Consider the following 113,802-nt stretch of genomic DNA (forward strand, 5'->3'; position numbering starts at 1 on the left):
TATTATAGAGTATTTAATTAAAATAAATATAAAAAAATATGATTAATTTAAAAATAGATAGCAATTTTATTGGAGATGAAATTCGATCAAAAATATTTTACATTTTTGAATGGAGGGAATAGATGTTTCTTATTATAAGTTATATTTACTTAGTTTTTTTAATATTACTTTTATTTTAAAATTATTAACTATGAAAGGAAATATTAAAATATTTCATTTAAATATAAATAAATTCGAAAACTTATTCGGACAAAATTAATCCTCTTAACAAGTAATATCGAAAGGGTGCCGCGACATGCTCACTCATTACAACATTAACCATGGATAAGAACAATATCGAAACTGATCAAAGGATAATCTCATAAAAATATTCACTCACAAGTTGCAAGTTGGATTACAAAACTAGATTCTAGAAACTGACACATATCCACATCCCAAACAGACATGACTGGATTAATGACAGTGAAATCGAAAGGTCTCAAATGGGACTCCAGCAGAGTCACATAATAGAGCAGACGGTCTCCGGAGTGTAAAAGGGATGAAGCTGACGTGGCGGCGGAGCTTGAGGGAAAGACGCCAAGGGAGTCTCATAGAACGATTGGTAGCAACGATAAGGATCCGTGTCCCCAAAATGCAGGTTCCCACAGTGGTTGAATCCGTCTCTGTAGCTTAACGGGGCCCTCGCCACGTAATCATCGTAGCGAAAACGCTCGGGTCTTCCGTACACGTACGGGTAATAACCATCAGGGAATCGATACGGGTATCCATACCCGTATCCGTACCCACTATGAAATGGTCCGTAATACCCTTGGCCATGACCACCTCCACCAAATCCACTGTTACCATGAAACGCTTCTTTCTTTCTCGCCTCTGCTTTCTTCTTGGACGCTTTCTCTCGTTTTCTGTGATCGGAATGGGAAGCCTTCTACAGCGCAAGAAATCCAAAAGGAAAACAAAATCAGATTCAGAAAGTAGAAAGACTTGTATTAGAAGGCAAGAAAATGACCAAGAGAAATTGGTGTGTTTGGGAATGAACGAACCTTGTAGGTGCAGGGCTCCATGGGAGGCTCTGTTCTTTCACTGGGGAGAATCTTCAGTGTGTTTTAGTTTCAGTTTCAGCTTTTGATTCTTCAACTTGAGACGCTTTGGTTGGCTCCAAGATGGTGTGGTCTTTCGTTAGCTTTATAGGCATCCTATAGAAACTCAGGTCAGATTTTTTTTTTTTCACTACGGTTTTATCTTTAAGCCATGAATTTGGGACTTTGTTTTGGGAAAATCTTGGAATGCAGATTTGATGAGATATGGCCTCACGAACCGAATCAAGCAAATGGAGGTTTCCTTTTATAGGCCAAGCGTGATTGAGGAAGTTCCCTTTTACTTTTGTGTTTTTGCCTTGGTGCATTCTAAAGTTTTAGACTTCGGACTTTTAAGATTTAAAAATGTTCCTAAGAAACAAAAATTGGCGCGGGATAATGTTATTGTCCATGTCACAATTTTTTTTTAATAGCATGTCACAACTTTATTCTCCCTCCTTTTCTTTTTCCTTTCCTGCTCATCCACATTGTTGGACTGAAAAATCGAAATGCGAGATTATAGATTCAAAGGTTGCATGACAAAAAATAACATCTCAATAAATCACACTAGCTAAAGCCGTCATTTTTCAGGGAAAAAAAGCCGTTATTTCAACACTGTAATATATTTTTTAAAAAACTTTTTACACTTTCAAAGGTAAAAAACTGCTAGTGGATTAAAACTTTTTAAGCTATGCTACCATTTTTACATCACTTGAAAAATTCTAGCCGACTCAACTTGTACGTTAGTGGATTAAACATACCTACCTACCCACCAATCCACACAACTAATAAAGGCAAAGGAATACCAAAAATATAGAGTTGTCTATCCCTCCTCCTCCCAACTCCTCAACCCTTGAATCTCAATTTTAATGGTTGGTTATTATTGCATTATAAAATTATGATTATTATAATATTAAATAATAAATAACTTAGTAATTTTAAGCTGTTAAAGTTTATAATATATTATTTAATATTACTCTTATAAATAAATTTATTAGTTAATATTATAATAGTATTTTTATAATACAATGAATCTCAGCCATTGAAATTGAAACCGAAGAAGGGTGGAGAAGTTGGGAGAAGGGGTCAGGGGAGGAGGAGGGATGGGTGGGAGGGAAAGAAGCCCATTCTCTAAAACACCGAGTGTATTATGGGTTTAAAAAAAACACACAAGAAGAAGAAGAAGCCAAGGAAATAATATGAACTAGTATGTCATTTGCAATTTCATATTTTCAGAACGATGAAGAAAGAGGAAAAAACAAGCACAGCCATCAACCTCCATTTTCTAGTCGCTGGCCATTCCTTCGTTGTTATTTCTTCCGTTCGTACCCTGTCCGGCTGTCACTTCCCACCACGACACCAATTTTTAAATAAACAGCAGGGTTAAAATATAATTGTATTTTTAAATTATTTTTAAAAAAATAATATTATCTCTAAACAAATTAAATTAAAATAATATTATCTTTGTTGTTTAAACGTTTGTGAATTGAATGTATATGATTTTTAATCTTTAAGAGCAACATTATTCTTCTAAAAATAATTTAAAAATAAAATTATAGTTTAACTTATAAAAAATTGATGGCACTGACTATTAAATGATAAGAATAACATTACTTTAATTTAATTAATTTAAAAAGTAACATTATTTTTTTAAAAATAATTTAAAAATAAAATTACACATCAACCCTAAATATTAATGTGACTTCATATAGAGAGTAATTTGATTTATGAAAAATATACCTTATAGTTCCTTATATTTTCTGAATTATTAATTTAATTTTTAAATTTTGATTCGAAATATTTCAATTTTGATTGTTTCTTAAGTTAGAACAATGTATTCTTTATATTTTTTTAATTGGATACAATTCAACCCTTAAAATCCTTTTCACTCAATAAATTTTAAAAATTGAGTTATATAAGTTAAAATTCAAGAATTCTACCACTAGTTAAAAAATTAAAAGCTAAAAATTATAATATTAATTCACACAATTACTCTGTTTGAATAGTAAACGACACGAATAACAAGAACACCATGAGCAGAAGACTAGTAAAGCAGCGTACATCTGTTGGGTCCTTGGTTCAACATGCCAGCTCATCTATGGAATCATGTCCCCTAGAAAATGCCGCAATTCCCGTTCTTTGATTTCCTTCAGCCATTTTTACACTAACCACTCCCACTCCAAAACTCAAGTCCCTGGGCCTCCATTTCCAATTACCGGCAATGCGATTGGCCCTCTCATTACCTCCATCTGCCAAAAAGCTTCCATCCTCCCCATAAATCTACTCCTTTTATTCACCCCCCCACCCACCAAAAAAAAAAAACAAAAGAAAATATTACTTCTCCTTACATTGAGACCCGAAAGTGACCTTTACCTACGACCCTATTGCCTTCAAAGCCTACCAAATTTCTCACTGCCTTCAAAGCCCACCAAATTTCTCAGATTTACACAAACTTAGATTGGTTACTTCAACTCACATTCCCACAATACCCACATTTCAACGAACACTCAGGCGAGCCAAGAGCGCCGACGAAATGAGTTAAAAAATATATATAATTTTTACAATTTCATGCCCTTCCCTCTCATTATACACCTGAGAGACACCAAATAGGCAATTTTCGCCCAAAGACTAAGAATTAAAAGAGCTAAAACTAAAAGTTACCAGAACTGAAAAAGAGAAAGAATTAGCAGTGGAAACCTAACACAGATCCATCGCTGAGAGCGACGGCAACCCTACAATCGGCTTTAGCTTCCACGTGATGGCTGAAAAAGTGCAGCACCTTCACTCGTCCGGCCATCTCCATCCTCGATTCGATCTCCATGGTGGGCCCGATCCTCGGCCCGGTAAGCCCCGGCGGCAGAGTCGAGAAGCCCATGCTGGACGGAGTGGAGAGGGGAAAAGACTGGACGGCGAACGAGGCGGCCATGAAGATGGTTCTTCCGGATTCGATCTTGCCGGCAGGAATGAACATGAAGCCGATTTGGTTGCCGGCGTAGAGAAGCTGGAGGGAGCTATCGTAGTGGGAAAAGGCCGCTCGGTTGGGATTTCGGACGGAGGCGTATTGTGAGAAGGTGAAATTGACGGAGGCGTTAGTGACGGAGAAAGACGGAAGCTGGATGGCGCTGACAGAAATCTTTGGATCCTGAGGTTTAAACACCATGAAGTAAACAATGAGGACGACCATGACCAGGAAGATCAAGAAGATGGTGGCCACTATACAAGAGGCAAGGTTGGTGCGGCCGGACGGCCGGTGAGGCTTGCTCATGGCTTCGCTCGCTCCTCCACTCACACACGCACAACACGCACTGGATCTAGTGGACTCTGTGAGGATGCGGCACTATAATATTGAAGGAAGAGGACAAATACAGAGCGTGAGAGAAAACTGGGTCGGTTCCACGGTGTGAAAGATGGGGCCTCTTTTTTTTTTTTTTTGGTTGATGATTTATTTACATGCTAATTTTGTGCCCCATTCTTCTTTGTTTATCTTTAAGACTATCTCTGCAGCTCTATCTGCCTTCACTTGACTTCCCAGTGCTTGGACTGTGCTCTTTTCAGAGGCTCTTCGGTCCCACTCGTGGTTTCGCAGTGATGGTGCCTGTAATTATAATAGTGGTTTTTGTGGGAAAAAAAATGCAAAAAAGAAAAATATTTGGATGACGGGAGAATGGATTTGCATTTAAAAGTGAAAAGAGCATGTACATGCACTGAAAAGATGAAGGCATAAAGAAATTATTCATTAATTTAAATTAATTTGTTTGATCTGATAAAATATAGGAGAAATGACAGTTAATTTTCATCAAAATGGACAAATAATAAAAGAGCACCATGAAATAGAATAATAATTTTTAAATTTTTCTGAACTTATTTGATATAATTTTTTTCATAAAATTATATATCTAACTCTCAATAAAATAATTGAAAGTATAGTTATTAAAGTTATTGGTAACAATGGTAAATTGTTAACATACGAAGTATGATTGTTAATTCATTATGCATGAATGATTTTGTATACTTATTTTGGATTTCTAATTCTTTTGGTCATTTATTTAAGTTTAATCAAATTTAATTTTTTTATTCGTTTAATGTCATTCTTCCTTTAAAAATGGTAATTTTCTTTCTTAATTGGTCCTTCATGCTTTTCATTAATATCATATTTGTCCCTCTAAACGTAAAATTGGATTTCGTGCCACTATTTCTTGAGATTAAGTTGAGATATTTCCGATTCTATATTTTAAAATGATATTTTTACATCAGATATAAAATTAACATAAAATGATGATATTTTCAACAAAAAATTAAAAATAAATTTAAATAATCTAGATTTAATCTTAACGATTTTTTTTTAAAAAAAGACCAAAATAATAATATTTTTACCTCAACAGAATAATAATAATCTGAAGTCTAAACAAAGGAGCACTAAATTTGGCCATGCTTAGGATTGATTTAGTATTATCATTAGACATGGTTTTTCCTGACATGACTATATTACTGCATTAGATTCGAGTATTGTGGAATTCGACTATATATAGCTCTTTTGCAGGTGTCTTTTACATTTATACAAACTCGAACCTCATACTTCATGTTTATGGCGATCATAACTCCTTCTATTCTATTAGAACTAACGCCTCTTGGTGTACCATTACTTCACGAGAAAGTTTTTTTTTTTTTTTTTTTAACTTGATGACCATTAGACAAAGTTGAGAGCAAACAAAAGGCAATTGCAAACGTATAGTGGCCCAAATCTACTTGTGTTTGACACATCAGAGCGTACGAGGGGGAAGAATTGCCAGCAACCGGCAGTCTCCTGACCCAATTTTAAGAGCGAAGCCCAATGGTTAATCCAAGCTCATCAGTGACTGTTGGGTATTGAGTCGAGATACTCGACACAAATAGAATAGAGGAGCACATTTTTTAAAAGTGATAGATAGATAATTTAGATATTTTATGAGGAATATTTTTAAAAATACTGTCTTGAATCCAAATTATAAGACATTCTTACAATCAAACTTGGTCCCAAATGTAGAATATTTATTACTTTTTAGAATTATTTTTTTAAATATATTCTTATATTAGAGAAATACTTAGATAAACTAATTGTACCACATTATTCGTAATCTATTCAATAAAAATAAAATATTTAGATGCATTAAATATAAATTAATTTTGATATTAATGATAGTGGAGAGAAAAAAGTAAAAAATTTAATATGTATTATGTAATAAAAATAAAATAAATTTAAAAAATATCACACAAGATTTTATTTATATTATTTAAAATATTTTAATTAGACAGATCACAAATGACTCGGCACACCCGATCTACCTAAATATTTCTCCTCATATTAATTAATTGGGACATGAAAAGCAGAAAAAATGTTACTATTTTTTAATGAGAGTCAAAAAAATAATTGTTTTTATTTATTAATATTTAAAATACTCCTTCTATCTATATATATATATATAATATTTTTAACCCAATCCCACATATTAATAAAAGCTTGTTATTTAGTTAAAATCATATTAAATCAAAATAATTTTTTAATTTTACCCTACTAATGTTAATTAATATTATGATGGCAATAGATAAAGTATACAATTAATATCTCTTTTTTAAAATAAAAAAATTATCTAATTATAAAAAAAATACTCCTCTATTAAAAAATATAAGGCATTTTTAATCGAATCTCACTCAATAAAATAGTTATCTACTTTCAAATTAACCCTATCTTTTTATATTTATTTCTATTAAATACCATATAATAAATATAAAGTCATTCATTAAAATAAATACTTTAAAAAAAAGATAATAATTATATCCTAAAAAATTAAAAATATTTTATATTTTTAAATATTTAATTTTTTTAAAAAATAATTTATATATTTTAGTGAAAGGGATAAGTTTTTTTATAATATTTTCTGCAAAGACGAAGGGAGAACGACGAAAAGTTTTGAACAGGGTGGAGTATATATTTTTAAATTTGAACCGAGACTTATTTGGAAACAGGTAACGTACGAACTTTACACGTGGGGCTTACATTATGTGTTGCATTGCAGCTTTCCATGTTGGCGTGGCACCCCGTGGGGTCTCTCCGCTCCACTTTCCCTCCATTTTCCTTCATTTCTCCCATCCTCACTTTTCATTAATTTTATCATTTAAAAAAATTATTTAACAAAATAATTTAAATGATGAGAATTGAAAAAATAGATGGGAAATGAAGAGGGAAAAATAGAGAGATCTCTCTTCCCATTCCGGGACACTGGAGAATCAATCTGATTGGGTGTCAGACTGCCTCCATTTTTCTCAACTTCTAAAATACTAATTCAAAGGCGAAAGGCAAAACTTCTTAGATCTTTTTCAAATAAAAAAAAAAACCATAAAAAACTATAACACTAATGTAATTTTTTTAATCATCTGGATTAGACTCTACCAATAATACAAAATATCTCCTCCCAATTACTGAAAGTGGTAGGTAAATTTCTCTCAATTAAATTGTTATGTATATAAAATTAGATGTGAGCGCTTTAAACAACTGGATAATAGATTCATTACATAATCTCAAGCACAATGGTAGTATTTGATTATACCTTCTGTGAATCCTTTAACCTTTTCATTTTTATTAATAAAATTTATATTCGGCCAAAGAAAAGATTATTAAGATATACTTTCCGTTTCTGTGCACGGGGCTGGGGGTGAGGTGACACTTTCTGTTTCCAGCAAAGCTCTTACCAAGCCGGAGCTCAGTTATGTACTAAAACAAAACACTTGTAAGTAAATATGATAGTTTTTTTTTTTTTTCATTTCGTGATTATACATCAATTTGGAACGCCATAGACCTATGGTTTAGTAGGCTGCTCTCCTAGTACTTTGGTTGTTTTTTTTTTTAACCTTCAAATTCGAGCATCCATCACGAACTGAGATTTACAAAACTAAACAAACCCACAATTTCAACATGGTTTTCAAACTTCTTTTTGACACAATCCTAAGCAATCCATAAAATCTCAGGAGAATATATATACTTCTCATCCGGACATAATTCTGTTGAACATGCCGATGCAATCCCAATAGATAGTTGAAGTGAGAGATGATTAAAAGCTTGAGGCTTACGTCCCTAAAACACATGAAGCCGTCGCACTTATTGACACAATATTGTGATGCCCATCCTAAACTGGACTAGTCACTCACTCAAATGTTACCAAGTGATCGTACATGCAAACCTATATATATATATATATATATATATAATCCGAAAAAACCTAATTTGCAAGCTGCTTTTTGTCAAGGCGGGAATCCATGAGCTGGGAGATTGCTTCAAGAAATGCAGACTCACTCATGCCTGGCAATAAGGAATCCTTGGCCTCCTGAATCATCTCCTCTATTTCAGATTCTGTGTTCATGTTTTTTCTGCACATTATGCTTCCGATGGCATAAGGGGTGAGACCCCTCTCAACCCCTTTCTTAAGCAGCATGGTTGAAATGCGAAGCACTCTCGCACAATCCAATGGAACATCCCACCCATAATACTTCAATAGTTCTATATCTTCCTCGGCATCCATAGATTTTATATACTCAACTGTATCAGGAGAGTAAGGTTTGCGTGCTTGTGGCCAGTAAAGCCAATCAAAAGTGCAATCTTCAAACTGCACAGAAATTGATTACAGAGTTAACAAACTTTCAATTTCAATCAACAGAATGAATTAATCAATACGAGAGAGAAGATATCAGGTGCTCACTTTCTCTGGCAGGCAGTAACCATGATCGATTGGAATGAGGATAGTTTTATCTGTTTCTGGTTCTTTCCTGTGCAATATGTTGCCAGAATGTCTGTCTGCATTAGCCATTCTGATGTCAAGCACGGTAATCTTATGCACCTCCTCCACAGGAAAAGCCCCTGATCCAATGTCCTCACAGTTACCATCGTTGTTCATGAACATCTGGAGAGACCCAACCTTCACATGTTTTGATGAACAGTCAAACCCTTCAGGGTGGTTAAATCCTTCGTGCAAGCACTTCACCATAATTGTGGGAGGAACACCTGCAAATCCCATGGCTTCACCTGATACCTCTCGTCTTCCTCCTTTTGGATGGTCTAATATGTATGCTGCTACTTCCCTCACTGCTCCTTCTCCTACCTTCGTCCCTATTTTCAATCCCTCCCCATTTGTTGATCTCTGAAGATCCCGCGGGTTGTTCACCGCCATTGGCTCCTCATCAATGGGCTTAAATACTGAAACATACTCTTGACCTGTTGCATCTTGCATGAAGTATGTCCCTCCTGTGCCCTCAGAGGACCTTACCGGCTTATTACCTTTTTGCAAACCATCATACGTCGAGTTTATCATCTCCCACAGGAAAGGGAACGTTTGGATGTTTGGATTCACAACTATTGGTTCCAATATGAAATCTACACCTTCAGCTTCTGTTGCTGACAGAAGTTTCTTCTTGTTCCCGTCGATACTCTCCTCTGAAGTGGTGGAGGCCACAACGGACAGTTCTAAATCTTTCTCGATGGGTGTGGCTCTAACCTTGGCTGATTTTTGAACCAATAAGTGAATCACGTCATCGTCACTCTTGCATACGTCGTGAAACATTCTCTGGTCATCAAGCCTCTCGCCGTTGCAGAAAAGGTCTTGATTCTCAAGATCAACAAAACATTTTCCCTTATTAATGCGTTGCTTGAGATACCCAACATTTCTATGGCGATCGATATGAAATTCGAATTCCTTGCCACAAGTGGTCCTGACGATGACAAACAGGAGATCGGAGAGCCGGAGAACCAGGTGAAGAACATTGCCACCGGTCACACCGTAGTCCTTGATGGGAGTACCGTGGCGGGCCAGCTCTCTGCCTTCGAAAACAAGCTTCTGCTTCTTAATCACGAATCCCTTGAATTTCTGAATCCTGAGTTTCACTGATGCTATGGAATCGGACTCCAACACACGCATAGGGGTCAGAGCTCCGTCCACGGCGAGGTAAATCAAGATGGATTTACCTGAACAAGGCAAGAGCTGGCCTTGGAAGCAGACAGATTCTGGACGAATCGGAGTACGAGCAACATCAGCAAGTGACATGTTCGGAATAATTTTCCGGCAAGGGTCTCAACAAACTGAAGACCTTTCAGGATTATAAACGGAAAACTTCCATCCACCACCACCAAGGTCTGGCGTCGAGGCGATCCGAAGACCCCGGATGAGATTAAAACCAACAAACACTAGGGAAACAAAGAAAAATTAAAAAAAAAAACAGAGAAAAGAAAAGAAAAGGAGAAGCAATACTTGGATGAAAAATTTAAAACATAGTCCTGAAAGTTGTAAAAACTGTGAAGGTGCAAGAATAGGGTGAAGAGAATAGTGAAGAGAATTAGGGTGAAGAAGCGATCATGAGAAGGGAAGGCGCAATCTCCCAAGAGGAAGCATGAAAGAATGGTCAGAATGAGGGTGGATTCTTACCGAAAGGAAAGAACCGAAGGTGAAGGCAGGAGGGAAGAGAGCTTTAATTACAGAAAAGAGAGGGATTAGAGAGGGAAGCGATGATTTCGGCTTGCAAGAGGAATAAGTGACAGAACGGCATTATCGCTTTTGGCCTTTTAATCAAGTTTTGACCCCACCCTTTGTACTCCCCAGTTCCTGCATGTATGTATATGTAACGGCAACATTTTCTGCCTCTGCTTTGCTTTCATTTCAAAACCATGCTCTCTCAGTACGCGTCACCCTCAAAATCGTTCTCGCCTTCCCATACTTCAGTGGCACCCACGCCTCCGCTCGCAATAATAAAACGCGCACACTCTCTGATTATGCGTATCCACTAAAGAAAAAGTTGTATATTTTAGAGTGCCTGGTTCAATTCTTTTACCAAAAGGCCTCCCTTTTGTTTTTTTTTTTTTTTTGAATTAATTGTTGATTTTAATAGTCCGTAGAAAAGCAACCGTGTGACTGTACCCTCCCATCCTGCACACACAACCTACCAGTTTCTACACGGAATTGATAGTCTTTGTTTTTTTTTTTTATTAGTTGCTTTGTATGAAAATTAATAATATTTTCTTAGTTCTGGTTCAATGGCAGGTATTATTGGAGTTGAGCAGGTTCACTGAACAAGACTGTGTGGATTATGTATTAAATTAAATGAGAACATGGTTGTCATTAGAAAAGGCGAACAAAAGAAAGGCGGGTTAGAAGGATAAGAGTATAGCCTGTTTGAAAAGCAAACATAATCGATTTCTGGCCTAAATAATTAATTTTGTGAAAAAAAATTACCCACGCATCCACAAAAGTAATTAATTAATTATTGAATCAGAATTATGTTTTAAAATAAGCTTTGAGAAGTTAATTTAATTTTACTATTAAATAATATATTTATTTCTTAAATAAAGTTTAGAAAATTTAATAATATTAATACATCTTTTCTAATAATTTAATTTTAAAAAATAATATCCTTAATGATAATTTATATAGTTAAAATTAATTTTAAAATACAGTATCTGATTGCATTATAACATACTCCCTCCATATATTTTATATTTTTAATATTTTAAAGTATAATTATTATTTTTTTTTAAAGTGCCTTATTGATAAATAATTTTATATTTATTATATAGTATTTAATAAGGATAAATATGAAAAGATAGAGTTAGTTTAAAAGTATGTAACTACTTTATTGGCAGTGAGATTATATTAAAAATACCTTATATTTTTTAATAGAAAAAGTAATCAATTATAATTAAAATTAAGTATATTTATCAATTATTTTTATAATTAATTATACTTAACTAAAATTCATGCGAGCTCGAGTATGGTCGTGAGATCACATGGTGACCGATAAAATGCAGCATCCCAAGTCCCGGCTCTGCACAAGATATTTAGTTGTGCTTCATTTTGCTTCATTTTGCATAATTGATTCAATCTTTCCCAATCATACCAACTCTTGTTAAATCAAAACAAATAATCTTTTTACCAAAAAAAAAAATGCTTATTAGAGGGGCATGATTGTACGTCAAAAGCACCTTAGGATCCGGCCACGTATCTCATCATTTAGACCTGACCTGCTCTCACTGACTTCTATTGATCTTTGGACTCTTTTCTCTTCCCTTTCTCCTTCGTGCGCCCATCAAAGTTGGTTTTTTTTTTTTAATATATCTTTAAATCTTTAAACGCTTGTACTTTATTATTAATGATTATATTTTTAAAATTTTTTATTTTTATTTTTCATTCCTTTGAATTTTAATATTTTATTTATGAAAGAATTTAAAATAATAAAAAATCAAAACACAGAAATTAAAAGTGTAAAAAAATACAAGAATTAATAATAAAATATAAGTAAAGTATAGAGATCTAAAGTTTTATATATATATATATATAGATATATATATATATATATATATTTATAAGTATACTATAGAGAGTAAAACAAAATACTGAAGTGTTATACTATAAAAATTTATTTTTTAAAATACTATACCTAAAATCATTCTTGCATTGAACTGTTTATAAAATTAATTATGCCATGATTTTTCAAAATATTGTACCTAAAATCATTCTTACATTGAATGATTTATAAAATTAACTACTCCATGAATGATTTTTTCAATATACATTTCTGGGTGAAACAAAACTTGTTTCTGGCACGGACAATTTCTAAACATTCCTGGCACCTATCAATTGACATAAATGATTTGTCTAATAATTTAGTAATCATTTAAATGAAAATGATGAGTAAATAATTGTCACTAAAGTGATTAAGAAACTATTATAAGGTGTATTAAATTAAAAATTATTAATAATAAATAAATAATTATTAGGTTTATGAAAATTAATAATAAATGACCGAGTTTTATGAATGAGAGGTAAAACCTCGCAAATGGTAACTTTTAATACCACATCTTGCTCTCCTTTTTATACACTGTAATTGTTATTGTTGTTGTGTGTTTTTCTCTTTTTGAGATTTAAGTATTTCATTTATTTACATAGTCAGCATGTTTAAATTAAATCAGGGTGATTTGCATAAATCTTTCCTATAATACAGTCTACTTCCTAAATATTGTATTGCATAATTAACACCCTAATAAAATTAAATTAACCAAAGTAATTTCTTAAATATTTACAATTGTTTATTTAGCTTTTATATTTAAGACCAAATGAAGTATTACTTGCATGTAATAGTCCTTTTTTTTTTTAAGTGAAACACACAATAAGTCTTTTTATATGTATTTAATCTTTTTATTGATAAATTAACTGTAATTATTCTCAGTAATGGAACCACGTTGTTCTCAGGGGAGGTCAAGTTCCGCCGCTCAATACTATTAAGATACCTTTTAGGTTTTCCTTGACTCATTAATTTATAATTCACATCCAGGGTAACTTCTACTATCTTTTATATAATCTATGTAATATACATGTGTGTTTGTTTGTTACCTGAGCCCTCTTCTTAGACCAAAAACATATAAGGATTTGCCATGTTTGTAACACACATTTTTTTTCACAAATTAATTATTATAAAAATTTAATATTTTATATAAATTAAGTTTCTTAATATGTCCAAAATTTAAATTTTCTATGTCATTCATTTGATAAGTTTTTCCTATATTATTTATATTTATTATGATTAATATTATACATATATAATTTCACTTTTTAAATTTTTTCCATTTCCATTTTATATAAGTTTGTGTAATTTATACTCTATGATTTCTAAAGTAATCAATTTACATAGAAATTTAATTAGCATATACATTAAAAATGAATAAAAATATAGAATATTGTATATTAATTTTAAAAATCTACCCTGCTTTACATTTATGCCGATTCTACCTCTAATTATTCCATAAAAAAATTAACCACGTGTCTACGTCTATGATTGAGGAAAACTTAATATATAAAACATTAATGATTAAATATCAAGCTCTTACTCATGATTTGACAAGCAAAATTAACTTTGATATAATATTTGATGAAAAGCCAGGCTTTATGGTAAATTAAAAAAATGCATTTAAGACTCTAATCGCAATACTAGCACCAGTAATCGAAGCAAAGAAATGGAAGAGAGAGAGTGAACTTTGAACACGAAATAAATGAAAGACCACGAAGAGGAAATGAAGCAGGCAGGAGTAATATTTATGTCTTGAATCCATTATATAGAGCGTTCAAAGCTTCACGTGATGACATGCATATGGTTAGAGATGTACAGACTTGATGATTGAATCTCACAGAAAAAACAAAGTAGAGATCTTCACAGTTAATAATAAATAAAATGTCACATAAATAAAAAAAAGTCAAAATCATTTACTCAATAAATAATATCACTTTTTAACTATAAAATTGTAATTGACGTGGATGAATTATCCACAACTACAAACTCATTTTCCATCTGAACAATTTTTAATGTAACATTTTAATAAATATTTTTCATAGTGCAATATTTAAATAATTTTTTGAAAAAATTAATCATTTAATTTTTATAATTTTGACTCAATTTCCTAAACTTTGAGTCATCACAATTCAATTTTTGAAATTTTAATTCAGTTGTAAATTAATTTTTAAACTTTACCTCTTGTAAGTTAGCTCCTAAAATTTCAATCTCTTAAATATTTTAAAAAATAAAATTATAAATATTTAAAATATTTTAAAATTTATTACTAATATCTTAAATTCCTAAACCCTTTCAATTTTTATAAATATTATAAATATTATAAGTTTAAAATATTTTCAATCTTTATAATTTTATTCGTTTAAATATAATGATCAATATTTAAGTTATTGAAACTTCAAAAATTAAATTACAAGACGTAAAGTTCAGTAATTAATTTATAATTGAGTTACAACTTTTGAAATTAAGTTATAATTAAGTTAAAACTATAAAGATTAAATAATTAATTTTTTATATAATGTTTTTAATGTTTATAGTGTATTAGAAAACAAAAATTTTTTTTGCACTTGTAACAAATTCCTGAAAAAAAATCAAAATATTAATAAAAAACAAATCCGAAGAATTTTCCGGAATCTGGACCCCAATCAACACGGCAATATATCCTCTCCTTTCTCTCAAAAGCTGCAAAACCCCTAATTATTGTTATTGCCATTAGTATTATCACTAACCTTTAGCAACACGACACTCCCTCAGGTGTGGTTTAACTTCCCAAGGTTGAACTCTATTTAGGAATGCAAAACCATCAGTCCACATGATACTCCTGTTTATTGCAGCCGATGGAAGGTCCATTACATCAAATCATCAAAACACACGCGTCAACTGATTTTTTCCTGTTTGATTTAATTTATGAAAAAATTTTATTTAAAACCCTTAACCACATTTAATGAAAAAGGAGGCATGTTAAATTTTAAAAATTTACTTTAGGCTAGAAGCATTAAAATAAAATTAAAATATTAAATAAAATTATTTTGTCGTCCCTCATCCCCTCCAATTATTTAATGAAATTATTTATTTTTTTATATAAAATTATTTATTAACTTACAAAAATTATTTGTATCATTATTAACTTTTATTTTTATTTTTAATGTTATAATTATTGTAAAATGAGATATTCATTTTCTTATAAAAAATTGCTCATTGACATATAAAAATTATTTGTGTCATTATTAAATATTAATTTTATTTCAACTATTGTGCATGGTAAAATAAGTTATTTATTTTTTTATACCAAAATACTTGTTGACTTACAGAAACAATTCATGTATAAAAATAAATAACTTCTTGTAAGTCATTAATCAAATTTTATGTAAAGAAATGAATAACTACAGTGTAAAATTAGAGGGGATAAAGGATAGTAAAATAATTTCACCCTGTATTTTAATTTTACTTTAATACCCAAGTGAATTTTTAGAGTTAAAGATGCCTTCTTTTTTATTAATCGTGATCAAATTGTTTTAGACAAACTTAATTTGTTGATTAAAATTATTGTCAAGGGAGTTTGGAGTAGTACATTTTCTGACCGTTATGGTCGGTGGGACGATCGCACATGTGTCAATTGTATGCTTTTTCGCCACCGGTTTCTTGCGCATACAATAATGCAAAATGATAAAAAAGAATTAAATGCAAATCACAACGAACAAAGGGCTCGAGAAAATAAAAGAAAGAATGGGCAGAGTGAAACTTGTTGTTTGTTATATTATTTTAAGTTATTGTTAGCAAAAGTAATTATTATTTAAATTAAAATAATCACTTATATTTATAATATTTAAATTTTAGTAGTTTAAAAATTTGCAGAAGGAAAATATTCTTTACTTACATCAAATTAGTTATTAATATTTATAATATTTAAACTTTATTAATTAAAAAATTTGTAGGAGTCAACTTGTCATTGCCCAAAAATTAATAATAATTATTTAAATCAAAGTAATCACTACTTATTTCTTTTCTATTTTAAATTAAGGGCATGATAGTTAATTCACAAATGACATTACTGTTGGTAAAGTCTTAAAAAACTTGAAAAAAATTATCACATTTTATAATATTTCATTATTATTTACATATCTTAAAGATATTTTTCTATAATAAACAAATAGATAAACAATAATTAAAAAGGACAAGCAAGTTTTCCCGCCACAAAACTAACCGCCTCTTTATGAATATGAAACGGAATTCTCATTCGATAGAACGTCAAAACACTATATACTGAACACCTAACACAAAGCAAAGGTAAAAACCTAAAAAAAAAGTCCACCCACGACTAACTAAATGGGGGCGTCGCAAAAATAGCAGAATTAATAGTCATATTATAAGTAAACTTAGCAAGACTATGAACCATTCCATTATCTTTCCTGTGCATAAAATGAAAGTTAACTAACCAATCTCTATTGAGTAAAAGTCTAACAGAGTTAATAATGTTTTGAAAATGATGGTAACCAAGATTGTCTCTTATAGTATTAGTAATAGCTTGTGCATTATCATAAAATACCTCCACAATTTTAAATTTATTTTGCCAACAAAGTTCAAGACGTCTAAAAATATTATAAATCTCTGCAATTGTAGGTGGCACTCATCCCAATCTCTGATTAAAACCTTCTATCGAAATGTCATTTCTATCCTTTAAGACACCACCATAAGCACTTTGACTGTCCTTGAGCGTCGATCCATATGTTTCCAACCTAATAGCTCGCATATTGTTTTCTTCTTGTTTCAAAAACAGACTACCTCTACCATGTTTTGTTTGGGCTAAAGTTTAAAAGCATGTTTTTTTTTTTAAAAATTATATATAGATCCCATAGAACAAGCTCATTTATAAATAAATTTTATAAAATTCAAAAATCACAATTACGTTCTTCAGGATTTAAGTGTTATTCAAAATTGAGATAAAAAGATAATAATGCCTTATTAAGCATATATTCATTACATCAGTTAAATAATTTACAACTACTTCATCATTAATTTATAATTATAATTTTAACTTTTTATAACTATAACTTCATATATTCAATAATCAAATTGATCATTCTTAGCTATTGAATATATGAAACTATATTTGTAAAAAGTTAAAGTTATAGTTGTAAATTAATAATGGAGTAGTTATAAATAATTAATATTAAACTTTGTTAATGATATATAATTGTTTGACAATTAAATATATGAAGTTATAGTTGTAAAAAGTTTAAATTATAGTCATAAGTTGTCAATAAAATAATTATAAATTAATTATTTAATTGATGTGATATATATTTAATAGGGGTATTATCATTTTGTTAGCTTAATTTCAAATTATATTCAAGTCTCCGAGATTTGGTTGTGGTTTTCTAATTTTATGAGACTTGTTAGTAAATAAATTTGCTTTTATACGACCTATACATAATTTTTCTTTTTTTTTTCCCACAAAATCTCAACAATTTTTGGGCGGTACGCAAAAATTATATACTGTGGCAAAAAAAAAAAATCTTCATATCATCTTTCTCTCACTCATCGCATGTAATGCGAGACATAAACTGTGCTACTACCTACAATTTATAAACAAAACAGAGATTCTATAAATTTTGTTTTCACTTCAATATCACGTGTCTTTGATCTGGATTAGTTTAGTTAACAACTTGTGGGCACCTTTTTAAGGATACACCTTCCACCAAAAATTTAATCACCGCTGCAAACTTATGACTAAAACTTGAAAGTTCTAAATGATCAGTGTTTAATATGTTATAAATTTTACTGGATGTATTCATCCTCGTTAAAAATGATAGAGACTAGAGTGTCAAGTTTAGGTGTGTAAATACTAAATGCTGAATTAGTCTCAACTGTAAGATATATTTAGACAAAATCTTACATCCTAATAAATTTCATTAAATACATTTAACAACTTTATTTTTTTAATACAAAAATATAAACTTTTAAAAATACCTTTTATTTAATATATTAAAAATAATAAAGGACGTAAATAAAATAAAGAGAGAGAAAGAGTAATATATTTAATACAATATTAATTTTTTAAAGTGTTTTATATTTTAAAATTTTAAATCTTTCCAAAAGTATGCTATAATCTGGTAAGGGGATAGATATGTAAGATCGTAATTTTAAATCGTGTATTTCATCTGTCATGGGCTGCTGAAAGTTAAAACTAAACCAACCCTCCCAACCTATACTCTCGTTCAACTGGAGATTGGTCCAGGAACCAATGGGCCTGAGCTCACTTTTAAATTATGAAATTTAATAAAAATATAACAATTAAAATTATATTTTAAAAAATATACTGTACAACTTATACAATTGGTAATTAAAGGAATGATAAAAAATTTTAATCTCTCAAATTTGTTTTTGTTATTGATTTAGTTTTTTAAATTTAATTTTTATCAATTTCATTCCTTAAATTTATCTCAATTATTAATTTGATTCTTATTGTTTAAATGGGAGATAAATAGATAATATGATTAAAATTTACTAACATAGATAAAGGAATATTGACAACAGCAATATAGATTAATGAAAAGAAGTATAATTATTTAGGTAGGAAAAAATGAATTTAAGAACTTTAAAAAACAAAAGAGCAAAATGCAACACAAGGGATTAGATTGATAACAAGTAAACTGATTTGAGATTATTTAGTTACATATATATGTCAGTTTATCAATATACTTTATCTATTAGATTAATTGGATAGTTAATTTGTGTTTCAAAATTTAAAGGAGTAATATAATAATTTAAAAAAACATAAAGGGTCAAATAATTAAAATTAAATTTGAGAGACCAAATCGATAATTGAAGTAAACTTGATGAAGTAAAAATTTCATTATCCAATAATTTTGATTATAAAAATATTATTATTCAGTATTAAAACCTTAACTTATAATTCAATATGTTAAATATTTATAACAATTAATAAAGCGTTATATATATCGCAGACGCGCAACGTGTATAAAATTGTTAATATATTTAATGGGTAGGAGATATAGAATTCAACAGGGAAACTTCGTCTTACTCATGTAACTCTTTCCCATTAGAAGTACATCCTATTTTCGTCCTCAAAAAAAGAAGAGAAACTTCATATCAGAAAGCGCAAGACTCTTATAAATTATGTTTGTGTGGGTACAAATAATTTATTATATTTTTAGTAATTTTTATAATATTAAAAAGAATTAATTATAATTTTGAGCAGTGGTAGTAAAATATTGTTGGACAAAATATTTTATTTCATTTAAAAAAGCTTTTTTTTTTCCCAGAAATTTTTGAAGTTACTCAGCATGTTATTTTCCAGTATAAAGGCCAGAGCCATTTCCCCGCCAAACTCCTCAGTCCTCATCAGTTATTCAGCTCCCTGATCTTGCTCTGCCTCTTAATTTCTCAATCGCTGAATCTGGAACTGCAACACAATGAGTATCACGGTTGTTGTTTCTTTTATCTTTATGTTAATACCATCCTTAGTTTTTGATGCAAGAGGTCTGCATTACCAATACTCTGACGAACTGTACATCGCTCCGTCAGAATCCTACATTCCCTCAATGTCACCTTCTTACGATTCTTCAATTTCTCCGTCTTCTAATCCCTTAGCCCCTGCCTTGTTCGTCATCGGAGATTCCTCCGTTGATTCCGGCACCAACAACTTTCTCGGCACATTCGCCCGCGCCAACCACCTTCCTTACGGCCGAGATTTCGATTCCCGCCAACCCACTGGGCGCTTCTGCAACGGCAGGATTCCCGTCGACTATCTTGGTCACTTTACATCTCTTTCTTTATTCTCGCCCCTTCACTTCTTTATGTTTCTTTTTATTTTCACTTGTTAGCTCTATAATGCTTGCTGGTTGTCAAGATTATAATGATCGGGCCCAATAGACCCTCGAAACCTGAAATAGTGGGGAAAAAAAAAAAAGAAGTTGCCATGTATTCTATCCGCACTTGACCGTCAAGTATTCTATACATTTGTCCAACCAATAAATCAAGTGAATCTTTATGGTGTATTCTGGGATGGCTATTATTGAATAAGTCGAAATCCGCATTATACATGCTGAATTGATCCCGTTTCTTAATTCTTTTGTTAAGATGGATGACAAACTGAATTTTTCTTAAATCTTTTTGTTCACTTTGGTACTAGCTCTGCGTCTTGGCCTTCCCTTTGTCCCGAGTTATCTTGGGCAGACAGGAGATGTGGAGGATATGATTCACGGTGTAAATTACGCTTCCGCTGGAGCTGGCATTATTCTCTCAAGCGGCTCAGAATTGGTATGCTCTCTCCTATTTTTCAACCCCGATGAATGTTCCATTCCGCAATCCAAACAAAGTTAGAAGTCCAAAGTTCACCTTGTGACGTTGCAATCACTGAGTGCAGGGACAACATATCTCCTTCAATCAGCAAATTCAGCAATTTAGCGACACCCTTCAGCAGTTCATTCTAAGTATGGGCGAGGATGCTACAACCAGTTTCATATCCAAGTCTGTGTTTTACATTTCAATTGGAATCAACGATTATATACACTACTATTTGCTTAATGTATCTAACGTGGATAATATGTACCTCCCATGGAGGTTCAATCAGTTTTTAGCATCTTCAGTGACACAAGGGATAAAGGTGTGTGCCTGTGTGTGTGTTCTACTTCTTCTCTTGGGGGCTTTTTACACTTTCGTAATTCCTTTATTGATTCTTGATACACTCAACCTGATGACACAGAACTTATACAACGTAAATGTCAGGAAAGTGGTGGTCATGGGACTTGCACCTATTGGCTGTGCTCCGCATTACTTGTGGCAGTATGGTAGTAAAGATGGAGAGTGTATTGAGCAGATAAATGACATGGTGATGGAGTTTAATTTCCTCATGAGATACATGATAGAGAAGCTTACCCAGGAGCTCGCCGATTTCAATATCATCTTCTGTGATGTTTTGCAAGGTTCAATGGATATTCTAAAGAACCATGAACATTATGGTACTACTACGAAGCACTCTAGTGTTTGTTTTAACTCTTAATGTCCTTCATAAATCACAAAATAAGCATAATGTCTAACTCAGCTTTATGCTTCCTGATCAGGTTTTAACGAAACTAAGGAAGCATGCTGTGGATTTGGGAAGTACAAGGGGTGGATCATGTGCTTATCGCCAGAAATGGCGTGCAGTAATGCTTCCAACTATATCTGGTGGGACCAGTTCCATCCAACTGATTCAGTGAATGAAATTCTGGCAGACAACGTATGGAATGGCCTGCATACTAAAATGTGCCATCCCATGAACTTGAAGGATATGATAATCCACAAGGACGAATAGCACTTACCAATTTATGTATAACGTAAATATGATTTACATTGTTCAGTTGGTTTTCTCCCCTTAAATATACAGGATACAGGATAACATTAATACAGATACTATTAATCTTGAGCTAGTGTTCTCTTTTCGCACGCTGCTCTGCTTTGTATCATTTCCTAGGAAATTGAGAATTAAGATCCCTGCAAATTCGTGTAGCAATTACTGAGTAATATATAGTTGAATCACATGTAATACGGCGCAAGCTTATGGTAAATGATTCTGTTTCTATGCACTGAGGTCTCCCATAGACACTTTATGAGATCATGTTTACGACATGAAAAAAGGCGTGTTATTAGGCTTATTACTTCAAGTATGGAATTGTCATATTTCTCAGGATGGATGGGTTTTGAGCTGCAAACTCTTCCCACTCCTCTAGATCGATCTTCCCGTCTCCTTTTAGATCTGCTTCTTTAAATGTCTATGCAGCATCAGAGGGGTGACTCAGTAATCAGGAAAATTAGTATACAACATTTTGCTTGATGCTTCATGTTGTGAATATAACTTGAATGAAAGCCAGGGAGAAGAAAAAGAACAAAAATGCAAACCTGATCAATTATGGCCTCAATTAAGTATTCAGAAAGAATCAAGTCCGACTCTCTTAGAAGAGCCAATACCAGCTCTCTTACCTTCATGTCCAAAAAAAAATAACTAAACATGTTTCTAAATAGAATAATCGTGGGAGATATATAAATCAAGTTCAATGTCCATGCTTGAAACCTAAATCTGGTGAGTTTGAAATCAAGAAATCTCCTCGTTTACCTCATCACGTTCAATGAAGCCTGTTTGCCATATATCATAGATTTGAAATGCAACTGCCACATTAAATATCAAGGACTTAGGAAACAAATTATGGAATGGAAAGCCCACGAATTCAGTCTTGAGAGGAACACAGTACAAGCTGCTTTTTGTGCCTGCGGCGCAACTGGATGAAAGACACTCAGAGCTCGAACAAACTCTCCAAATTCTATTACTCCGTCATTTTTTGAGTCAAACAAATGAAAAACCTGCCGGAAGGAGTTGTGTCAGATACCAATGTTTACTTCTTAAGCCACTATCGTACATTACTTTGCGAGGAAACTAACCCGGTCAGCACACAGACTCTGTACCTTGCTACTACCAAATAAGCACAGCCGAAACTCTTCCTGTATATTCAACGTTATATTCAAAATGTTATAGTCGAAGTGTGTACATACAACTTGTTGCAATCATTTTTACGATGTTATCCTGAGAGAAGTGTGATGGTGAACTTGTATTCAAACTTACTTTTGTGATAAGGCCGTCATCAACTGTGGAACTACTCAGCTCCTTGAACAACTCAGAGAGTCCTTCAATTTCAGATACGTTGACTGCGAAAAGAAAACATAAGAACACTAAATAAAATAAGAGCAAAAGGAATCAAAAACCCTCACAGCAGGTTTGGGTAGCAAGAACTGCTGGATCTTCATGGGCAAGACGCTGTTTGGAGCAAGTGCAGCCCATTGCTATTTTGTCAGGCTATGAGGTGTGTTTTATTCAAGGGAGGAGGAAGTTTTAATATTATTTCTTTTGATTTTGATGGAGGGGAGGAGGATGAAGGATTTTTAATGACTCTTTACTCAAAAGGAAATGAGAAGTAATAATTAATTTATAATTATATTTTTTACATATTAATTTTTAATTATCTACTTTTATTATATAAATTAATTAATTAATTTCTCAATTTAAATTAATTTTATATTTTCCAACAATTTACTTTTTTCCAATAATTTACTTCTGTGTAATAGCCTCTTTGACAAAAAATAAAAGTAAAAATTGTATATTAATTTTTTAAAAGAAGGATAGGATTGCGGCACTCTGCAGGAACCCCCATCTATAACCTAGGTTGCCGCTACAGTGCAGCCGTCAAAGTTAGCAACGTATGCAGTGTCAGAGACGGCGTTAGAGCCGAAGAACTCCATCCCACTTTCTCTGATAGATGAACGTCAAGAACTTCCTACTAGTGCTCCGACAAGTAACAAGCAAGATCTCTTATGAAGTTTCTGGGATAGGCACGGCGCCGAACACAGACCTACGAAGCAGGGGTTACTTGGAAAATAAAAATTTAAACGTATGCTACACTTGCAATATTCTTCACAATACATATAATAGACTTTAATATTTGCATTATTAACTGTTTTATTTTATTTTTTTGAAATGTTCCAGCATGACTTAAAATTTAATTGAAACATTGTGGTTGTATTGTACCCAATGTGTGTACTTGTGCTGCAATATAGACACAGACAAAGTCACAGTAAGAAAGTTAATAGCCTCGTGGCTTAGTGGGCATGAAGTTCACTTTTATTGGTGATAGGTTGCAGTTCAATCTCATCGGTTTCAAGTGTTTGACTTGTCCTATGTAGTAAAAAAAGTCATAAGAAGCAAATTGGAACTGAAAGAAGGGTAGGGGACTGTGGAATCCCATGCTTTGCTTCCACTAGTCTGGAATTTGTTCAAAGTGGAAATGCGCGGTGACTAAAATTTTTAGAATTCTCATGTACCGGTCAGTCTTATGTTCAATTTCAGTGTGGAATCTGATTCCAATATCCTTTTTAACCAGCTAATCTTTCAGTAATTGTACTCTCTTTGCGCTCCTTTTGACAGAGATAAAAAGTTTAGACCCTCCTTCTACTTACTAGCCCTATACTCCATTTAAAAATTACTATGAATATAATAAGGCCACATTTATATATAGAAATAAACGGTCCCAACTCCCAAGAATCACCAAGTCGACCAAATTGGTAAATATCTACATGTTATTGTAAAATGTATATTTACGGAAGAGATACTTTGGTTAATTAGTTTCCCAAGTCACATCTTGAAAATTCTTGAACCTTTCATATTATTTATGCAAGTTTTGATATGATTGAATAATGAAACGGCAAAGCAGGTAGAGATCAAGCAATCACTTATTGATATGACAGGTTGAAAACCAATAATTTAGAACTTTTGAAGAGTATGCAGCTGTACATTCGTAGGGAGGGAAAAAAAATTATAACTATATATTATCTCTTTTTCTTGAAAAAAAGTTTAGGTGAGTTGAGTCTGAGCGCTTATTAGGGAACAAATCACTTATCAACAAGGTTTTCATATTGGTAGCACAATTTAATCCCACGGTGTTATTTTTGTTTAGTATTATAACTATATATTCTATGGTGTTATTTCTATAATTGCAAAGGATCTAAATTTCAGTTCAAGTTAGTTTTGGTTTCAAATTTAAACATATTAATTCTCTATCAGCAATCCACCAGGCACGTTCATTGCCTTTTATTAGCAGTCGTCTTCTTCCAGCTGGGTGTTAAGAATAAAGTTGGTGAAGGACATGGTTACATCCCTGCCAAGAAGAACAACCTCTCATAAGTCTGATAATATGAACATTGAAATGCCAACTGATATGGCCAGGGAAGTCAAAGAAAAGGGTTGACTTTACAAGGTGACATGGCCTAAACTATGATATAAGAATCAATAATTAAGACAAAACTTAACCTTAGACATTGAACAGTCATCATCTTCAGAAGAGATGGATACTTTGCTACAAGTTCTCTCCACTCCTCTTCATCGATCTTTCCATCTCCTTTCGAGTCTGCTTCCTTTAAGGTCTGAAGTAAATTATTAAATCAAAACAATTGATACATCGTTAAAATCCATGTAAATGGGGAAATGAACAGAAAAAAAATTAAATTTTGTTTTGTATTTGTAACATGGTTAGAGCACCTTATCCACAATTGCTTCTGCGATATCATCTGAAACTGTTAGATCTGATTCAGCCAGAATAGCCAGGACCATCTCCTTCAACTTTCGGTGTTATGTTATATTCATAAAGAGGATAGAGAATTGAATCAGATCATTGACGTTTAATAGATCATTGATGTTTAATAATTAAAGTATTGTGTAAATGAAGGGGAAAGACAAAATTAAGTAGAAGTTAAACTAAGCATGAATGTTACATTAAGCAGCAACTAATACGAAACATAAACAACAAGTGCAACATCCTCAGAATTTTTTTATCCCCTCAAAGTTTTGTACAGTTGGACTGATGACCCGGCCTCTTTGGAACTTCTTATAATAATTCAATCTTCTTGTCAATTAAAGAACAAGAATCCACAAACTTGGTGCATTATAATTGGGATTTTAATACTGGAACCACTTTCTTCTCGATGCAAGATGGAACATGTTTATACTTGAGATCCAGTTTGCCTTGATGGCTGTCACGAGAACAATTTGCGAAGTTGGCTTAAAGGAATGTCTAAACAGATCAGCATATTGATGAGAAGCTTTGCTCCTTGTAGAAGCATTCACACAAATGCAATTGTTACTGTCAAGCAGTATGCCCTACTATATTCTGAAGAATATGAAGTACAACTTGAAGCTTGAGTGGTACTCACCTCATCACGCTCAATGTATCCAGTCTTCCGAAGATCAAACAACTTAAATGCAACTGTAAGAAATTGATGGTGTAATTAGTGGCTTAAAATTATAACCTCATACGAAAGTAGGAATGAGATAATTGAATGGACAATTGATTTTTCTGCTGAATAGTGATTATATCATACATGCAATCTTCAACTCTGTTGGAGCATTTGGATGAAAGATGCTCAGTGACCGCACAAATTCTTCAAAGTCAATTGCTCCATTACGATTAATATCAAACAGATCAAACACCTGGTTCAGGTATTTTAAGAAGCTAATTCATTGTTGTCACTAGGCATATTTAAAAAATAAATCTTCGTCTAAAACAAAGAGAAAGGAAAATCCATTAACATGTTCTTTTTCAATAACTCCTGGTGCAGTCTAAGCCTCTCAACTGTGATGTCAAAATCATTCATAATCCCACGGTTCAGATTCAGAGCCTCACACTCCGGGGCATCTTAAGCATTCATAATCCACTTAAGATTAGGGGGGAAAAACAATTTAGTGCAGTACACACCCTGTCTGCAAATAGATTCTCTTTCCTGCTGTTTTGGAAAAGTGCGAGTCGGAACTCCTCCTAGAGACAGAAATTTGAAGAACTTAGCATTCATCATATAAAACCCAAACGCAATCAGCATAACGAATAGCTTAGCTAATGGTGTGGTGAAAGATGCCAACATGTCAAGTCATTCTTAATGAATGATAAATCCTTTAACTTGGTTATAGTAAGTATGCACAGTGTTGTGATAATATAACGCTGCCCATGCCAAGGGATTATTAGGATCAAGAAAGAGTTATGCAATATTTGGGAGGTGGAAGAATGTTTTCTACAAAGAATATGGGAAATTCACCTCTCTCATTTTCTTTCTAGGTATATTTCTCATTTCTTTCTTAAAGAATATTTTTGTGTACCAAACACTGCCTTAGCATTTGCATATTCCAGAATCTGTTTCTTGGTTTCATCACATGCTTGGTTAAAAACCTGTTGAAGTAGTTTCTAGTTTCTTAAATGGGAATACCTTGTGAATAAGGCCATCATCGACAATTGAACTGCTTAGTTTCTTAAACAAGTCAACCAAGGCCTCCACTTCATTCACACTGACTGTCAAATGGTAAGGACCATTTCAGGGATACAGACATGGAAATTAGAATAAATCTCAACGGTTTAGCCCGAAAGCTGGCTTGCAATCATATAAAACATCAGGCAACAATAATTGCATACAACACGGCGACCATATATAACGTCATTGTCTTCTAGCAACATGGCATGTACTGTCGTTTTGCTAATATAAGAAAAGTTGACAAATTGCATAAACATATTAGAGGGATTGAGATGGGGACAACACGTTAAGTAACAACAAGCACCAAAGTAGAATGAAAAGACTGTGGCTAGGAAGTCAGTAGAATAAGTGAATAACATTGGCTATTGAGTGACAAATGTGGCGCAGGACAGTGGTGTAAAATGACACTTTTATAAACCAATGATAGCAACCAGGCCAAGAAAACAATAAACAAAAGACCACTAACAAAAGTCACAGACAAGTACATTATATTCCCTCCAATTCTAAATGCAGGAGCTACATAACTAATTTACAGCGGTTAAGAAAATTAGTTAGGTTAGGTATTTGTAAAAAAAAAAAAAAAGATGTGTTGATTTCTCAAAAATACCCCTTTAATCATTTGCATCGCAAACCAACTTATTGATGGAAGCCCTCCTTCAATATGTGCAATCAATAGGATAATTTGGAGAAAAACAATAAATTTGAGGGACAAAATAGATTGAGGTCTAATATATTAAAGCAAGCTCCTCAACTAGCTCCTATATTTATTATTTTGGACCGAAGAGAATATGAAATTTTCATGAACAAGGTTGTATGTCAAATGAACTGCAAGACAATGATTGGGTAAACAGTATTTGTACTCACACCATGTCTGTGAAGAAAGAACCATGTACTGTTCGTGCTCTGCCCTTTTTTTAATCTTCTTCAAGCAAAAACAGCTCATGGAAATGAACAAAAAGTCAGCGCAAACACCACGTGAAGTAAATTCAGTCTAACACAAAGCTGCTAATGAACGATCCTGCAACACACCAGGGAAATATGCATGCACCAGTTTAAGAGCAATGCCACTTAAATTTTTTATGCACCAGACTGTAGTGAAGATGATTAAGTGGAACATTTTCACACACAGGTGAGCCTGATATAATCTTCCTGAATGACCTTTGGTCAAACAGGCATTTATGATTATTTGCTCTTGGAAGGAATTTCAAAAAGAAATCAAAACACAAGAAAATATTTCCTCAGTATTACACTCCTTTCCATTCCTCTGTCAAACATGCGGCCAGGGAGTCAACCCGGAGGTAAGTTGAGAGATCCATGAAAAATCTTGATAACATCATGTTCCTGATTTCATTTGAACCGTGTCATTAATTAATACCTCTGAGCCCCTCACTGATGCACTACCTCAAAACTAATAAACCTATCTCACATGATCAGCTAGAAAATTTCATGAGCAAGAGGAAAAAACAGGGTAAAGATAAAAAAAAAATCTCAAAAGATAGCTATTCAATTCAAATAACCACTCTCCTGGAGGATAGATACAATTCCAGGTCAACTCAGCAAGTATACAATAGTTAACAAGATTCACGGGGTCAGAATATAAGCCAAAACATCAGAACCTTGTAACAATAATAATATCGTATGAGTGAAAATAAGACAGTTGATACCAGAGACAATCCAGTTGTTCAAGTATTACCATTTAGGAACGCTAAAGAAGGAACGAGAAAAGTCAACGCATAGTTGATATAACTATAAACGACTTACAGAGACCATAAAGAAGTCGGCATTCTTTCAAGTGTTCAACTATAGGAGGAGGACAGTTTCATCTGCAGAATTGAGACCCGTGTAGTGACAAGTCTGCCTCTGTTTTGGCTTTTAGCTTTTGCTTGTCATGTTCAACGACGTAGCTCACTCCCCTAGTTTTACGGAAAAACAGTCTCCCCTTAAAAATATAAGATATTTTTTTAAAAATTGAATATTAAAAAATATGAGGAATATTTAATGTTTTGAGATAAAATTAATATATTTTTTTAAAATGCCTATAATAAATAAATCATGTTATATTTATTTTAAAGTGAAACACCTTATTAAATAAAATTAACTATGAAAAAATGGTGTTGGTTTAAAGATATATAATTACTTTATTAAGAGATAAAATTTAATTAAAAATAGTTTATATTTTTTTGAAAGAAAGAGAGTAATGCTTAATCGACTGTTGACTTGCATCAATACTATAGCCCCGGACGAGTAGTTGGAACTTGGGAGGAATCACAGCCACGTCTAACCTCACCGTTCATGATCCATTGCTAAAAAAAAACTTTTCAACGCCGTCAGGGTATACTTGGAATTTGCATGCTGTCTTTTTTTTTTTTTTCAAAGTAAATAATAGGATGATGACACTTTTTTCAGCCTTTTGAATTAATTTATATTGCGTGTCTCTTTCAAGTTTCAACAAAATAAATGGTTTAATGCAATTTGGTTGGTCAACAGTGAATAATGATACTTGACAATTTCAAGTGCTTGCTGCGAGAAGGGTAAGGTGTAGTTATTTTTGTTCCATGTACTGTTAATCAATAACTTGAGTGTCAGTTTATTAAGAATGCCTCATCATCATACCTAGTTTGTTTTGTATTCTCTTCTCCTTTAAAAAGGCCAAAGACATTGTGTTTCATGAACGAGAAATAAGAACCAAACTTGACAGGTCACTTATTCAAATCTTTTTTCATAAAAGTTCAAGAAAAATGATAATTTTTTTAATGAAACCAAGCTTTGAAATCTGGCCATGAAAAATAAGCTGGGGGCTGTTTTTATTTTATTCCTAAAAATATAAAATATTTTTAATTCTTAAATTGAATTTAAATTTCAGAATATATATTTATATTTTAAAATTTTATATTATTTATTTTTAATGATTGAACATTATAATTTGCATTTTAAAAAATATAAAATATTATAATTGAAAAATTTAATAATTTAAATTTTTAAAAAATAAAAATAATAAAAATGGACTTATGGGCCTAGTTCTAAGTCTTTTTTAATATGGGCAAGATTTCAAAAAATAATTGATTTTAAAGTAACTGGACTTATGAGCTTAAGCTCATATGGGTTGAGCCTAAAAGAGTCAAGCCCGCTTATTTCCCTGCTTTAGACCAAGCCTTTTTTTATTTTTTTTTTAAAATGGCCCTTAGGAGTTAGTAAATGACTAGGGCTACACTAAGGACAAATAGGACGGAATTTTAATGTAATATGAAGCCTGGTCTTTTTTATGAAAATAACTAAGTTAGGTAACTTATGGTTTGGTATGGTTCTGATCTAACCTGAAGTTGAGTAGGATCAGATTTGATCTATAAGATTGGAGACTAGTGTCGGTAATCCAATGCCTTACTTTGTTTTTCTCCCATTTTTTCCTCTATGAGATGCAATAATTTATTTTAACCTAATAACAAAAATACTTATAATCATATAAAATTTACCATAAAATATTAGAAAAAGTAAACAACAAATCCAGTGAAATTAATAGTAGCCACTTGAACATTTCTATTTTAAACCCAGATGTACAACCACATCATTTAACAGTTTAAACGCATAACAAAAAAGAACAATAAATCTTAATATGACCACACAAACTAATTAAATTCACACATGCATGGAGTGAAGATGTAATAGCCTTAAACAATCTATATATATATATACTTATTGAATTAATTATATGAATATATTTTAGTTATGTTAGGGATAATTATAACAATAAGGAGTATTGGTAGAATGGAAGAATGTATGCCAAGTAACTGAAGGTTTCCAGTTCGAATCCCTGATGCAACAAAAAGGGAATTTTATTTTTTTTAACTTCTTTAAAATTACGAAATTGCCCTTTTCTAAAAATGATAAAAGCTTCCTTCTCTTCCTCGGCGATTCTAGAAAAACAGAGAGAGAATGAGAGTCTGAGAATATGACCGACTTAACCTTCCTATACCTCTGATCTTTTCTTGTTTTAGAGATCACCGACTCATCTTCCTTGTTGTTCACGGTGGTGGCCGGTGCAGTCGAAGCTAAAGTTTCTCTGGTTTGTTTTTTTTCTCTGTGTTCCCTGTCCTTATTATCATTCTCTGTCTGTTTCTGGCTGTCTTCATTGAGTTCGGTCGCTGCTCGGTTTCTATCGTCAGTTGGGTTGCTGCCACTGTGAGACTTAGTCGTTGGAGCTGGATTCATGATTCTTTTCTTTCCCAGCTCAACTGTGAGCTTTATGCTCTGTTTTACCGTTACGTGTTCCCTGTTTCTGCATTTTTCCGTATGCTGTGCAGTCCGTGTGTTTTGAGCTGAAAAATCACAAAGCATCAAAACAGAGTAGAGCTATTATTGTAAGCTTGTATCGGTGCTGTGGAGTCAAGCTCCTTTCGTTGCTGTGAATCGTGACAGTGTTTGGATTATATCTCCCCTGTTCAGCCGACTGTTTCAATTTCTTCATCCTGGTTTTCTGTTGTGGTGAGTCAAGGTGAGAAGGCTTCACGTTTAGGCTTCTTTTACTCAGTATATATGTGAACTGGTAACAGAAAAGAATTTGGCTTCTCTGTGACTGTTTATGGCTATACGTGGCTGAAAAAAAAAAGAGAGAGAGAGAGAGAGGAGTATATATATTTTGCATGCTTCTTGTTACTATTATGCCGTGCTGTTATAGGAGGGAGAAGATTCAAATTTAAGTTGGAAGTTTGTTCAAAGACTTGCTAATTATGTGTGTGTGGTCTGGGTCATAATTTTATGGGCTAAATGGATTTGAGTTAAATTGAATATGATTAAAGAAACTATTAAGGTAAGGGAGGAGGAGAGTGATTTGGATAATTAATTTAATTAAGTAGAATTTATGCACCTAAAGTAATTGGTGCAAAACCTATAAAAATAAATGTATATATATGGGGAAGGTTGCAAGTATGAAGGATAAAGTTTGGTGGGAGAAGTATATAAGTATACAAGCTATGGAATCATGAATGGATGGTTTAACTAAAACGAAATTGAGGGGGGGACTAGTGATGTTAACGATAACACTTGGATCAACTCTAATTATGATGGTGATTGATTTGGAATTATGTTAAAAATTTCATTTTTTATTTATATATTTATTTATTTATATTCTAATAGGGTGCGCTGAAGAAAGGGAACCTGACCAAAATTGAAAGAAAGGATATCTTTAAAAATTTTGAAGCTCCGACGAGTAAGTGAATAGCATTCCATTTAATATTTTATCTTTATTTTAATAGCCTCTTCCTGAATTATTTTTCTTATGAACTATATTAATTATGAAAATTATAAGATATCAGTGAAAGATAAACGAGTTATGATATATACATTCATTGATTCTTACAAAGATATTTCCAAGTTTGATGGAAGTAATCTTGTATGGTTGTTAAACTTTGAAATTTATTGGATACTCGATTATTACAAATTTATGATTTTGACAAACGTTGAGATTTGGCACAATTCATGCGAATTTGATTTTGGAAATGACAATTTAAATTCAAAATAATCATTTCTCTCGCATGTTGAAACGGGATTTCTAAGAGAACTTCACACAGAACACTGTTGCTAGCGGCAGTTCCGTTAGCCCGTAGCGCGCTGTGGTTAAACACTAGCTAGTTTGTTCGTGAGTTTTATTCTCACGTTTGGTATTCGTGGGCTTCGTACCCGCGTTTGATTTCGTGGCCTGAGCCACGTTTGGTTACTTACCCTCGTGGGCTGTGTGTCCACGTTTGATTCGTAGCTCCGGCTGCGTTTGGTTATTTACCCTCGTGGACTGGTGTGTCCACGTTTGTTTTCGTGGCATAAGCCGCGTTTGGTTATTTACCCTCGTGGACTGAGTGTTCACGTTTGTAACCTGTTCTGTTGAGTTCTCAAAATTTTAAATGTTGATTAATATATGTTTTCGAAATTTATTCGGTGTTGACTAGTAATTTGTATTACTTCGAGTTATATGAGAGCAAATGGTTTCTTTAAGCATGAGAACATAAATTGTTCTCTACTTATTCTTATTTTTCAAATATGATTATAACTTATATGCTTATAATTTTGGTGGAATTACTTTCAATTATTTGACACCATTATTAGAGACTGTCAATTTAAATTTTAAGAATTTTATCATGGGAATGCTATTCACTGGAAAAATTATTTGGCTTCAGATTGGTTAGCTGACGCCGATTCTACCAGCGACCTCAAAAAGGGCAACTAGCTACAGTGGGTGGATATTTTGATTGGTATTATTGTCTTTATGTAAATATATAATTTGTATGTCCTTTTGATTTGAGAGAAAGAATAGATGCTCCACATAGGTTGTTGATAAACTTTATTTTTAATCTGTATATGAGTTGTTGGCTGGAAGGAGCTACGCTCCTGATTTATACTGTTATCTGTCAGAATTTTGTTGTAGAATTTTCGGGAGATCCTAGTTACAGGGGAGGTTCTGCCGAAATTTCTACAAAAATATCGACACTTTTTTTTATGATATTGAATCCAATAAGTTATTTTAATTCTCATAGGATTTGATTAAATTTTGTTCCTTTCTTTTGTAAAATGAAATCAAGGTTTATTTTAAGGCTTACGGGAATGTGTAAGTGACTCATACCCGTGCCGGTCACCCTCTATTTTAGGGCGTGACAGAAGATTAAAGAGTCAAATAGAGGGTCTCTTAGGTATTAGGTTTTCTCTCTCTTAGTTTCTGTGCTACTTGATTTCACTTGCTCGTAGAGGATTCTCACGATCAAAAAACTCCACCGAATCGGCCATTAGATGTGCTAGCCTTAGACAACAGGAAACATAAGAAGAAGAAGGATACTGGTATTAAAGAAGAAGAAGCTATTATGGATGACCCCCATGAATGAAAGTGCATTGGAAGAAGTGGGTAAAACCCCAGTGCAAGCAACCCTCGAGATGATAACAAAGGAAAAGAGTCAAACTAAAGAAGAAGCAGAGAAGGTTATTTCTTACAAGGACTTGCTGTTAGGATTTAATGGAGTTGAAAATGCTGACTTAACTAAGGATGAAGATGATCCCTTTACTAAAGAGAAAGTGCACTAAGATTTGCTAGAATCACCTAAGGAGGTCAAAAAACTAAAGGAAATATTCCCCATGATCCCTATTACTCAAAAGGAGTATAATGATTAGTGTAAACCATGTAATAATTCTCTAGTTATCACAATATTAGAAAAAAAAGTTCATTTGTATCATCTTAAATACCTTCTTAGTAGAACATGGGACATCTATGACTTTGATTTAGTTGATTTGGAAAATAACTACTTCATGGTTACTTTTAAAGAAAATAGGGATGGATTGCCCAGTAAAAAAAGGTTCTATGTAAAGGTCATTGGGTGATCAAGCAACACTGTGTTCTGGTTCAAAAATAGACTCCATATTTTGAGCCTTTCAAAAACCCATTGGGTAGAATAGTTGTATTAGTTCAAATTCCCAACATTCACCTTTAATGCTATAATAGGAATTTTATTTGGAGTCTTGGCTATAGGATCGACAAAACCCTCAAAGTTGATCTAAATAGCCTCATGGATGCTGCTGAGAAGAACTCTAAAATGAAAAGAGGTTAGTTTGCTAGAATTTGTGTCAAACTCAATCTGTAAAAGAAATTAGTGCCCAAGATCGTTACTGTGGGAGAAATTTTTAATGTCATTTATGAAGGACTAGGCATGATTTTCTTTGCATATGGTAGATATGGACACAGAAGAGAAAAATATCCATGGAGATATGCAGAGGAAAATAAGCATGGTGAATAACACAAACACACACCTATGGTGGTCAGGTCGTTGGAAGTTCTATCATTGAATGAAAAAGCAAGTAGTGCCGTGTTTGGTATTTAGTTGCTGTCAAGACATAAACAGTTTACATAGGTCTCAAGGCGAGAAGGTAGCAGAGGTTATGGGTATAACACAGCAAGAAAAGACCAGTCTTTTAGAAAAGAGGAAAAAATATCCTTTCATCACGATTTGTTGTTCTTATAGACATGGGTGAGGAAAATGATGTAATGGAGCCTGAAGACCTTTACAACAAAGTAGGTCATGTTATCGCTACATGTAGTAATAAGGGTAGAGTTCCTTACAATGGGAAAAATGCTTTGATCGTGTCTTCAAGCCAACATGTAGGCAAGAGAAATGAAAATAGAGGAATGGCATCTGGTAAGCAGAAAAGTGGGTATAAATTAAAAGGTAAGGAGAATGTCAAAGTTTCTCAAGGAAATTTGAATGAAAGACCCCAAAATAGGGTGAGTAATGGAGATATTCACCATAATGAAGCCTTTAATAAAGACAATAAACAAGCACATAAAAAGAGGAAGTAGGCCATGTACGCATATAGTAGTCTAAGGAAACATGAACTAATTTGGCTAAAGTAATAAGGAAAGCCTAAACTTAATAATTGTCTTTATTATAAATGAAAGGAGGTTCAAAAGCTTAGATAAGCCAACAACACTTCCATAAAATGTTGGGCCTTCGAATATTCACCTAAGAGATGACAAAATTATGTCCAATAATCAGTCCAAAAGTCTTAAACCTCCTAACCCTTGTTCTATGAATATAGTGGCAAAAAAGAAGTCATCATTAACTAACGAGATGAATGTTGGACTTGATATTGAAATACCTCTCTTGGAGTAAGATGAACATGTGCACAAGTAAGAATTTCCTAAGCTTATATTTTGCTCATATTATTTCTTATGATAGTTGCATCTTGGAATTATCGTGGGGCTAGTTGTCATTCTTTTACTTCTTTGATTAAAGAGATTATATCAAAGAATAAAATTAACATTTTATGTCTTATGGAAACTCATATTAGCGGGAACAAAGCTGATAAAGTAGTGAAAAAATTAAGCTTCTTTGATTGGATTAGTTTAGAGGCCACTGGTTTGCTGGGGGGATTTAGATTCTTTGGAGTGCTTCTGAATTCTCGATTGGCTATATCTATTCTAATGTTCAAATGATTTACTGCATTATTACTGTTGTATAAAGCCATTCTTCAATCTTTATCACTTTTGTCTACGGAGATACTTCTATATCTAAAAGGAAGCTTCTTTAGGATTCCTTGGCTAGTGTAGCACCTGTGTGTCATGGTCCTTAAATAATTATTAGTGACTTCAATACTTTCCTGTCCCTTGAAGACAAAATAAGGGGTGCCAATAAACTCAAACCTATCCTGGGTGAATAATGCAGCTTTTTGGAAAGACGGTAAGAGAGCAACAATGTGATCATTGCACAGGAGGCCATATATAGCACGCGTAATAAAAGAAGTAAGAAGTCTTATGTGGCTATCAAAGTCGATATGGATAAAGTGTACGATTAACTGGATTGGCATTTAGTTGAAAATACTTTGTATAGCCCAGGAATTCATTATGACTTTATTAAGATTGCCATGGAGTATTTGTCCTCTAAATCTATAAATGTCATATGGAACGGGGAAGAAGTTCAAGCATTCTCATCGTCAATAAGAGTTAGACAAGGGGATCTTTAAGCCCTTATATTTTCGTGCTATGTATGGAATGTCTTGGTCACCTAGTTAGGGCCCAATGTGAGGAGAAAAAATGGAAGCCGTTGAAGTTTTCTAACTCAGGCCTGACTATTTCCTACCTATTCTTGACCGATGATCTTTTCCTATTTGTTAAGGTTATTATAGGTCAAATGGAAATAATCAGACAAGTTATTGTTACCTTTTGCAGTATCTTTGGCCACAAGATTAACTTAAGCAAATCTAAAATGTTCTACTCTAGAAATGTTCATTTTAATAAGGAATTTATACTTAGTTAGGTGCTAGAAATTTGTCTCACTTATGATTTGGGTAAGTATTTGAGGGTACCTATACTATAGTCTAGAGCTATAAAAAGGACTTATGATCATATTGCCATCAAAATAAGGAAAAAGCTCTCATCTTGGAAACGTAATTACCTTAACCTGACTGGTAGAACTATTCTCATTAAAGTCGTATTATTGACTTTGCCATCTTATCTTATACAAACTATCCTCCTACCTAAGGACATGCTATATGAGATTGAGAAGATTAGCCGGTCCTTCCTTTAGAGTTAGGAAATTGATAAGAAAAAATATGCATCTTATTGTGTGGGATATTGTCAAGGAGGATAAAGAAAATGAAGGTCTGGGTATTAAGGATTTGTACAAACATAACAGAGCTTTTATAATAAAGTTATGTTAGGGTCTTCTTACAAAGCCAAATACTCTTCGGGTGAAATGTTCATGTGCCAAATATCGATGTGGGGTTAATGAGATGCTTAAAGTCACTAAGAAGTCTAATTCTTCTCGTATTTGGAAGGCCATGACCATTATATGGGAGGACTTCAATAAGGGTGTGGGGGAGTAGATTAGGAACGGTGAGACTACCTAATTTTGGTGGGACCTTTGGACTTAGCTTGACTAACTACTAATAACATACGTAGACAAAAATTTTCATGACATCACCATTGGAACTATAGGCCCTGTTGCACTTGTGGGTGGTTAAAGAAATATGTGCTAAACAAACTCCTTGTATTGACGAGGACGATTTGTTTTATTGGAGATACACTAGTGATGGTAGATTTAGTATTAGATCGGCCTATAACTTTCTTCATATCTCTAACAGTTTACTGGCCCCTTGTGGAAATAACTTTGGCGATAGCCCATCTAAGAGAATGTAAAATTATTCCTCTGCCAATTGATCTACTAAAGACTTCTCAATAATTCCCTAAGAGCCCAGAGAGGTCTTTCTAACGATGCAAAGTGTCCTTTCAAGTGTAATAGTGAGGAAAATATTCTTCACATTTTGAGAGATTGCTGCGTGGCCAAAGAAGTATGGAAACCTATTGTTTCTCCTAACCATTATATGTCTATTCTTCCTATTGATAATTTACAGGCTTGGATTTGAGAAGGCACAAGGAGACATAGGGGGAAAACATTCTTTAAAAGATGGCCATAAATCAAAATCTTTTGTAATATATGTTGGATACTCTGGAAAAATAGATGTAGTAGAATTTTCAAAGGCAAAGATAATACAGTAAAACAAATTCTTCATTTGGTCTCTTTCAACTTAATTGAAGATACTAATAAAGGACGATACAAGCACTTGGTGATCAATGAAATCTAGAGCAACAATCACTTTTAGATCGGACCTCAACATGACTTTGTTTGTGTAGACATCGATGCTTTAATAGATATCCTAATCAAGCAACTCGTGGTTGAATGATCCGAGACCATGAAGGTCATTGGATCCTGGGTTTTAAATGTAGAATGAATCCTACCACTATCTGTATGGCATAACTAATGGCAATCAACTTGAGTTTGGGAATTTGTAAGCAGCATGGATTTAACAAGATCCAGCTTTTTACTGACTCCTTGGAGGCTATTAACACCCTGTTTTGAAATAGTAGAAGGAATTATGATTATGGTGGCATCATTAACTTTACTAGAGAACTCATTTGTCAATATTAGGAATTAGAAGTTAACTACTAGTATAAAGAATGCATGGAATGTGCAGGTCAGTTAGCAAGGCTCAGTCATTCATCTACTTATTACATCGCAACATACTTTGAAGCCCCGCCTAAGTGCGAATAGATCTTAGCAAATGATTATGCTAATAATATTTAGATTATTTTAGTTTGTATTACTTTACACGTTTAGCTTGCCTTGTTATTAAAAAAAAAAAAAAGTAAAAAATTGAAAATGATGAGAAAATGGTGGCTTCAAACTATATTAAAAAAATTTTAATTAAAATAATTTTGTACGACCAAATTAGATCAAGTGATCTAACATTTTGGTGCTCTGTTCAGTCTAACTGCCAAGTTGAAGTTTATTTTTTTTTGGTCTTTTTAATTTTTCAGGTCCATTTATTTATAGGACCGGATGGGATGCAGTTTGTCTGAGTTGGATTTAGTTGGTGGGAGATCCAAAAAGACCCAAAAATCCATTTATTGTGCAATTGCGCGTTGTAGTTTTCAATATCGTGGGATGTCCCTGAATTAAAACTCGAGTTTGTCTGAGTGCCCTTGCCAATATCAGTGTTTGGTTGGGTCTGTTTTTCCGGTAGGGGAACCGCAGCGAAGCCGAAACGCCCACCCAGATTCGTCGAAACGGGGCTTTGCCAAACAATCGTAGGAATTGGGGTGGGGTTAGGGCTCCGAAATTACCATTTCCCTTGATAAAACAGGTTACGTATTTATTGGATTTTCCTAATCGATTTCCATCTGTTCTATTTGAATTTTTTTGGCTTCTCTGCTCTCTCTTCATAATTTAGTCATCTCCCATTTTCACAAAAATCAAGCCTTCTTTTGACCATGTGTCCTTATCATCACTATTAAAACTGATTTATAACTTACAATATCGTGTAGATTAAATTTTAGTCGGAAGTCAGCTACTTCAATGGAAGCGGATTTCGTGTCCAGTGGCATGCTCATAGAAGAACCCTCTGAGGCTGATGACAATGCGAACACTGTAAACTCGACTGCCCTTTAGGATTTCACATATTTATTTCTTTTTCCCTAAGTTACGAAGCTCGGGCACTTAAGATATTTGAATTATGTTGGATACTTAAAATTCTGTCGTCTAGAAGTCCCTAGCGTGAGTGTCCATGCTTTTGAGCTCCTCAGTTAGCAGTTTAAGCTAATTTTGGCTGTGAAATATGTAATTTTCAATTTTGACTGGTGTCAATCTGTGTGGCACTAGTGTCTTTAACTGTTTCTTCTTCTTGCAATCACCGGTAAAAACCAATGCCTTTTCGATTTGGTGAAAGTGTAATAGACGGGTGTTTTGGAACATCATTTAACGGGCAACGGCAAGTTATTTATCCCCCACTTATGTGGCTCAAACGATCTGAAGAATACATGTTCCTTGATTTGTTCAGATGCTTCTCCACCCATCCTAGTTGCTTATTTTATTACTCAAGAATGAGATGGTGCTTGTATTTGCTGATGTCTAGTTCAGCTGATAAAACACACCTCTCTGCCAACCTTGGAGCCAAACTTATGCTTTCTCAAACTAATGAAACTGATAACTATTATGACTTTGTATAGATGAGGTGATTTCTCTTCAGCTTCTATGATATATTCTGGATGCCATAGCTATTGCAAATAATAACATAGAAACAGAATTTTATACTTACGTCAGAGCATGCAAATTTTCAGAATAGCATTGGAAGGTACAGCAGCAAGAAAGGAGTAAAAGATAGACAATACTGAACTTTCATATCTTTCTTTACATTGGGGATTATTCCTGTCATATATTATATGTATCTATGGCATCTCTTCGGAGGTCTCTTATGATTTCAGTTTATGCCAAAAGCTTTGAATTAATTATTAGTTTTTTGAAATTAATGTTGACAAAAATATAAAATCTATAGCAACTGCATTTCTCACAAGCTCTAAATAATGTCAATCATTCCTTATACTCCATGCAATTCACTGGAGGTCCACCTGGTTAAGATTTAAATCCTATTCAAGTTTGAATTTTATTTGTAATGTAATGCTAATAAACGAAAGATATCAAACAATCAGTATCTTGTCATTGTCCATGCTATTTGACTGATACATAAAGGGGGTCATCAAATTATAATTGCTTGGTCACTTGTGTTAATATTTTCATCTGAATACTTGATATTTGTAATTATCAGGATAATTTATTTATTGACGGGGAAAGATGTGGAATTTGCATGGATATTGTCATTGACAGGGGAGTTCTGGATTGCTGTCAACACTGGTATGTGTTTTCTTCCTTTCCTCTTGAAGTATGAACTATATTATCTGTGATGTTGTTCTACTAGTTCTTTGGTAAACTAAACAGATAGAGTGGTTTTTCTTTAGAAGATAGAGCAATTTATATGTATTTTGATGGTCACCTTTCCATCCCTGCCTCCTTGAGTGGTGTGAAGGCGAGTGAAGTTTGGTGGGAGATAGTATAGGGATAGGTTTTGTGAGGGAAATGTTTAATTTCTTGTTCGAGACACATTTGGTTTTCTCGTTGTCGCTTTGTGGATTAGAAGGTGCCAATTTGCTTTATGTTTAGTACCTTCCGTCCCTGAGATCGTAATGGATGAAAACTTCCTCATTCTTCAATTTCTGTAAAAAAAAAAAAAAAAAACAGAGAGAGAGAGAGAGAGAGATCAAGAACTGCATTGGAAAGTACAAATATTTGTAAAACTTGGTGGCATAATCTAGAAGTATGAGACTGTGAGATAATACTTGGTGAAGCTTACAAGTTTCTTAATACTGGGGATTTCCTCTAACTTCAATAATATGTGAATTTCAAGTGTTCCATTCCTCCTCTCAGTTAATACTTAATAGCACAATGGCTGTCATTGCGCATTGGCCCCTTCAAGTTACTCATTTTAGTATCTCTATAAAGTTGAACATGAGCATAAGTCTGAGGACAACTCTAAACTGTATTGTTTATTGTTATATTGATTCTTAAAGATTTTATTGAGTCAGTAATGGGTCTCCCTGTATTGGGATGCATTTTATGACCTTTAAAGGAGAACCTCTAGTTGACACTATGTTCATAGTGAACCTGTCTGTGCCAATACATGGGGTGTTGTTAGACTCCCCTATTGAATATCTTAACCTCTCTGATTTAAGAAATTGTTAATTTCTTTCCTTTTGCAGTCTTAGGGTTCAAGTATGAAACTGATATTTTGACCTAGTTTCTTTGTTTAATAGGTTCTGTTTTGCATGCATTGACAACTGGGCTACCATCACAAATCTCTGCCCGCTTTGCCAGAATGAGTTTCAGTTGATCACATGTGTTCCAGTGAGTGATATAAAATAAATCTGTGGAGTGCTGCTTTTTCTTCATTGCTTTAGCATTGCTATTTATGTTCCAAGTAAATTTTCTTAGCCTATTAATGCGATTCAGCATCATTCACTGTGTGGTGTTTTAAGAACACTACTTAATGAATTTTTTTTTCTTAAAGCAGTTACAGTGTTGAAAATTTTAATAATTAAAAGTTGGTGGTTGCTTATCTCTAAATCATGTGATTTCGTGATTGTGAAGGTATATGATACGATTGGAAGCAGTAAGATCGAAGATGACATGTTATCAAGGCAAGTTTCTCAATCTTGTTAGGCTTGCATGATTGACAGGGTTATTTTTTTCAATGCTTGTATGTGACCAAGCGCATTTGTTGATTAAGTTTAAAGTCATATATTTCTTTTCGTTCTTGAAGCATCCAGCCTTGCATCACTAATATCACTTGACTTAGAGTAAATAGCTTCACATTTTTTTCTAAAAACTTTTATGCTTATGAAGTTCTAAATTCTAAATAATCTTTCTTGAATGCAGAGATGATGACTGGTCCATTGAAGGGAAGAATAACACTCTGTCATTTCCCTCATACTATATTGATGAAAATGTAATTATCTTTCATATATTATACCCTGTAGAGTTCTTGGCAAAGAATGTGGCCTCTGGTTAGTTGACACTAATTGCAGCCTTTGTTCTAGCATTTCTTGTGTTGGAGAACAATCTTATATCATATGCAAAACCTTTTGGTTCAAATTCTAAGTTAATTTATTCTCTACACGCTAATAGTTCTATGGATTTGTGTCATGTGACAAAATTTGGCAGTTAGATCCTTTTAAGGTTCTCCTATATGGGGTTCATATCCTAATTTAACTTGTGTCATGCTCAAAATTGTATGGTGTTTACATATTTTTTCATCATTAATTGACTTCTTAACAATCAATTTGTAGCACTAATCCTTGTGAGCTTCATCATTGTGTAGGCAGTTATTTGCTTGGATGGTGATGGCTGCAAAATTCGAAGTGGGTCAGCAACTATTGAAGGTGATTTGAGCCTTGATACATCAATTGCTTGTGATTCATGTGATATATGGTAAGCTTAGACTGTCAATTTCTTTACACTTTTGTCTCTTATGGTTGGCTTTTAATATCCATGCTGCATGAAGCATGATTAACTGGCTATTGGTATGTCTACCCAAATGTTGATAACGTATCATCATGCTGCTCTTGCTGTCACACTGCAGTAGAATGGTGGACAATTTTGCCTATCATAAAGAGTCGGAGAAGGTTCACACTCATGCTTGTGTGGCAAAATATGCATTTGTTTACTTAAATGCATTATGACTACTGAGAGCATATCAGAACAAATTGTATATGATCTGAAAATCATAAAGTGATTGTGATATGGAAATAGAAAGAGAGGTAGAATAGAGAAGAGGAATATAATAGAATTAGAGAGAAAAGAAAGAGAATTCAGGAGGGAATAGAGGGAACCAGAGGGAATCAGAGGAGAGAATCAGAGTTTTATCTGAATAGTACACTTGTATTGTCATCATCAGGCTAGTTACAATGGAGAGATTCCTAGTATTTATAGGATTCGAGTAAACAACCTTAGAATAGGCAGAATAGTTATTTAAAGTAGGGAAATGACTTAACTACCCTTTAATAACCAACAATTACCTAGTTAACATAGACTTTTATTATTTGGGAAAACACAATCATCAGTTGCTATAGTTTCATAGGGTTTTGGTCCCTATAGTTTTTTTTTAGTATTTTGAATTCCTTTAGTTTCAAAAAAATTGGATGACGTTTGTTTTTTTGGTTCCTATAATTTCATTTTTTCAGTGTTTTTAGTCCCTACAGGGATTGAAAACACTATAAAAAAACTACAAGGACTAAAAGTAAAACTTGATGAAACTATAGGGATCAATGATTATGTTTTCCTTTATTATTTTTTGTGGTTGAAGACAAGCCAGAGAGAAGAACTGAATTGATTTATTTGACAATATTGACAGTATATATACACGTATAATGATATTCTGTAAAAGGAAATAAAGAGTAGTAGGAAATAAAATCAAATATTACTCCTAATGACCCAATCCTATCAAATCTCTATTTTTACGGGATGAATCCCTCTAATTTCTCTTTAATTAGTCTCATACTTCCCCTCAAGTTGGATCATAGATGCTAATTATGTGCAACTTGCTTGTACAATTATCAAAAGCGGATTTGTGTAATCCCTTTGTCAAAACATCTACTACTTGGAGATTTGTCGGTAGGAAAGTTAGACATATAATTCCATCTTCCACCTTCTCTCTGATGAAGTATCTGTCTATTTCCACATGCTTGGACCTCTTATGTTGGATAGGATTTAATGCCATACTTATGGCAGCCTTATTATCACAATATAGTTTGAGAGGTAGATCAAGTTAGACATAGATCTCTTCTAAAACCCTTTTTAGCCACAATACTTCCATTATACCTTGAGCAAGGGCTCTCAACTCAGATTCAACACTACTTTTGGATACAACTCTCTGCTTTTGACTCATCAAAGTAACCAGATTTCCCTATACAAATGAGCAATACCCAGAAGTAGATCTCCTATCTTGGTGATGTTCACCCCAATCTACATCTGTATACACCTCTATATTCTTTTGTTCATGTTTTTGAAACAGTTGTCCAGGATTTCCCTTTAGGTACCTTAGGATTTTGTATGCAGCTTCCATATGTTTTTCCTTCGGTTCACACATATACTGACTAGCAACATTCACAGCAAATGCTATGTTAGGTCGTGTGTGAGATAGATAAATCAGTTTCCCAACAAGCCTTTGGTATCTCTCTTTATTCGTTTGCCTCTCTTTCTCTTTATCCTCTTCTTCCTGAACATAGTTACCTTCATTTGAATTGCCCTCCTCTTTCTTGGATTTTTGCCTCTTCTTTAGAACAATGATAGGGGCTTCAACAGGTTTACACCCCAATATACCTGTCTCCTTTAAGAGAGGTACATACTTCCTTTCAGACACATAAATACCTTACTTTGATCTTGCAACCTCTATTTCCAAGAAGTGTTTCAGACAGTCCAAGTCCTTGACCTTGAATTTTTTTCCCAAAACAGCCTTTATTCTTGCCATCTGAATTGGAAGTGAAATTGGGAGATCAAATTATACCTTAAATGAAAAAGTTTAAATATTTGGGAGCCATTATTCAAAATGATGGGGATCTTTCACATGGGATTCAAGTTGAGTAGTTTAATTGGAGAAAAGCTAAAGGAGTTATTTGCGATTGTAAGGTGCCTAATAAACTTAAAGGAAAGTTTTATCGTATTGTAGACCGGCAATGTTATATAGTAGTGAATGCTGGGCTCTAACGGGACAACAAGAGCATAAAGTTGGAGTAGCAGAGATGAGAATGTTACGATGGATGTGCGGACATATACGTAAAGGTAAAATTCAAAATGAGCACGTACACGAAAAAGTGAGAGTAGCACCTATTGAGAAAAAAATGGTAGAAAATCAGTTGAGATGGTTTGGGCATGTACAAAGAAGACCAAGGGAGGCAGTAGTGAGAAGAGTGGAACATATACCTTTGAGCCCGATTAAGAGGGGTAGAGGAAGGCCTAAGAGAACACTCTTGGAAGTTGTTGAATGTGATCTCTTAATTAATAATATTCCTAAAAGCTTGATAAATGATAGAATACAATGGCGTCTTGCAATCCATATAACCGACCCCACCTAGTGGGATAAAGGCTTGTTGTTGTTGTTGTTGTTGTAGCCTTTATTCTTGCCACTTCCTCACTATGATCACCCTTGATGATTATATCATCAACTTATACAATAAGGACACACCTCTTACTCCCTTCTACTTTAACGAACATAGTATGATGCGATAGTCCTTGATTGTAGCCTTGTAGCTTTAGAACTTTTGAGAATCTATCGAACCATGCTCTTGGATATTGTTTCAACCTGGATAATGATTTCTTTAATTTACATTCCTGATTCTCCCTTCCTTTATCAAAACTAGGAGGTAGAGTCATATAAACTTCTTTCAATTCTCTATCTAGGAAGGCATTTTTGACGTCCAGTTGGTGTAACGGCCATTCAAGATTGGCTACTACAGATAACAATACTTTGATGGTATTCAGTTTTGCCACCGGTGCGTATGTTTCCTGGTAGTCAATGCCATAGGTCTGTGTAGGCTCTCTTGCCACCAGTCTAGCCTTCAATTTATCAAGATTTCCATTAGCCTTATATTTGGGGGTAAACACCCATTTGCAACTAACCAGCTTCTTGTTTCTTGGTTTCTGCACAACTTCTCAAGTCTCATTTTCTTCCAAAGCTTTCATTTCTTCCAAGACAGCTTCTCTCCATCCAGATGTTTTCAGGGCCTCATGAATGTCCTTAGGAATACAAACATCATCCACATTCGCAATAGAGGCCCGATACCCTGGGGATAAGGCTTTATAAGATAGAAATATTTGAATAGGATGTTGTGTACATGATCTTGGCTTCTTCTCGAGGGCAATAGGCATCTCAAAGTCATCCGCTGAATTTTTTGAACCTTCTTCCTCATCAAGATTGTCATTCTCATTTTCTTCTTTAGGACTATCTCCCATAGAATTTGTCATTGGTTCTGATTCCGGTACTGCTTCAGGTATGAGAGCTTTTGTACCATTCTTCTTCTTCCGTGTGTAAACTTTGATCTCTTTACCTTCTGCACCTGTGTTCTTGTCTCCCCCTAAACCTGCATTTTCTTTTGATTTTGGAATAAAAGAGAGAGGCTCAAGCAAAGTGGGATGGTCAAGAGAGTGGTCATGGTCAAGAGAATCAATAGGTTCAATGGGGGAATATTCCTGAAATTCACTCCAACTCTCCCCTTGAATTGAAGGAGATGAATAGAAAGGTTCAGATTCAGAAAAAGTAAAATCATGACTGACAAATAGATGTTTAGAAGATGGATCAAAGCATTTATATCCCTTTTGGTGTGAGGAGTAACCAAGAAACACACACTTGACAGCTTGTGGCTCAAGTTTGGAAGAGGAATGGAGATGAACAAACGCAGAAAACCCAAATAACTTGAATGGAAGAATGGTTTCAAGATGAGTGAGAGAGTGAGTTTGCTGGAGACACTCAAGGGGTGTGGTGTATGATAGGATTTTTGTGGGTATGCGATTAATAAGATAGGTGGCGGTGAGGATGGCATCCCCCTAGAAATATTTTGGCACATTTGTGGTAAACATAAGAGCACAGAAAACATCCAATGGGTGTCTATTTTTGCGTTCGGCCACCCCATTTTGTTGGGGGTGTATTCGCACAAGAAGTCTTATGGATGATACCTCGAGTTTTAAGGAAGTCACTTAGAGACTTGTTGACATATTCAGTGCCATTATCTGTTTGGAGAATTTTGATGGATGTGTTAAATTGATTGAGAACCATGGTATAGAATTCGGTAAAAATAGAGGATACCTTAGATTTATCTTTCATTAAATATACCCAACACACATGAGTATGGTCATCAATAAAGGTAACAAATCACTTGGCTCTAGTTCGATTAGAGACACGAGATGGACCCCAAAAATCACTATGGATGAGAGAGATAGGTTTAGAAGGCTTATATTTAGACTGCGGAAAAGAAGACTGATGATGTTTAGCCAATTCACAAATTTCACAATGAAAATTAGAAATTTTATTAAATGAAAATTGGGAAAACAAATGACTCAAATATTGGACATTAGGATGACCCATTCTTTTATGCCATAACGAAAGATTAACTTGTTCAGAAGTAGACACAAGGTTGCAGTAGATTCGGGATCATAGATTACTCACGGTTGATTCATCAAGGTAGTAGAGCCTATCACACTCCTTAGCACTGCCAATCATCCTCTCCGATGAGAGATCCTGGAAAATACAGTGAGTAGAGAAGAAATGAGCACTACATTTGGCTTGTTTAGTCAACTTACTGATAGATAGTAAATTGCAAGCAAGATAAGAAACATGAAGAACAAAGTCAAGGTGTAGAAATTTAGAAATAGTGATACTACCCTTTCCTGCAATGGAAGAGGATGTATCATTTGTCGTGTCAATTTTCTCATGGCCACTACAAGGAAAGTATGAGGTAAACAAAGTAGAGTCTACAGTCATGTGATATGAGGCTCCGGAGTCAACAATCCACTTTGATTTAGTGGAACATACATTGAATGTAAAATGAGAATTACCTTGCTTGGTAACGGAAGCATTATGAGATGGAGATGACTGGTTGGATTGTAAACTATGGAGCATCTTTAGAAGCTTATTTAACTTATCCTTGTCAATGGTGGGTCAGGTACCTGATTTGTTTGAAGCAGGACCAGATTTGTCTGAAGTAGAATCAAAAGTAGTTTGATAGCCATGAGATTTACCTTTACGTGGTTTCCAATCAGGTGGTTTTCCATGGAGGTCCCAACCTTTATCTTTTGAGTGGCCTGTCTTTTTGCAATGCCCATATACAATCTTTCCTTTTGATTCCTTTTGGCCTTGATTAGATTGTCTGCTCACTAAGGCAGAGGACTCAGAGGAAGGAAGGGTTGAGGAGAGTTCAGGCAACATCACCTTGCGACGAGAAGCCTCACAACAAACCTCAGTGAATGCATCACGAGTAGATGGTAGACTGGAGTGAGCTAGGATGCGACTACGAACATCATCTAATGATTGATGTACACCAGCCAAGAATTGGAATACTCGCTCATCTTCAATAAGTCTTTTATAACGTGCTGCATCATTAGGACAAGACCACTCGGTTTCTATGTTGAGATCAATCTCTTGCCACACTGAAACTAACTCCAACTAGAATTCAGTAAGGTCACGTTCACCTTGTTTGATTTGCCAACTTTGAGTTTTGAGATCATAGATTTGAGCACCATCTTCACCATCTGAGTAAGACTCCTTGACTGCATCCCAAATATCCCGTGCTGTCGGGAGAAACATGAAGGATCGTCTGATTTGAGGAGTCATGGAGTTAACTAACCAAGAAGCCACCAGAGAATTTTCGGTCTCCTACCTCACCAAGGCAGCCGAATCTGATGCATTTGGTGGTTTGGACGTACTTGAGATGAGACCTAGCTTCCCACGGCCTTCAACAGCCAGTTGAACACTCTGGGCCCACTCACGATAATTGGTCCCATTGAATTTTTTTCGAACACAAGGATTAGAGACATCTTCTCGACAGAACTCAACCCAAGAGGAGTTTCGTCATTTGGGGTTATTTTCAATTCTGCCTTAGTGCCTGAACCCATGAACACAAAGGGTTGAGGGCGCGAGTCTGACTCTCAGCTAGTTCTGTCATCTTTGTCTGAGTGGTCGTGTTTACTGTCCGTTGGCTCTGATACCATGTGGTCGAAGACGAGCCAAAGAGAAGAACTGAATTGATTTATTTGACAATATTGACAGGATATATACACGTATAATGATATTCTGTAAAAGGAAATAAAAAACAAAAGGAAATAAAATCAAATATTACTCCTAATGACCCAATCCTATCAAATCTCTATTTTTACGGGATGAATCCCTCTAATTTCTCTTTAATTATTCTCACATTTTTCATATCAATACCCCGCTCTTTTAACAGCCCTTGTCCTTAAGGGTTTGGAACTTGAAAATCTGGAAGTTGAACAAAGACATCCGGCTTGCTTCCTCATTAGGTTTCCCTTTCCACTGTACTAAGATCTCAGTCATTACATAGTTTATGATGTCATAGACCTGGTGGTAACGTAGTTTGATTGTATGAAATCAATGGAAAATGTCTTGGTTGTCCCTGTTTTTACTTCTTTTGGCGGGGGTGGGTGTTATGTGTGAAGCTGGGAAGGGGGAAGGGAAATTAGTTTGCATTCATGGCTATTTTCTTGTTATGATCCATTGACAATGGTCTCTGATTATTGATTGAATTAAATTGACAGGTATCATGCTTTTTGTGTGGGATTTGATCCTGATGGTACATCTGATATTACATGGTTATGTCCGAGGTAAAATGGATTTTCTGTTTATTATGTTGAGGGTTTTTGTGCCTGGACTCTTATTTTTGTATTATATTTTTTAGCATTCATAGAACATATTGACAACAAGCTGTTAAATTAAATCAGACAGCATAGAATTTGAAAAATTCTAGTTAGGTATGTGTGTGTGTGTATTTATTTAAATAAGATTGGACTTTTATGTGTGGAACTTCACAATTAGGTAGCTGATAATCTGAAGTCTGGAAATATAATAATATCAAGATATATTTTACTATGTAAACAATTGTCCACATCTTCAAGAGTTTCAAAAATAGTGTTACCAGATTTATTTCTTTTGAAAATAGCCCTTAGCATGTTTCTGTTTACCTTTTGCTTGAATTGAAGATGTTGTTTTAAAGGTATTCAGCCGAGTACTGACAATGTCATTCTCTAGCATTCTAATTAAGGTTTTATCTTAGATGTGTGCCAGATAAAGTTACTGAGAACATGGATGCCAGTTCATTGGAGAAGACAGCTACGGAAATTAACCTAGAAAATGGTAACAAGGAATGTCAGGCTAAGGAATCTTTTTCACGAAAAGTTTCTGTATCTGTTGCTGATGCTGGAGAGACAGCTGTTGTTGTCTCTTTGGTTGATGGAAACCAATGGATTCCAGCATCAAGTGGGAAGGGTTTGTCACCCCTTGAAGCTAGCAAGAATCCAATGACTGAATCATGTGTTTCTGTATCTGACGCAAATAATCACCAAAGTAATACAGAGGAGACTATTAATTCACCAACGGAGCAACAGGAGCTGGAGCTATCCTTGTCACACAATGTGGTCTGTAGCTTGCCCTCTAACACCTTAGGGCTCGATGATTTGAAAAAAGGAACTTATGAAGAAATAAGTGATCCAAGCTGCTTAAGTGGAACCAAGATATTAAATGAATCCCATGACAGTGCTAGTACATCTAGATCTGATATGGGTCTTCATCTTGGTTTGTCAGTGGGCTCCTTTTTATGTGGTAATATATGAATCTTATCACCCTCCTTCAGTTGATTCATGAATTGTTGATTAGAATAGGCATAGATGAGCGCACACGCTTGCACACACAGTATTTGTCAACTGCTGGCTGGCCTAACTGTCAGATTTTAATGTGCTTCTAGTTGATGGCACAGACATGAATGCAACAATAGATCAAGAAACTGATCTCCAGCAGTCAAGTTCAGAAGAATTTACTTTGAAAGGTACAAAAATGTCTAGGAATAATAATTTCCTTTTTCCCCAAATTTTAATTTTGGGTCACTCTTGGACTATGGAAAACAATGATGGATGAAATCAGTAGCTCAAAAGGATTTGGGCTAGCTTTTCATGCGATGGCCTTGATAATGAAATGCTTTCAGGAGATGAAATGGAACAAAATGCTCTTATGGACAATGCCAGAGTAATGGATGGAAAGAGGAAGCATGCTGATTATAGGTAACTCATCTTTTTCATGTGACTTATCCCCCCTCCTCACTAAGAGATCGAAGTTCAAATTTCTTGTTGCTGCTTTCGATATTGTGCTCTCCTTTTGAACTTTGTGTGTGTTAGTTTAAATATTGTTTTGTTGCATGGTGCGAAGACAAATAAATGAACTAGAGACCTTGCGTTTTGTTCTTTTTTCCCCCTTTCTTCAAATAAAAACACATGGAAAGAGAGGAAGAAAGTGGGCCCAGTGAATTGATGCTTTTCTTACTTTTATGTGTGGTTGCAAGTGAAGTTCTTTTGTCACCCATCAAACACTTGGCTGATAATTTAATGTCTTTATGTGCATATTCTGTTGTAACTAGCTTTTTTTCCCCCATTTTATGTCCATTGCATGAGGACTTAATACGCTTACTAATTCATTTTCTCTCGTTGCTCAGTCATGATGAGGTTCATATAGAAGTTGATGGAGATGCCGAACTCAAGCCTGAAGTTGAAGTGTTGCAAAAGAAACTTAAAACTGATGGCACTCTACTGATTAATCACAAGAACCTAGCAGGCGCTCCTCTTTCAGATGATACTAAAACAAACCCTTCTACTAAACCTGTTTCCAGACATGACGATGGAAAGCATCATTCAACAAAGGAGAATGCTGCATCAGATATAATGAGTATAGTTAAAGGCACAAAGTGGAAGCCTCCAAAGGGAACTCCTGGCATCAAATCTTGTGATAAATTATCTGAAAACAATGAAAATATTGTGGGTTTGAGGGTAAAAAAGATCATGAAGAGAGCTCCTGATCATGAGGAGTCATCCTTAGTTCAAAACCTAAGGGAGGAAATTAGAGAAGCTGTCCGCAACAAATCCTCTAAAAATTTTGAAGCAAACCTTGTTGACACAAAGCTTCTTGCAGCATTCAGGGCTGCAGTAGCAGGGCCTAAACCTGAACCTGTAAATAAGCTGCCCACTATGGCTTTGAAGGCAAAGAAGTCAATGTTGCGGAAAGGTAAAGTTCGTGAACATCTAACTAGGAAAATTTTTGGGGCTTCAAATGGAAGAAGAAAGCGTGCCTGGGACAGGGACTGTGAAATTGAATTTTGGAAATATCGTTGCATGAGAGCATCGAAGCCTGAAAAGATTGAAACTTTGAAGTCAGTTCTGGATCTTCTGAGAAAAAGTTCTGGGAGTGCAGAAGCAAAAGAGGATCCTGACGGTCAGGCAAAAAATTCTATTCTTTCCAGGTTGTATTTAGCAGATACATCTGTTTTCCCGCGAAACAATGATGTCAGGCCACTTTCTGCCCTTGAAACTGCTGCTAACTCAGAGCAGAATAAAAAGCCTAACCTATCAGGAAAAGCATCAAATCAGTCTCTTGATAATAGTCTTGTCAAAGCAAAAGAGATAAATAAGGTTTTTCCAAAGGCCAGGGATTGCTCATCTGAAAATAAAGCAAATAAGAAGGTTGTACACAGCTCAGTTGGGGGTAATTCAGCTTCTGGGAAAGTACCTTCAAGCAGACAATCAGAAGGGGCAACAGGTTCTTACTCTGGTGGTTCCAGAGTTGACTTGAAGGAGTCATGCATTAAATCTGATTGTATAAAGAGTGACAAAAGAAAATGGGCCTTGGAGGTTCTTGCAAGAAAAGCAGCTTCTGCTGGCAAGAAAATGACAAATGACGGTCACGAAGATAATGCAATGCTTAAAGGAAATTATCCTTTGCTGGTATGTTACAGATTTGGTTATTCTTATGATATTATGTTTGGATGCTTTAGGATTGGTTTTGGATATTGTTTATCATCGTTCATTATTACTTCTTTCTGTTATTGAAGTGTAGGCCCAATTGCCAGCTGATATGAGACCAGTATTGGCACCTAGTCGCCACAATAAAATTCCTATATCAGTCAGGCAGGTATGCTGCTGCGCCTTTTTTCCTACCCTTGGGAGGAACATCCGTTGTAGTCAGTATGCTGGATATATTTACCTGGAGCTTTTCTCTTTGAAAAATAGTTTCAGATTGATGGAAAACCTGGGATGACAAAATGAATGCACGCTCTTTCTACAATGAATGCAAGTTGGGATTTTGTGTTATCAGTAGATTTCGATTCATGATGAAAGTTGGAAATTATGTCCCTCTTTCTCACAATTTCCGCATTGCAGATATTTCTGTTTGCTGACCTGGAAACTAAGGATATAGTTGACTCTGATGTATTCAAATGTATATAACATATCACTAGTGCCACGGGATTTCTCATTCCCATCTCATTCCCAATTCTATGGTCATTACCTCTATCACTTGATTGGAAGGAACAAGAACAACACCTAAATTCTAGAGGACCTTGGGGGAGGTGCGGAGGGGATCTCTTAAATAAGAATTTGAATGTACTATAGATAGTAATCTGATATTGGAATAAATTTCAGTGCATTCTGTGAAAATTATAATGCATAATTAGCGTGCCATGCATGTGGAGTTGTGTAATGTGCAAATTTCATTGACTGATGTTAAGGTGTATACCTTTAATGCTTTTTACAGACACAACTTTTACGGCTGACCGAACTCTTCTTGAGGAATGCAAATCTGTCGGTCATTCGCAGAACTGCAGATACAGAATTGGCTGTTGCAGATGCCATTAATATTGAAAAAGAGGTGGCTGACAGATCAAACAGCAAGCTAGTGTATCTGAATCTCTGTTCACAGGAGCTCTCTCACCGCTCAAATAACAGAAAATCCAATGGAGCAACAGATATAACTCCGCAGGTCTCATCAGCAGTCCCAACTGATAGATCAGAACACAATACTGAAGATGATCTTTCAACTGACTCTGCAGTTCAAATAGCCCTTAAAAATGCTGGTCTTTCGTCTGATTCTCCTCCTGGTAGTCCAAGTGAGAAAAGAGAAATATCCAATAGCGAAGATGATCTTTCAGGGCCTGATAATATTCTTGAACTGGATTCTCAAACAGATACGGATATTTATGGGGACTTTGAGTATGATTTGGAAGATGAAGATTACATCGGTGCAGGCGTTGCTAGAGGCTTAAATTCACAAGAAGAAGAAAGCGAGTCAAAAATGAAACTAATTTTCTCAACTATGAAGAGTTCAGATACGGCTTTGGATTGTATGGGCTCTGAGAGGTTGGAAAACAAGGAAGTTCCACGAGATGCCCCCTGCTCATCAGATCATGATGATGCAGGCAACAGGGACTCTGCAATTAATGCAGAGACTGGCGATCCTTCGGCTCCTTCCGAGGCCTTTCTCAGGGAGCCATGTGATGTAGAATGCGAGGAATTATATGGTCCAGAGAAAGAACCCCTGACAAAAAAATTTCCGAACGAGGAATTTTTAACATTACATGGAGAGGACAAGTCAGGAACGTCCTCTGAAGGCAATGACTGTCATAATGAAGAACAAGCATCAGACCAAGCAGTCAATGCATCTGTGTCTGGGAATGACAAACTTGCGAAGAATATGTGGGCGACTGCTATGACTGACAATTCATCTAATGTATCTGATAATAGTGAAAATTTACGGAGGAAGGGGGATAAATCTGACACTGCTGCTGAGCAGTCTGGCTCTGCAAATCATATAGTTAGAAAGGTAATAGAAAGCTAATTTTTCCTGCTCTCGTTTTTGTACCTGATCTTATTTTATATGTGCGATACTTTATACGATCAAGTTATTTTAGGGGTTACCTGAACTATGAAGCATATTTTCTACTAGTGGATTAGACTTTAGTTTTCATTTTCCATTTCACGGACACGCGCACACGTTTCCTGTAAAACCTATATATTTACGTAATCTTCATGGACTTGTGCGCAGGTTGAAGCTTATGTCAAGGAGCATGTCAGGCCACTGTGCAAGAGTGGTGTGATCACAGCTGAACAGTACAGGTGGGCTGTTGTAAAAACGGCGGAAAAGGTTATGAAGTACCATTGCAAAGCCAAGAATGCCAATTTCCTTATAAAGGAAGGTGAGAAAGTGAAGAAACTCGCAGAACAGTATGTTGAAGCTGCCCAACATAACAGAAAAAATTGATTCCTTGTAAACTTTTTTGTTACTGAACCCCTCCAGAATCTTGCTCTAATTGTACAGCTGTTCCTTTGCTTTGGATCTGGCCTCACCTTAGCATTACTTTAGAGATTGAGCCTAAATTGGGGATTTATAGGTTTTGTTGGAGAATAGTTTAGCAAGTGATAGAAACCCAAAGCTTTCAAGGTAAACGGTCAAGTTCCACAGTCAAATGTCCACCGCAATTGTTCTTTTGCGCGCGCGCACACAAAAGAAAAAGAAATGGAACCGAAAGAAAGAAAGAAAAGTCGATATCTGGGTGCGTGTGTTTGGTAAATGAATTGCGTGACCTGCATTGAAAGTTGAAACGCAGGCTTTTTAACTGAAATGCTATGCACAGTAAAAGAAATTGTTCAAATGTTGCAACGTAAAAAATATTTATCAAAATGCTATATAAAAAATTATTCAGATGAAGAATGAATTTGAGGTTTTGAAGAAGTTGTTCTTGTCTAAATTTTTTTATTCCATGGAAAGCATGAACGACTTTAGGTTATTATTAACGATGTGACATCTTATTTTGAATCTCACTTCTTTTTTCCTCGTGATTGTTTTGTCGAGTCCTTCTTCATTTGTTAAGGAACTCTTCAGCTTTTGCTTTTCATGTGTGGGATTAGAAAATTCATGTGCCTGTGTATTTTATTGGTTATATAAGGGATTGAAGACATAAAGATGGTGGTAGCGAGATTGAGGCCAAATATTTTAAGGCTTCTCCAATCTGTTTAGAAATAATTCTTGCACTTCTTATTTTATTCTTGCATTAACGAGATTAAATATAATGTCATTTGCTCTCATTTGCCTAGTGTTTTAGCATTTTGTTCTTGCGTTTTTCATTCTTACTTCATTTCCTTCCTGCTTCATTTCCTGTACTCTTTCATTTCTCTCTTATTCAAATTTAAGGTACTTTCTTTCTATTCCATTTCTTTATTTCAGTTGGTAGTGTTAGTATTATGATCAGAGTTTGAAGTGTATTTTCTTCTTTTTTATTTACTTAAAGCTTGACTTACCATCTAATTAAGGTACATTTTTTAATATATTTTTTTCAACTTTTATGTCAAAGTTAATTTTTTTTTGAGTAAAAGGTTAATATTTAATCATTAATGTTTTGTATATTAAGTTTTTTTTAATTATAAATGTAGATATGTAGTTAATTATTTTATAGACTAATTAGGGGTAGAATCAGCATAAATGTAAAGGGGGGGTCAAATTTTTAAAATTGATATTTTTATTTATTTTTAATTTTTAATATTTATACTAATTAATTATGTAAGTTTATTACATTAAAAATATGAGAGAATAAATTACATATAATATTAATCATAACAAATATATCTATAAATTATATATAGAAATATATATCTATAATATTAATCATAACAAATAAAAATAATATAGGAAAACCTTATCAAATAAATAATATACAAAAATTTTAAAAGTGACATTATATATCTATAATATTAATCATAAAAAATATAAATAGTATAGGAAAAACTTATCAAATAAATAATAAAGAAAAAATATATATTTGACATATTAAAAAATTTAATTTATATAAATTCTCAATTTTTTTATAATAATTGATATGTAAAAAAATGTGAATGTTACAAACATAGCAAATCCTTATATTTTAGGGAGAGAGATCACACACACACACACGAGTCAAAAGTTGCAGGGTTGTGAATTGTATCAAAAAAATTATGAGTCAAAAAAAATTTAAAGGGCTCTAATAACATTGAGTAGCTGAACTTGATCTTTCTTAAGGAAAATATGGTTTCACCACTGAGAATAATTATAATTAATTTATTAATAAAAAGATTAAATACACATAAAAAAATTATTACATGTAAGTAATACTTCATTTGGTCTTAAATATAAAAGTTAGATAATTAATTTATAAATATTGAAAAAATTAGTTAAGTTAATTTATTTTTATAATTTAATTTTACTAGGGTGTTAATTGTAAAATGTAATATTTAGAAAGTAGAATTGATCATAGAAAAGAGTTCGTGGCTATATTTGCAAATGGACAGATTTTTCATGCCTAACTGATGTAATATTTGATTAAGATACTATGAAAGTAATGAAAGTTAACCCAAATATAACCTTAGATAGACTAAAACAACTTATTGGACAAAAGCTATGACTTCCTTCTAATAAATTAGTGACAAATCTAATATATAAATATCCCATATGCATAAATCCACCACAGTAACAAGTATGCAATTTGGAGGATGATTCAGATACACAACAAATGTAGCAAGTGAGCTATCAATTTTCAACTCAATTGATAGGTACAGAGTTGTATGCGGACATATGTGAGTTAAAAGTTAATGGTCATATTGAATCACAACCAATGGATAATTATGTTAGAAATACTCTTCCAACAAGTAACAATCAAGCGAACATTGTAGAACAATTATCCATCTTTAGTGATCACACAGTAAATTCCCACCTATTTAAGCCTCCCCTGGATATTGGCAATAATGGGCCATTGTGTTCTCTTTCTTTAATGGAAGACATCATGGATGAATCTAAGGATGAGGATGAATATAATTCTCATTTAAATGTTGGTGATGGGAATGATAGTATTGCCAATGACTATAATGCCAACAATGAACATAATGAGGTTGCAATTGCTTTCTTGTTGCATGTTAATGTTGAGTCAACTATGACTCATGATAAAATGGTTGATGATGAGATAATTTTGCGGCCATATGAATCTCTTAAAGTATGCCAATTGATTCCATATTATTGTTTGGCAACACTCGAGATTTAACTTGCATTAGTTCCCTGATTTGTTTTCATGTTACAGAATGGCATCACCCTAATTGTGTACTAAGATAATTTGGTTGTTAGCAACTAATTCCTTCCATGCCTATTCATTTGAAAAATTACCACACAATTCAATTATGGGGATGAACAACTATAAATTGGACTAAAAAAAAATCCATATTCATTCAAGCATGGGATAGATGGCCACTTATTATTGTTAAAGCTCATCCAGCATTATATGAGTTTGATAGAATATTTGAATATATGTAATGGTATTGGAAACATATTCGATAATGGATCAAACGTATTAGTAGTGATATTGGGTATGCGGTAAGTTTTTCACATTCTCTCATTTATACCATCCCTTTTCTTTAAAAAAAGGGTTATAATATATTTTAGATTGACATAGCAGGGGAGTTATACAGGCTAACAATTAATTCTCATTTAGAATGCTCTCATTGCATTGATTATTAAGATAGGGTTGCTCAAGATTAACGCAACATCTCACTTGTAATGAGAGAACAACGATTTAATAGAGATCCTCAACCTGTTCCACTAAGAATTGAGTTGCTTCGTTCACAAAATTCTCAAGATAAATTGAGCAAGCGACTTGGTAGCTACTTGTCTACCTTATCATCAATTAAAAATGAAAATGTAGCAAAATAAGAGCTTCAAAATTTTAATCAATCTCATTACATATTAGCCTCAACATTATCTTCACCCCCTTTCACTTGTCCCGATTCCACTCAATTGAGTCTCATTACATTCTACTCTCATCATCATCTTCCTTTTTTAACTCAACAACTCTTACTCAATTTGGATTGTTCATGTCTTTACTTGATGATCTTGCATTATTTTCTATTGAATACAACACTTTCACTTTTAAACATGGCAGACCATCAAATGAAACATATACCACCTTTCGATGGCCGATTTCTTTAATCGAATCACCTTGGTTTAATTTAAATATGCTGGCTACTCAGATAAATAAAACACTTAAATTTCAAGAAGAGAGGGATATGCAACGACACCAACTAATAATTATTTATTTATTATTAATAATTTTTACTTTAATACACCTCATAATAATTCTTTAATCATATTACTAACAATTATTTATTCATTATTTTTATTTAAATGATTATTAAATCATTGCACAAATTATATGATGGGACAGGGCAAATGAAGTTGATAAATCGTTTATGTCAAGAGCAAGTTTTAGAGAAAGAGAAATGATGTATTGAAAAAATCGTTATTGGTTTGATAAATTTTAAAAAATCATTCTCCCCCTCAACGATTTTAGATGTAGCATTTTGAAAAATAATTCCCATAATATAGCATTTTGGTATTTTCTTTTATATTATATAGTATATTGGTAAAAAAAAAAACTTGAAACGCATGTACTAAGATTGTGGTTAATGGAAAATGATTTTATAACCTAGTAGCATGTTAGTTTCTATATAAGTAAAAGGTGTCTTCAATTTTAACGAGAAGTGTTAGTGCCTATCTTTTAATTAAAAGAGAAATTATTGTTGATAATTAATATTACTTATATTAATAGGATTGTGATTAGATTCTTATTGGACGATGTATTCATATTTAACACGTGAACTTGTTAAAAAAATTTATTTAACATATAATTATTATTTTACAAAGTGAATGGAAATATTTATAAATTTAAAAATGAAAGGTGAGCCTGTGCACAAAATAAGAGTTAGTGCATGCCATGTATCAGTTTTATAATTAACCAAGCAAACGTTCTTTTTATAAATCTTATATTAATAATATAAGTTTATTATTTTTTAAAAATTTTAATTTCATGAATTTTATATTTTACTATTTTTCAGATTTTTAGATTCATTATTATTTTGAAGCTGGGCTTATCGAATGCAGAAATTAAAACTAGCCTAAAAAAAAAATGCCTTTTGTTCTTCACCTCATCCTCTCTTGCCTTTCCGCTCAACTCGGTAGTTAGAGCTCCGACGTTCAAAAGAAAAAGAATGAAAGCTCTGCACAGTGCACATAACGTGATAAACCCTGCTTTCTAGTGAATGAATCTGCCAAAACAATGGCTGCTATTGACATTCTATCGCCGCCCCAGCTTCACATTTCCAGGTCCTTCTCCAAACACCGTTTTGGAACATCCAAAATATTGAATTTCAATGGAAATGCTCGGGCTCAAGTGTTTTTCCTCCGCCGGTCGTTCAGAGTTTTGTGCAATTCGATGTCCTCTTCACCAGCCGGTCAGCATAGCGACACCAGTGGGGAAGATTTTGTGAGCAGGGTTTTGAAGGAGAATCCAAGCCAAGTGGAATCCAAGTATCTCATTGGTGACAAATTTTATACCTCAAGAGAAAAAGAAATATTGAGTAAAAAGTTGAATATGGGATTTTTGGAAATTTTGGCCAAGAGGTTGAACTTGAAGACCCAGGTGGAGAAAGAAGCCAGTGAGGTCCAAAACCAGGTTTTGTCGGGGAGGGATTCTGTTTACTTGAAAGACTTATTTAGGGAGTATAAAGGGAAACTCTATGTTCCAGAGCAAATTTTTGGAGCCAAGCTATCAGAAGAGGAAGAGTTCGACCAGAATATACAGTCATCACCGAAAATGAGCATTGAGGAGTTCCAGAAGTATATGAATAGCGATAAAATCAAGTTACTGACTTCGAAGGAGGATACAAGTTTGTTTTACGGTAATGGTTGTCGGGATTTTATCGTAGATTTGAAAGAGATTCCCGGTGACAAGAGCTTGCACAGAACCAAATGGTAAAACTTCTAGACTAATATTTGGATTTTTGATCAACGGGACACATATGCAGCTGATATTCTGCAGTATATTGATAGTTTATTAAATTGTGTAGGGCTCTCAGGCTTGATAACGATGAAGCGCAAGTAATTTTGGAGGCGTACGCTGGACCCCGATATGAGATAGAGAAGCATACAACGGTTAGAAATCATTAACTCCGTCGAACTCGAATAGTTATTTGACTTTTTGCAAATAAAGTCTTAGTTCGTCAAGGATAAAAGAATTTGCGTTGCACAGTTTTCTTTCTCTTCTTGTTATTCGAGGGGCGAGGGTGAGAGGGGAACTTTGTGGTCTCAGCGGTGTTGAATGAGCTATTATGTATACTCTCTTAGCTGGTCATTGTCGTTGTTCTATTCTTTCAGCGTGGTCAAGAGTGTTCGAGGGATGCAGCATACATCATACTGCATGGGTGGTCACTGGCATAGACATACTAATGTACTATTACGTTGTTATGAGGACCTTTGAGTGGAAATGATCATATTGATATCATTCTGATTGAGATTGTGTTGTTGCAGTATAGGGTGGGAAAATTGCCTGAGTACCCTCATCCAGTTGCATCTTCCATATCTAGTCGAATGGTGGCTGAGCTTGCAGTGGTCACAGTAGCAGTGGGTACTGCAGCACTCATAGTTGGTGGTTTTCTTGCATCAGCAGTGTTTGCTATTACAAGCTTTGTATTCGTGACATCTGTCTATGTTGTATGGCCTATAGTCAAGCCATTTCTCAAGCTTTTTCTTGGAGTTGTTTTTGCAATCTCGGAGAGGATTTGGGATAATATTGTTGATTTTTTCAGCGATGGTGGCATTTACTCTAAGTTCTATGAATTTTACACCTTTGGTGGTATATCATCGACACTTGATGTGTTGAAACCAATCATGCTTGTACTTTTGACTATGGTACTTCTTGTTCGTTTCACACTTTCAAGGAGACCTAAGAACTTCAGGAAATGGGTAAGTAACTAAATTGATTTACTTATTCAATTTATCTTTATTATGTTGAAAAAATTTTCAGGCAATCTAAGTGTTGTTTACTTAATGTACAGGATCTTTGGCAGGGAATTGATTTCTCACGATCAAAAGCTGAAGCTCGGGTTGATGTGTGTGCACTAATGCTTATTGATGAATTTTGTTGACATATGAGAATCCTTTAACATTATACTTGGTTTTCTTGCTTTGGTATAACTTGCTTTCAGGGTTCAACTGGAGTTAAGTTTGCCGATGTGGCAGGAATAGATGAGGCTGTAGAGGAACTTCAAGAGGTAATTCTTTTATACACTGCTGAATCTCACTATGAATTAACAAGCATTTTTCATGTTTGCTAACACAGATCCACAGGACTAACAAGGATAGAAGGTGTTACCATAGGTGCAAGGCCATGGTTGTGCGTCTTGACAATAAAATAAGGGACAAAAATTGTGCTAATTGGAAGAATTTTCATCCTTGATATCATTGTGTGATTGACATCTCTAATTACTTTTTCACATATTATGTAGATTCCTCATTTTGTCAAGCATACTGGGAAGTATTTCAGTTAAAGAAGTCTCAATTTTCAAATACTTTTGTTGATAATGTCATGTTCCTTTTCTTTTGGAGAAGGGTGAATTTTCAGGGATGTTCTCTTATGAATAGAACATGATGATGTTCTCTTCTGCATATGTTGCAGTTGCTTATCATATTTAGTTACAACTTGAAATTTTTTTCCCCCAAATGAATTTGAGTTTGTGTCCCTGCTGTCTGTTTTTATGTCTCAACTTAGAAGTTATCCCTTACCAAATATGATCGATTACAATTAAGCAAGCTTCTAAATGTTGTTAGTGCTTTTTTTAAGTTGGTGAGATACTTGAAGAATCCAGAGTTATTTGATAAAATGGGAATCAAACCTCCACATGGTGTTCTTCTGGAAGGCCCACCTGGATGCGGCAAGGTCAGTTAACTTTTCTTTCATTCCAAATGCAATATTTGTATTGTCTGTAATATTTTTAAGATTCTTCGTGTTTTTGCAGACGTTGGTTGCCAAGGCTATAGCTGGGGAAGCTGGTGTTCCATTTTACCAAATGGCTGGATCAGAATTTGTTGAAGTTTTAGTTGGTGTTGGTTCTGCACGTATTAGGGATTTATTTAAAAGAGCCAAGGTGATTTTACTTCTCATTTTCTGAATATAATTTTAATAAGATGAATTGCTGCTAATATGATCATGTGATTTTGAATCTTAACTTACCACTAAATGTCTAAATTAAGTTTAAAAGCAATGCATTCTGCTTATTGTTTTGATCTCTTGATCCTTTACTCTTTGTAATTGTTGGGTAGTTGCTATTCAATATTTTGTTGGACTTAGATTCATATGACAATTCTCAACTCCTTAAATTGTTCATTTATTTTATTAGGATGGTAATATCATCATGTGAATATTGGCTAATGGGCCGAGAGTATCACTGAAATATGGGTGTAGGAGAGAGAGAAAAGGGGTGATGGTGGGACATATATATTGTATTTAGGGGTTAGAGAGGGTTTTAGCTGAAATTGGGTATTGTGAGCATGGTATAAAAATTCGGACAGGACTGGTTCAACTAGTGAACTGGCCAGGTGACCATCTGGAGATGTGTTTAAACTGGGGATCTTTTGAACCAGTGATGAATTGGCCAACCCAGGGTTGAACTGGGCAAACCAGTTAACCCAGTGGGTTGACCAGTCTGATCAGGTTATAATAAATAAGGCAAAAGATGAAGTTGGAAAAGAAGGTTGAAGGATAAGATAAAAAATGGAATCCACGAACACTGTAGAAAATGATGAATGAAGAAGAAGAATACCTTAGACAAAGATGAAAGAAAGAAAAATTAAAGCTATGAAGAAGACCGATCAAGAAGTACTGTTTATCCATACCTCAGAGAGATATAGATGAGAGTGAACTGTGTAGAGAGATACAGGGATGAGAGCGAGAGGCACACAGGAACTCAATCAAATTCAACATGTAAATTTATTTTGTCTTTCTCTCCTGCATTTCAATATCCCCATCCCCATCATATTCACTAATACCCCCTTTAGAATTCTTTTCTATGTTCAATTATCTGACATGGGCTATTTTTATGATAGTCTATGTCTGAGCCTGATAATTCTAGTTAGACTTGCACTCTGCCAGATTGTTGCTGGTTTTAATATCAATTTAAGATTGGGTTCTGTCAATGAATCTTTCTTTTGGTCACTCCCTCCAAGCAGAAAAAATGTCAAAGATAGATATTTGTTAAGTCTGCATTTAGTGTGTCATGCTGTATGATTGCATCTGGGGCTTCTTTTTCCATATAACTTTTTGCAAATGGTGTGGATTGTAGAGTTTCATTTTGCATAATTAAGTGAACCATTCTTCAGCTAGAACTCAGTTGGGCTTGTTTCTCTTTGCAGGTAAACAAACCATCCGTTATATTCATAGATGAAATTGATGCATTGGCTACTAGGTATGGGCTTACTTTGGCTTATGTTGTGACTCATTTCTGAAAGTTATGAATTTTATCTGTGTGCATCCGCATACTAGCTCAGAAAATTTTTACGCACAATTTGTCCACATTTTTTAACCTGGGAATCGGAGGAATTTCTTACTTGGAAAACCTAAATTTTAGAGGAACTTCTAACTTTTTGATCAACCCCCTTGTCACTGGAAGTAATTGATAAAACTGAACGTCATTTGTACAGGGTCATTCTAAGGGCCCACTGTATTGCTTGCATTGTAAGTGAATTGGTTGATGCAATCTTGTTATTTCACTGTGTTTATCGCTTGATCACTCAGTTCTTTGAGAAACAAGAGGATGGGGGATGCCATGTTAGATTTGTGGAATGACCTGTAATTTCAAGTTTACTAAGTTTGTGTTGTTTGAGCATAAAAGATTACGTTTTTTCCAGCTCTTGCATCATGGGATTTCAATGGACCAAGAATATTAAAATGACTGACAAGCTAGTGATATTGCTTGGTTTATGTCTGGTGCTCCTGAATGTCCTGATTAACTGATAACTACCTTGCCTGATTTTTAACTATGCATGATCAGGCGTCAAGGAATCTTCAAGGATTCCACAGATCACCTATATAATGCAGCCACCCAGGAGAGGGAAACTACCCTGAACCAACTGTTGATAGAACTTGATGGTTTTGATACGGGGAAAGGTGTCATATTTCTAGCTGCCACAAATCGTAGGGATTTGCTGGATCCTGCACTTCTTCGGCCAGGTCGCTTTGATCGCAAGGTGTTTGTTTCTTCTTTTTAATTGGAACAGGTCTATTGCATGCTGCCATTTAAGATAATGGGAAATGGAGGGAGAATGGACTAAAATCTCACATTTGGTTTTCCTATTAATCTGCCCTCTTTATACGCTGATGCAATCATTAACTTGTCTAACTTATCTGTGCACCACCGTCATCTGTTTGCTTGGTTATGTTTGACGTTTTATGTAGTTCTCACCAACTGGAATATGCTTTCAGTTGCCCTTAAAATTTTCTTCTGTAGATCAGGATACGTCCTCCAAATGCAAAAGGGAGACTAGAGATTTTGAAAATTCATGCTAGCAAAGTAAAAATGTCAGATTCTGTTGATTTATCCAGCTGTGCACAGAATCTTCCTGGTATGCATTTGCTTAAGTTTTTAATTGAGTTTGTAACTTTTAAATAACTGAATCCATGTATTTTAATTCTTAGGATGGACTGGAGCAAGATTGTCTCAGCTGGTCCAAGAGGCTGCTCTTGTGGCAGTCAGGAAAGGCCATGACTCAATTCTTCAGTCAGACATGGATGATGCAGTTGACAGGCTTACAGTAGGACCCAAACGGGTAGGAATAGAGTTAGGTTACCAAGGGCAGTGTCGTAGAGCAACAACTGAAGTGGGAGTGGCGTTAACTTCTCATCTGCTAAGGCACTATGAGAATGCAAAAGTTGAATGCTGTGATCGCATTTCCATAGTCCCACGTGGTCAGGTCCATGTTCAGTTTCCCTTATCATTATTATCCGCTTCAATCTTCTGGAAATACTTTTGTCAATCTTTGTTGTTCTTTATGTGGGACTGAAGTAATTTGGATCAGGAGTACAGATTCTATTCCACTGATAGGGAGATATATACACGTTACACTTTGACTGTACAGGGAAATAATAAAAGAACTAATAACAGAATAAAGACAATTATTTACCCCCACAATCTCATCTAATTAAATCCCTAAAAATCTGGAGTAAATAATTAATTTCTTATTTAATTCTATTTCACAGGGACTTACTGCTAATATAAGTGACATTGAAAGTGATTATAATTGAAGTGCCAATGCAGAATGAAGTGCTAGAGAGATCTGAAGAGCAAGAAAATTCCATCTGGAGGATTATTTCCATTTTTAATTCTGGGTTAACGCGTCTTTTATTTCTGCTAGTTAAGGCTACTTGATGAATACAAATGGGGCTCCCAACTGTTATATGTGCTTTACAATTTAGTGCATGGTTGATGTGTTTTCACTTAAATATTGTTTTGGCTTTCCCTGAGATTGATTGGGCCGAAAATTTTGGTTAGTGTTGGTGGTTTTTTTTTTTTTTTTTTTGGGTGGGGAGTTTCTACTGAACATGTGCTTAATGGACTGGCAGACACTTTCTCAATTGGTATTCCATCGACTTGATGACGAATCATACACATTTGAGCGTCAACCTCAATTATTGCATCGCCTTCAGGTAGAGACTCTGAGTGGATGTACTTGTGATTTTTTTCATCATTATTATTTAATATCTATTTGAGTTTCTGTCTTTGGCATACAGGTTTTACTTGGAGGGAGAGCTGCTGAGGAGGTCATATATGGACGTGATACATCAATTGCCTCAGTTGACTACCTTGCAGATGCATCCTGGCTTGCCCGTAAAATATTAACCATGTTGGCCTCATAGTTGCCTGTATAGTAAATTTCCTTTTTCTATTTTCTCTTCTTTCTAATATTGATTCATTTCTTTGTTTACTACTACTCATAGATGGAATTTGGAGAATCCAATGGTTATACATGGAGAACCTCCGCCTTGGAGGAAGAAAGTTAAATTTATTGGGCCAAGGCTGGATTTTGAAGGTTCACTTTACGATGACTATAACTTGATTGAACCCCCACTGAATTTCAAGTTGGATGATCAAGTTGCAAGGAGGACAGAAGAGTTGATACGTGACATGTATGGAAGGACGGTGTCTCTTCTGAGAGGGCACCATGCAGCTTTACTCAAAGCTATAAAGGTAATTGATATCTCTCACCTAATATGCAAAAGCTTTACAAGTGATATAAGTATTTAAGTTTTGAGCATATTTGTAGAAGTTGCAATAACTTAATACGACTATTGTGAACATATCAAATTAATCCGGGTGCTCCTTGTTTGTTTGTTGAATAAGCAGCTATTGATTACTTAGACTGGTTGTGGGTTGGCACTGCAGGTTCTACTCAATCGGAAGGAGATCAGTGGTGAGGAAATAGACTTTATTTTGAGCAAATATCCTCCAGAAACTCCTTTAAACCTTATTTTGGAAGAGGAAGATCCTGGGAGCCTCCCTTTCTTCAAAGAACCAACGCGTGATTTGGAGTATGCATTACAAACTCAATCAAAGGAAGAAATCATGTGACTTCTCAAAATCTCCCTGGAAACGAAGGTTTTGTTTCCTTCTCGTCAATCGGAAGTTCAGCTGTCGCCGCTTTCTCATCTTGGGCGTGAGTCTTCCATGGATACGTGTAAAGTGTTGCTTAAAATTTTGCTTTGTTACGCGTTATTCATATTCATACCCCCCTTTCTCTTAAATATTAAAATTAGAACAATTGAAGACTTCAAGTAAATTAAATGGATACCATGAGGGAAAACGGAGAAGCGATGTTCTATCTATCAAGTCAAGGTTCATTGCCAATTCAATCAGGTTGATTCCATATCCTGCTGAGGGAGCCTGTTTTGTCTTTTTGACAGAATCATTCACCTTGAACCTTTTACTGCAAATTTTGCTCAAGAACTTTGCTGACTTCCCAATATTCGGCGACGTCATCTTTATTTAGAGCCTTCATTTTAACTTTGTTGAAGTGTGTCAGGTCACATTCCAGAAAAGGGGCGATCTAGCTAAATTAAATTTGATTTTCATACTTATGCATCATATTGTACCAACAGGCAGCGACCAAAATGTTGGGCAGAGTCAGTTTTCGTGTGATATCCAATCCTTTTGGACTATTTTGTCACCAAGTAATAAATTTGTATTGAAACAACAGCGCCAAACAATTCTGCTATCTTGATATCAATGCAACGCTTTGGGATAGAATGTGTGATTACAGAAGCTATTACTACAAGGGCAACGACTGACTAGCTTTAGAGCAAGATAATGATTAAGGTTACACTGCAACAAACAAGTAACGTAACCCAACCTCTACTCGTCTGGCATTCCTTACCGTAACTATATGCTCCTACCAAAACTATCTTGAAAATTGCAAGGCACACAAATAGGAGGCTCACTACTAGCACGGCAAGCTCTTTAGTTTCCAGATTTGCTTGATTACTTCCAATTTTTTGAACATCTGTTCTGAAAAGGGGAAGCATATATGAGAGGCGTATTAAGCCCCGCAAGACAATAGATAAAAATGAATTTCATAAAGGCAAAGGATTCAGTGCATGTTTGGTATATAGAAAAGTGTTTTTTTTTAAAAGAAAATGGAATATGTATCTAACAAAAATGAAATAAGTGCACTTACCATTTTCTTTTTAAAAATACTTCTCTACTTACCAAACATTGCATAAGATTCTTCTATCAAGTAGTGATAGCGGAAAGCAACATCCAAACCTTAGCATGCTATTTTCTCTAACCAATGCATTGACCTGAGACAAGATAGGATCTTTCCATGACTCAACTTCAGATACTCCTTTTTCCTAGAAAGCAGAAGAGAAAAATTATGAAATCATGTGAACACGTGCGTAAATTAAAAGGGAAACAAAGTAAGGAGAGGGTACCATGTTTGTGATTCGCTGCCAGAGATCTTTGATCTCTGATTTGCTTTGCTCTATGGTTTCTGATAATCTGGACAACTCTTTCTCGAGATCTGGTATTGCCTCGCTCTGCATCCTATTCAATTCTTTGACGAACTCCTCTAACCCTGATAAGTTGAGCTCCATTGACTTCACCTTTTGCATCAAAATCTTGAGAACAATGTCACCAGCGACCCTACCATTTAGCTGTTTGAATTCTATTACAGGATCAGGAAGATGAGGAATCTTGTTCAGAGTGGTCTGATTTTTTATTGCTCCTTCCTCAAGCTTTTGAGTGACATTGCTTAAGGTCTCAGCAGCCGCTCCATCTTTCTCACTTTCAATTTCTTTCCCTTTTCTGTCAATTTGACGACCTTCTGGCTTCAAGGAAGGGATGTCGCTAGAATTATGCTCTGGCAACTTATTATGAACAGACGCCCCTGTGGCTACTATTAGATCTTCAAGCATCCTCTCTATTGCATTAATCCCATAAACTTCCACGTGACTCAGTGTACAGTAAAACTCTGAACCATAATGACTAAGCAAGCTCAAGTTTAAATACCTCACCCATTTGGGTTCAGGCAATGTGAATACCTGGGCCTGCTTCACGTTAGCTGCAACAAAGTTTCCCAGCAAGTCCCATGATTCACTTGGATAGCTCAAACTTCCATGCAGTTCAAATTCCTTGAAATTGGAAGAGTAATGCTCAAAGTTTGCAATTTTCACAGAATCAACCAGAGTCTCTTCTGCAAGCTCAATCACAACATACTTTCCTGTCACAGAACAAGGATTTCTCAGGTACTTGTCATGATCCTTCCCTAGTATATTACTTGCACCCTTTGCCTCCTTATTATGAGCCACCACCTTTGCCCCTTTAGACTCAGAGGCAAAGTTGAACTCTGATTCATCAGGTTCAAAGCGCCGAGTGTTGTTAAGAAGCTTGGATTTCATGGCACTGCCTTCTCCCTGTTCTGTTGCGTTTCGGAATTCATCATTGTCCAGATATGGTGGTGGATTCACATCAGAAGCCTGTTCTGACCTAAGTTTAATGTCTTCTTGTGGCCGTATATTACAAACCAAAGCAGAATTACCTAAAACTTTCCGAAATACTTGCTCTAACGTAGTTGTTTCAGGAAGTGAGTACATGGGTTTCGCAGGTTTCTGATTTGCATGTCTGGATTTGTCGCAGCTAGATGACCCATTAAACTCAAACAGAGCTGCATTTTTGTAAATATAGCTTCGATTAGTAACAAAGGAATATGCAAGGTTGCTTATCTGAACATTTGTGAGGGACAAGACTGGACAAGGTACACATGGCACAAGGAAGGATATGAATCACTTAATCTACATATCATCATTATCAGTTTGATCATTATTTGCATATCTGTGCTCGATAGTTGACAATCCATATCAATAAGAATCCAACAGACTGCAATTCTGCACCCGAGGTAGAAGACAGTAAAAACTAATCAAGCACCCAGACAATCGAAAGCCAAACCCCGTAAAGATCACCTTTCTCTAAATAACTTTTCCTAGCCAAAGCAAGTCCTGTGAATCTTGGTTTTTGGTTTCGAGTAAGCTATATGTTTTCCTCCCATTACAATATATCAAGTTCTATTTCTGTATTTTTCTTAATTAGAAGACCACGGCAAAGCCGTGCAAACTAAAAGAGAACTACTAAGATCATAAGACAGGAGGTGTCTACACGTAAGAGCCGGGTCATTTAAAATTCTAATGTCTATATCATTCTCATGCGCTTGGTGAGCAAGCCAGATCAAACTCCAAGCATTACTACAATATTCTATACGAAATTCTGTAAAAATTTTATTGACGCGTATTTTTAACAATTACTTGGTCGGTGATTAAAATCAAGATATATCATCATCACAGAAGAAGAAGCGAGGGGTTTCTAATGAGGAGAATTCCATTCAATGTAGGTTTATTTCTCTTGCTAGGATTACGGCGAAATAGAAAGATAAGATTAGAAAAGAAATGAAGGCAATGAGATGGAGCATTGAAGGAAAATGGGAAGTGATACACCCACACACACACCTCCATTTGCATGACCAAGGCCAGGCTTAGAGTAGAAGAGAAAAAGGAAGCACCAAAGGGATAAGAGCAAGGACAAAGAGAGCTCATAAAAGCTCCTCATGTTGTCGTCCTTGTGATGGGGACATTTGAATACCAAGAAGCTGTGTGTCTGAGGAGGAGGAGGAGGAGGAGGAGTTTGACTCTTCATGCTTGATTCATTCTAGAGATCATCAGAGTGAAGAAGAAGAAGAAGAAGACGAATCATGCTTAAAGGCAGTGTTATTAGACGTTGCAGGCTTCGATCCTTAGAAAGAGATGGAGATGGCTCACCTCGACTTAACAACCGTTCATCCGTCCGCTTTCCTTGCCACCATTCCCCAAACTACTTTTATTTGCGTGTCTTCAGATTATGAACAAACTGCTTAATGCCTAACGATGGATAGCCATCGTCACCGTTTTTTTTTTTTTTTTATTTGTCACATAATTTATCTTATCCATTACAATTTACATACTCCTTTCATTCCTAAGAAAAAGTCTCTGGCGGATTCGATGTATCAGGTGATCCATAATCTATCCAATAAAATTATACTAATTCAATTAAATATAATCTCATATGTCATTAATTTTAATGAATTTATTTTTATAATAAAATATTTATCTAATTTCTTGCATTTTTTTATTTATTATCATTAATGTCAAAATTAATTTATATCTAATGATATCCAAATGTCATATGTTTATTGGATGCACCATGAATAATGTGGTGCATCAGGTCCATATAAGAATTTTTCGTTCCTCAATGTAAAACACCTTATAAAAATTGATTAAACATTAATGAGATATTTTCAAAAATATTCACACATTCAATTGCTTCAATTGGATGGCATGTTTGACTTTACAATTTAAATAAGAAGTTAATAATTTTTTTGGGTAAATATAATTAGTAGGCTCCGCTGACAGGGCTAGATTTAAACCCACTAACTGTTTACTTAAATGACATAAATTTTTACCACTTACATCAACTTTAGTTGATAAAAGTTAACAATCTTATCTTAATTCTTTGTAAATGTAACACACCAAATTTTTTTTTTTAATAATTTAACTCAACCATAGTTGGGTTACAGCCACCCAATACATTTTTATATTAATAATTCCAATTATAAAATATTTTATAATTGGCTTCAACTCACACACTATAACATTTCAGATAAATTTTTACCTCCCACATGCCATTAGGCTAAATCACATTTGTCCATCCTTATACTCCCAACAAGTAAACTAAATCACATTTGTCCATCCTTATACTCTCAACAAGTAAAATAAGCAATTTAATAAATTTTCAATACAAGCCAGTTATTTGGCCTTATAATCATGCCATGTTAACCAATCCAAAGTAAACCAAATATTAAAATTACAGTCATCCAAATTGTACCAAAAATAGAAATAGTTTGAAAGGCATGATTACATTTATATATTCATATAATTGACAATAAACAAAAAAAAGTCCTAATATTGACAATATAACACATTATAAATCATAAATTAAATACCCAAAAGAGACAGTGGATCTATACCACTAAGACTCTGGGACTCCTCCACGTGTCACTCGTGGCTCTTCTCCTGAAAATTGTTAACCACATAATGAGACTCAAAAGTCCCAATAACCAAAGCCAATTTATGATAGTGTATACAAACAGTTAAGTGTGTGCTTACTAAGTGAGAATTAAAAATAATATAATTCCAACAAATATAAGAAATATTACAATATACACAAACAACCATCCTTATATCCCTCCATTAACCTCGAGCCGTAGCCCTCACTCGGTGCTAAATTACCCGGCCAAAGGTAGATTAGCCCGAGCCCTTACAAGCCACCTATTGAGCTCTAATAGGGGCGTACCACGTGGCACATAAATACAACAATAATAGCAAGTCTCCCAACACCTCCCACAATAATTAAACAAATTCATAATAATATTGCACAATTATACAATATTACAAAAATTCATAATTTTCTCAATAATCACCCAATTAACATGAAGTAACACTAATCACAAATTAAAAGCATGGTTACCTTGTGGCTTTTTCAATAAATTATTCCTTAAAATTTCTCTCTCACCACAATCTTCACCAGTAATACAATTTACAAATAACATATTATTTATAAATATTAGTTTCAATTTTTGAAACTAATAAAATAATTCTAATAATAGAATTAAAAATATAACATAATTCCTAATCTCAGTCTTAATACAAATCTAGAGTCAATACTATTAAATAAAATTTTTAACTCCTCTTTTAATTATCAATAAACATTAATAATCTAAAAATCAACTTCTAAACTAATTTTTATTATCAAAATTTTCTTTTTATTTCATAAATTCGTACCTAAAATACCCAAAAATTAAAAATTAAGTCTCTAGCTTAGAATCATAATCCTATAGCCATAATAATTCATTTCTCATCCCAAATAATCATCTAAACCTCAATAAATCAACATATATTTTCAGATCTAGTTTAGAATTTGATCCATAAGCCACAAATTCAAAGATCACCAATAAATTTATACTCTAGAATATTTATTATACTACTAACAACCTCAAAAATCATATTTATTCAACATAAATTCATCCCTCTTCCAGATCTTAAATTTTCTACCACTACAAAATCAGAAACCAAAGAAGAAGGATGATTAAGAAAAAATTTTAGAACACTTACTTAGTCTTAAAAAGCTTAAAATCACACCCTAAATATCCTATTAAAAACTCTTACCTTAAAAACCAGCACCGGCGAAATTGCGCACCGTCGCCCCCTCTATTTGAGCACGAAGAGAAATGAAAAAGGAAGGAGAAATGAAGAAACGAAGAAGAAGGGATGGGTTTTTAAAAAAAAAATACTGTGGGTCCCACATTTTTTTAATTATTTCCTCTCTCTTCTTTTTTTTATTATTATTATATAAATATAATCATTGCACCGGGGGAGAGCACCGAAAGCCGTCTTGTTCTCTTCTTTCTTTCCTTCTTTCTCATACTTTTTTTTATAATAATACTAATAATAATATTTTAATAATAATATTTTTTTATTTTTTTAATTATTTTTTATTTTTTATTTTATTTTTTTTAATTTAGAATTATATCCTAAGTTAGATTTAATAATCATCTCCTACTAATTTGCTTACCTCTAAATATTTTTTTAAAAATTTCTATTTATCAAAAATTAACTATTAAAATTTAAATTGGGATGTTACAGTAAACATAGTCAAAAATTTACTATTGATATACAATAAATAAAATCAGTTACTTTCATGTTGATTGACCTACTTTTTTAGGCACTCTTTTATGCAGATACTCTTTCTATTAAAAAATATAAGATATTTTTTTAGGAATTTAATGTTAAAAATGTAATGTATTTTTTATTTTTCAAGATGTAATTTTTACTTTTTTTCTTTTAAAAAATGTTCCTATTAAATAAATCACTTTATATTTATTTTAGAGTAAAATACTTTATTAAATAAAAATAAATATTAAAAAAAGTTAGTTTAAATATCAATAACTATTTTATTAAAGTGTGAGATTCAATTAAAAATATTTTATAATTTTAAATATTAATAACTATTTTATCGGGCTTTTGTTTTTCCTTAAACCATTTTGATGAAATTTTTTCTTTAAAAGAATTCTTAGATGCGCTTTTGATTTTTTTTCTTTTTTTGTTGATATTTCTAAAAACTGGTAGAAGGTGAAAATGTGGGGCCAAGAGTAAAAAAATACGTGCGAGGCTCCTGATAAAAAACATACGATAAATATGGTTTTGCAAGTTTTTCTTTATATTTTCAATTTCAATTCAATGTGCACCCTGGCAAAGAACTTGAAATAAAATAACTGATTGTTTAAATGTATCGAGTAATAAATTTTACATAACAAATACGTTAACATAATTTATATTTTTAACCGTTATACAATACTTGGTTCATTAATCACTGCAAAACTCTTTGTGTAATATACTAAAAATATAAAAAATTTCAATTATTCGTATTTTAATTTTATAGTTATTTATTTGTAATTATTTATACAATTGTAATTCACTCCATATAAATACTCTCACTTTTCTCCTACATTTTTATTAAAATTTTATAATCCCACCTATCCATCTTTTTAAAATTAAACTCATTAAAACTATCTCTCTATTTTATTTCCCTCAATCTAAATAGAATATTAATGTTCTATGCATCACAGGGGATGAACATCTAGTTGAGGGTAATTTAATGTTTTTATAAACATTTTGAAAAAAATATGAGTTTTAACTAATTTTAACTATCTTTCTTAGTCCACATAATTGAGTTAAAAGTGTATTATAAATGAGATAAGAGGAGGTATTTGCTTGGTCCTGACCTTAAAGTGAACCATCGTGAAGTATGAATTAATGTGTTGGCTTAGTTTTTGAAATTGAGTTTGGTATCATGCCCCTTAAAGACTTGTCAAGTATGCTAAAGGAGCATATTCTCAAAAATGTGAGATAGATTAGATGATTGTGTGAGTTCTTAGAGTGCTTTACCATAATTTCCTTTGAATGCCAAATGAACACGAGAAATTATGAGTAAGTCAAGTGATACATAAAGGTCAATTGTTTTACTGATGCATTTGTACAACTAATGCTACAAGAAAGAAAGAAAATAAAGTAAATACAAGGCTAGCCTAAAAAGTTAAGTTTGCATAAACAAGTTGATTCTTGTTTAGCAAATTGAGGCGACACAAGGTTAGTGGTTGTGTTTTTGTGCTAGGTAAGTTTAGTAGATTTGGTAAAGTGTTGAGAGAGTGTCAATAAAGCTTCAATTTTGCGATTGTTGTCTATTCATAAAAAAAAAATTAACAATAGCATGCTACTTCAAATTTGATGCTATCAAAGGGAGTAGATGATCGTTTGTGCCAGTAAATCATCGAAAGAGTACTTCATCGTGTGGAGTGACAAAGGTAAATGTGTCATGAAACTCAAGTAGCAAGCAAAGTAGGCAGGACTAAGTCATTTGGCTTCCTAAACTCAACATTCCACTCAAGTTCATGGGTTGTTTTATTGTTTGGTTAGGATTTTTCTTGGATTGGATTGGGCCTTGACTAATACATTCTCACGAGCAACATGTCTAATTTGGTCCAAACATAATGTTTTATTTTTTTATTTTTAAACAATTGTAAAGAATTGTATCACTCTACCAGAATTAACAAGCTTATGGGTTGTTTCGTTATTTGGCTAGGATTTCTTTTGAATTAAATTGAGCCTTGACTAATATATTCTCAAGAACACTATGCCAAATTTGGTCCAAACATAATGTTTTATTTAATTTTTTTTATTTTTAAACACTTGGAAAGAATTGGGTCACTCCACCAAATAAGTGTTTGATTTTTAGTTTACATCATCGAAAGTTCATTTGAGAGAAGTAATTATTTATCGTATTTAGCAAAAGTACATCTTTGAGGAAATTCCAAACAGACCCCAAGAAAATGTATCTATTGAATATTGATCCACAATCTGCGCCAGAAAAAGGAGGAATTATTTAATTGAAATACTTATTAGACTCACAGTACACGTCATTGGGGTTTGTTTGAGTCAGTTATACTACCAGCACGGAGTTCACGGCTATGCGGGTTTCAACATTTTAAGCCAGCATGCCCTCCCCCACTTTTCTTAAAATTCCCTCCGACCTGAAAAATAAAATTAGGGTTTGGGACGAAGAGTAATGGTCAGTCGCGAGAACGAGTAGGAGAAGAAGGGACGACCACTGCATGAAAACCCTTGGAGCGAGTGCCTACTAATTCCTAGGGTTCATGTTCGGCGAAGATTTCATGTCTTATGAATGGAGATTTCCTCTGTTTTTGGCATCGATGTCTCGTCGCAGCCTTTCGTTGTAGCCGCAACAGTTACTGCGCTTTGTTTTCTGCTCGCTTTCTTCTCTGTTGTCAGATCATTCTCACTCCCCTTTTCCCTCAAGACTTTCAAATCATCAATTCACTGTGACGGCTTTGCCGCGAGGAAGTCTTGCAACTGCGCTTGTTCTTGCAACGGTAGCGTTGTAAATTCAGATTCTCCATCCACAAGTGCTCTGTCCTACTTGAACGGTGGCGGGGCTGAAATGTTGGAGGCCACGCCCACTCCGGCTCCGACACCGACACCTACCCCGACCCCGGTTCTGTTGACAGACCGACGAACCGGTGCGTCAATGATGGAGAATTTGGTTCCGGAGATTACAACCCATGCTCTGAGTTACTTGGATTATCCGAGTTTGTGTCGCCTCTCAATGACTAATTCTTTGATGCGGAAGGCTGCAAATGATGACAATGCATGGAAGGCGTTATATCACAAGGTAAATTACCAAGCTCTAAGGTACAAATACTAATCTATTCCTAGCATAAGGTGATCGTTATCGTGTTTGGTTGGCTATCGACTTTAGATGGCGATATCGTATTTAAATTAGCACTCATGACTGCTTGTCTTTGTCATGAGTTTCCGCGACTCTCTGTGGACTGGACTGACTGTTTTACTATTATTTAGGTCCTTTGTCATATTTAATTAGGATCTTTCACTGACTTTCTGGAAGTAGTAGCGTCTGTTTGTCTTACCAAAAATAAAAATAACATGATTATTATCTGAATGACAAATTTTTCAAAAATACAAATGAAAAGTTTCCATAGAGCCATTTCCTTGATACTGCTATGACCATGAGGCTTATAGGACAAGAAAAGGCCGTGTAACATTGGTCCAAATTAGTGAGTATAATTTTGTATACCAACGGGGAGTTGATTAAATAGGAAGATAAAGCTAGTGCCTGTTCATGGTAAATTCTCTCTCATTCTTCCTTTATTTATTTTTTTTTTTTGGTGTGGAAACCCATTAAACTCTGCATTACTGAATTAGTTTCCTTTTTGTTCAAATTTGATTGATTTCTCTGAATAATATTGCAGTTCTCATTTCCTCATATGTCATCGGCTTTTTCCTTTTGAAATTCTATTTTCAGGACTTTACATTGGAACAAGATAGTGTTACACCGATTAATGGGTGGAAAGCTTACTATGCTGTCACAAGAGCGATTGTGAATATTAATAGAGAATTCTACAACATTGTCAGAGAGAAGTCTCTTCCAGCCATGAGTCGTTTTTGGCTGAATGCAGATTATGTGAAGTGTATTCATGCTTCAGGAGAACTATTTTCAGGGTATGACTTTATTTCTTTAATGTAATGTATTTAGCCTGACTTTCTGGATATGCCTATTTGTATTTTTGCCAGTTAAGCGGTTCTGTCCGTTAATTTTTTATTTTGACATTCATAAATCATAATATCCATATTATTTAAAGGCATTGTTCAATTCACCAAAACTTGTGAAGCCCTAGATAGATGCCATGTATTGGACTATTGGCACTAGTTATCTTGTATCTGGGATTTTTATTTGTTCCTTGAAAGTTATTGAGGTGCATTTATATAATTGAAAAGTGCGTTGGACTTGGTATCTTGATGAAGAGGGTGCTGGGATTTAATTTAGCAAGTGTTTAGGTCTACATCAAGTTTCATATTTGCCTTGCTTCTGCGGCATTTATTGTATTTTGGGTGTAAGGAGTTGCCTTTTCCCCTATTAGCAGATTGTTTCAGGTCATTTTACAGTACATTATTATGGGGTCGAATTCATTTTTCAAACTTTAGTGCTCTACTTTTATTGTTTATGCATTATAGATGTGGATGTTGTGATCTTTAATCAGAGATACTATTGGGATCCTCGGCCTTGTTTTTGTTTTGGTGGAGGCATTACTGTGATTTATATCTGGGTTCGTCTTATAAAAGTTTACCAGATGTAGTTCTTGTTTGGGAACTTTTTAGGGATACTTCAAAACGCAACCCTTGGGAATGAATTGAATGAATAGTAACATGCTAGCTATGTCCTAGTTTACAGTTCCTTTTAGTTTTCTTGTGAGGTTGGAATAATGTGAAGGAACTCATGACCTCGAGAGATAATTCTATATGTATGTTGCAAGAGAGAAAACACGTATTTCGATCCTGTGTGAGGAGGTAGTCATAAGGTCATTCTTTAAGTTATGCTAGAGCTGTAGAGCAGTTGGAGTTGTGAAACTTTTTTCTGCATTTTCATCCTCTCCTACACTTGGTTGCAGATATATATGATTTTTACCTGACAGATATATATGATCAGAAGGTTCAGTAATATTAATCAATCAATCTTCCATGCTGCAGGTATAATGCAGTAATGCAGAGTTGGCAGCTTGCTTTTAATTGGGAGCAAGGATTGAACTTTCAGGTGCGGGATGTACGCGCTCGGGTCTTGACAGACATGGCTTGGGTTACCATGAAAACATATGTTGACATGGATACGGGTCCATTCAATGTGACCAACGTCTTTGAGTTTCATAACGGCCGCTGGTATATGGTTCATCATCACATGGATGGAGGAGTAGAGCAACATATTGTACCTGGATAAACAAGTGAGACAAGAGATGATGCCATTGTTTAGCCAAGATACTAGTGACAAAAGGTGGTTTTGATTCGCAGAAGAAAATATGATTGAAATTTTCGTGATTACTTCGGTGAAGATCCTTTTTAGTTTCCCATCTCTATTTCGATTGCATACTGTATATAAGACAAAGAAGTCCCAATTGCAATGGCTCAAGAAAAAAATTGTTATAATTACATTAAGCACATGGAAGTACGAGACAAGAGATGGACGTAAAAAGAAAGATATGATGAATGAGGATGAGTTGGCATCTGAAGCGAGGGCTGTTATTTGTTAATATATAGAGGGCGAGCCTTAGTCGAAGGCTCGAAGCATGAAGCATTCCATTATTGCCGTGCCCCCTTGTGGGAGTAGCACCGTACATTTTTGACTGTGACCCCTTATTATTATTATTATTATTATAACCAAATGATTTAATTGTAAAGGATGATTATCTAAACTGGTGGTCAGGAGTGATTGTTGCTTTAAATCCTTGGATTCGGTATTAATGTCATAATCTTTGATTTTAAAAATAACATGTAAATATGAAATATATAATTGCAGAATGGATGGATCGGGAGGGGCAAGATAATGAATAACAATTCACAAAGCCAAGATGCGATAACTGAGAAGAGAAAAATATCATGTGAATCTGGCGGCCTCACCCGCAGCCGCAAATTTGAAGATCGGCGGATAAAAAGCGTGGTGCGCGTTATATCCATCAGATGGGAGGAGATGGCCCAGGCATTTGCTCTTTTCTCCGTTCCAACTCCTCGCGAGACTCGTCTCTATAAACGTGACTGCATAACCAGAAACTCGTGGGAAATTGTCTCCTACTCTCCTTGGAAGTTTAATGCGCCTTTGTGTTATCCTTCTTCAGCTACTGTTGTGGAAGATGGCCCTTCTTCACCAGACGCACTTCCCGTCCAATCTGATTCTGCCGCTGATGACGCTCTAGAGATTCCTCCGAGGTACCAATACTGTAATTTACTATAGCCTTGTGGGAAATTTTTATTTTGTTCGCCACTCCTCCCTCTCCCCCGTGGATTCCTGATAAACGATCCAGAGTTTGAGCTCCGTTTGTGTATCCTGTTTTATTTATTCATGATATGTTTTTCCGGTGCATGAGGATATAATTATATACTAAAGTTTGACTGACGAGAAGTGTACCCAGTCAGTCGCCGACGTTTGGAGCAGCATTCTGGGGCGTTTCTTTTGGTATCTTAAGGATAAGAGTGTATTGACTTGTTTATGATGTTCATTTAACTTTTAATACGTGAAGGAAATGTAATTTTCCTCGCACCGACCTTTCCATGTTTGGATTAATGATAGAAATGAACTGATCCTGAATCTGTTCGCTTCTTAATGCATTTCTGCAGTGGTTGTAGAACATGTGGAAGGGAAGAAATCGAGAAAGGGTGTAATGGTGAAGGGAGGATCCAAGGTGGGATTGCAACAGTACCTGGATTTGGATGGTGGCCTATTAAGGCTTACAGGCCTTGTCCTGGATTCGTGGCTTCCGGTGGGAGGTACAGGCGGCGAGGACAGAGTATGGATGAAGTTGCCTTTGGACGTGGCGAAAAAGCTTCTTCGAGATCTGGCAGTGACAAGAAGTCAAGGTAATTTTATTTATTTTGCTGATCAACTCCTTGTTCCTTAGATTTGGTCTTCTCTGTATCTTCCTGCTGACTACTAATGGTAACTGCAATATAACTCTGCAATGGAGGATTTTATGCTTAAAATTTGTTCCTGCATTGATCAGCCAGTTAAAGGTGGCATTAGCTGCGACCCCCAGTGTTCCCCTTTGTACACCTGCCTATCGCTCTTTGTTGATTTAGATGTAGCCTTTTGTGTTGTTCAATCAGTAAGCTTTTAACAAAAGCTTCCTTGAAATTGAATGGAAGCAATCAATGGTTACTCACTACACCTTCATGCCACTATGGTTTCCTTGGTAACAGAAAGAAGAGTTCTGCCAGCGAACACGTAGCTCAACTGAAAAGGGGTTATGTTGGCTTAACTAGTGATCTGGAGTTCGAGTCCTAGATATGCAATTATGTTAAATACTTGTTGGAAAAGTTTTACTGCTAATGTGGTGTGGTTCTACCCAGCTCGGCTCATGAATAATAAGTAATAAGTAATTGTGTGTGTTGGGGGGGGGAGGGCGCGCTCGTTCTGGTTAATGAAGCAGACGATTCAAAAGTCAAGTCTTGGATCCCTGCTGTGACTATTCTCATGCATTGCTCAAGTACAATCAATGTATTGGGATGAAAATGAATCTGCTATTATAAATAAGATAAAAATACACAAATGACATAAACATGTTACTTTTAACATTGCAATTTAAAACTCCATCCAGTCCTAAATATAAGAGTTAGATAACTAATTTACATAGATTTAGGAAATTAGTTAAGTTAATTATTTGTAAAAAAATATATTCCTAAAATACTGTCTTTAATCATTTTATGTTGGAAACTATGCTCCTATTGATGGAAACCTCCCTTAATTTGTACCGGGGGAAAATTATAAATTTGGGAGACAAATTAGATTGAGATCTTATGTTTAAGATTAAAGTAAAACCTTCAATTAGCTCTTCCATTTAAGACTGGAGAGTATTACACAATAACAGGACGAGCAGGGGAGCAGTCCCAAAAGTGTGCTAAACTGTTATGCAGGGATAAAGTGGCCTTGAACGTCACTGAAAGGTGTTTGGGGTCATATTATTGCTGCCAATGAGGCAATTGTCGTTGCTTTTTGCCCGTTGTTTTGGACATGGGAAGTTTTAGTTTCTGAATCTGAACGAGTGTATGGTAAAAAGTTTATGAATCTGAATCGGCCAAATTATTGTTCACAGTTTAAGTTGCTTATTTGTTATTTCCTGATGATTCATGTAAGCTTCTAGTAATAATGCATTTCATGTTGCCAACTATTGCAGCGAGAAAAAGGAGGGGTCAAGAAAATTCAAGAAGTAAACATGTTTGGTGGGGACATACATGCTCATTCCTTTGTCAAGACGGCCTAGAGAGAAAAGTTGAAACCAATGATCGAGAGATAATGGGGCATAAAGAATTCATCATTCTTACCATATTTTCGTTTGATCTTGTTATACGGACGGATTTTGGGTTGAAGATGTAGTTTGCTAAAAAAATTTAATACAATATGCTTCCGGGATGCTGGAACCTGGAAACATGTTATGATTTTTTTCGCCCCCCTCGTTTTTCAGTATAATCTCATGAATCTCATGACACGGAGTAACCGGCTGATGGAGTATAATCTCTTGACATATAAAATGTTTGGACTCGGAGATGCTGATACTGTCTTAATTTTTAAGATTTAATTTAATTTTGCTCCCTGAAGAGTGAAGAATAATGAGAATAATCGGTTAAATTAAGCACCAAAAGTATCCTATGATACTCGTATAAAGAGGATTTGAAAAGTAACATTTTCTTTATATTTATTGTAAAGCTGATGTAATTTAAAATATAAATTATGAATAACGAAAACAATTATTCATTAAACACCATAATTTTATTTTTGTCATCGAGTTTTCCCCATAAAAATGATTATAAATAATATTTATGAATATTTTATTATATGGAAAGAAAAATGAAGTTCAGGGAATTCTTTGATGTTAAAAAATTTAAAGAAATCCGAGGTGCATTAATTGTTCTAATTGTATAATTTTTATTTATCATTTTCATGCTAACTAAATAAACTTGTCCATATTAGAAATTTTTAAAAGTTTTCATCCCAAAAAAAAAATGCCATGAGAAACTGCGTGAGCCTATAATGCCCTCCCACAAATCCAAACCCCTTTACCATCATTCTTTTTCGTTTCTTCTCCAAATTCCCAACGTCAGTGCCACTGTCGTTCGCTGAGTATTCTGGTAGAAATGGACGCTGAAATCAAAGGACGAATCGAGACAACTGTTCGGAGGATTTTGCAAGAATCAGACATGGACGAGCTCACTGAGTCCCAGATTAGGAAGCAAGCGGCCAAAGAGCTGGACCTGGACCTGTCGCAGCCGCATTACAAAACCTTTGTGAAGCAGATTGTGCAGTCCTTTATTCAGGAAAAACAAGAGGAGCAGGAGGACGAGGAGTACGACGATGAGGGCAATCTCATTATCTGCAAGGTCCCTTTCCTCCTCCCTGATTTTTCCCTTTGGTTTCTGATGAACCAAAACTTCCGAAAGATTCTATTAATTCTTTTTTTTTTTTTCAGCTTTCTGCCCAGAGAAGGGTGACGATTCAAGAATTCAGAGGGAAAACATTGATCTCTATCCGGGAGTATTATAGAAAGGACGGTAAAGAACTTCCTTCTTCGAAAGGTACTTCTATCTCTTCTCACTGAAATATGTTTTCCATAAGCTTATCCTCATTTCATAACTTCTAATTACTACGGCGATAAATTAATGGCATGCGCTTCCAATTTAGCTCATATTTTACCCAATTTTAAACATTTTTCTACTTATCCCACAAATTTTGCATATTGAAAATTCTAATGGTGGAGAAATGAGTTTTACATCAAAGATCCGCGTCTTTCAACTGTGGCCAATTACAAGGTACTAGGCTTTATATCTCAACCGTCTGCTGATTTTTATAATGAACTCGAGCTAATTAACATAAAGGGGCCAAAGGAAGCATTATTTTCTGATACTGGTCGCATGCTGTATTCCAGAATGACGTGTTTCTTTTATATCTATTCACCTGTCATGATGGTTAATATGGATGATGATATATTATGCTGGCCTTTCACATACGAAACATCTAATTGCATTAACTATGTCTGTGAAATAATATTTACCGAAGTTCTGTGAAGTCCAGTCGGACATCAACATTTAGAAGTTCTGGAGAATACACTTGCTCATTACTGTAATTTAGTTATGGATCGAGATTAGTGTTATGGATTATTGAATATATTATATATTGTAGCTCTTTTGTCATGCTCAATTTGCCCTTAAAAATTACAATGAAATATAGGTTGCATCTTTCTCAGCCATCACCTATGTAGCACGGATACTTCAAAAAAGTAAACGTACCCGTATCGGACACATATCCGATACGATACTTGTAAGATACTTTTGCATACGTATCCCATATTCTAACATTTGTTATATAATTTTTTACTATATCACTTAAAAACTTAAAAAAACACTTAATATTTTAGTTAATTACTATAAATATCCTTATATTACTTTAGAAATTCTTGTTTAAAAATCAAAATACCTATACTTACATCATAAAATGTTGAAATATACATTATAAATATTCCCGTACCCGTATCCTAAAATTTTGAAAATTTGCCGTATCCTCATATCATGCCGTATCGTATCGGATACTCGTACCCATATCTATGCAACCTAGGCCATCACTCTCACTATGTCAATGCATTAAATCAATGATTATTTGGATTTAAAATGGAAACTGCTTTGAATTTAGATTTACCTGGATCAATTTGCGCTGGAGTAAAGGCTCTCCGTGATATACTTCCAATAAAATTTATGCTATTCGTCATTGGATTCTGTAAATTTTATTCTTGTATATTGCCATACACACGTCCAAATGGATAACCGTTTATTTAGGTGGCATCTATGGAGAAGCTTGTATAATTAGGCAGGTAGAGATTTGTAGTGCTTTCACAAGCATGTGCTCTCAATTTCTTTTTTTCCTGATCAAAACTTCTTAACTTATCTAGAACAGTACTTGAAATATAAGAACCGTTTGTTGCTGCAGATGTTAAGTGATTATGGGTATGTCAGTAGCAGTTTAGTCTTGTGTACTGCTCTAATAATCTTACTTCTGATTTTGTATGCTTCTGTGTAAACTGTGGTGGCCACCGAAAAAATACTCCTGTATAAAATTTGATGCTGCTCGATAATCACAGGTTGCTTGCAACTTGCAACTTATACTTTGTTTGTTTCTCAGGAATAAGTTTGACGGAGGAGCAGTGGTCAGCGTTGAAGAAGAACATACCTGCCATAGAAAAAGCCATTGAGAAGATGGAGTCAAACATATAAGATGAAGCAATCTGTGTTACAAGGACCTCTACCCAGTGGGCAGAGCTATCTATACCTTTGATGATATTTTAGATCTGGAAATGTTCATTTACTGTTATCCAAAAATTGGGATCATGGAAACCTCTCATAAGTCCCTACAGTTCGGCGTATTACCGTTCTGATATGATGTTTTGAACCTCACTCAGAACTGACTTTTCTTTTTTGGGGAGTCTAATATTTATGGGGGTTTTCTTTTGACAATGGACATTTTTTCAGAACCTTATGATAAATCCCCCGTGTAGTGTTCAAGTCTACCTTGTACTGCAAAACGGCCGCTTGAGTGCTAATGGATATTTTGGAAGAGTATGAACCGAGGTCCGAGGCTGATATAGAACTAGTTATTTAAATCGTGAGAAGAACAATCTGACCTTCTCTTTCCAGTTTCCAAATCGTTGTGATTCGTTGATTCGTTATTTTTCCTTGTCAATTTATGTCAGGATCCAGGACTCAGGTTTTTCCAGAACAAGGCTTATTTTGCCGGTTGGTTCCTCTCTGTGTTATGTGGGGCCTGTAACCATGCATTGTGCCACATGTAATACGAAAATCAGGAAGCCGCAGGTTCATTCGCCTCGCACAATGAGCTGAGTGCTCATGAAGCCTGTCCTGACTCCTGACGTCAACGCATTCGGAGTGTTCGCCTCACAGTTCACGCAATGAACTGTGAGCGAGCTCTGTGAAGCCTGGCCCTGACGTCAAGGCTTTCAGAGTTTGTGTACTACCACGTGCTAGTTTATTTTATGCCCAGATGCACCATATTCAAGATCCGTATAACAAAGGGGAAAAAAGAACTATTCAAGATCATAATATTAAAGGATCATGCTATTGCTAGGACCTACTTATTCCTCCTGTATTTTTATAAATTATTTTTATTAATTTTATCAATATCTAACACAAAAAAATACAACAAATAAAAATGTAAAATTTTAAATATGTCTTTATATAATAAATTTAAAAAATAATATTATATTATTTTTTATCTAATTTTAAAAATATTTTTTAAATATTATTTAAAAAGTTATACCTTAATTTATAAATAAAATTAAATAAATCTTCTAAACCTTGTATTGTAAATGGTACAAGGAGTATTTCTCATAGCACTAATGAAGCTTTATGGCTCGAAAAGTTTGTCATGCGGGCAGCAGCTTTATGAGAAAGTTGCATAAGTTAACTTTATGTACAATATACATGGATTTAGAATCCACGGAACTTGAATCCACCCAAATTCATTAGGAATTAGCCTTTAAGCCGCCAATTCTTGAGGACGGAGCAGAAATTTACTGGGAAACACTAGAACAATCGAACAGCTTTATTTGAGTTATAATTGGACAGGACATCCAAATAAATTCACAGCTCTAATGTTAGGACTAGTGAACTTAGATTTCAACTGCAGCTTCCTAAATAAAGGGTGTATTGCTGAAGAGGGCTGGCTTCCATCCCAATTTCCAAGGGCTCATGGTTCGTCTGCTTCTTGTGGGACTGCACGAAGTTGCAGACGCAGCCATCCTCATCTTCTCAATTAGGGCTTCAGTATTCACCTGCTCTGACAAAATCTCCTCCAATTGTTTTGTATCGATCACCAACTTCACCTTCCAAACGCCATTTCCGGCCGATGGAAGGACTTCAAGCGCAGACCCATTCGACAAATTCTTCACGTACCCAGATTCTGCGCTGCCCTGCGACCTGCCTAGTTGCTCTTTCTTCTCACTCCTCCATCCTTCGTCTGATCTTCCTGAATCTCCATGATCAGCAGTACCGTTTTCCCGTTCACCTACCTCCTCCAGCTTCAAAGGAAGAAGGTAATAGAGAAGGCCGTGACTTAAGCTCTCCTGCTCCGGCAGCGGCGAGGATGCATGGCCCTGCCGGAAAATACCATAACCAGGGTGGTGCCGGAGCACCTCGCCGGCTGTTATAGGAGCTTTGAATTGTAAAAGAGATCCCCAGTCAGTGAGAACCCGGATGGAGTAGTGACATTCCGCAGTGACCCCTTTAAGAGTGCAATTCCCCATTACTATCAGATTTCTCAGATGATCGTTGCTCCTCCACTATGGCCTTTTGTAGTTATATATAATATTTGAAACATCTGAGCAGAAACAACACTAGGGTGTAGCTTGTAGTACTGTGAGCTCACTTATTTAGCGGTGCGCATGTGAAATTTGACCGTTGCGGAATTGTTTTTGACAATTTGCGGAATATTGAGTGAACCAAAGGGAAAAGAACAGCGTGTGATGTTAGATTCCCCATTTTAATATTGCTGCAGAAATTCCGGATTATGCATGGACGGACGGCTTTCAAATTTCCGCGCCACAGGATTTTTTTTCCCCTGCCCCCACGATACATTTCTCAACACTAATTCCGGTATTATCTACAAGTCATTGCTAATATGTTTTATTAAAATTTAAAAAAATTAAAATTTATTAATTTTGTTAAAAAAATTACTCTCTCCATTCAAAAATATAAGATATTTTTTTGACTAAATTATATCTCAATAAATTAATTAATTATCTTTGCATGTTTGCCTTTATAGGACATTTTACTTGAAACAAAGGGGGGTCGTAGGTCTTCAACTTTGTCTCTATATATTAAATATTTACTTACTTTAATCTTATTTATAAATTATTTTTAGCAAGTTTTAAATACACATATCTTAAAAATAAAATAATTTAGAATTTAATAAACTTTTTAACATTTAACAGAGATAAAAAAAAAAGGTAAAGATAAACATAATAATAATTGAAGTATTTTATAAATAAAATCAAAATGATTACTCCTTCTACCTTTTAAGTAGAACTAAAAAAATATATTTTAATAATATATTTTCTCTTACCAAAACGACCGCCTAATGGAAGTAGCAAATTTTATGATAAAAGGTCAATATAAATAAGATCTAGAAAATTATCCTCCCTATTTTATAAATAAAATTAATGAAAGAGCTCCCACTTGTTATTAAAAGATGTTTAGAAAAAAAAAATTTATCGTTAATATAAGTAACTTTACAAAAGTTTGTGTAATAGTAATCACTTTATTCTAAATATGCCCTTCTTCTCAATTTTTAATTGAGAGATAAAAATATTTTTTAATATATGATATTTATCATTGGTGAAAATAGAAATCAAATCAATTCTTAAACAATTTCAATATTGTGTTTGGGGAAAAAGCCTAATGGATTGGGTTCACTGTACTTGAATTATTAAAAGGCGCTTTTTTTGGGAAATCGTTGTGTTTATTTGATCCGTGATGCCTACGCAAGGTCTAAACCGAGACACTGGACACGAGGCATCTCGACCGCATTGGGATTGCTATCCGAAGGAAGCAGCATGCATGGCGAGTTTTAATTAATTGATTAATTAACTCGTTCACCAGCACTACGTGCCCCGCATTCACCCTTTATTGATTGATTCCGCACCATTACTATATATTTACCCTCATCCACACAACCTTTGTCTCTTTCTATTCCTTTAAATTCTTTAACTCCGCAATCACAGCCTGCACGGATTCTAAATTCTCTGCATTGCCCGTGTCCTACTTCTACCCTCTCGATTTTTTTTCATGACAAGAATTCGACTTCGAGACCATAAATTTACCTAATCCGAGAAAAAATATACAGACAAAGAAAAAGATCAAGGAAGGGTGCGTAGATATCAAAACGACATTCGTCCTGTATTAGTGATTAGCAACAATGTGCGTAAAAATCCACAGCCACAGGTGTGGGCACAGTAGCAATTCCAAAATAGACAGAGAGAGGGGACCAAACTCAGAGATTACACTCACGTGGCAAATTCTTGCAGGTCCACGTAACTACACAGATGCCAGACATCATCTTGAGGCCAATAATGGAAACCTAAATCGTGAAAAATCAATACCAGATGGATAATCCTCCTCACACCCAAATGAACGCCACACCACATATCCCTCACCACCACTCTCACTGTGCGGCTCTAAGTAAGAACCAGTTCAGTGCCACTTCTCAATTAACTACGATTCTTTTATTAATACTGAAATTCTGTAGAACTTTGTGCCACAAAAAATGGGATGCGCTTCCTCCAAGCGTATCGAAGCCAACGTTGATGTGTACCGCCCGGCGCCGACGAGCTTCGCGGTGTTTGACATCAACGCCATCGAAGAACCATGGCTGAAGTTCAACACCTCCGAGCTCGAGCAGGAGCGACAAGACAAAGCCCCCAACCCCAACTTGCCTCCACCTATTCTGCAGAAGCTCAAGAAGCTCGAGACCACCGAGGCTCCTCAGTCATGGGCAGAGCTCAGCAAAGCACTCGACGACCTCAAGCCCAGCCTCGCCTCCGCAGCCGCAGCCGCCAAACCCGTCGCCAAACCTCCTCCCTCTATAACGCCACAGAAAAGCACGCCGTTCCACACGTTGGAAGAGTTGGACGCCAAACTAAACCCTAAGCCCGATAAAGACCTGCAAAAGACGGAGTCCATGCGGGATGAACCGAAAAACAAACCAGAGGAAAAGAAAGAGGAGAGGACGAAACAGGAAGTTGGAGAAGGTTTCAAATCCGTGAAAGACAACATATTCATAGTAAGAGACAGAATGGAGAGAGAGAAAGAAGGGAAGCAGGCGAACTACGAGAGGATAGCAAAGCTGAGGAGGGACCCGCTGAGCGAATTCCAGGAGAAGTGCCCGCCGGGAGGGAAGGAAGGGGTAGTGATATACACGACGTCGTTAGGAGGAGTGAGGAAGACGTTCGAGGACTGTATCAGGGTGAGAGAGATATTAGAAGGACACAGGGTGGTGTACGACGAGAGGGACGTGTCGTTGCACGGAGAGTTCCTGAAGGAGATGAAGGAGATGGTGGGGGAGGGACTGAGGGTGCCGAGAGTGTTCGTGAAAGGGAGGTACGTGGGCGGGGCAGAGGAGGTGGTGGAGCTGAACGAGTCGGGTCGACTGGGTCGGATCCTGAACGCGACACGTGTCGAGAGAGGAATAGGGAGACAAGCGTGCGAGGGATGTGGTGGGGCCAGGTTCGTGCCATGCTGGGAATGTGGTGGAAGCTGTAAGCTGATAGACGCGACGGGGTCTGGCGGAGACGTGAAACGTAGGTGCCCTCACTGTAACGAGAACGGCTTGATTCACTGTCCCGCTTGTATTTCACTCTGATTTTAATTTCTTTCGTATATACCATGATCCAAAAATTAATTAATTATTAGTGCTGGGTTTCTGCTCTTGCTAGCAAGTAGCTTAATTTGGGGATTTTATACGTTCGTGTGTTGGACAGTTGATTATCTTGTAGCCTCTCTATTCTGTACTTTGATGATGTATTGGTGCCGGAGCTTAATCCTAGTACAAAGTAATTCCATAATCTTCTGTGCATGTTTATTAAGGTGTGTATATTGATATTGTCCACGTCTAAAGAGACATGCAAAATGAGTAGAAATCAAAATATTTAGGGCCCAACCGGGTTCGAACCGGTGACCTCTTGATCTGCAGTCAAATGCTCTACCACTGAGCTATGGACCCATTGACGCAAAGTTTCACAATTTATATGTTCTAATATTAAAGTTTTGTTACGCAATTTTCCAATACAAAAACTTCATGTGTCTCTTTGGATTCCACGCATGTAGAGTTCGAACCGGTTTCCTACTCATATCATTCTTGTAATGAAATCTAAATTATTTAAATTTTAATTTGAATGGTTTAAATTTTAAATATTATTAAATAATTTTATATTATATTTATTAAAATAAAATTTATAAAAATTATAAAATAATTTTAATAATTTTTTTAATCTGATCTAAATTTAATTTAAAAGATTTAATTTAATATTAAAATTTTTATAATTGATGTATATTAAATATTTAGATATACTTTGTGTGGTTCAGATAAATTATAAATCAATAATTTAAACTGTATAAAACACATCTGAATAATATATGAATTATAAAAATTTTAATATTAAATTGAACTATCTAAATTAAATCTAAATTATATTAAAAGTAAAAAATTATTTAAATTATTTTATAATTTTTTTATTTTAATAAATATAATATAAAATTATGCTTAAAATTTAGATTATTTAAATTAAAATTTATATGATTTAAATCTTATTTTAAGGATGAGCATATAAAATGAGCATCGAAACTGAATCGACGGAGTATGGAGGCTGGAGGTGGACGTTAGACACGTGCCAGTAGCGGGATGCGACTTTTTTTTTTCCCCGTAAGATTTTTTTTTTTTGTTGGGCCAAACTATTAGAAAGTTGTTAGGGTAATTAAGTAACTATTTAAGCATTTGCTTATATAGATCTAAGCAAAATGATAAATAAATATTTTGAAAATATACAAATAATAAAATAGTATCATGAAATAAAATAAATACTCTAAAATCTCTATTATTTATATTTCATAATTTTTTTGTGAAATAATACTCCTGATCCCCCTCAAAATAATTGAAAGTAGAATTATTAAAACCTATGCTAATTAAGATCGAAACTAAAATCGTCAATATAAAAAGTATAATTGTTGTCATATGAATAAACTGAATTTATGACTAGCTGCAACTAATACTTAAACTAAAGTTATTAATATAAGAAGTATGCTTGTTATTTCATAGTTAAATTGATAACTACACTTCTTATATGAATAATTTTACTTTCATTATCAATATATAAATTTTTCTCTAGGTTTGGTAATCACGTTTTTGTTTTCTGAGTGTCAAAAAATTTATTTAAAAAAAAGATTAAATTAGTCTCTAGGAACTTCAAAATAATTATTCAATTTTATGATATTTATTTATTATTTGTCTATTTCAATGGATTTATTTGTCATTCTCACTTGAATCTATTTTTGGCGTCATAATCACGTTTCTTTGTTTATTGTGATTTATATATAATTACTTTTATTGAATCACCAATTAATAAAAACTTAAAATCTACATTGAATAATAAATTAGTGGATAAAATCATATTTAAAAGAATTTTCACGAAGTCAAATAGTTGAAAATAAACAAAATTGTTTTATCAAATAAATAAATAAAATTGAATACTCTCATCTTACAAAATGTAAGGCATTTTTTTAGGAGTTGAGTGTTAAAAAATGTAAAGTATTTTTAATCTTTCAAGGTATAATCATTGTTTTTTTTCAAAAGTATTCCTATTGATGAATGACTTTATATTTATTATACAGTATTTAGTAGAGATAAATATGAAAAAATATGATTAGTTTGAAAATAAGCAACTACTTTATTGAGAGGTAAAATTTAATTAAAAATACTTTATATTTTTTAATGGAGGAAGTACATGACATAAATAATCTCATAATAAAAAAAAGTATATTAACTAAGTGAATGCAATAAAAATGATAGCAATTTGAGCCCTTTAAATGTCATTCTAGGGTTCAATTTTTATAAGTATACATGAGAAAACATCGCAAAGGAGAGAGCAACCCTTTAAATGATCTTCAATTTTTTTGAGGGATTAGTTTCACGAGATTGTCGGGTATAAGGACACCATGGGTAAAAAATAAAAAGAGCATATCCAATTGCACTAATGCATAACAAAGAAAACAACTACAGAAAAATTGGAACATAATGTAGGATAAAAGAGCACAATTGTCTCTAAACTATAACTCAAAAAGCATTTAGGACCATAAACTCATTATTTGTACAATGTGCTCTTCTAAATTTTGAAAACAATACAATTGACTACAATTAAAAAGGTTAAATTTGATCATTGGTTGATAGGAAAGAACCAACAAAAATATCTTGATCTTTTATTGTAAATTGCTATGGCCTACTTATACATCATATAACACATCACAAGTATAGATCCCAATCAAAAAGGTAATTAAAACTTATTTAAAAACCCTAATGTCAGCACAATCATTTAACCATTGCAACTTGTAGGGCTTAATGTGTGGAATTGAAGGTAAAGACAATTTATTCACAAGTAAAGTGCTAGCTACAATAGTAAAATTAAAACCATCAATTATCAAGCTATGCACTTCTTCTTTGATTGAATGTTGTTATAGTATAAGTGTGAAAAATATGTTCACGTTATTTATGTTCTTCATCCTACTTTGATTGAATGTTGAGAGCTCTTCTAACCATCAAGTTAGAACTAATAACTCTCTCATACTCAAGCTACTCATCTCTCTCAATAGAAGACAAGCTTTCACCATCATGACCATCTTTTTTAGCTACTCCCATGCATGCTTTCATAGCCACCATCTTTTTTCAAGATTAAGGACAGAGTCAGGATTTAAGAATAAGGGGGATCAAGATTAAAAAATATATATACAATAAATTTTTTATAAATTTTAAGGGGCCAAAAGTATATAATACTTATATAATACAAAGAAAATTTTAAAAAATTGGAGGGCCATGGCCCCTGTTGGTTCCCCCCGCCACTATAATCAAGATCATAGTTTTTTTTATTATTATAATCTCTCGCTATATGTCCCACATCTTGGCACTGAAAACACTTCATAGAAGTAGTGTTAGAAGAAAAAGAAGAAGGCTTGGAGTTTGAATTGATTTTTTTTAATTATTGTCTATAGTTTTGAGGTCTTTTACTATAAATTTTTGATTATTTTTTATAATTTTTGATATCATTTTTTTGGTCAACTAATAATTAAAATTAATTTTTGCTAATAACAAAGGTCAGATTGCATTATATTCAAAAATAAAAGAAGGTACATTATACAAATAATAAGTTTAAAATAGCATACATTCTTTGTCCTTCTAGCATAGAATATATTATCATAAATATGTGTGAAATGGTCCAATTCTTCCAAAAGTGGCAGATCCAGCTGTGGATTGACATGCCAAATGCAAATTTTACTAAATTAAATTACACTGATAAACATAACACAAAAGAATAAGGGAGAATTATAATCAGGTTCTATACAAAAAAATTAATTACTCTAAGATTTATTGACAACTGATTGTATTGTCAATACAAGTATGTTATCAATGCAGTTCAGTTTAATTGTTAATAGATCTTATAATAATTAATTTTTTTGTGTGAGAGTTCAATGCAATTCTCCCAAGGAACAACTGAAATTGAAAAAGTCCAAACGTGTTGCAAATATATTTTTGACTAATATACATGTCCACTAGCATGCTCATAATTGACAAATTCCGGCCAACCCTCGAGAACTTGAGTTTAAGTGGCCCATTAATTAAATATGATAGTCAAGCAACCAGACGCCCAATATAATCTGGCACGTAATCTCTACTTAATACTTGAATTCAAATCGTTGAAACTGTCAGCCATGCTTTTTAAAGTGATGTATTCTGCACTATCATTATATATTCATTATATGGATCAATTGCTTTTTAAGTTGATGCGTAATCGATTACCAAACCACTAATCCAGTAAACACATGTGCTTGCTTGGGGATTCGCTGACCAACTATCATGCATCAGGCACGTGTTAAAGCATTTTTTTTTTCCTTCACGCTCCTGGCTAATCATCACCTAATTCCATTGAAAATTTTTCATCTTGTAGAAGAAGATACCGGCTGGGTCTGAAGCATGTATTCACACACATTCCTTCTTTGTCATACCTAACTAAACTTAGGTGACTCCCACTATTCTTTGCATTTTGCAAGAGATATCGATGATTCTCTTGCACTGCTGAATAGACCCCCAATAAAATTTTGCACTGATGAGCCAAGCAATTTAAGCTCAGTTTGAATCTCTTTCTACGATGAAAGGGTGATAGAGGGAAAAAAAGAGCAGTAAACTAAACATGATATCCGCACTCCCTGCCAGAAGTTATTCCTTCTGACGTTCTCTCATGATTATTACTACTTTATCTGAATGGATAGGATAGTTTCATTTGCTCTATCTTTGAAATAGTGGCCGAGATTTTTGTTTTGTGCTCGAGGAACATGAAGTAGTAGTGGATGGATACCTTAAAACCATAAAACCATTCTATTGTTAAAGAAATGGATGGATACCCAGAAAGTGAACCATCCAAACACAAATCTCCCCTTAGAAAGGAGAACAAGATGTAACGTAGTAGTGGCTCTCACACGATAAGCCACCCAACACACGAATATCAAGTTCAGCAAGCAAACTTAATACGTTGTCACTTTGTACAAGAACTCGAGCAAAATAGTTTGGTGTTATTGTATATGCTTATGTCATGACATACATACATACATATATATATATATATATATCAAAGAGAAAATTGGACTTAATGATTCAACCTTACAAAACAGCCTCTACACAGAAATCACTACTAACATATTCAGGTTCCGTATTCATGTGTCCCCCCCATAAATGCTTCCAGCCATCTTTAATTGTAAGTCCATGTATGACATTTAGACCCACCACTCTATGATAATTATCCTTTGTATGTCTTCGTAACTTCTGTTATTGTATTCTCTTTCTCATCTACCTTCAAGCTGGTATCGCATGGAAAGCTTCTTTGAAAGTGTCTTGATCAGCGAAAATATCCAGGAGAGATAGTGCCTGTAACCAGAAAATGCCCAAGGTTTAGTTTAACAGAATATACAATTGAAACATGTTGATTTGATTCTAAATGTTAAAATTCAACATGCTAAAGGGCCAACTTACCTCGGGCACATTCAGTTCAAGACGGAACTTAGGGCCGTCATAATGGTGAAGAATTGGCCTGAAGGAGTCCTCTTCCAATGGCTCACAAATTTTCCTGGTAATTACCTGTACCTGTGAACATCATAGTTAACATGTTAAGCGTCATAGGCTTTCACAAACAGATTCAAGTAACATAATAGTGAAGAAAAGACGGATTGAGGGTGACACCTGCGCAGGAAAGCGAGATTCACCAGGGCACTTCTTGTCCTCCCAAGCCGTTGGATCAATATTTGTTCCTCCAAAGCTTGCAGCCTGAACAAGCAAACCCGCACCGAGTATTACTAGTGAAAATAAATGTATTCCATTCCAAATACGAAGCAGCTAAAGCTAAAGAAAGAAATTATCCATATTCTAACTCCAACATGAATATAGGCAGATACGGGAAAATAAATTAATAAACAGCGAGGAAGCTAAGGAATACCTCAAAGATGCCATGGAGTTGGTGGGTGGAATAATTGTACAGAAAGAGGGGCAGTCCCGGAGTAATTGCGCGAACTGAGTCCCGATATCGTGGGGGCAGGCCTACAATAATGAATAAAAAAAATTAAGAATGTCAAAATTGTTATCATCCCTTTAGTATCTAATTTCATTGATGTGCCTGAATGTCTGAAAAACAGTGGCTGGGTAACAATAGCGAATGAAACAGCCTATGGATAATTCAATTAACAGAAATAATATTAATACTGTATAAGAGGATCCTTTGTAACAGAAGACATGGGAAAAGGGTTTGTTGATAGGCTAGCCAGTGCTGTTAGTATGATTCATGAAATCTCAGGCGATCTTTCTTTTTGGTCAAAGAAATCCCAGGTGATCTGACTATTAGTATACATACAAGCCAAAGATAATAGGAAATTGAAGAGAAATCTTGTTCTAAAACATAATTGCAGGGTATAGTCATGAACAGATGGTTGGGGGGGTAAAGAAAGGAGACATACCAAAGAGCTGCCTCTTGAGATTTTCAGCCATGGTGTCGTTGTTGCAGACAAATATGTATCCCCCGATGGTTTCATTTCTAGGAAGAGACTCGGAAGGAGGCAGGGTTTTGAATCTCTTGTCGACGGCGGCCTTGGTATCCTTGTTGTCGTTATTGTTGTCGTTGTTTTTCCTGTTACCACTAGTATTGTTCTTCTTAGCAGCTTTGGGTTCTTCAATCTTACCACCAATCTTGTGGGCCCTCGAGTTGATAGAGTTGATGTTAAGATCGAGATAAGAAGGCTTGGAGTAGATACCTTTATTGAAGGCTCCGTTGAGGGGGACGGTGTTGTGAGGCACAGAGAAAAGCGATCCATTGGAAATCGAAGAATCGGGCATCTTCCAGCCATCGTTGAAGAGATTGTAGTCCGAAGAAGGCTTGGAGTTGAAATTGGTGGTGTTGTTGATCTCACCACCAACCTTGATATCGAAATTCTTCCTCTGATCAGTCCTCTTGGTGCCGTAATTGCTGCTCCATATTGAATCGTTGAGCGACAGATTAGCCAGACTGGAAGACTGAAGACGAAGCTGATCGCTAAATTGCCAGAAGGATTGCTGATTGTTCTCCATGGCCGACCTTCAGCTACACGCCTACACGACTGGTATAACTCAGTCAACAAATGAAGAAGATCGGGGAGAACTCGGGAGAGACACAGATATGAAGATTCAAGAGTGAGAAAACAGAACAGGCGGAATGAAATGAAATGGAGGACGGCAGAGATTATTAAATAAAAAGGTGAGAGACTGGGAGGCAGATTTGCATACAAAATAATGATGATATATGATAATATTTATTTAATAAAATGAAAAATGAAACTTCGAGGAAAGTTGAGGGGGTATTATGGGTTGCGTGATAATTTGCCAAAGTTGAAAGTAAAAGGGTGGAAAGGAGAGGCATGTTATTGATTTTGCGGAAGCGCGTTAATGGTGACGTGGAGGAGAGAGAAAAGCGGCAGTTGGGATTTTCTAGAAGGGTGGTTCGTTCAATTTGAGTTCACACTTCGCATTCAGTCATTCACCCCCGTCTCGTCTCGTTTGTCCGAGGGCGCAATTTTACTTCGTCGCTAAGATTTGCATTTAAAGCCCAACCAAAAATAAAAAATAAATAAACAAAAGCACGAGGGGGTGTTGTCGAGTAGAGACACACAGAGAGAGAGTAGAAGCGGTCCGTGAAGAAGGGGCACGTCGACGGGTTGCGTGTTGAATGAATCGTGTCTTCAATTTTTAAAACTGATATAAATACATTAAAATTAAAATAAATAAATAAAGACTAAGTCAACAATGTGATTCCGTGTTGGACCACCACCGCTACGGTGTTCAAGAGCCCAAAACAAATCAAGCATGAGATAAGGCGAGAGTGAAATGAGTGATCAGTGGAGAGATTAACGCTAATGGAAGCATTGTTTTTTTTTTTTTTTTTGCTGAAGAAAGTATTGTTTTTTTTGGAACTTTGGTTGGCGCATTACGGTTTGCCTGCTACCTTTTTTTTTTTTTGGGCTGGTGGCCCAGTTTGTTTTCCTTAAAAGAGTGGCAACGCAACAACAGACTGAAAAGACTTAAGTTTCTGCCTTTGGATTAAAATGCAAACACGGTTTTGTGGGTTTTTTTTTTTGGTTTTGTTTTATTTTTTTGGGGATCTTAACTGGATTGGATCGCTTCTGCCCCGGTTTGCGACTTCCCCTCGCCTGTCTCTTCCCCACAAGAGCATTCATCCTTGACGATGAACCAATTTTCCTGTTCTCCGTTAATTAAATATGAACACATTTCTACAATTCAATTAATGGAGACTACATCACATCCACCTACCTTATATTATAATTCTAGATATTTTATTTGTGAAATTACGTGGCATTTGATTTGCAAGACGAGGACAAAAATTGGGATGGGAATAAGCTATAGCCAGCATACTTTTTAATGTGAATTGTAAAAATAGCTAGTAAAAAGAAAAAATTAATCTACAAGTCTTTGTAATTTTTCTCAATTTTAAATTAAATTTTTATAATTTATTTTATTTTAATAAAAAATTTATAGTTTTATCAATTAAATATGTTAGGCTGGGTTGTAAATCCTTTAAATTTTCCTTTTTAAAAATAAAATTGAGGATTTTTATATGTTTATTATATAAGTTTGGAATTGATTACATGATTTTTATAACCAAAATTTATATAATTAGATTATTTTTTTAAATAACTTTTATACAGATAGAATTTTCATACAAAATTTAATAAAAATATAAATATTGTATTAAATATATTTTTTTGCTAAAGTTACTAAACCAAATTTTCTACGAATTTTAAAAATATTTTTAGTTAAAAAAGTCAATTATTCATCAATAATTTTAACCTCAGGGATTAACATTAATCAATTAAATTATAAGACCTGAATTAAAATAAATTCAACTATGGGGATCTAATCTAAAATTGAAAAAAAAAACTAGAAAGTCTTAAAAATTAATTTTCTCTACTAAAAACACAATAAATGCATATAGAATATATCTCATTCACCATGTGTTGTTCCCCCCCTATTATCTCACACACGACTAGTTTTACAAAATATTAAATTTTTAATTAAAACATGAAAAGTAGTCCCTCTACTTTTATTTGTTAGATAAATTGTTGCTTTTGATTTGTTTTTTTTAAAATAGAATCACATATATCAATAAATATTTATCCTAATAATTTACGTTAATGAAAAACAAGTAATGCATGCTTATGTTGATTAGCACAGGATATTTTAATTTAATTTTTTATTCTCAAACATGATTATCATAATTGACTAATTTGTTGGAATATTATTTATGAATTAGCATTAATTAATAAGCCCAATAGTTTGATCTTTATGATCTTGTATGGACCGTGATGGGTGGACCACACAAGTGAGTTCAATGGGTAGAGGCCCAACCCACAATCTAGTAGCCGTTAGTTATTTTCTATCTCTAAACTGACTGAGTCAGAGATAATAGATAATATAATTATATTTTATTTAATAAGGCGGTTACATATATGATCTATATAAGTCGATCAGTTGATAACCGCAGATACACAACTCATTCTTCTACTTCCATTATCTCTGAACTCTCTGAAAGTTTTAGAGACCTGTGGGTTGTGTACCTGCCTACACTCTAGATAATCGAGCTTTCTTAAGCGCTCATAAATTTTTCAGGTACGCATATATTATTTTACTTGTTTATATGAATTGAGATATACAGATTTAACATAATTTTCTTAAACTATGCATCCTTTTTTCTTTTATATATAGAAATGAAAGAAGTATACAACTAATTCTATACTTAATGTACTTTTATCCAATCAAATTAAAATAAGTAAATTTTAATGTGTTCATAGTATTAATAACTTAAGTTTATTATAGAATAAATAATATATAAATGATTCACTGTCTTAATTTAATTTAATTAAAAACAAGCATCTTAATTATATAAGACTAAATATATAAATTTTTTATTATGATTAATATACAAAAATATAATTTTAACATGTTTTAATTTATAATTTATTATAGACTAAATAATATATAAATGAATCACATGTCTTGATTTGGTTGAAAACAAGTACCTTAAATATAATAGGCTAAATATATAAGTTTTTTATGAATTAAATATATACGTTTTTATCATGATAAATATAAAAAAATATAATTTTATCATGTTTTGATTTATAATACAATAAAGATATAAAAAGTGATAAGCTCTACTCCCAAAAGTAAAAAGCATAAATTCTCACGTGCATCGGATGCATGCACTTGCATTTTCCCCCCCTTCACATGAACCATATCTTGCTCATAAATGAGGTATGCGCGTCAGTGATAAATTTTGAATGCATGCTCCGGTGAAGTATGAATGGCAATTTCATCAACTCGATCTATAATACAGGGTATTTTAATTCCTTGATTAAGTTCATTAATTAAATTTAGTTAGTTAAAAATTGAGTATTAATTACTAATTAGTTTTATGATGGTCAATGATGGCTAACAAGCTCATTGATGTTAGGTACAGCCTTTAATTAGATCCAAGTGTGAATTGGATCATTTGGACCCAAATTAAGGGACAAAATCATGAAAGCTTATTCTGCATACCACAATAGATGCATTATGCACCACTACGAATGTTCTAAAATTTTAAATAGTAAGACTAAGCTCAAGCTGTTTGGCCCATTTTGTCCTATTTTTTATTTGCTTTTTATTTTTTTCATTAAATGTATTCATGCATTTGTATTCATGCATTTTTAATTGCAAAGGAATGCAATACAGGTGTCTAATTATATACAATCAAGTTTGTCATACTCGAGAACTTGTTTTTCTTTTTGCAATTATTCAGAAACCAATTATTTAGTTTTTATGATTATTTGCACATAATTTTATCATAGTTTAGGTTGAGAACCATTGTACGCGCGCATAATTTTACCATGGTTTGGGTTGAGAATCATTTTATGTGTGTTCTCACTAGGTATTCTTTTCATCATTTTGTTATCTTCATGCTTATTATTGATATCTAAGCTTTTTTACTTATATCACTGAGTGATATGAGGGATCCACGTCTAATTTGTTTCCACCTTCCATGCAGGTCATGCTACTCTTCATATATAAATTTGAACCTAGACAAGCTTTCTCTTCTGTTGAAAGTGGTAAGAAGCCATCTCTTTTCTTCTCTTATATATATATATATATATATATTATGTTGACAAATTAAATTTAGAAGACTAAATGTCATTGGGAAAAAATAAGTTCTTTTATATGATAGTATTTGATTTCCAAATAGATTCCAAACAATTCATTGGAAAAAAAAAGGGTGGTGAGTTCCTTAAATTTTCCTCACAAATTCTTCATTGGTGTACAACATAGATAAAATAGTGTTTTTTTTTTTGTTTCTCTCTCTAAAGCTTCTAAATATTGATGGTGAAGATTATTTCTTTAGTGTCAATGGTGGTAAGGATTTCTTAGACTGATTTTTAATTTTTTATAACATTATATGGCGAGCAAATGTTGTTTTGGCCAACTAATAAGTGTTCTCATTTATTCATTTACATATTTATGTTCTTTATAGCATTATATTATTTTTGTTGTTTCCTTTTTTTTTTAGTTAATGTTATCTAGACTTTTGTTTTGTATATTTTTTGCAAGTTGGCATTATTGTAAAATACATTTTTTTTTGTTTTAGATAATATTTTTGTTCTTCTAGTGTAATATTTAGAAGATTGGATTAAATTAAAAATATGTGTTAATTTTGTAGCTAGAGTAGTTGGTTGAAATTGTAGCTACAAAACTCATAATGTTTTTATTTTAATTTTAAATGAAAGTATTTTTTTTATATAAGTTTATATAGCATGTAACATTTGAAAAAAAAAAATTTGAGGCTATCAAAGTGCTTTAGCATAGAAGCGCCCTTATTTTATGAACTTGTTTATAGACCTACAGGAGAGCTTTTAAGTAAAAGCGCTCGTAGACCTCCCTAACTTTTTTTGCAATAAATGCCCACAGGAGCATTTATAAAAAAGCGCTCTCATAAACCACTCATGCAGGAGCACTTTTAAAAAGCACTTTCATATATATCAGAGCTCTAGATACAAAAGCGCTCCAATAATTCAAAAATAAGTGCTCTAAGATATATTTTTGGTAGTAATGCACCTTTAATTCTAATGACTTGATAATCACAACTTATGATTTGAAAAGTCATGAATATCACAAAAATCAATTTCATGGCAATTAATTATAAGTTTTGCAAATAAATGGAGTCACATGCTCATAAGTACAAATCAATGCCCTTGGGTTGGCCAAAAAAAAAAACACACACACACACACATGCACCCCTTAAAAGGGGTTGACGTTGTTAAGCAGTGTTTACTTACACCCATGGTGCCTTTAGTACTTTTTCGGTTGAACTATTTCTTGTTAAATGTTAATCACAAGAAGTGAGACTTAAAAGTCTTAATAATCAAAATTAACATGTGATGAAACCTATTATGCAATTGTTGGGTGGGATTTATAAGATAAATTTTAAACATTGAATATCAAAACAAAACCAAATAATTTATATATTAGAATGACAGCACCTTATATCCCTCATATCTTCGTGCTCAGAATCAAATCACTCAAGCAAAGGTGTTTTTGTCTAAGTTAATAGTTACTCATTGAGTCTAATGAGAACTTACCACATAGTAAAATAACAACTCCAAATCAAATACCCAAACAAAGTACTTTTCAAATAATCCCAACATATTATACTTTCAAATATCCAATTACTCTGTGATTCTCACCTCCATATAGCTATCACATCTCTATCATTTTACAACCTTATTTTAGCCTCTCTTTTTTTTTCTATCAAGGCATTATATTACATTCCATTTCCTTCCAACAATCAAACAATCCCTGGACATTGAACCTTGCTCGACCACATGGACTCAGTTAGGGGGAAAACAAGTTGGTTGAGTTCGCAATGAGAAAAAAGCCCAATAAAACAAATGGGCTCTATCAAGGACAGTAAAGTTGTACTTGAATCTCAATTAGTGAAAATTTTTCAATATCTTTCTTTTGTTTTTTTTTGTTGGGCCAAAAGACAATATTCAATGTTTCCATTTGTTAGTGCGAGAACCACTGACGCAACAACTTATGAAGATCTTTTACTAAAAAGAAGGAGAAGAAGAAACTTGAAAAGATCTGCTATGGGCTACCATACTATCATGGCATCGAATCCCAACACCAAAATAGCCTGATCGGTTTAAGCCTATCGTTTTTGAGTATTTGCTTGTGGGCAATGGTGGAGGGAAAAGAGACCAACACGAGCCGTGGCCTGCCCAATTTTTTTAAATTTTTTGTTGTATTAAATAGGTAATACATACTTCTAACTTTTCTAAAATTTATGAAAACTTTATAATATTTATATTTTTTAATTTTGGCCTTCCCTTATTTTTAAATATTAGCTCTGCCCCTGCTTATGGGCTACTTTTTCAATTTTACAATATTCTCAAACTCTTTATAGCCCAAAATAATATAAATAAATAACCTATTTGTCCATCTGTATAACGGCATGCATGTTTGTATGTGACATAACCGAAATTTGCACGAAGCAGAGCACCGTCCACAACGTAATCATCTGATCATGACACGGAGGCCACCCCCTAACCTGTAACATTCACTATTGTCCATGTCACCGTATTTTTTTTGCCTCGGCTTTTGTTTCCTTTAAGGTCACTGTCTATTTGTCTTCTCATTCCCATGCACCCGGATCTATTCACACAACTGCCCCTACTAATAACTTTTTACCCTTGATGCTGTTTAGGAAATAATATATTATTATTTACCTCCTACATATATATATATATATATATATATATATATATTACATGGCCATTTAACTCGATCAAATTTTAGTGTCATCGAGTTAAATTAGAGGTAACTCTCCCAAGTGCCAAAGGTGTTTTTTATACGAGTTTGGGATGTGAGTACGCAGAACTCTAGGGTCCAGGGACACCAACCTTAATGATTCCATGTCATGTCTTGATCCAAATTAGTTTGGGGCTGTTAATGTGCCTGAAAGATGGCCTGCCTTAGAATATTGGGTTTTCATGCAAAAAAGAAGAAGAAGGTGTTTTTGATATTTAAACTGGCTCAAACTCATGATTAAGTGGCCGGGGTCCATTCTATTGGGTCCAACGTCTGTCAGTGCAAAGAGAATAATTTTAATACGAGACTTATGCAATCCTAGACCAGTTGGCCCAATGATGACATATAAAACAGATATACACTCCTCGCGAAATAGAAAGTCACATTTGGGCCGGGCATCCATTTTGGACCTAGGCCTAAATTAAAGCCCATCATAATAACACATTCAATTTTTTTCTAATTTAACATCAAACTAAAACAAAATTGAAAGCAAGCTTAAGTTAGATCACACATAAAAAGGGGGTTCAATTCTTTATCAGGCTACCTTTCCCTGTAACAATCACAACCTGAAACCACTCCTTCGCCAAAGGTTTAAGCAACGATGTAAACTAAAGCTACCTTTGATGCCAACTTTAGAGTTAGTGAGCCAATTTGATTGATGCCTAAATAAAATGTAATTAATTAACAAACTAGATCCCACATGATTGGTAGCTTCATGCTGACGCTTAAAATTAAACTTGGCGATACTGTGTCGCCACTACACAACTTCTAGTCTTGTCTTCGCGGTCTGTTATGTAATTATGTTAATTAAAGATGAATTACAATAAATTAGGTCATCATTAGCTGTTCATCTTACAACCTTTATTAACAGTGAAAGCCTAATTCCTTAGGGCTCTTGGGTCTTAAACAAGTATCACAAGTGGAGGGTACAAGTTGGAGACTTCCATAACAAAGCTTGTGATTAAATATAGTCTCTATTCTAACGTACTTTTTAAAAGAATTTTTTTTATTTTTAATATAAGGAAAATATGAAAAATTATTTATTATTATTTTTCAATCTTATTCCCATTTTATATTTAATTGTATGGCTTATGGTATGCTGTATACTCCTAAGGTAGAGAAAGAAAAAAAATTTGGTCTTATTTTAAGGCACTTGTTAATTTCTAATGCTCCTCGTTACATTTTTATTCTTAATAAATGCTTTCAATAAAAATATTAGTAATGAGATTTAAAAATATTTATTAGGGATAAAGGTAAAAATTTGTTAAATTTTAAGACAAAGTTAACGAGGCTTATGGTTTTTTTATTCTAATAAAACATGTTAAAAATTACTTATAAATAGGATCAGATGGAGTATCTCTCATCCTATTTTTAATAGGAGAAAATATTTTTATTTTAAGACATATTTAATGAGATAACCATCATTAATTACTTCCTATTAATTAGTTAAATGCTCTTTATAACATGGATCATAGGGAGTGTTATAATTAAGCACTAGCATTTATCTCTAAGAAATTAATGCATGCCACTTGATTCTTCTTCCCACCAAATCTCAATGAATTAAAATTTACTTCCTCTATTTAGATTATAAGACATTTTTAATTATATTTCACATATTAATAAAAGTAGTTATTTCTCATTTTTATTAAAAAATAACATGCCTTTCTTTTTTTCTTTTTTTCCCCTTTAACGAGGGAGAGGAAGTGTTTAGTTATATTATATTTTCTACATCCACATTAATTAATGCACAGGTAAATTTAAAAACAAATAAATTTTAAAAACAAGAATTGTCATACAGTTTAGACTAAGTTTGTTGGCGAAAATAAGGTGGTGAGTAATTTTTAATATTTTATAGAATGAAATCTTGTAGATTATGTGAGCTGTTGTTTCTGTATCGTGAAACTCATGAGGAATATTTTACTTTTATTTTTTAAAATCCACTTCTCTTGAGTAATTCACACTCATGTGATAGCTAGGAGGATTCTACCTGGTCTGTTTTGGTGTCATTTTTACTTTTGTGGTTTGAAGTTTAATGCAGGTTGGCTCATTTAAAATTTCTTGATTAAAATAAATGATGGTCATAATTATTCCTTCAACACCCATTCGATGTTGGTTTGACAAGAATGATCATCAAGTATTAAGGCTAATATATATGTGTGTGTGATTCAACAGCTAGTTATTATGTCTTCATATTGGTGGTAGGTATGCATATTTTATACTCAACATTTTAGACCGAGCCAAAGAAAACAAAAAATAAATAAATAATTTAAGGCTACCGATGCAGTTTTTATTAAATTTCCTAGCTCCCAGTAGATTTTGAGAGCTAGTCAAATGTTTGATATAAAATTATAAATAAAAAAAGGATTAAACAGTAGGTCATAGTGAGGATATTCTTTTTTCTAGCGTGATTCTGATACCATTATTCCTCGCTTGATAAATAAACAAGTTCTCGTATGCAAATTTGTATAAGAAGATGAAATCAAAGGAGAAATTGGCATTCACTTTCATAAAATACACAATTATGCATCGGGTCAATCCCACTAAAGAATGTTATTAACCTTAATTACAAAAACAGATCACTCGTAGAATCAAATCTTAAGGAAATAATTGATCAAAGAATATGGGTGCCCCTTAAGTGTGTGTTTGGAAGCTTTGGAAGCCACCGTCACCATTAAGACATTATAACCTAAAAACAAACACTAATCTTGTTGGTGATAGGGCCATCATTGACTTATCACTCTGTTGCAACATGGAATCCTACTTGATTATCTGGGAAAGCTATCTCTGCTTAATGGGACCAATCCTATTCCACCTACATGGCTCTGTGCTTTTCATTATATTATTGACCAGATTCTAATAGCCCTTAATTAAACTCATAATTAACGTTAGGGGAAAACTCTTTATTAGTTCTATAGCCAGGCCCAATTTTCAATTCATACTTTATAGCAATGATCATCAATTATTCATGAATTGTTAAGATTAATGGAGAGGAAATCACTCAAAAAAAAAGCAATGTTGATGAAAGACCCATAACCTACAAAAGTTATAAAATAAAATAAAAATGTCAGACCCTGTTTGTCATCACAAAATACTACTATTTATAAGGTGCTTGAAGCAGTTTTTTAAATGTTTTAATTTATTATATTGCTTTATTTGTTAAAAAAAATATTACACCCTCATTAAAGGAGGATGACGGGTCATTGCTAGTTGTACAAATGGTTTTTAAGTTAGAGAGTAAAACTAGTAGATTATTTCATGATTTTGTTCGACACATTATTAGAGATTTAGCTTCCCTCTTCCTGCCAGTTACTCCCAAATTTGATTTGAACAATCCAAGATTATAGTAAAAAAAAAGGAAAAATTATTTTATAAAATATTTTTTTATCACAATATCATATTGTTAGAGTCAAATTATGACAATTTAGTAGGAGGAGGGAAGCCAATCCTATTATTTGGGCCTCTTTTTGTTTGTGTAAAACGCATTAAATGAGAGCAGAGTAGCATCATTTTTATACTTGAGGTTCAACATTCACTTGAAAGATACAATGCATCTTAAAACAAAGCATATTTTAAATCAAAACATGCAGACATCTCCTCAAGTATGGGATTATCTCTTGCAACTACATATGTAGTTGTAAGAATCTCAAGATGAAGCCAAATAAGCAATTGCAACGAACTGCAACGGTTGCACTGCTGGTAGCATGTAATAAACGGAGTGCTTTGGCGGATGGGACAGAGAGGGGATGGGATTGGTGGGGAGTAATTATAAAGTGTGGAGTAGAGACTATGCATTTGACAATAATTAACAATTACTGTGCAAAGAAGTTCATATGTGATGTTTCAGTTTTCACTTAGAAAGGGACCAAACAATGCGCATCTAGGACGCTGCCTTCATCATAATGCAACGGCCCTGCAAATGGATTAAATTGGGTCAAAGGTCACTCTACTTGTCGGAACACCCTGCGGGGACCAAACTAGGCCGGTTTTTTTCCTACCTCCTCAAATAAATAAATAAATACCCTAAAGAATACTCCAATTACAAGATGTTTAATCAAATAAATTAGGCACTTAAAATAGAAAAACCCATGTTAAATTATTGCATAACACTTTATATTATATGGACCAGAAAAAGAATAGTTCTCAAGAACGCTTCACATGTAGAGGTGGAGACAGTAAACTAGAAATGGCTCAAGCTTTTTTTTTTTTTTTATTTTGCAAACATGAAATTTAGATAAGTTAGATTTTGAAGATTTATCAAAACCAAATCATGCATATGGACTGAAAATTCTTAGAAGTATTTTTGAACTGTCTCCCAACAAGGTTTTCATATCATCAATGAAATTTGAACTCATAATTTTGTAAGTTATGGGCCAAATAATCTTTATTAATTAATTTTTATTAATAAATTATGGTTTTCTTCCTCTATTACAAAGGTGGAATGAAATTTTAAAATTTCGTGTAGTTGAAATTTTGGGTATTCATTAAAAAAACTTTGAATAGAGTGAATTCTCACTTTTACCGTTAGTTTTAAACTCATGATAAGCCTCTCACATGGACAATTGATTCTAATTGGTATTAAATTCAAGATGCTTTGGTATTATTAGTTTTATACTTTCGTTCTTTGAACTATTGGTCTTGAGAAAGAAGAATAAAATTATACATCATAAATACTACCTTTGTTCTAAATTATAGAGCATTTTTAAAGAAATTTTTCTATCCCAAAATATAAGACACTTTGAATAGATTAAAATTTTATTAAATGCGCTAATTTCAATATTATCCTTCATCTCTCTATAATTATTTTTATTTTTTTCTTTTTAATATATAAAATAATGGGCAATTTTGGAAGTTCATATTTTTTTTTTGGAAAGATAAGTTTGTTAAATACATTTAATGAGGTTTGTTGGTATATAAAATTTTATTTAATAGTACCTTATAATTTAGGACGGAAGGAGTATAATATAAGCAAAACGACCCCACATTAATGGCTGTCCAACCTGAAGGCAATTTAATAACTTTGGACTTCAAATGAAATACCTGCTTAGTGGCCTGCAGGGAAGACGGTGAGAAAGGAAGATTAGCCATCGTTGGTGTCCACACGGAACTCTTGCTAAGATCATATTCCACAGACTGCGTACCTTTCTTTCTTTTACTTTTCTTCAAGTCAAATTAACCCTCTGAATGTGATTATTTTTATTAACATATTTTAAGTTCAACACACCCTACCTAAGAAGTCAAGTGCGCATTGATGCAAGAAACAGTAAAGAAATATCATGTAGAAATAGAGTTGGATTGGAAGAGAAATATATAAAAATGAAATCAAAGAGAGATTGTTAACTCATTAATGCTATAAAAAACAATTCTACCCATGTCTAAACCCATGATTTAATGAGAACAAGGAGTCAATAAAGTTTGAAAGGAGCGATGCTACCAAGAACTATTTAGTTCAATGATGTGAGTCTTCTTCATTGAAGCAAGAAGTTGCGGGGGTTTTATTCCCCATGGCCTAGAAAAATAGGTGGAGACTTAGGTTAAATGGGTGCATGGGAAGTTAGTTAGGGGTATTGAATGTTATATGTTAGGTCACTGAGTACTGCATGTGAGTGGAATCTCATTATTTGTAGAGAAGGGTTATTAAAAAATTGTAATAAATACTTCGTTCACTTAGTACTTTATAAAAAGATCAAATGTTTTTTTAAATAAATACCTTAGAAGATTAATTATATTTTGTGGCTTCAAGCCTAAAAATATCAAGATATTAAATGCATTTAAAAAAAAAACGATTGTAGGTAATTCTTTTCTCTCTCACTCATGTGTATATATACATCCCAGGAACCAAAAAGCAAGGGAATGCGTAGTTTTGAAAAAGTTTGGTTGAAGACTTGAAGTAAAGCTTTTTTGTCTTTACTCTGCGTTGGGTTGTGAGGAAAGCATTCCTGATTTGAGGGCATGGTGGTGGGCAGAATCAGCTGCATCCCCCTTTGAGTATTCCTACCATCACACATTATTATTCCAAATCATTATTTTCACAATTCCCATTTCACACCATTCCCCTCTATCTCTCTTCCTTTCATTCTTATTTTTTTCTCTCTATCTTCTATTCCTTTTTCACCTTCTCATCTATTTCCTCCTGTCCCAAATATAAGATCCATTCAAAAATTTTGATTTGATCTTAAATATAAAGTCCTATTTACATGCAAGTATTTAGTTCAACTCAAAATAGAGTTGTACCTTTTGATCCCTTTTGATCAAAGATCTCAATTTAAATTCTAAAAATGCATTAGTAGAGTTTTTATTCGAAAGAGTTTTAAATCAACTGGATTTAAATTAGTTAGAGCTGTTAACTTTAAACGTTAGATGATTTACTATTAAAAAAAATAGGTCTTATTTTCTCTTGTCTCCTTCATTAAAATTTTCCTTCCCCACAATACTTATTTGTTAGTGTATTTTTATCTACGTATGTGCATTAAATTTTACCTTAAATAGTACGGATTTTCTTTTGAAAATGTGTCATAAATTCTTCACCTGTTAACTCTAGGAATTAGTTAAAAGCTCCCTATATTTCAAATATAATAGAGAATGTACTACTATACATTAATATATGCTCAAATTCAACAACCAACCCTCTCTCTCTCTCTCACCCTCATGTCTCTTTAGCCTTTTTATTCATTTGTCTAGCTGGTTTTCATGACTGAGGATAACTCCAAACAACTGTGAAGTAAAACATAAAAAATCTTATGCCGATCAGCTTTATGGGTCAGTCACATAATTTTTCAGATGAACGTGTGTCTGCACTATTATTGTACTTGGATTAATCAAGACAAGGAAGCAACCCTTGGAACAAGGCAAAGGACGCAATGGGAATACGGTTTGTGACTTTTTCGAGCGGTCATTATTATTTAGTTTGAAGGACTGTTTAGTTAATGGTGGGGGGCGGACATGTGGGGAATAATTAGTTAATGAATATTATATTCTGCGACAAAGGCCTAATTATATGCGCAGCTAAGTATCTTCACCTACATGCATTTGTGATTTTCTAATGTTGCATTGTCTACTCTTTACTCATTCCATCTTCTATGATAAAAAAGCTTTTCATACCATGAATGTGCTTGTTACTTAGTCATTTCATTTGTTCTTCACTAACAAAGTGGAATGAAAATGACTTGTGTTAGCTGAGTCAAATAGAAAGATTAACAAGGGTTGGCAGTGACGGATCAGGACCTGAAATCAAAGGTGTGAGATAATTTAATTTCAAAATTAATATTTTTTAAAAATAATAATTTAAATAATAAAAAATAATAATTACATTGTGATTAATGTTGCAATAACATAAATAGATTGATAATCATTTTTTTTAAATTACCTCGAACATATTAACATGATTTTTTGTGTAAATATGCTATTTATCATATCTCAATTATTAAAATATTACATGTCCAACAAAATTTTAAGCTTGAATATTTTTTATTTAATTCAGAGAGTGTAAAATATTAACAGTATAAGGTGCAAAGTTATAAAATTTGTATATTCTATTTGTAATTTTTTTTAAAATGAGAGGTGCATTTTTCAACCCGCACCACAACATGTGGCTATGCTAGTGGAATGAATCAGGTTGCTTAAGCATCAGATTTCATTAGAATGTAAAAAAAATGCCTTTGTATGAATTTCTTCCGATTATATCCAATAGTATTTAAATCTAAGTTAGCCTCACAAAAAAAGGGAAATTTACATTCCTTTAAGTGATATCCCACGATATTGGCAAAAAAAAAAAAAAAAAGAGTAACATCCAAGCTCGAAAGTTCAAGGTAAAAAAAATCACATTAAAAAGTAATTACCTATTTGGAAACGAAGGAATACTTCAGTATTTCTAGTTTTTTATTTTTTAATATACAAGGTGAGTGAGAAAAACTCATATTTTTATTAATGATGTAAAAGTTATACTCCTATCTGAAAATTAAATCTCTCCGTGGGGCAGATAATTTCCACTTTCCAGTAAATTACAGGCTCATAAATCGTGGGCCAAGTGATACTAGGATATATTGTTAATTATTATACTGATTAATGTAGGATTAGCTAGAAATGCATCCAGGGGCATATATTATTATTATTATTATTATTATTGGGATAAATGATGCGTAGCACTAAACACTTGAAAAAGGAAGCTTAAAGGAGGTGATTAGGAATATGAGCATAAAGGTGCAAGGAGCGATAACTGGTGATAGGGGAAAAGCATCCCCCACATATCTCCCGTCTAATTGTAGGGACAAAGAATTTTCTTCTTATTTAATTTTGCAAAGTGGGATAGATCAACACTGCCTAATTAAATTAAATCATAATGTTCTTCATGCACTTATCTTCCTCTCTTTTATTTTTTTAAATTTTTATTATTCTTTCAAGAAAGTGTTGGGAATTAAATTATTGAAAACATGCAAAGCAGCTTATCATGACAAAATGCTCAAATTATTCTTCATTCCTAAGGCTCATCCTCATCACCACCTTTGACCTACAACCATATTATAAATTTGCTTAACAAACACATACATTATATTCTTCTGCGTGATTTAAAAAAAAAAAACAAATCGGAATCTGAATATAAATAAGAGTAGTGGGCTAAATATTCATCTATATTGGTCAAATGTCTGAGACAAATGTGAAATGAGAACTCAACAAGTAGGCATTTCGGTGCATATTCTTAGAGGAGAGATAGGTCACTTCCTTTGAAATTGAATTAATGAGGAATATCCTCTCCTACTTTGGAATATATACACACACGATGTGAAGGCTCGTGACTATTTCTTCTCCTCTAATTATATATTAATGTTATTTCGTTTCAGTCTTGAAATTATAGTGGAAATTGTTTGGTCACTTACTTTCCTCTAATTGAATTTTTATATGATTTCCCTTGACAATATTCCCAAGCTTTCGCACCTTCTTAGTTTCCCATGCATCCACATTCACCTTTATTTAATCTCCTAAACCCGAATTTTTGTAGTTAATTAGCCAAATATCACTATGATCGATAAGCAAGTTTTATTTTAAAATGTTTGATCCAGCTAGGCATGAAGTATATTGGAAATTGTTTGTGATAATGATGGGGCTGGTAAATTAACTAACTGTATCAATGCCTTTGACGCTTTGAATTGCGATTGCGATGTCAAGTTTTATTTTTTTATTTTTGGAGAAAAGAGACAAAGCTTCTCACTCAATTCTTG

The 113,802-nt window shown here is 34.0% G+C and overlaps 15 protein-coding genes and 1 non-coding gene across 30 annotated transcripts; 7 read left to right on the forward strand and 9 right to left on the reverse strand.

Moving 5' to 3' along the window:
- Positions 1 to 343: 343 nt before the first annotated feature.
- LOC129321421 (uncharacterized) lies at positions 344 to 1,395 on the reverse strand. 2 transcript variants are annotated; one of them, XM_054967184.1, is made up of 2 exons: positions 1,041 to 1,395; positions 344 to 922 (listed from the first exon to the last, which is right to left on the reverse strand). In XM_054967184.1, the coding sequence occupies exons 1-2, from the start codon at positions 1,059 to 1,061 to the stop codon at positions 500 to 502; spliced, it is 444 nt and encodes a 147-aa protein (XP_054823159.1). In that variant the 5' UTR covers positions 1,062 to 1,395; the 3' UTR covers positions 344 to 499. The 2 variants fall into 2 exon arrangements, with proteins under 2 accessions (XP_054823159.1, XP_054823158.1); XM_054967183.1 differs by having other exon boundaries at positions 344 to 925; positions 1,041 to 1,389.
- A 1,632-nt stretch (positions 1,396 to 3,027) lies between these two features.
- Positions 3,028 to 4,559, reverse strand: LOC129322951 (uncharacterized). The gene has a single exon (XM_054969419.1). The coding sequence runs from the start codon at positions 4,336 to 4,338 to the stop codon at positions 3,757 to 3,759; it is 582 nt and encodes a 193-aa protein (XP_054825394.1). The 5' UTR covers positions 4,339 to 4,559; the 3' UTR covers positions 3,028 to 3,756.
- A 3,454-nt stretch (positions 4,560 to 8,013) lies between these two features.
- Positions 8,014 to 10,748, reverse strand: LOC129321768 (phosphatidylinositol 4-kinase gamma 2). The gene is made up of 2 exons (XM_054967661.1): positions 8,804 to 10,748; positions 8,014 to 8,710 (listed from the first exon to the last, which is right to left on the reverse strand). The coding sequence occupies exons 1-2, from the start codon at positions 10,139 to 10,141 to the stop codon at positions 8,327 to 8,329; spliced, it is 1,722 nt and encodes a 573-aa protein (XP_054823636.1). The 5' UTR covers positions 10,142 to 10,748; the 3' UTR covers positions 8,014 to 8,326.
- Positions 10,749 to 19,798: 9,050 nt separating this feature from the next.
- On the forward strand, positions 19,799 to 21,747 carry LOC129322888 (GDSL esterase/lipase At1g71691). Of its 2 annotated transcripts, XM_054969341.1 has the most exons (5): positions 19,799 to 20,204; positions 20,584 to 20,711; positions 20,818 to 21,057; positions 21,157 to 21,412; positions 21,515 to 21,747. In XM_054969341.1, the coding sequence occupies exons 1-5, from the start codon at positions 19,865 to 19,867 to the stop codon at positions 21,745 to 21,747; spliced, it is 1,197 nt and encodes a 398-aa protein (XP_054825316.1). In that variant the 5' UTR covers positions 19,799 to 19,864. The 2 variants fall into 2 exon arrangements, with proteins under 2 accessions (XP_054825316.1, XP_054825315.1); XM_054969340.1 differs by having other exon boundaries at positions 20,818 to 21,412.
- Positions 21,317 to 23,311, reverse strand: LOC129322889 (calcineurin B-like protein 7). The gene is made up of 8 exons (XM_054969342.1): positions 23,196 to 23,311; positions 23,050 to 23,132; positions 22,869 to 22,928; positions 22,682 to 22,790; positions 22,546 to 22,598; positions 22,332 to 22,412; positions 22,092 to 22,204; positions 21,317 to 21,926 (listed from the first exon to the last, which is right to left on the reverse strand). Exons 1-8 carry the CDS (start codon positions 23,263 to 23,265, stop codon positions 21,896 to 21,898), a joined length of 600 nt encoding a protein of 199 aa, XP_054825317.1. The 5' UTR covers positions 23,266 to 23,311; the 3' UTR covers positions 21,317 to 21,895.
- Positions 23,312 to 24,710: 1,399 nt separating this feature from the next.
- On the reverse strand, positions 24,711 to 29,172 carry LOC129321679 (calcineurin B-like protein 7). 5 transcript variants are annotated; one of them, XM_054967534.1, is made up of 10 exons: positions 29,034 to 29,172; positions 28,521 to 28,613; positions 28,137 to 28,290; positions 27,231 to 27,313; positions 26,729 to 26,788; positions 26,355 to 26,463; positions 26,187 to 26,239; positions 25,516 to 25,596; positions 25,288 to 25,400; positions 24,711 to 25,135 (listed from the first exon to the last, which is right to left on the reverse strand). In XM_054967534.1, the coding sequence occupies exons 3-10, from the start codon at positions 28,213 to 28,215 to the stop codon at positions 25,072 to 25,074; spliced, it is 642 nt and encodes a 213-aa protein (XP_054823509.1). In that variant the 5' UTR covers positions 28,216 to 28,290; positions 28,521 to 28,613; positions 29,034 to 29,172; the 3' UTR covers positions 24,711 to 25,071. The 5 variants fall into 5 exon arrangements, with proteins under 5 accessions (XP_054823509.1, XP_054823507.1, XP_054823508.1 ...); XM_054967532.1 differs by having other exon boundaries at positions 28,137 to 28,613; XM_054967533.1 differs by lacking the exon at positions 28,521 to 28,613 and having other exon boundaries at positions 29,034 to 29,139.
- A 9,969-nt stretch (positions 29,173 to 39,141) lies between these two features.
- Positions 39,142 to 55,690, forward strand: LOC129321876 (uncharacterized protein At4g10930). Of its 2 annotated transcripts, none has more exons than XM_054967813.1 (15): positions 39,142 to 39,440; positions 39,622 to 39,724; positions 40,899 to 40,984; positions 41,941 to 42,031; positions 42,275 to 42,324; positions 42,563 to 42,632; positions 43,005 to 43,114; positions 49,949 to 50,014; positions 50,464 to 51,008; positions 51,163 to 51,231; positions 51,388 to 51,463; positions 51,892 to 53,173; positions 53,286 to 53,360; positions 53,982 to 55,046; positions 55,269 to 55,690. In XM_054967813.1, the coding sequence occupies exons 2-15, from the start codon at positions 39,653 to 39,655 to the stop codon at positions 55,482 to 55,484; spliced, it is 3,873 nt and encodes a 1,290-aa protein (XP_054823788.1). In that variant the 5' UTR covers positions 39,142 to 39,440; positions 39,622 to 39,652; the 3' UTR covers positions 55,485 to 55,690. The 2 variants fall into 2 exon arrangements, with proteins under 2 accessions (XP_054823788.1, XP_054823787.1); XM_054967812.1 differs by having other exon boundaries at positions 39,143 to 39,440; positions 51,151 to 51,231.
- Positions 55,691 to 60,205: 4,515 nt separating this feature from the next.
- LOC129322261 (probable inactive ATP-dependent zinc metalloprotease FTSHI 1, chloroplastic) lies at positions 60,206 to 68,090 on the forward strand. Of its 2 annotated transcripts, XM_054968457.1 has the most exons (15): positions 60,209 to 61,049; positions 61,145 to 61,229; positions 61,605 to 62,039; positions 62,132 to 62,185; positions 62,282 to 62,347; positions 62,917 to 63,012; positions 63,092 to 63,220; positions 64,485 to 64,537; positions 65,123 to 65,318; positions 65,579 to 65,693; positions 65,767 to 66,041; positions 66,691 to 66,774; positions 66,859 to 66,971; positions 67,066 to 67,315; positions 67,511 to 68,090. In XM_054968457.1, the coding sequence occupies exons 1-15, from the start codon at positions 60,355 to 60,357 to the stop codon at positions 67,694 to 67,696; spliced, it is 2,832 nt and encodes a 943-aa protein (XP_054824432.1). In that variant the 5' UTR covers positions 60,209 to 60,354; the 3' UTR covers positions 67,697 to 68,090. The 2 variants fall into 2 exon arrangements, with proteins under 2 accessions (XP_054824433.1, XP_054824432.1); XM_054968458.1 differs by lacking the exon at positions 67,511 to 68,090 and having other exon boundaries at positions 60,206 to 61,049; positions 66,859 to 66,955; positions 67,066 to 67,312.
- Positions 68,091 to 68,341: 251 nt separating this feature from the next.
- LOC129322262 (SUN domain-containing protein 5) lies at positions 68,342 to 73,928 on the reverse strand. 7 transcript variants are annotated; one of them, XM_054968466.1, is made up of 5 exons: positions 73,873 to 73,928; positions 72,675 to 72,720; positions 69,055 to 70,286; positions 68,888 to 68,973; positions 68,342 to 68,629 (listed from the first exon to the last, which is right to left on the reverse strand). In XM_054968466.1, the coding sequence occupies exons 3-5, from the start codon at positions 70,213 to 70,215 to the stop codon at positions 68,419 to 68,421; spliced, it is 1,458 nt and encodes a 485-aa protein (XP_054824441.1). In that variant the 5' UTR covers positions 70,216 to 70,286; positions 72,675 to 72,720; positions 73,873 to 73,928; the 3' UTR covers positions 68,342 to 68,418. The 7 variants fall into 7 exon arrangements, with proteins under 7 accessions (XP_054824441.1, XP_054824434.1, XP_054824440.1 ...); XM_054968459.1 differs by lacking the exons at positions 72,675 to 72,720; positions 73,873 to 73,928 and adding an exon at positions 71,122 to 71,392; XM_054968465.1 differs by lacking the exons at positions 72,675 to 72,720; positions 73,873 to 73,928 and adding an exon at positions 71,122 to 71,392 and having other exon boundaries at positions 68,468 to 68,624.
- Positions 73,929 to 76,707: 2,779 nt separating this feature from the next.
- Positions 76,708 to 80,020, forward strand: LOC129322263 (F-box protein SKIP8-like). The gene is made up of 3 exons (XM_054968468.1): positions 76,708 to 77,452; positions 78,104 to 78,300; positions 79,327 to 80,020. Exons 1-3 carry the CDS (start codon positions 76,946 to 76,948, stop codon positions 79,568 to 79,570), a joined length of 948 nt encoding a protein of 315 aa, XP_054824443.1. The 5' UTR covers positions 76,708 to 76,945; the 3' UTR covers positions 79,571 to 80,020.
- On the forward strand, positions 79,515 to 82,787 carry LOC129322264 (uncharacterized). The gene is made up of 4 exons (XM_054968469.1): positions 79,515 to 79,624; positions 80,147 to 80,553; positions 80,962 to 81,201; positions 82,515 to 82,787. The coding sequence occupies exons 2-4, from the start codon at positions 80,174 to 80,176 to the stop codon at positions 82,549 to 82,551; spliced, it is 657 nt and encodes a 218-aa protein (XP_054824444.1). The 5' UTR covers positions 79,515 to 79,624; positions 80,147 to 80,173; the 3' UTR covers positions 82,552 to 82,787.
- Positions 82,788 to 83,371: 584 nt separating this feature from the next.
- LOC129322265 (RNA polymerase II transcriptional coactivator KELP) lies at positions 83,372 to 85,948 on the forward strand. The gene is made up of 3 exons (XM_054968470.1): positions 83,372 to 83,715; positions 83,805 to 83,910; positions 85,508 to 85,948. Exons 1-3 carry the CDS (start codon positions 83,473 to 83,475, stop codon positions 85,597 to 85,599), a joined length of 441 nt encoding a protein of 146 aa, XP_054824445.1. The 5' UTR covers positions 83,372 to 83,472; the 3' UTR covers positions 85,600 to 85,948.
- An 833-nt stretch (positions 85,949 to 86,781) lies between these two features.
- LOC129284504 (uncharacterized) lies at positions 86,782 to 87,746 on the reverse strand. The gene has a single exon (XM_054920010.1). It carries the CDS (start codon positions 87,642 to 87,644, stop codon positions 87,033 to 87,035), a length of 612 nt encoding a protein of 203 aa, XP_054775985.1. The 5' UTR covers positions 87,645 to 87,746; the 3' UTR covers positions 86,782 to 87,032.
- Positions 87,747 to 89,513: 1,767 nt separating this feature from the next.
- LOC129321782 (uncharacterized protein At3g28850) lies at positions 89,514 to 90,959 on the forward strand. The gene has a single exon (XM_054967677.1). It carries the CDS (start codon positions 89,663 to 89,665, stop codon positions 90,755 to 90,757), a length of 1,095 nt encoding a protein of 364 aa, XP_054823652.1. The 5' UTR covers positions 89,514 to 89,662; the 3' UTR covers positions 90,758 to 90,959.
- An 86-nt stretch (positions 90,960 to 91,045) lies between these two features.
- On the reverse strand, positions 91,046 to 91,117 carry TRNAC-GCA (transfer RNA cysteine (anticodon GCA)). Its single transcript has one exon. It is a non-coding gene; the product is annotated as a tRNA-Cys (tRNA).
- A 4,590-nt stretch (positions 91,118 to 95,707) lies between these two features.
- On the reverse strand, positions 95,708 to 97,952 carry LOC129323204 (DCD domain-containing protein NRP-B). Its single transcript, XM_054969808.1, has 5 exons — positions 97,159 to 97,952; positions 96,645 to 96,745; positions 96,392 to 96,475; positions 96,185 to 96,295; positions 95,708 to 96,079 (listed from the first exon to the last, which is right to left on the reverse strand). The coding sequence occupies exons 1-5, from the start codon at positions 97,763 to 97,765 to the stop codon at positions 96,008 to 96,010; spliced, it is 975 nt and encodes a 324-aa protein (XP_054825783.1). The 5' UTR covers positions 97,766 to 97,952; the 3' UTR covers positions 95,708 to 96,007.
- Between the last annotated feature and the right edge of the window lie 15,850 nt (positions 97,953 to 113,802).

This window comes from Prosopis cineraria, unplaced genomic scaffold (genome assembly GCF_029017545.1).
Source record: "Prosopis cineraria cultivar Desert tree isolate PC_DT_omini unplaced genomic scaffold, ASM2901754v1 PC10, whole genome shotgun sequence".
NCBI lineage: Eukaryota > Viridiplantae > Streptophyta > Magnoliopsida > Fabales > Fabaceae > Prosopis > Prosopis cineraria.

Coding starts and splice junctions, on each gene's coding strand:
- LOC129321421 (XM_054967183.1), bottom strand. CDS start 1,061: ATGGAGCCCTGCACCTACAAG. Junction 926..1,040: donor TGGAGCCCTGCACCTACAAG/GTTCGTTCATTC, acceptor CTTGCGCTGTAG/AAGGCTTCCCATTCCGATCA.
- LOC129322951 (XM_054969419.1), bottom strand. CDS start 4,338: ATGAGCAAGCCTCACCGGCCGTCCGGCCGCACCAACCTTGCCTCTTGT.
- LOC129321768 (XM_054967661.1), bottom strand. CDS start 10,141: ATGTCACTTGCTGATGTTGCTCGTACTCCGATTCGTCCAGAATCTGTC. Junction 8,711..8,803: donor GTTACTGCCTGCCAGAGAAA/GTGAGCACCTGA, acceptor ATTTCTGTGCAG/TTTGAAGATTGCACTTTTGA.
- LOC129322888 (XM_054969340.1), top strand. CDS start 19,865: ATGAGTATCACGGTTGTTGTTTCTTTTATCTTTATGTTAATACCATCC. Junction 20,712..20,817: donor TCTCAAGCGGCTCAGAATTG/GTATGCTCTCTC, acceptor CACTGAGTGCAG/GGACAACATATCTCCTTCAA. Junction 21,413..21,514: donor AAAGAACCATGAACATTATG/GTACTACTACGA, acceptor CTTCCTGATCAG/GTTTTAACGAAACTAAGGAA.
- LOC129322889 (XM_054969342.1), bottom strand. CDS start 23,265: ATGGGCTGCACTTGCTCCAAACAGCGTCTTGCCCATGAAGATCCAGCA. Junction 23,133..23,195: donor TCTTGCTACCCAAACCTGCT/GTGAGGGTTTTT, acceptor TTCTTTTCGCAG/TCAACGTATCTGAAATTGAA. Junction 22,205..22,331: donor TTGAGGCCATAATTGATCAG/GTTTGCATTTTT, acceptor GATGCTGCATAG/ACATTTAAAGAAGCAGATCT.
- LOC129321679 (XM_054967531.1), bottom strand. CDS start 29,056: ATGCCGACTTCTTTATGGTCTCT. Junction 26,789..27,230: donor ATGATGGCCTTATTCACAAG/GTATTCCCATTT, acceptor TTCTGTCTCTAG/GAGGAGTTCCGACTCGCACT. Junction 25,401..25,515: donor CAGAAGCAATTGTGGATAAG/GTGCTCTAACCA, acceptor AATTTACTTCAG/ACCTTAAAGGAAGCAGACTC.
- LOC129321876 (XM_054967812.1), top strand. CDS start 39,653: ATGGAAGCGGATTTCGTGTCCAGTGGCATGCTCATAGAAGAACCCTCT. Junction 50,015..50,463: donor ATTACATGGTTATGTCCGAG/GTAAAATGGATT, acceptor GTTTTATCTTAG/ATGTGTGCCAGATAAAGTTA. Junction 53,361..53,981: donor TTCCTATATCAGTCAGGCAG/GTATGCTGCTGC, acceptor TGCTTTTTACAG/ACACAACTTTTACGGCTGAC.
- LOC129322261 (XM_054968457.1), top strand. CDS start 60,355: ATGGCTGCTATTGACATTCTATCGCCGCCCCAGCTTCACATTTCCAGG. Junction 65,694..65,766: donor CTGTGCACAGAATCTTCCTG/GTATGCATTTGC, acceptor TTTAATTCTTAG/GATGGACTGGAGCAAGATTG. Junction 66,775..66,858: donor AATTATTGCATCGCCTTCAG/GTAGAGACTCTG, acceptor TTTGGCATACAG/GTTTTACTTGGAGGGAGAGC.
- LOC129322262 (XM_054968459.1), bottom strand. CDS start 71,308: ATGAAGAGTCAAACTCCTCCTCCTCCTCCTCCTCCTCAGACACACAGC. Junction 70,287..71,121: donor CCTTGGTCATGCAAATGGAG/GTGTGTGTGTGG, acceptor ACAAAAATGCAG/CTCTGTTTGAGTTTAATGGG. Junction 68,630..68,887: donor AGAGAAAATAGCATGCTAAG/GTTTGGATGTTG, acceptor TCCCCTTTTCAG/AACAGATGTTCAAAAAATTG.
- LOC129322263 (XM_054968468.1), top strand. CDS start 76,946: ATGGAGATTTCCTCTGTTTTTGGCATCGATGTCTCGTCGCAGCCTTTC. Junction 77,453..78,103: donor GGAAGGCGTTATATCACAAG/GTAAATTACCAA, acceptor TTCTATTTTCAG/GACTTTACATTGGAACAAGA. Junction 78,301..79,326: donor TCAGGAGAACTATTTTCAGG/GTATGACTTTAT, acceptor TCCATGCTGCAG/GTATAATGCAGTAATGCAGA.
- LOC129322264 (XM_054968469.1), top strand. CDS start 80,174: ATGAATAACAATTCACAAAGCCAAGATGCGATAACTGAGAAGAGAAAA. Junction 80,554..80,961: donor GCTCTAGAGATTCCTCCGAG/GTACCAATACTG, acceptor GCATTTCTGCAG/TGGTTGTAGAACATGTGGAA. Junction 81,202..82,514: donor GGCAGTGACAAGAAGTCAAG/GTAATTTTATTT, acceptor CAACTATTGCAG/CGAGAAAAAGGAGGGGTCAA.
- LOC129322265 (XM_054968470.1), top strand. CDS start 83,473: ATGGACGCTGAAATCAAAGGACGAATCGAGACAACTGTTCGGAGGATT. Junction 83,716..83,804: donor GCAATCTCATTATCTGCAAG/GTCCCTTTCCTC, acceptor TTTTTTTTTCAG/CTTTCTGCCCAGAGAAGGGT. Junction 83,911..85,507: donor AGAACTTCCTTCTTCGAAAG/GTACTTCTATCT, acceptor TTTGTTTCTCAG/GAATAAGTTTGACGGAGGAG.
- LOC129284504 (XM_054920010.1), bottom strand. CDS start 87,644: ATGGGGAATTGCACTCTTAAAGGGGTCACTGCGGAATGTCACTACTCC.
- LOC129321782 (XM_054967677.1), top strand. CDS start 89,663: ATGGGATGCGCTTCCTCCAAGCGTATCGAAGCCAACGTTGATGTGTAC.
- LOC129323204 (XM_054969808.1), bottom strand. CDS start 97,765: ATGGAGAACAATCAGCAATCCTTCTGGCAATTTAGCGATCAGCTTCGT. Junction 96,296..96,391: donor AATCTCGCTTTCCTGCGCAG/GTGTCACCCTCA, acceptor TGATGTTCACAG/GTACAGGTAATTACCAGGAA. Junction 96,080..96,184: donor TTGAACTGAATGTGCCCGAG/GTAAGTTGGCCC, acceptor TTCTGGTTACAG/GCACTATCTCTCCTGGATAT.